The sequence below is a fragment of the Nicotiana attenuata genome, chromosome 3, assembly GCF_001879085.1.
Source record: "Nicotiana attenuata strain UT chromosome 3, NIATTr2, whole genome shotgun sequence".
Lineage (NCBI taxonomy): Eukaryota > Viridiplantae > Streptophyta > Magnoliopsida > Solanales > Solanaceae > Nicotiana > Nicotiana attenuata.
In genome coordinates this window covers 6567932-6712110 of record NC_031991.1, presented here as the reverse complement: position 1 = coordinate 6712110, position 144179 = coordinate 6567932, and the positions used below count along the sequence as shown (strand labels likewise).

At 40.3% G+C, this 144179-nt stretch overlaps 7 protein-coding genes across 8 annotated transcripts in view; 3 read left to right on the top strand and 4 right to left on the bottom strand.

Annotated features, from left to right (window-relative positions):
* Nucleotides 59802-66792, top strand: LOC109223256 (squamosa promoter-binding-like protein 9). Its single transcript, XM_019387492.1, has 3 exons — nt 59802-60372; nt 65685-65824; nt 65925-66792. The coding sequence occupies exons 1-3, from the start codon at nt 59975-59977 to the stop codon at nt 66548-66550; spliced, it is 1164 nt and encodes a 387-aa protein (XP_019243037.1). The 5' UTR covers nt 59802-59974; the 3' UTR covers nt 66551-66792.
* LOC109223254 (G patch domain-containing protein 11) lies at nt 67738-74121 on the bottom strand. Of its 2 annotated transcripts, none has more exons than XM_019387488.1 (4): nt 73906-74121; nt 69782-70321; nt 69167-69232; nt 67738-68375 (listed from the first exon to the last, which is right to left on the bottom strand). In XM_019387488.1, exons 1-4 carry the CDS (start codon nt 73999-74001, stop codon nt 68316-68318), a joined length of 762 nt encoding a protein of 253 aa, XP_019243033.1. In that variant the 5' UTR covers nt 74002-74121; the 3' UTR covers nt 67738-68315. The 2 variants fall into 2 exon arrangements, with proteins under 2 accessions (XP_019243033.1, XP_019243035.1); XM_019387490.1 differs by lacking the exon at nt 73906-74121 and adding an exon at nt 70475-70948.
* Nucleotides 76615-77445, top strand: LOC109224153. Its single transcript, XM_019388739.1, has 2 exons — nt 76615-76639; nt 76685-77445. The coding sequence occupies exons 1-2, from the start codon at nt 76615-76617 to the stop codon at nt 77443-77445; spliced, it is 786 nt and encodes a 261-aa protein (XP_019244284.1).
* Nucleotides 87619-92468, top strand: LOC109223250 (protein STRUBBELIG-RECEPTOR FAMILY 2). Its single transcript, XM_019387485.1, has 17 exons — nt 87619-87712; nt 88017-88148; nt 88335-88467; nt 88557-88628; nt 88712-88777; nt 88882-88953; nt 89031-89102; nt 89528-89599; nt 89674-89739; nt 89821-89886; nt 89971-90293; nt 90490-90767; nt 90854-91119; nt 91248-91395; nt 91554-91693; nt 91783-91939; nt 92068-92468. The coding sequence occupies exons 2-17, from the start codon at nt 88037-88039 to the stop codon at nt 92269-92271; spliced, it is 2247 nt and encodes a 748-aa protein (XP_019243030.1). The 5' UTR covers nt 87619-87712; nt 88017-88036; the 3' UTR covers nt 92272-92468.
* On the bottom strand, nt 93224-98647 carry LOC109223253 (CDK5RAP3-like protein). The gene is made up of 10 exons (XM_019387487.1): nt 98499-98647; nt 98266-98400; nt 96464-96558; nt 96278-96372; nt 96036-96171; nt 95794-95946; nt 95154-95690; nt 94723-94931; nt 94204-94336; nt 93224-93560 (listed from the first exon to the last, which is right to left on the bottom strand). The coding sequence occupies exons 1-10, from the start codon at nt 98557-98559 to the stop codon at nt 93438-93440; spliced, it is 1677 nt and encodes a 558-aa protein (XP_019243032.1). The 5' UTR covers nt 98560-98647; the 3' UTR covers nt 93224-93437.
* Nucleotides 102340-106205, bottom strand: LOC109223255 (rhodanese-like domain-containing protein 9, chloroplastic). Its single transcript, XM_019387491.1, has 6 exons — nt 106087-106205; nt 104498-104745; nt 104047-104197; nt 103137-103222; nt 102943-103047; nt 102340-102599 (listed from the first exon to the last, which is right to left on the bottom strand). Exons 1-6 carry the CDS (start codon nt 106131-106133, stop codon nt 102529-102531), a joined length of 708 nt encoding a protein of 235 aa, XP_019243036.1. The 5' UTR covers nt 106134-106205; the 3' UTR covers nt 102340-102528.
* Nucleotides 137133-144179, bottom strand: part of LOC109223252 (TBCC domain-containing protein 1-like) — a 17107-nt gene continuing 10060 nt past the window's right edge. The window contains exons 4-9 of the mRNA XM_019387486.1: nt 142473-142577; nt 141090-141230; nt 138305-138508; nt 138007-138099; nt 137727-137838; nt 137133-137643 (exon numbers count right to left, since the gene is read on the bottom strand). Coding sequence (XP_019243031.1) covers nt 137600-137643; nt 137727-137838; nt 138007-138099; nt 138305-138508; nt 141090-141230; nt 142473-142577 — 699 coding nt within the window. The 3' untranslated portion in view covers nt 137133-137599. The remainder of the gene's footprint in view (nt 137644-137726; nt 137839-138006; nt 138100-138304; nt 138509-141089; nt 141231-142472; nt 142578-144179) is intronic.

The window sequence follows — 144179 nt, the reverse complement described above, 5'->3', positions numbered from 1 at the left end:
GGTGGTAGAATGGCCATGAGTCACTCTCCACTCTAGTCGAGGCAACCCTGGCATGGCTAAGGTCACCGTCTTGGCGTGATAGTTCAATATAGCATGGTAAGGTGACAGCTAATCCATACACAAGATAACAGTAAAATCTACCATATCAATACATATGAGATCTATGCTAGTCTCAAGACTCCCAACAGTAATCACACACGAGCAATAGAGGCGATCTACAATAATAGAATCTCCCACAGGCATGGACACATACACAGAAGCACTCAAAGAATCACAAGGTACAACCAGATATGAAGCAAAATAGGAGGACCCGTAGGAATAAGTAAAGCCCGAATCAAATAAAATGGAAGCATCTCTATGGAAATTTGGAACAACACATGTGATAACAACGTCAAATGACTTGGCCTCAGATCCACCGGGAATGCATAAAATCGAGGTTGGCCCCCACCACTCTGAACTACGTCTCTGGGACATCCTCTAGCTGGATGGCCTGCACCTCTAACGGCCTGACCTACACCTCTAACGGCCTGGCCTCCACCTTTAACGGCATGGCCTCCACCTCTAGCTGTCTGACCCCTACCTCTAGCTAGCTAATTGGGCGGTGGAGCAACAGGTGCCAGGACCATGACATGTGAACTCTATTGTGTCATGCCGCCCAACAATCTCGAATAGAACCTCCTTATGTGACCAATATCTCCATACTCAAAACACCTATTTTGGTATTGTGGCTACTGAAGCTGAAGCTGACCCGAACATGCCAGATAACCACGATGATAGCTCTGAATCAGGGGCGCACTGATAGGAGCTAGTGGCGCATTGTAGGCTGGTTGTCCAAAGTAAGGCACATAAGGACCACGACTCCCTTAAGCACAGTGAGATACCTGAAGCGCTGACTGAAATGACCTGGGATGATGGCCTCTACTATAAGTATCCCTACCTACAGATGAGGTACCACTGAAACCACCAAAATGACGAGGCCTCTTATCAGACACCGGCCCCTTCTCCTGAGCTGGAAAGAAATATCACTTCCAATCTCCTTGGCCATCTGTAGCCTGATAGTGAAAGTGAGTCCATCAATAAATCTCCTCACTCCCTCCGTCTCAGCAGGAAGAAAAATACTGTCGTGGTGAGCTAGGTAACAAATCGAGTCTCATACTAGGTAACAGTCATACTATTCTGCTGAAGACGCTAAAAACCGCCTGCGGTACTTCTCTCTCAGGGTGACAGGAATGAACTTCTCTAAAAATAGTTGTGAGAACTGATCCCAGATAAGTAGAGGTGAACTAGCTAGTCTAAACAACATATAATCTCTTCACCATCTCCTGGTGGAACCAGTCATCTGAAATGCTGCAAAATTGACCCCATTAGTCTTAACTATACCCATGTTGCGCAACACCTCGTAACAAAGGTCCAGAAAATCCTTTGGGTCCTGGAAGATGCACCACTAAAATGAACAGGAAAGATCTTAGTAAACTTATCCAACCTCAACATGCCCTCAGAAGATATGGCGGGCCTATCACCGGCCTATGCCGCAACAACAGCTGAACTAACCCAACTGGCGGGGCTGCTAGACTCTGATACTAGGGAGCCACCTGCTTCGAGGTGTGAGTAGCAGGAGCCTGCGCTCCTCCCCCAGCGCGAGAGATGGCTGGTACCATCGTAAATATACCGGTCCAGGCCACACTCTCCATAAGGCTCACCAAATGGACTAGAGCATCATGAAGCACTAGAGTGGCTATGAACCCCTCCGGAACCTAAGCTGATTCGACGGGTACAGTCTGAGCTGGAACCCCCTCCTCAAAATCTACCTTAGGCTCCACTACGGGTGCTATTGCTCGAGCTCTAGGATGAGCTCTGCCTCTACCTCGGCCTCGATCTATGGTACGACCTTGGCCTCGACCTCTGCCCCTGGTCGTAGCTGCCACTGGGGCTCTGACTTTTATCCAGCTATAGATGCAGTGTGTGTTCTCGCCATCTATGAGAGAACAAGAATAAAAGAGTTCAATCATCAATGATAGAATAAAATCGCACGATAGAGAAGAATAGAAGTGAAATTCTTCCTAAACTCCATAGCTTCTAGAAGATAAGTGCAGACGTCCCCGTACCGATCCTCCAGACTCTACTAATCTTGCTAGTGACTCGTGAGACCTAGTATTCGATTTTCACTATCTTCCTATAGATTGGAATTGCTAGAAATATTGGAACATTGTAGTAATATAAGTAAAGCTCAGGCAAGTTATGTTGGCTAAAGTCCCTTTCTAGAATCGGAATCCATGAGTTCCTCGTAAGTTCTAAATGTGGTTTGTTCAAACTCTCATTCCAACTAGTCTAAATTGATTCCGAAAATTAATTTGCTTAAATGCTCATGTACTTGTCACGACCGGGAATCCTCATCCTCGGGACTGTGATGGCGCCTAACATTTCACTTGCTAGGCAAGCCAACATTAGAATAGTTTTCAGCCATTTTTACAATCCAAATTAAATAAAAATCAAGAAACCGAAACAACTGAAATAAAGTGAATAGGCCAAAACATCAAAGATATCTACATACAATCCCAGAACTGGTGTCACAAGTACAAGAGCGACTAGAAATATACAAATAATGGTCTGAATGAAAGTAAAACTGTCTATAATGAGATAAATAAAGTGGAAGGGACTTCAGGGCTGCGAACACCGAGCAGTTGTACCTCAAGTCACCATCGACTATTACTCCGAGCAATCTACTCAACACCGCTAGGACTGACTCCAAAATCTGTACAAGAAGTGCATAGTGTAGTATAAGTACAACCGACCTCATGTAATTTGTAAGTGCCGAGCCTAACCTCGACGAAGTAGTGATGAGGCTAAGGCAGTTCACTTACAATAACATGTAGGTAGTACAATAGTAATAACAAGAAAGAAACGCAGGAAAGTAAGGCGGTTAATTTATGAACATAAACTAAATCCTCGAAATCAATAAACCAGAAATATCAATACTCAGAATCTCGTATAAAAGCACTGAAAGCTAACACAACACAACAATGAATACAAAAAACACAATTCGTTGTGGGGTGCAACCCGGTCCCACTGTATAAACTCAATATCCTCCCTTATTCCATCGTTTCAATATCAAGAATAACAAACAAAATTCGTTGCGGCGCACAACCCGATCCCACCATATAATCAGAATCAACATCATAATCCTCCCTTATATCACCATATCAAAATCACATATAAAATCTATTGCAACATGCAACCGGATCCCATCGTATCAATATCAATCCTCCCTTATTCCACCTGTTGCAGCGTGCAATCCGATCCATAAATAAAATAAATAAATATAAGCAATTCAACAACTCAATTCACAAGAATCTCTACGATTAAAGAACATGGAAACAAAACTAAAAGGGAGCTCGTACCAAATCAAGGAATGCTACAATTAGTACCAAGCAACACGACAAGTCAAATATCTGATAATTAAAGTGTACAAGTAACACAATTAAGGCAAGAAGCAATTAATCATAGAAGCATGGATGAAATGGACATTTCAGTATGAGAGAAGTAAGTGACAAGTAGCAAGTTAAGGCATAGGAAGCAATTAAAGCATGTAACAGTTAAAACATAGAATAAAGTAATTATTGAAATAAATGGAGAGAATGGAAATAAGTAATTTAACAATGTATATACACTCGTCACCTCGCATATACGCCACTACATATGTAATTCACATAGCACATAGCTCAAGGGTTCCTAATCCCTCAAATCAAGGTTAGACCCAACACTTACCTCGCACCGCTATCAAATCAAAACTTAACCGGGCCTTTCCTCTAAAATCCGCCTCCAAACCAACCGAATCTAACCAAATTCAACTCAATTACATCAAATAATGCTAGGGAAATCAATCACAATACATATAGTTAAGATATTTACACTTTTCTCAAAAAGTCAAAAGAAAAAGTCAACCCCTGGCCCGCTTGGTCAAAACCCAAAATTCGACCTAAATCTTATTTACCCATTCACCCCCGAGCCCGATTATGTAATTAGTTTCAAAATCCAACCTCAATTTGAGGTCTAATTCCGAAATTTAAAATAAACCCCCCAATTCTTCCAAAATCCCTAATTTTCTACCATGAAATAACATCGATTAAGGCTAGAAATTAAGGGTGTTGATGGAAATGGAAGAAAAAAAAAAGTTAAAGTATACTAACCTATGAAAGGGTGATGAAATTCTCCTCCAAATATCCTCTAGGCCGAGCTTTAATGAAAAGATGGTGAAAAACGGGTGAAATCCCGTGTTTGGGATATTTTACAGTCTGGCTTTCATGGCTTCTTCGCATTCGCGAAGGGCCTACCGTATTCGCGAAGCAAAGAAGCCAGAATGGCCTCACGTGTTCGCGAGTTTCCTCATGCGTTTGCGAAGGCTTCTCCCCCCAGGCCTTCGCGTTCGCGCAGAGCAAACCCCGGATCGCGCTTCCTAGGTCCCTCAACAATATGCGTTCGCGAGAGGCTATCCGCGTTCGCGAACGGTAACCCCCCAAAGCTTCGCGTTCGCTTTGAAGGAAAGCCTCCCCAGCCCAGATTACTCATCATGATCACGGGAGTTTCGTTGCGATCGCGAAGAAGAAGACACCAGATGACAGCAGACTTCCAAAAACCAGAAATTCCAAGTTCAAAATCATTTGTAACCTATCCGAAAATTACCCGAGCCCACGGGGCTCAAACCAAACATGCACACAAGTTTAAAAACATCATATGAACTCGCTCACGCGATCAAAATATCAAAATAACACCTAGAACCACAAATCGGACATCAAAACAAAGAAAATTTTTAAAGAAACTTAAGAACTTTCAATTTTTCAACTGGATGCCTAATCACGTCAAATCAACGCCGTTTTGTACCAAATTTAGTAGACAAGTCATAAATACTAAATTGAACCTATATCAAGTTTTGAAACAGAAATCCAAATCCAATAGAAACAAAGTCACCTTACGGTCAAACTTAGGAATTATTTAAACCTTTAAATTACTAGTTTTCAACAAATTACGTTAAATCAAGCTAGGGACCGTAAAAATACTAATCCGGGTCCGTTTATAAAAAACTTTGACCGGAGTCAACTCAAATGTGTTTTAAGGCACGATTTTACATTTTTGTCAATTTTCTCACAAAAACTTCCCGGAAAAAGGAAACGAACTGTGCAGGTAAATCGAGAAAGGCTAAAAGGAGCTATTCGGGATCTCAAAACACATAAATAAAGGCTACAACTATAAATGACCTATTGGATCATCACAGTACTCGAGTCACGTTTAGATTGATCCTATCCTATTATGTTTCACTCTAGTGGGAAAATGTTCGAATATGGATGTTGTAACTAATGCATATGATTTGAATCCATGTTTCAATCGTAAATTACCATGCTCTCCTTTGTAAGTATTTTCCAATCTGTTTTGAGGTCTTACATACTCATGAGTTGAAATGGTGCATTACCCCTTTGAGAAAAGTATTTCAAGAATAAATGGTGTATTACTCGTTTATGATTTTAACTAGTGCTTCGATTGCCAGTCATTTTGCTCCATTCTTTGGAAATAAATCCATTGTGTATAAAGCCTCCATTACTAATGAACTTAAAGTTATGATTTCCGGAATATTTTATATGTTGATGTTTATGATAATGATCCTTGAAAGTAAATAAATGAAAGTGTGAAATATGAAATATAGTCATCGTTCCATGAATGAAGAACTCTATGTATGGCCAAGAGAGCCAATGAAATAATGATGTTGTGAGTGGTTAAAAGTGCTAATGAAGCCATATATGGTATGGAAGGTTATGAGATGAATGCATTTATATTTCTATTTCCTTTGTATAGAAAAATATTTTTGGGAGTATCATAAGCGAGCTGAGGAAGGGTGGGTTGTAAAGGCCCATACCCGAAACTACACGTGTCGATGTAGGAGATGATTACTGTGTTGAGATTATTCCCCTTAATTGGGATGAGATTGATGTGTTGAGATTATTCCTCTTCATTGGGATGAGAATGTTGCTGGACATGGATTGGATGTCAACTCACATGGCATAAGTGGGGAGACGACCTAGCCGATCGGACGCCATGTCATGCGCATGGTAGTTCCTCCTTCTTATTATCATATTTTCTTCCCACTACCAAGTCAATACACATTGATTCGTGGAGAGATGGCTCAGCCGATCGAGTTTGTGATTAGACTCCAAGCCTCGTGTATAGTGTGATGATCGGAGGCTAATGATCTGCCAACCAAAAATGTTAATTTCTTATTTTGAAAATGTTTATGTTTTAACTTGGCATTTGGATATCATTGGTTTTCACTTTTTGCTTTCATGATTATCCCCTTTTTATACTGGTATTCTATTTCATGAGAGGGTACTTAGCTTTACATACTAGTACTATTCCACATGTACTAACATTCCCTTTTACCCGAGGGTGATACATCTTTAATGGATGCAGGTGATTCCTCAACAGGCGGCTCTGATCCTCGTTAGTAGTTACCCTCTACTTGGTAGATTTTGGTGAGCTCTACTCTATTCCGGGGCCTTGTATTGCTTGACATTGTACATTGTGTTTTGAGGTATAGTCGGGGCCTTTTCACCGACACTTCCATTTTACTCTTCTGTTATACTTAGAGGCTCCATAGACAGGCTGTGGGTGGTGTTTGGTTTGGGGTAATGAACTGGAAATGTTATAGTTGCCATACATGTTTTCCCTTCGTAACTATGAACCTATAATATTTTGGAAATTGTAAATGAAGCTTCTATAAGTAATGGATAAAGGATATGGTACACTTTACTCTTCTCATGTATATTTCTTACTACTGATTCTTAAATTGTTCATGGGTAAGGTTGGGTAGAAGGAATCAAGTAGGCTTGCTTGACCGGGATGTCTCGGTCGAGCACCGGTTGCGCTCCCCAAGGTCGGGGAATGACAAAGCCCCTAGCCCTCAGACTCCTATACATGATCGCATCATACCTCATGCGAACGCGTAGTACACATAGAAAACACTTCGTAATCACGAACCCCCTCCACGCGATCGACTAGAACAAAACCTCACCTGCCACCATGTCATGACCCAAATCCCACCATAGGGGTCGGGATGGTACCTAATATCTAAAACTAGGTAAGCATGTCACTTAACAACATTAAATCAACAAAATATGATATATTAGGACATAATTTAATATAAATGCGGCAATAGATTTAATACAAGCTAAAATGGCAGTACTCAATACATCTCCCTAGAACTAGGTGGTATAGAGTCATGAGCTCTAACTGAATACATACGGAATATTCAAAATACAATATTGTTTGAGTATAAAATTAACAGTATCAACATAAAAGATGCCACTCCAAGGGATTGCGACAGCATACAGCTCTACCTTGAATCCCCACAACCGATGCAAGCTCTCACTCTCAAGATCCGATGCCTCCAACACCTGGATCTGCACAACAAATGTGCAGAAGTGTAGTATGAGTACGTTACGATCGGGGCCCAATAAGTATCAAGACTAACCTCAGTAAAGTAGTGACGAGGTTCAGGTCATGTGATACTCACTAGTCAAATAACATGTACAATATATCAACAATCAGAAACAGAATATATAACGAAAAAATATCAATAATCTCTTTAGAACATGTGATATCAACTCAACGCAAGTAAGAGTTTTATTTTAACAACAAGTCATTAAATAGAAACACAACCATATAACACTTTGTATCCACATCTTTGTCACAATAACAATATCCAACTTTATTGCTCCGCCATGACATAATAGCAATATCCACCCTTATCGCTCCACCATAACACAATAGCAACATTCACCCTTATCGCTCTGTCCTAACAAAATAACAATATCCATCTGTATCACTCCGCCCTGAAAAATAACAATATCTATTTGTATCGCTTCGCACTCAACACAATAACAATATCAATCACAATTGCACGAAAAACCTCGTGCCAAAACCCAACCAGTCCGCCCAACATATCCACATGGGCCACAATTATTACAAAACAAAAATGCCAAAATTTTATCAAAGATATAAGCTCATAATTTATCAAAAAGGTATACAAGGACATGACAATAGTAAAACGCGGATGGTTGTTTAACATATAAAGCATTACTACGGCTAAAATAATTGTAGTGGTCATGTTCACGTAGCCACAAAGTAATGAAGCATGTTGCATCGAAAGCACATCCTCAATTTAGGGCATATTAATAGCGTAGGGTCTAATCCGGTCATAAACCATACATAGTACCCATGTAAAGGCTCGTCGCCTCGTGTACACGTTGTTTTCCACATTACACGAATAAATAATTAAGTTCAAATCCTAAGGGATATTCCCTCACACAAGATTAGGCAAGATATTTACCTCAAACAAGCCAAAACAATACTCTAAAAAACCCTTGCCTCTCGAATCAGCCTCCGAACGGGTCAAATCTAGTCAAACAATAACAAAATAATATCAAACATGGCTATAGAAATCAATTCCAAGTAATAAAGAATCAATCTTTATCTAATTTCAAAAAGTTAACTTGGGCCCACCTCGGAGAACCCGACCAAAATCAAAAATCCCGATCACCCATTCAAATACAAGTCGAAATATACAATTCTCATCCAATTGCAACTTCGAATCGAGGTTCAAACATTCTTTTTTTTCATTCTCCAAAATCATGGTCAAAATCCCCAAATTTTCGATTTAGATTTCATCAACCAAAAGCAATAATCAAATATGGAAATATGAAATAAAATCAAATCCAAGTCAAGAACACTTATCCCAATCCAAGTGGTGAAAATTACCTCTAAAATCGACCCAATCCGAGCTCCCAATCTCAAAATATGATAAAATAAGTCAAACCCTCAAACTTAATACACTGCCCAATCTTTCACATATGCGATCAAAACTGTCGCTTCTGCGGTGTCGTATTTGCGACCAATAGCTCGCTTCTGCGTGCATGACTAAAATGCCAACCAACCGCTTCTATACCACATTTTCGATTATGTGGATAAAGATGTGCACCTGCGCTCGCACTTCTGCGCACAAGAAGCCGCATTTGCATACCTCACCTGCCCTAGTATTCCTTCGCACATACAACCAACTGTCTGCATCTGCGGACTCGCACCTACGGACCAAACCTCGTATGTGCGAAACACAAGAATTAGAAGTGCTACAAGATGCCAAACCTTCATAAATTAATATGTAACACGCTTGAAGTCCCCCGGGACCCCATCCAACCATACCAATCAGTCCCAAAACATACTTCGGACCTGCTAGAGGTCCCATATCACACAAAATAATATCAAAACTATGAATCACACCTTAATTCAAGCCTAATGAACTAATCAATTTTCAAACTTCCAAAACCCATGTCGAACCGCGCCTAGCCAACACGGAATAACACCAAATTTTTCACACGTCTCAAATGACATGATGAACCTATTCCAACTTTTGGAACAACAATCCGCCCCCGGTAGTCTCAAGTCAAATCTCAGTCAAAACTATGAACCTTCCAAACCTTCAACTTTCTAACGTTCTCCAAATAGAGCCAAATGAACCTAGGAACCTCCAAATCCAAATTCGGACATACGCCTAAGCCATAATCATCATACGAAGCTATTGGAACCATCAAAATACCATTGTATAGTCGTTTATATAAAATTCAAACCCCAGTCAACTCTTATAACTTAAGTTTCCAACCTTAGAACTAAGTATTCTGATTCAATCCAAAACCTAAACAACAAACACACATATGGGAATCATCAAATTGGAGAACGGGGCTCAAATACACAAAACCACCAACCGGGTTGTTACACACCATCCTTCAACATAATCTCAATACATGCCACGCGATCATGAAGAACAACATTGATACCAAAAATCAGTAATCTCAACATAGCCCCTAGTAGTCCAAAACTACCTCGAAACTCATCTGAGCCCCTAAGGACCCCATCCAGTCTACCTAAAAAGTTCATATATCTTATTCAAACTTATCCAAAGTCTTAAAACACTAAAAACTAAATCAAAACCAAGAATAGCACATCAAACCAAAAACTTCAAACTTTCTTAATTTCAAATTCTAAATTTCGACTAAAAGCGAAACAACCCTGAACCACGTAAGGCCTGAATCAAACATGCGTACAAATCCAAAATCATCATACAAACCTAGGGGAACCTTCAAAACACCAGTCTAGGGTCGTTTATCCAAAAGTGAAACCTTCGTCAACTCTTCGAACTTCAAACCTCAAATGAGGAACTAAGTGTTCCAAAACACTCCCGAACCCCTACGGAACCAAACCATCCATCCCCACAAGTCATAAAACATCAATGAAACATATGGGAAGAATCAATTAGGGGAATGTGGTTCTAGAACTCAAAGCAATTGGTCGGTTCATTACATTCTCTACCTCTTAAACAAATATTCATCCTCAAGCGGGTTTAGAAACATAATTGAACTGCTGAAAAGGTGTAGATATCTGCTCTACATATCTGATTTTGTCTCCCAAGTAGCCTCCTCGCTCAGTTTCCCTTTCCATAGCATCTTCACCGAAGCGATCTCCTTAAACTTTAACTTCTGAAGCTGCATGTCCAGAATAGCCACTAACTCTTCTTTATAGGCTAAATTCTTATCCAGTTGCACTATGCTGAAGCCCAAGACATGTAACTTATCTTCATTATAACTCCAAAGCATAGAATTATGAAATACCAGATGGATTCTCGAAAGACTGTGAGGCAAAGAAAGCCTTTAAGCAACCTCACCAACTCTCTTCAACACCTCAAATGGGCTAATGAACTACGGGCTCAGCTTGACCTTTTTCCCAAATCTCATAACACCTTTCATAGGTGAAACTTTCAAAAGTACCTTCTCATATTTCATAAATGTCACCTCGTGAACCTTCTCGTCTGCGTAACTCTTCTGCCTGCTCTGAGGTGTCTGAATACGTTCTTGAATCAACTTCACCTTCTTCTAAGCATCACGAACTAAATATGTACCCAATAACCTAGTCTCACCATGCTCAAACCAACTAATAGGAGAACGACACTGCCTCTCATATAAAGCCTCATATAGGCATTTGAAAGCTGGACTGATAATTGTTGTTGTAAGGAAACTCCGCCAAAGATTATAGTTGATCCCAAGAACCTCCAATGTCAATTGCACAAGCTCGTAACATATCCTCAAGAATCTGAATAGTCTTCTCGAACTGACCATCCATTTGTCGGTGAAAAGCTAGCTAAGCTCTACATGTGTACCCAACTCCCCCTGAGTAGCTCCCCAAAAGTGGGATGTGAACTGAGTGTCACGGTCTGAAATGATAGAAATAGGCACACCATACAGACGAACTATCTCCTTAATGTAAATCTGGGGTAACCTCTCCAAAGTATAAGTAGTCAGCACTGGTATGAAGTGCGCGAACTTGGTCAACCTGTTCACAATGACCCAAATAACATCAAATTTCCTCAAAGTACGTGGTAAACCTACCACAAGGTCTATAGTGATATGCTTCACTATAACTCCTGTATAGTCTTCCTCTTAATCAAACCACCCAGTTTCTGATGTTCATACTTAACTTGCTGACAATTCAAACATAACGAAGATGTCCAACAATATCCTTCTTCGTCCTCCGCCACCAATATACTGCTTCAAGTCATGATACATCTTTGTAGCACCTAGATGAATAGAATATCGTGAACTGTGAGTTTCCTGAAGTACCAACTCGCTCAAGCTATCAACAATAGGAACACAAATCCGACCCTAAAGTCACATAACACTGTCATCTCCCATAACCACCTTCTTAGCACCACCTCGATGCACCATGTCCGTAAGCACCAACAAATATGAATCATCATACTAGCGAGCCTTAATGCGTTCAAACAAGGACGGCTATGCAACAACACAAGCAAAACCCTCTACTAGGCTCAGAAATATCCAATCTCATAAATCTATTGGCCAAAGCCTGAACATCCATAGCCAAAGGCCTCTTCTTAGCTGGGATAAATTCCAAACTACCCGTACTCTCCGCCTTTCTACTCAATGCATCTGCTACCAAGTTTGCCTTACCCGGATGATACAAGATAATAATATCATAATCCTTAAGAAACTAAAGGCACTTCCACTGCCTCAAACACAAAACCTTCGGCTTGAACAAATGCTAAAAATTCTGTGATCAGTATAAATCTCACATAACATACCATACAACTAAGGCCTCCAAATCTTGAGCGCATGCACCATAGCTGCTAACTCCAAATCATGAGCTGGATAATTCTTCTAATGAGGTTCAACTGTCGTGATGCATAAGCAATCACCCCACCATCCTACATCAATTGTACACCAAAATCAATGCATCAAGCATTGTAATACACCATGTATGACCCTAATCATGTTAGCAACACCAATACTGAGGCTATAGTCAAAGTAGTCTTGAGCTTATTGCAGCTCTTTTCACTCTGATCGGACCATCAAAAAAGAACACCCTTCTTATTTAACTTAGTCAACGGGGCTACAATGGATGAAAACCCTTATACAAAATAGCGGTAGTAGCCTTCCAAACCTAGGAAAATCCTGATGTCTATAGTTGTGGTAGGTCTAAGCCAATTTTGAACCGCCTCAATCTTCTTGCGATCAACCTTAATACCATCACCAAACACCACGTTACCTAGGAACACATTTGAGTCTAACTAAAACTCACACTTAGAAAACATAGAGTACAACTTCTCCTTCTTCAAAGTCCGAGCACAATCCTCAAATGTTGCTCATGCTCCTCCCTACTATGAGAGTAAAACAAGATATCATCAATGAATACAATCACAAAAGAGTCTGAATAAGGCTTGAACAACCTGTTTATCAAATCCAAGAATTTCGTTGGAGCATTAGTCAAATCAAATAACATAACCAAGAACTTATAATGACCATACCGAGTCCTAAAATCTGTCTTAACGATATCGAAAGCCCTAATCTTCAGCTGATGATAACTCGATCTCAAATCAATCTTAGAGAACACCTTAGCACCCTAAAGTTGATCAAATAAATTATCAATACAGGGCAATAGATACTTGTTCTTGATAATAATCATGTTTAACTACCTATAGTTAATGCACATCCTCATAATACCATCTTTCTTCTTCACAAACAATACTAGTGCACCCCAAAGAGAAATACTCAGTCTAATGAATCCCTTATCAAGTAAGTCTTGCAACTACTCTTTCAACTCGACTGAAGAGCCATAGGATATGGTGGAATAGATACGGGATGAGTACCCAACACCAAGTCCATACCAAAATTAATATCCCTATCAAGTGGCATACCCGACAAATCCATAGGAAATACCTCCAAGAACTCCATCACAATCGGTACCGAATCTATGGAAGGAACCTTCACACAAGAATCCCAAACAAAAGCCAAATATTCTAGACATCCCTTCTTAACCATACGTTGAGCCTTCATAAATAAAATCATTCTACTTGTAGCATGACCAAGTGACTATCTCCACTCTAGTCTAGGAAATCTTGGAATAGCCAAAGTCACAATCTTGGCGTGACAATCCAAGATAGCATGATATGGAAACAATCAATCCATTCCAAGAATCACCTCCAAATTCACCACATCCAGTAATAAGAGATCAACCATAGTATTATATTAACAGTAACCACACAAGACAGATAAACACAATCTACTTCTATAGATAAAACATATGCAGTGTTTCCAACAAGTGTAGAAACATAAGCAGAAATATTTAAAGAATTACGAGACATACACAAATATGATGCAAAGTAAGATGACACATAACGAATAAGTAGAACCCAGATCAAATAGTACTGACGTATCTTTATGATAGACTGAAACAATACTAGTGATGACTGCATCGGAGGAAATCGACTCAAGTCTCCAAGGAAAAGCATAACAACATGCATGACCTCCACCTCTAGGACAACCTTTACCTGCCTGACCTCCACCTCTAGTTGGCTAGGCATGTGGTATAGCAACTGGTGCAGGAACCATTGCCTGAGTACCCTACTACACTGCACCTATGGACTTTGGGGCAAAACTTCCTAACGTGCTCCAAATTTCCACACTCAAAACAACCTATAGCTATAATAGACTATTGGGGCTGAGTTTGCCACTAATAACCTGAATAACCACCAGAAGAACCTTAAATGGAAGGAGTATGGGATGAACCTTGTGCCGAATATGCACTGAATGATGATTAAATTGGAACTCCACAAATGGGTTAAGGTGGTCAATAAGTTGGCCTCCTAATATGTCCTCTACCATGGTATCGCTTGTTCCTAAATGAGGAACTATTTAATCTGCCAACACTGTGAGGTCTCTTAGCCTCACGCTCATCTCTACCCTGAACTCGGATGAGCTCAATGTTATGCTCTATCTATCTCAACAGTCCAATGGAATATGGTCCATGTCTCTACCTCTCTAGTCATAGTAATCTTAATACCATAGTTAAGCCCCTCGATGAACCCCCTCGCCTTCTCACCCTCGGTAGCAATCAGAAATACTACATGACGTGATAGCTCAAAAAACCTCGACTCATACTCTGTGGCTGACATGTGATCCTGCTGTGGGTTCTCAAACTAACCAGAAACTCATCCCTCTTGGTATGTGAAATGTACGTACTTATCCAAGAAAAGAGAACCGAGTCCATGTGAGAGGATGTAACCCTGCTAGTCTACCCTACTCATAAGTCTACTACCACTTCTTGGATGGCCCTCTCAACTAGAAGATAGTGAAGCCAACCACATTAGACTCTACCAAGCCCAAGTTGTGCAATATCTCATTACACGTATCCAAGAAATCATGGGCATCCTTAGAAGAACCGCCCAAAAAGAGTGAGAGATGCAACTTCTGAAGCCTATCCATCCTCTTTTTCTCATCCACGGACATAGCAAGCCTAACCCCATGTCGTGTTGCAATGATAGGCTGAACTACATCATCTAGTAGAACTTCTGGAGTCTAAAACCTATGAACCATCTGCCGTGGAGTGTGTGTAGTTGGAGTCTGAACTCTTCCCTCCGCCTGAGAAGTAGATGGCATCATAGAAAGTACACTCTCCTAAGCCATACTCTCAAAGAAACCCACTATTACATACCAAAGCATCATGAAACACTAGGGTAGCAATAAACCCTCGATAACCTAAGCTCATTCCGATGGAACAACATAACCTGGAACTTGGTCCACTTTTGGAGCTGCAGGTGGCTCCTTAGAGACTGCTCTAGCACGAGCATGAGTGGCTATAGGTGCTGCCGCGTGTGCCCTTGTCTGGCTCTAGCCATGCCTCTGCCCTGGCCTCTACCTCTTATAGCGGCTACAACCTGGGGCTCTGGCTCCTACTCAACTGCGGCTGACGCACGTGTCCTCACTATCTGTGAGAGAAGAAGAGTAAAGATTCAAACTTCAAGATATATTAAAATTGCACGATAGAGAATGAAAGGAAGTGAAGTTTCCTAAATGACCATAATCTCTCAAAAATAAGTATAGACGTCTCCGTACCGATCTGCAATACTCTACTAGACATGCTCATGACTCGTGAGATCTATGCAACCTAGGTTTTGATACCAAGCTTCCACGACCCAAAACTCATCAATGGCCGTGATGGCACCTAACTTGTTGGTTAGGTGAACAAACAATCACAAACACTAAAGAACCAACTAGCATAGATATAATAAACAATATCAATATCATAGATAAGTCTGAACTTAATAAAGAATTACAAAACTACACAACAATCTTGGATCTGATGTCACTGAGTAAATGAGCTTCTAAGACTAATAAAATACAATGTCTAAAATAAGTATAGTACTATATGAACCAAATAATAGTGATAAGATGTAAGGAATGTGACTTCAAGGCCTACAATCAAGCAGGCATCACTATCTTGAGTTTCCAAGATCAGTAGCTAAGTACCCTATTATGCTCCACTGGTACCAATGCAAGGATCTGCACAAAATGTGCCGAAGTAAAGTATGAGCATAACCAAATAATACACTCAGTAAGTATTAAGTCTAACCTCGAAAAAATAGCAACGTGACTTTAACCATTAAGATACTTACTTTTGTAGTTAGAATCATAAATAAATGTAAATAAAGAAGGAACAGTTCATCAACAGTGAGTATCAGTAATATGAATCACATCTAAAGAAGATAATAAACATGCTTAATGAACAAAATAGAAATTATACACCAAGTCCATATAAGATAAATGATATACATGAAATATCATGTAAAGGAATGCCTCTAAATGAGCGTATGATATATATGTATATCATTTATCTTATATGGACTCTAAATGAGCGTATGATATATATGTATGCTCTAATCGTTCTGGAATATACGCTCCTCACATTGCTTATACATATTTCTCAACTCAAGTAACATATAGCAATTAAGTCCATTTTAGGTGAATTATCTCTTAACAAGGGTAGCCAAGAGACTTACTTCTTCCTGGTACCGCTTAAACCTTCCACAATTGCTTTTTCTTTAGAAATCTCCTCCAACCGGCTCAAATCTAGCCAAATAATACTTAACGGGATCAAATAAAGCCGTAGAAACTAATTCCAAATAATGAGGCTTCAATCTTTAATCAATTCTCAAAAAGTCAATAAAAGTTAACGCAGGCTCACATGGTTAAAAATTGAGTCTACGGCTAGATCCCGTTGATCCATAACCCCACGAGTCTAAATATGTAATTAGTCTCTGAGCCCAAATCGGTGTTCAAAATCTCAAAATATACTCCCTTAAGTTATAGACAAAATCCGAATATTCACTTTAAAATATCATGTTTTAGGTGTAGCAATCCATGTGGAATCAAGATATATGATCAAAACCAAGTAGAAATTACTTATCCTCAAGATTGTAGTGAAATCCTCTTCAAAATATCCTCCTCTTGTTCTTCAAAACTCAAAAATGGTGAGAATGAGCTAAATTTCAAATTTTGGACTTAAAATACTTCTGCCCGCGATTTATACACCGCAATTCCCTATCTCACGCGATCCGAAGCGCTAAACTCCACCGCCAAAAGTTCCTTTTATGCGATCGCGATCACATAAAGAGAAAAGTAATAATAAAGAAAAATATAATTTGAAAAAAAATGAATGGAAAAAAGAAAAAAGAAAAAAGAAATTGATTTGGCTTGATTTAATGGGTACTAAAAGTAAATGGGGTTGCATTGGTATAGTCGGATGAATAGTTTCAAGTGCATGAGTTTTTGTTAAAAACTTTCTTTAAATATTATGATTTTTACTTCAAAATTCCGAGATTTTTTTACAACCTTAGCAAACAAAATGATAGTCCCACAATCTTTTTTCTCTGTGGATTAATACGAGTTCTTAATTATAACAAAGGATATGAATAGTTCCTCTGAACTTGCATCCATCATTATGCATTTACGCTTTACATGTATCGTTACAGGGGTGTATGCCGAATTTTTAGTAAGTTGTATCAACATTTAAAAAAGTAAACGAATAAACATATTACTATAACAACATCACATTTTAAAGAAACATAATTCAAATATAATATTATCAATCTCCATCGACGAGTTTTCAGTTTTTATAATTTATCCATAATAGACTCATAAAGAATATTATTAAATTACTTCTTTTTTAATCCAAAATAGACTCATTAGATAATGAGTCGGACTTTCAAAAAAAAGGAAACGAACCAGGGGTCGCAGTATCTTTACTCTACCTTATTAGTAACTTTATTTTTATTTGAGGAGTCGAAGGATCAAGCCTTTTTGGCTTCTACTTAATCCAAAATAAGGGTCAAAATTTCAAAAAATTAAGCGTAACGGGGATCGAATCTATAACCTCCAAAGGTTAACTGCAGCGCATCACTAGCGCACTAACGAAGCTCTAGCGTCAAGACATGTCATTGTATTGGTCAGAATCTGACCACACGACCACAGCAGCAAGGATCCCGTCCCGACTATCCCGCAGGAGCAATCAACGAACTCGACTTCGCCTAATCGCTGCTATTTACGACACGAGTGACGAGGTCGAGGCCTTCCCATGAGGGGAGGTCACTTCCCCGACCCGGCCCGAATGAAATATGATAAGCATGAGAAGTTTTGGGCTATAAATAGAGGGCAGAAGAACCCCTTAAAGGAGGGGGGACTCCATGAGAGAGAGAGAGAAAACAATCTCAGAGAGAGAGAGAGAAAACAATCTCGGAGAGAGAGAGAGAGAGATTCCACCACCAAGGAGGAAGAACGAATTTGATTGTAATCTCCTTAACCTCTCCAAGGAGAGGAAGGCCGAATTTCTATAATCAATAAAAACCTCTCAGGTGTCATTTCATTTGATTCTTCTACCTTTATGATTATGTTCTTTGATCCAGTATTAATTAATATTGACTACGATTTACCCCTTCATCTCTATTGATTGATTTGCTTATAAAGAATTAAACAACTTTTGAATCAAACAATTTGGCGCCGTCTGTGGGGATTTCCTAGTGAAAATACTTAGTTCCTCCTGGATTGAAGAAAAAGAAACACCAATAAGAAAATTCGACTCAAACCAGAGTCAATGGAGACGCATCAAACAACGAAAAAAGAAGAATTGAATGCCCCAACGGGAGCCAGAAACCTTCCGCCCCGTTGAACTCGAATAGCCCGAGCGAGGAAAGAAGTGATGCAAAGCGTCCCCCCTTCTCCTCCCGAGCGCCGGGCAAAAGAATGGAGCATCCCCCCCTCATCCACCATACTATGTTAGGCCGGAAACCGGCACAGAGGTGTTTCAAACGAGGAATCGAAAATCACCTCGGGGCAACCTGAGTGTCGCGGTCAGGCAAACAATCATAGCACGGCTACGACATGCAACCACAGGCCAAAATGAAGCCAACACTTAACGCCCGAGGCGTTGAACCATCAATGTAAACAACGGGACTCAGGCTAAGTGCCTTCGCCATCAAAATTCGACAGTTCGACCTCGCTCGGACTGGGACTCAGGCTAAGTGCCTTCGCCATCAAAGCTTGACAGATCGACCTCGCTTGAACTAGGACTCAGGCTAAGTGCCTTCGCCATCAAAATTTGACAGTTCGACCTCGCTCGAACTAGGACTCAGGCTAAGTGCAATCGCCATCAAAGCTTGACAGTTTGACCTCGCTCGAACTGGGACTCAGGCTAAGTGCCTTCACCATCAAAGCTTGACAGTTCGACCTCGCTCGAACTAGGACTCAGGCTAAGTGCCTTCCCCATCAAAATTTGACAGTTCGACCTCGCTCGAACTGGGACTCGGGCTAAGTGCCTTCGCCATCAAAGCTTGACAGTTCGACCTTGCTCGAACTGGGACTCAGGCTAAGTGCCTTCGCCATCAAAACTTGACAGTTCGACCTCGCTCGAACTGGGACTCAGGCTAAGTGCCTTCGCCATCAAAGTTTGACAGTTCGACCTCGCTCGAACTGGGACTCAGGCTAAGTGCCTTCGCCATCAAAGCTCGACTGTTCGACCTCGCTCGAACTGGGACTCAGGCTAAGTGCCTTCGCCACTAAAGCTCGACAGTTCGACCTCGCTCGAACTGGGACTCAGGCTGTGCCTTCGCCATCAAAGTCGACAGTTCGACCTCGCTCGAACTGGGACTCAGGCTAAATGCCTTCGCCATCAAAATTTGACAGTTCGACCACGCTCGAACCGAGACGAGCTTTCCTCTCAAAAGGTTCATAATGAAACCCACGACCAGAAACTTTCATCATATAAGGGGAATCAGGGACTCGTCTAACGAAGCCCCCGGCGACTAGATCGTATGCCACCAGAGAACTGAAATGTAAAGCAAGAAGCGAAGAATTCATTATTCACGAAGTCAGAAATGCGGTCTATTGCCGCTTACATCTGATCCAAGCCAGTCAAATAAAAGGAAAAAAAAAGACAACAAACAACGAAACACAATTTTCTCTCACTCGGTGCCAACACCGTCGTTATCATCATCACCTCTGGCATCCCCATCAGCTTCGGGTGTCGCCACATCATATCCACAGTTGGCTCGAGCCTCACGAGCCTTCTGGCGTGCCTCCTCGAAAGCTGTTGATGATAGGCTATAATTACGTATTTTAGTCGATTATTACACTCTAATTTACTGCACTTTAATTGAGTTTGAGCTTTAATCGCTAGTGTTTTGCACTAATGGTATGTTTATGCCTTGTAGGAGTGATTCCGAGCTATATAGATGTTATGGAATGAATTCGAGTGATTTGGAGCTTTAAAGTTTGAGTAAAAGTTCAAGGAATTAAGCCGGGATCGTGTTTGGGGGTCAACGGATGATAGTTAGAGCGAACGAAGACTCCAGTAGGCATATTGCGCACTATCTAGTAAAATAGATATAACATTTTTCTCAGAACTCTATTTGGGCTCCATAATATATGGTTCAAAGCTAACTCAAAGGGCTACAACTTTTATGTTTTACGTTTTTCCAAATTCGGAACGGAATAGGGCGAAAAATGCGCGAACTCTAGCGCAAAGTTAGCGCGAGTCGCGCTAGTCTAGAAGCTGGAGGCAAAATGTCAGGAAACTAGCGCGAGCTCTAGCGCGAAGTCGCGCTAGTCACCCGGGAAAAATGTCCTTTTTCACATTGGAGAAGGTATAATTGTTTGGGCCCAACCCTACTTGGTATATATACATGGAAAAACGGTATTTTGGGAGGGGAGGACGTTTTTGAGAGGAAAACACAACCACAGAGCCGCCGTGGAGGCCGGGTTTCATCTTTTCTTCCACCAACTTAGTCTTTTTATGTTTCTTTGTATGATTTGTTGTTTTGCTACCATGTCTATGTGGAGCTAAACTTCACGTTCTAGGGTTGTGGTTTTTTCATGACTATTGTTATTCGGATATTGATTTTGATTTCTTAGTTTATCATATTGGTTTATTTATTCAATCCTGCACTTGATTATTTGATTGCTTGATCACCAATTGAATACTATCTACGAATCTAGAGTTGAACTCAAAAGTGGGAATTCTAGATTGCATATAGGATTGAGTAGAGCAAGTTCTTGAACCTGGGCATCGGCGAACGGATTTGTGGTTAGGATAGACATATACCTAATTGTCTTGCTTGGTTGATTTACAGGAATTGTAAATGCGTTCTTGTTGATTCTAACTCCATAGACATATAGGCGTTAGGTTAGCTTGAATAGGCGAGTAAGAACTCGACAGATTCTTATGAGCAGTATTAACCCTGTCAACTATTAAACTAGATAAATTAATTAGACAATTCAATTGAAGAATACAATATGAATGTTAGATAGCCCATAACCCTAGATCGTTTTCATTACATTGATATCATAAAAATCTGCTATTCCTCGGTTTAAAGTTCATTATTTATATTTCTTTAATTAATTAGTATAGAATTACTTCTTGGTTCAATTCTTGTATAGATAATTAGGATAGTCTAATTTAGTTAATACTTAATCACAAGTCCTCGTGGGAACGATACTCTACTAACTACTTTATTACTTGACGATCACGTGCACTTGTGTGAGTGCGTTTGGCCGTAACAACTGCCTCAGTCACGGTGCCCGCCTCCCACAAGTTCTTGAAAATATCACGTTGAGCTTTAGCATAGACCCAGAGTTCATGAGCCTGGCGAGGAACAGCGGCACGGGATGATCCAGCCTGGGCCCTCAACCGCTGATTCTCCTCCTCCAAGGCCGCAACCCGATCTGACAAGACTAAGGCCTCCTGGTCAACCGCGTCAATCCGCTCCTCGAGCCTCGCCTCCCTAAGGGCTGCAGTAGCTCTCTCCGACTCTCACTGGACTCATGTACACGAATTGCCGCCTCTAAGGCTGCTACCCTCGTCGAAGCATCCAACGCTGCTCTCTCCATGCGCTTCAAATCGGCAACCTTGCCTTCCAACGCAGTCAACTTCCCACTCCACACGGCGTTCATCTCCGCTGCTCTGGCCTGGCTCTGCTCAATTTCCGACTACATTGCTCGTAACTTGCCCTATAGGTGCTCGCATTCCGCAGTGACCCCTTTGCCTACCTCGAGCTCCTCGTCCTTGAGGCGAATTTGCTCTTCGAGCTTGCTTTTGCTGCGGAGCGCCTGCATTATCTCCTGGTCCCTCTTCTCTAACTCATCGCCCAAAGCCCGATTGCGGGGATCAATCCTTAGCCGTTCGTACAACTCACGGCACCTATCGTGATAGCGACGGTATTTCTCCAGCATCTGCAAGAAGATCCTCGACCGGACATTGGCTCTGCGAATGTTCTCTACCTCTGACATGTACGTCTGCAAAACAAGAAAGCAGTAAAACCAATGCTCATTCTGCAACAAAGGAGAAACAAATCGAAGTCAGATATAACACACCTGTAAGCCCATTACAGCTATTTCGTCCATCACTTCGACATCCGAAACATTCCTCAGGGACTCGTTCTCGACCTCCGAACACAACAAGATAAATTGTGGTACCAAGTTGCCTCCTTGTGTCAACAGGTTCACGTCGGAGGGGATCTCAACGATACGGGCCGACCCCTCCGCATTAACTACCGAGCGAGTAATGCCCTCCTCAAATATCCGAACATCATCAGGGTCCAAGTCAGACTTGGACTCGTAGCTATCGATCACTACACTCTTTCCTCTCTTCGCTGCCGATGGTGTGGCGCGACCTGCCGAGGACGGTAACGGCGCACTCGAGGTCACGACGGCAGCATCAGGGGTCCGATTCTCCGCTACAGCGAAATGTCCATCAAAACACTATGTATGGATGGTATGAACTGCCTAAACAAGAATTCTTGAACAGCAAACAACCAGTTCAGATATTCACGACCAAGAAGTACTGGATTCTCTTTCGGATAGGCCCTGAAAGGAGAAGGAAGGCTGGAATGCCAACAGGCGTCTATTATATTGAATTTACCCCCGATAGTCCCCATTTGGGAACGTCCAGTGCCAAAGTCACTGAATGGGTAAGTCGCCAATCCCTGGACTATGTAATGTACTTTATCTGCTGGGTTACGGGCGGGCATTTTACCAGAGGTTTCTAATCTACCCTTGTGTGNTCTCTTCGCTGCCGATGGTGTGGCGCGACCTGCCGAGGACGGTAACGGCGCACTCGAGGTCACGACGGCAGCATCAGGGGTCCGATTCTCCGCTACAGCGAAATGTCCCGCATCATCGGCAGCGGGAACTCCAAATTGGGTCGCTACACCAGCAGAATTTTCCTAGTTCTGACTGGCGGGTACAGCCCCGACCATCCACTCCCCCTCAGCGGTAGACGTCGCAACAACACCTTCCTCTGGGTTTGCTGGGGGTGAATCCAAGTTGATCACTGCCGGAGGAACCATCTCAAACCCTACCTTCCACCTCTTCGATGGCCCTTCTTCCTCCCCGACTGATGGTGAGTCGGTCTGAGGACGGACGGTACCAGACTGACCCTCCTGCGGAGATATAGTCCGGGTTAGAGCGGCCAAAACCACAGATTCTACCGACGCCTCCCTCGACGGACGGGCTGCAGGTACTGCACTGATACGAGCGGACGCGGACGGCCGACAGAAAGCTAACAGAGGAGCCCTGACTCTGCGAACCCTCCCTGGCCACGGCAAACAATACTCAAAAGGTAAGATCGAAATGAAAGAGAACGGGTAAAAAATAAGGGCACTATCTCACCTGTAAGGGGCCTACGTCCGAATCTCATATGAAACGTCGACCATGTGCGAACTCCCACAGTATGGGGAAGAATGGCCTCGACCACTCTCGGATCCCCTCCAGAGGAGGCGGGGGTAACTTCTCGGCTGCAAAGCATCGAAATAGATCAATATTTACAACATGAGATATAAAGAAAGCGAGGCCAAAGTGGGTACTCCACTAGTCAAGGACGAAGACTTACGGGCAAAATTCCACACTTCTGGAAACCCAGTTGGATCCGCTACAAGGTGCTCGGTCCGCACATAGAAAAAGTTATCAAAAAAACGACGATTGGTCCTGTCGTCCATCTTGACCACTAAACCTTTCGACCCTCGGGGACGCGCGTGGATCATAGTGCCGCGAATCTTTTGGGGAGCGAACAGGCTGAGCACGTGTCTCAGAGTGACCTCCCGACCGGCTAGCTCCGCGTACTTGATAAACATGAGGAACAACTTGTACAGGTAAGGCGAGAGTTGGGCAGGACGCACCTCATAATAGCGGCAGAAGTCGACCACCAACATTGGAAGTGGAAGTGTGTACCCCACTAGGAAGGGGTAAGCATAGAACGAGCAGAACCCAGGACGGTCGATCTGGACCCTATCTTCTCTCTTTTGCCGGTGACCCATCTCGACATAACCACGGAACACCCACTCGTGCCCTTAACTACCGCTATTCCNCCGGGCATGAAACGACTTAGCTCCTTCGGAACGTGCGCCGTTGTGACCGCTGGTACAAAGCTACGTTTCGTTTATCAACCGGCTCTTTGGTTTCGAAACCGTCGTGATGGCATAAGAAGTATTAAAAAGACGCCTCCGGGCAGTTTCGAAATTTATAACGCGACCAAAGAGAAACACGCGGATCTGACTCCCTCCACGATTACGTCACAAACATTATCCGTCTGGCGAGGTCGGTACGATACGACCCCGACGAACGGAGGACTATTGTATTGGTCAGAATCTGACCACACGACCACAGCAGCAACGGACCCCATCCTGACCTACCCCGCAGTAGCAATCAACGAACTCGACTTTGCCTAATCGCTGCTATTTACGACACGACTGTCGAGGTCGAGGCCTCCCCATGAGGAGAGGTCGCCTCCCCGACCCGCACCGAACGAAATATGATAAGCATGAGAAGTTTTGGGCTATAAATAGAGGGCAGAAGAACCCCTTAAAGGAGGGGGGACTCCATGAGAGAGAGAGAGAGAGAGAGAGAGAGAGAGAGAGAGAGAGAGAGAGAGAGAGAGAGAAAACAATCTCAGAGAGAGAGAGAGAGAGAACAATCTCGGAGAGAGAGAGAGAGAGAGAGATTCCACCATCAAGGAGGAAGAACGAATTTGATTGTAATCTCCTGAACCTCTCCAAGGAGAGGCAGGCCGAATTTCTATAATCAATAAAAACCTCCCAGGTAATTTCATTTGATTCTTCTATCTTTATGATTATGTTCTTTGATCCAGTATTAATCAATGTTGACTACGATTTACCCCTTCATCTATATTGATTGATTTGCTTAAAAAGTATTAAACAATTTTTGAGTCAAACAGTCATTATTTTTTTATTCATACGTAGTTGTTTTGCACATCGTTCACACATACATAAAAATTTGTTGACGAAGCGGTGTCAATGAACGTGCATCCGCCCCTGTATAGCTGCTTCAGCTCGTAGATTTCGAAGAGTTGTTTTCTCAAAATGTCATTGAATTAATGAAATTTTTATAAGAGATTTATTTTATTTTATTTTATTTTGTAACTAGTTGTATATTATAATTGAAAAATCACTTTATGCTTTCATGTGATATTTTCGGTTGTATTTTGTTGATATGACTTTTTTCTTTTCAACCCAATCATTTTAAAAAATAAAAATACAATTAAACCTCTCTATAATCGTTTGTTCCGATATTTTTTTGCTGCTATAGTGAAGTGTTTCTTATAAAGGACATATACTATAACATAACATAATAATCGGACAAGGAGAACTCAACTTTTATAGTGAATAGCTATTATATAGGGATACTGTTATATAGAGGTCTAACTGTATCTATTAAAACCATTACGGACCCGCTCTATGAGTTGATTCATTAGACCTTTCCTTTTTTCCTTTGAAAAAATCTATTGCAGAAGTCACACTCGATTAAAACAAATAAGCAATTAATATGAATTTTTAACGATAACAAAGGAGATGAGCATGTATACGGTCGAAAATTGAGCTCGTCTATTGCATGACAGATCGGGATTGAAACGTGAAGGGTTGGAAATTGACCCCGATTTCCATCGAACTAGGATACGAGGTCAGAATGCCCATCTTCAAGAACATCAAGTCCATGGCCCCGGAATCGACCCTGACCCCGAATGAGCTGGAGGAAACATTGTCAGACCGGATAACGGAAGGCAGTAATATCTATAACCGGTCGGGTATCACGACGGGAATCTCGGCACGTATCAATGAGAAACCGGCTAATTAGCAAATCATGGGATTTTTTACCTTTTATAGAATTGTACCTAAAGTAGGACTCCCTTACTATATAAAGGGGGTCTGATTATTTGTAAAAGGACATTGTTACACGCATCCCAAAGCAATATAATACTATTTTTTTCTGTAAGCTACTGTTCTTCTATATCTGATATCGTTTGAATTGCATCCAGTTCAAGTGAGACTTACTTTTCAAGGCTATAACTGTTCAATTTGTATAGTTTGGATTTAGTTTATCATTGTTCGCTTTAATTACAATTTAATTTATCGCTTTGTATCAATTTAATTCATGTTTCCTTAAAACTGCTTGCAAATTCAATTGTTATACCATTTTGAGGGTAAGCAGTTTGGCGCCCACCGTGGGGCTAAGGATAATAGTGGTTATTTGATACAAATTTCCATAACACACACTATTTTACACTTGTTCTTTGAAGTGTCTCTAATTTCAGGTTAAAGCTTAAAATGTCAAACTCACAACTGGCACCCTTACCTGCTGACAATGATTCCAGTCACCACAGTGAAAATAACAACATAGCACCCGGTAACGAGGTACCGCCCGTAGATCCTATCGAAATTCCAGTCGCGGACCCGTTGGACGCTAACTTGCATGTGGCTATCGACACGAACCTGCCTACCGACCCCGAGAATAGCATCCGTGGTGGAGCCCGATCAACAGGCGCAGAATACTTAAAGAAGTGGAGGAGACGGGATCAATCTACGGATGATCTTTGAAATTTTATAGACTCAACAGGCAGCGATAGCTTAGTTACAAAACCAAAATCGCACACCGAGCAGAATTGAACCCGATCCGTCCCGGGAAGTCACCCGCAGGGAAGAACCAATCACGGAGAGGTCGAATGGAGATGAGTCGGGGACTAACTCCGAGATCACAAGCATGCTCGAAGAGCTGACAAAATGGATAGAATCAGAGGAAAAGAAAATCGAGGAAAATGACAAGAAGATAGAGACCTACAATTCCAAGGTCGACCAAATCCCGGGAGCACCGCCGGTACTGAAAGGCTTGGATTCCAAGAAGGTCATGCAAAAACCTTTCCCTCCAAGTGCGTCCCCGAAATCGATCCCAAAAAAATTCCGCATGGTTGTGATTCCTATGTATAACGGGACGACCAACCCGAACGAGCATGTCACTTCCTACACATGCTCTATCAAAGGGAATGACTTGGAGGATGATGAGATCGAGTCTGTTTTGTTGAAGAAATTTGGAGAGACCTTGTCAAAGGGAACCATGATATGGTATCATAACTTACCTCCTAATTCTATTGACTCATTTGCTATGCTTGCAGACTCTTTCATGAAAGCACACGCCGGGGCTATCAAGGTCGAGACCATGAAGTCGGGCCTCTTCAAAGTAAGACAAAAGGATAATGAGATGCTTAGAGAGTTCGTGTCCCGGTTTCAAATGGAACGGATGTACCTGCCACCGGTCGCTGATGATTGGGCCATTCAAGCTTTCACCTAGGGACTTAATGTTCGAAGCTCGGTAAACCAAGGTCAAAAGAGATATCTACCGTGAACCAAGGTCAAATAGGGATCGGTATTAGCCTTATAATGGAGATCGAAGAAGTAGTGGGTCTGGGCGGAATTCTATGCGACGTGAAGGGAAAAGTGATCGAGGTCAGAACAACCGAGAACTCATGAGCAAGAACGGTTTCGACAGGCCTACCGGGCCTAAGAAAGCACCGAGGTTATCGAAATATAACTTTAACATCGACGATGCCGCCATTGTATCAGCTATCGGATCATCAAAGACACCAAATGGCCTTGACCCCTACAATCTGATCCTACCCAAAGGGATCCTAACCAGATGTGCAAATATCATGGTACTTATGGCGATAGAATAGAGGATTACCAATAATTGAGAGAGGAAGTAGCACGGGCATCTTCGAGAACTCCTGAGTGGCCAAGCCAAGAATCATTTCAGAAACAGGAATTCTAATAAACAGACCGAGCAAGAAGAACCTCAACACGTCATTTAACATGATCATCGGTGGGGTCAATATTCCTCAAGGACTGATGTTAAAACGCACCAAAGTATCCATCATAAGGGGAAAATGGATTCGAAATTACATACCAGAAGGGACTTTGTCTTTCAACGACGAGGACGCAGAAGAGATCGTGCATCCCCACAATGATGTACTGGTAATATATGTACTCATAAATAAATCTCGACTTAGTGTGTGTTAATTGATCCAGGTAACTCGGACAACATCATCCGATCGAGGGTCATAGAACAGCTCGACCTACAAGATCAAACCGTGCCTACAGTTCGAGTTCTAAACGAATTCAACATGGCATGTGAGACCACTAAGGGAGAGATAACATTACCAGTATATGCCACTGGGACCATCCAAGAAACCAAGTCTTATGTGATCGAAGGAGACATGAGGTACAACACCCTGTTCAGGAGGCCATGGATCCACAACATGAGGGCAGTGCCCTCGACTCTTCACCAAGTGTTAGAATTCACAACACCAGGAGGGATTAAAACAATCTACGGGGAGCAACCGCCGCAAAGGAAACATTTTCAGTCGAAGAAATGATTCTGGTATCAACACTGGCAACATCAAAGGAACCAAGTTCGGATACAAAGCAAGGGGCTAAATAGCAATTATCGACACTGACCACGACCCAATCAGATAAGCCCAGGACTGACGAAGACGATGATTACGGGGTTCCCGGATCTTTTATGGTCCTCGATGATTTCGACGCCACTAAATCAACGGTCGAGGAGCTGGAAAAATTAACATTGATCGAACGTCTACCCGGTCGAAAGGTATACTTGGGCACGGGGTTAACCCCCGAGCTCAGCAAAAAACTCATTAAAATTCCTATAGCTAACATAGATTGTTTTGCTTTGTCCTATCTTGATATGACAGGGATACCGCCGGAGATTACCACTCACAAGCTAAGCCTGGACCCGAATCCACCCGGTCAAGCAGAAGAGGAGACCGCAGTCCGAGATCAAACATGCTTTCATCAAGGACGAGGTATCTAAACTTCTTAAACTAGGATCCATTCAGGAGGTGAAATACTTAGAATGGTTAGCAAATATAGTGGTAGTTTCTAAAAAGGGGAACAAATTAAGAATAAGCGTAGACTATAAGGATTTGAATAAGGCATGTCCCAAGGACTCATTCCCCTTGACTGACATCGATCGCATGATCGATGCCATGGCCGACCACGAGATTCTCAGTTTTCTCGACGCCTATTCCGGGTACAACCAAATACAGATGAACCCGGATGATCAAGAAAAACCTCCTTCATCACTAAGTACGGCACATACTACTATAACGTGATGCCATTCGGATTAAAAAACATCAGTGCTACTTATCAACGCCTAGTAAACCGTATGTTCGAAGAACAAATAGGGAAATCAATGGAAGTTTACACTGACGGTATGTTGATTAAGTCCTTGCGAGCAGAGGACCATTAAAGCATTTGCAGGAAACCTTCAGCATATTGTAGAAATACAATATGAAGTTGAACCCGGAGAAATGTGCGTTCGGAGTCGGATCAGGTAAATTCCTCGGGTTCATGGTATCCAACCGGGAAATCTAGATTAACCCCGACAAAATCAAGGCCATCGAGGATATCACGGTGGTGGACAACATGAAGGTCGTACAAAGGTTAACCGGGCACGTTGCCGCCCTAGGACAATTCATCTCGAGGTCTTCCGATTAGAGCCACCGGTTTTTCTTGCTATTGAAGAAAAAGAACAACTTTACATGGACCCCAGAATGTCAATGGGCCTTGGAGGAACTCAAATGATATCTATCGAGCCCACCGCTGCTTCACATGGTGAAGACAGATCAACAACTATACCTATACTTGGCAGTATCGGAGATAGCGGTAAGTGGAGTCTTGGTCCGGGAAGAACAAGGTACGTAATTTCCAATTTACTATGTTAGCAGGACTCTAGGTGAGGCCGAAACTAGATACCATCACCTAGAAAAATTGGCACTCGCCTTGTTAAGTGCCTATAGGAAACTGAAGCCATATTTTTAGTGCCATCCTATATGTGTTGTGACTACTTACCCATTGCGAAATATAATGCATAAACTCGAACTCTCGGGACGATTAGCCAAATGGGCCGTGGAAATAAGCGGGTACGATATTGAGTATCGACCCCGGACACCCATTAAATCTCAAATTTTGGCAGATTACGTGGCCTACTTTTCACTGACCCTAATACCCGATGTCGAAAGAGAGTTGTTGGTAAACTCGGGGATGTCTTCGGGGATCTGGAACCTCTTTATGGATGGTGCCTCGAACGCAAAAGGGTCCGGACTTTGCATCATATTGAAGCCACCCAAAAACAATGTAGTTAGACAATCTATTAAAACTGTGAAATTGACTAACAACGAGGCTGAATATGAGGCCATGATTGCAGGTCTCGAACTAGCCAAAAGTTTTGGGGCGGAGGTGATCGAAGCTAAGTGCGACTCCCTCCTTGTGGTGAACCAAAATAATGGGACATTCGAGGTTAGAGAAGAACGAATGCAAAGGTACCTACATAAGTTGTAGGTAACATTACATCAGTTCAAGGAATGGACTTTGCAACACGTACCTCGGGATCAAAATAGCGAGGCTGATGCCCTTGCAAACTTAGGATCATCTGTCGAGGATGACAAGCTCAACTCGGGGGCAGTCGTACAACTCATGAGATCGGTAGTAGAAGAAGGTCGCGCCGAAATAAACTCTACAAGCTTGACTTGGTATTGGAGAAACAAAAATGTAGAATATTTGAAGACTAGGAAACTGCCCTCGAACCCAAAAGAATCGAGGACCCTGCGTACAAAGGCCGCCCGGTTTAGCTTGTCCGAAAACGAGACCTTGTTCAGAAGAACGTTCGATGGTCTACTAGCAATATGTCTAGGACTAGGAGATACCGAGTAAGTTCTGAGGGAAATTCACAAGGGAACTTGCGAAAATCATTCAGGCGCCAAAACATTGGTTCAAAAGGTAATCAGAGCCGGCTACAACTGGATAGATACGGAAAAGGACGCAAAGGAGTTCGTACAAAATTGTGATGAATGTCAAAGACATGCTCCGATGATACATCAACTCGGAGAGTTGCTACATTCAGTTTTGTCACCACGGTCGTTCATGAAGTAGGGAATAAACATCGTTGGCCTCCTTCCATGGGCACCCGATAAGGCTCAATTCATATTGTTTATGACCGACTAATTTTCTAAATGGGCTGAAGCCTAGGCATACGAGAAGGTCAGGGAGAAGGAAGTCATCGACTTCATTTGTGACCACATCATCATCACGCCCCGAACCTGGGGGCGAGACAGGCACCCGGTGCCTCACCGATCCTTGTGTACCAACTTGTGACTAAGGGACTCTGAATACATAATGTCATACTTTGTCCATGGGGCCACATTGCAAGACAATTTGCGAACCAAAATATAAAACTGAATGGGAACTAACACTGACTAAACATCAATATAAAGCTGGGCCGACAAAGGCGTCATAACTACTATAGTTGAAAAACCAACAAAATATACATAAAAGGCCTACAAGCCCAACATACTGCACCAACAGATAGGATAAGTCTACAAGCCTCTACTAATGGATGTACTGTGATCGGAATAGGGACCCGACCTACCCATAACCTATATACATATATACACAGGATGTCACAAAACTCTAGATCGGTAACTCCATAGGACGTAGAGCTTACTGATAAAGCTGAACTCGAGCAACACCTACTGAGGAGGTCTACCCGTCTGTCTGTATGAACCTGCACGCAGAAATGCAACGTCCCTAGAAAAAGGGACGTAAGTATGAAATAATGTACCGAATATGTAAGGCAATAAAATAATTGAAAGCCAAAACTGAACTAATAATATAATAACTGAAAGTAACTGGGAGTCAAAGATGATCTAGCGATACACTTACCTGCTGATACTGACTCAACTTTCTTAATATAGTAAGTAAGATAAATGTCCGGCCCTATAAGGCTCGGAACGTGTAACTGCTCTGCTGTAGTAGGCTCGCTCATAGGCGCTCGGCCATACTAGGCTCTGTATCTCGGCCATTCTGGAATCGCTCATAGGCGCTCGGCCACAGTAGGCTCGGTATATAACTTATCATCTGATCAGAGGTTGCCAAAAGGGGCCTGCCCATCGATTATTGCCCGATCCGATAATGGTGAAAATATTGTAATATTATATATATATATATATATAGACCCTCTTCTCTCTTGACTGGAAGAAGACAATATTTAACTGAATATAAATTCCTGATAAGGGAAAATACTATAACTTATTAGACTAGGATAATGTACATAAGTTCAGGAATACGAACTTCTTTTAATGCCTCGATATCAAACTCATGTAGCTACGAAATCATGCCAAAATGAAGGAAGGGCTTGGCCTTAACATACCTGAGCCGATTCTCTTGACAATCCCTCTAACACACGTCAATTGAGACAGCACGTAACGGCGAATCGAAGTAGGAGAAAATCCGTATGATATTCTTGAGAAAGATTGCACCGTACTCCCTTTGAATCGCAAACCCCACGTTGTTATAACATTAAGTAGTCTTCGTATGAAATGATCGAAGCAATAACATTGCTTATTGCAAAATCATCTTTGATGAAACTCTTTCTTAAGAGATGTAACGTTGCTATGCAAAGAAATATTTGCTGGAACTCTTTCCTTAGGAATTGATTTTGAACTTTTATCCTTTAGGTGTGCCCCACTTAGGATGACTAACCTTTCCTAAAGGCTTCTAATTAGGCCACCTAAATGTAATGAATCTTATTCATTACTTGGGGCTTCCAAATTTGGTTCCTTGGTCTTATCCAAGGTTGTTAATTAATTACCCACTAATTTTAGATATATTGTTAATTCCCTCATTAACCAATAATCCACATAATTAAAAATTATCTAAAATTACTTAAAATACCACTCACTTTTAACAAACTTTATACAGATTTTCTATCATGGTCATGTGGTACCTTGTATGGCACTAGTCTATATATACGGGGTATTATATCTTGGACCGTATTTTATCCCAAATTGTCAAACTTCAACGAAACTCATTTTCTTCGATTTGCTTACCCTCTCTCCTTCACGAATTTACTCATCACGTGTTTGAAATAGCATAATGCTTATAATCCCAAAATAACCTCATTCCCGAACTTATGTTGATTAACTTACGATGAAACTTTAACGTACGAAAACGTGAGATGTAACATCCTTCCCCATTAGAAACATTTGTCCTCGAATGTTTACTCTTAGAGACTTTGGGAAAAAATTTGCCAGGGTTTCCTCCATACACTAGACTAAAACCAACCTGCACGCAGCCAGAAAACATACTATACATGTCACACATGGCCAATGCCTATAAATAACAAAACTTGGCCTCACACAGCTGTCCATTATAAATACTAAAAGTCAAAAATAAGAGCTTACCTGATGACCTACTGGCCTGAATAGAGCTGTGCTGAGGTATCCCACCTCCAGCCATACATTCAGTTTGAAATAAATGGGGATATTTAGACTTTATTTCTTCCCCCGCTTCCCACGTCATCTCTTCCACATTCTTGCTTCTCCATAAAACCATCACGGAGGCTACCTCCTTATTTCGTAGCTTACGGATATGTCTGTCTAGGATGGAAACTGGAATTTCCTCGTATGACAAGTCCTCCGTAATCTGTACATCATCTGTGGGCACCACTCGGGTAGGATCGCCAATACACTTTCGTAGCATAGATACGTGAAAAACTGGATGGACAGACTCCAATTCTGAGGGCAATTCTAACTCATAAGCTACTTGGCCCACTCTCTGAATGATCCTATAAGGCCCAATATACCGTGGGCTAAGCTTGCCTTTCTTGCATAACCTCATCACGCCTTTCATAGGTGACACCTTTAAGAATACCCAGTCATTAACCCTGAACTCTAATTCTTGTCGCCGCACGTCAGAATATAACTTATGATGACTCTGAGCTGTCAACAGTCGCTCCCGTATAAGCTTTACTTTCTCTACGACCTGCTGAACCAGGTCTGGCCCATGTAACCCAGATTCTCTAACATCAAACCACCCTATAGAGATCTGTACTTACACCCATACAAATCCTCGTACGGAGCCATCCGAATACTGGAGTGGTAACTGTGATTATATGCAAACTCGATAAGAGGTAGATGCTCATCCCAACTTCCTTTAAAATCCAACACACATGCTCGTAACATATCCTCGAGCGTCTGAATTGTGTGCTCGGCTTGTCCATCATTTTGTGGATGAAAAGTTGTGCTGAGATTCACCTGAGTCCCTACACCTCTCTGAAATGACCTCCAAAAATGTGCTATAATCAGGGCCCTACGGTCAGATATAATAGATACTAGTACTCCGTGTAGTCGCACTATCTCCTTAATATATAACTTTGCATTTTGCTGAATATGTAGAACTGACCGGTAGGAAATGAGCCGATTTCATGAGCCTATCAACTATCACCCATTTAGAATCGAGCTTACGATGAGAACGAGGTAAACCCGTGATAAAGTCCATGTTTATCACCTCCTATTTCCATGTCGGGATCTCTATATTCTGCATTAGCCCTTCGGGCTTCTGGTGCTCTACCTTCACCTGCTGGTAACTAGGACATTGGGCGGCAAACTCAGCAATGTTCTACTTCATATCGTTCCACCAGTACATATCCTTAATGTCTTGATACATCTTCGTCGACCCAGGATTATGGAGTACCACGAATAATGTCCTCTGACATAATCCTGTCTCGTAGCCCTGCTACATCTGGAACACACAGACGAACCCTGTATCTGAGAACCCCATCTCCCTTGAGCTCTAACAACGGCTTCTTTTGCTGTAGAACTCGCTCTCTCAACTTGACCAACTCTGGGTCCTCGTACTGCCTCTCCTTTACTTCAGCTATGAGATATGATTTTGCAGTATTTTGGAGTACAACTCCACCATTGCCAGAGTCTACTAACCGAACCCCCAAACAATCCAATTGATGAATCTCTCTAGTTAATTGTCTTTTCTCGGCCTCTACATGTGCTAAGCTACCCATAGATCGGCGACTTAAGGCATCTGCTACAATATTAACTTCCCCTGGATGGTAGAGAATGTTAACATCGTAATCTTTCAATAACTCAAGCCATCGCCTCTGTCACAAATTCAACTCTTTTTGCTTGAAGATATATTGCAGGCTTTTATGATCTGTGAATACATCAACATGAACACCATACAAATAATGCTGCCATATCTTAAGTAAATGGACAACTGCAGCTAACTCGAGGTCGTGGGTCAAATAATTCTGCCCGTGCTTCCTTAACTGCCTTGAAGCATACGTAATTACCTTTCCATGCTGCATCAGGACACATCCTAACCCGACATCTGAGGCATCACAATATATGGCATAACCATCTGGACCCTCTGGAAGTGTTAGAACTGGCGCTGAGGTCAACCTGTTGTTAAGCTCTTGGAAACTCTGCTCGTAAGCCTCTGTCCACTGAAACTTAGTTGCTTTCTGCGTCAACTTCATTAATGGTGCCGAAAGGGAAGAAAATCCCTCTACGAACCTTCGGTAGTATCCTGCTAAGCCTAGAAAGCTACAAACCTCTGTCGGAGTGGTAGGTCTAGGCCATGATTTTCACAGCCTCAATCTTCTGAGTATCTACCTTTATACCTCCATCGGATACAATGTGCCCCAAGAATGCTACAGACTTCAACTAGAACTCACATTTAGAAAATTTAGCATACAATTTACTATCACGGAGGGTTTGGAGTACCGTTCACAGGTGGTCCGCATGCTCATCCTCTGAATATGAATAAACCAGAATATAATCAATAAATACTATCACGAAGAGATCTAAAAATGGCCGGAATAGGCTATTCATCAAGTCCATAAATACGTCAGGTGCATTCGTCAACCTGAAGGACATGACAAGGAACTCGAAGTGGCCATATCGGGTCCTGAAGGCTGTCAACGGAATATCTTTCTCCCGAACTCTAACCTGGTGGTACCCCGACCTCAATCTATCTTTGAAAAGCATCTAGCCCCCTGCAACTGATCAAACAAGCCATCTATCCTTGGAAATGGATATTTATTCTTAATAGTTACCTTGTTCAGTTGCCTATAATCGATACACATCCTCAGCGAGCCGTATTTCTTCCGTACAAACAGTATCGGTGCACCCCAAGGTGAGGTATTGGGCCTGGTGTAACCTTTTTCCAGCAAATCTTTTAACTACTCCTTCAATTCGGCAGGTGCCATTCTATACGGAGGAATGGATATTGGTTGAGTTCCCGGAAGCAAATCGATGCTAAAATCAATCTCTCGCTCTGGAGGAATACCTGGAAGCTCATCTAGAAACAGATCTGCATACTCTTTGACTACTGGAATAGACTAAAGTGTAGGTATCTCAGCATCTGCATCTCTAACTCGCACAATAGGATAAATGCACCCTTTTTCCGATTATTTTCCTCGCCTTCAAATAGGAAATAAACCTACCTCTGGGTGTCATTGTATTACCTACCCATTCAAGGACTGGCACACCCGAAAAATGAAATCTGACTGTCTTTGCTTGACAATCAACTGTGGTATAGCAAGCTGCCGACCAGTCCATGTCCATGATAGCGTCAAAATCCAACATATCCAGCTCAACTAGGTCGGCTGAGGTATGACGACTACAAACTATCACCGCACAACCTCGGTAAACCTGTCTACCAATAATCGATTCTCCAACCGGTGTAGATACCGCAAAAGGATAACTTAGTATTTCAGGCACTATACCAAATTTCCCGCGGAAAATGGGGTAATACACGATAAAGTAGATCCTAGGTCTATCAAGGCATAAGCATCGTGAGAGAAAATGGTCAACATACCTGTCACAACATCTGGTGAAGACTCCTGGTCCTTTCAACCCGCTGAAGCATAGCTACTATTCTGGTTACCACCTGTACTGGAACCTTTACCTCTTCCTCGACCTCAACCAGCCGAAGACTGAGACTCGCACCCTGAAGGATACACGGACATAGATGATCTTGTTGCTGAACTCGTTGGTTGTGCCATACCCCCAGAATCTCTATGTGGGCAATCTCGCATCATATGCCACGGACGCCCACATGTATTACAAGCATCGGAACCGGCTCGGCATTGGCCCAAGTGTCCTCTACCATAAATGTCACATCACAGCGGAAATGACCATGTCTGCCCTGAACCTTACTGTTGCTGCAAACCCGACACTGTGAGCTCTCACCTGGTCCTGACTGAGTATAACGGTCATGCCTGTAACTCTGTAACTGAGGTGGCGGAGGCCTAGGTGGTCGTCCGAAGTACTGGGCCTATAACTACCCTGAGACTGCTCCTGAGACCTGGCAAATCCAATCCACTAACGCTGCTCTGACTCAGTCTTCTCTGTACTTGCCGATACCAACCTCTTTCGATATTCTGGGCGAATGCCTAAATTCAAAATATATCCATACTATCCGGCAATGCAGTAGTGGCATACGCCTCGGTCAACTCTTGGGCCATCCCTGCTATAAACCTGTGGATCCTGCCCCGCATAGTAGTAACTATGGATGGTGCATATCTGGCCAATGAGTCAAAACGGAGACAATACTATCAAACACTCATATTGCCTTGCTTGAGGGCTAGAAACTGATCGACTCGGGCCCGTCGGATATCCCGTGGTAAGTAATGGTCAAGGAAGGCATCTGAAAAATTCTCCCAAATAGTTGGAGGTGCATCACGTCCGCTGGACCTCTCCCACCCCTCGTACCAATGGCTATATCTCGGAGTCGAAAAGCTTTTAGCTCTACTGCCTCTTTCTCCGTAGCATGCATAACTCGAAAGATCCTGTGAAGCTGATCTATGAAATCCTGCGGGTCCTCCCTCTGATCTGCCCCCGTGAACTCTGGGGGACTCAAAGCAATAAACTCTCGGACCCTTGAACTCCCAGACCCCTCAGAAGATCATGCACTAGCGGATGTCCTAGCATGTTCCTGGGTAGATACCAACTGTGTCAACAAATGCACCGCACTCCTCAAGTCTTGATCTGATGGAAGCAGAGGGGGAACTGGATGTGCGGTCTCCTTAGGAATCTCCTCAGGTGGTGGAAGAGCCGGTAATGGCTGAGTAGGGGTGTCTCCCTGGGCCTTAAATTGGGCCCCATCTACTAGGGGTACCCTGCTTGTCCCCTCACCTACTACTGTATCTCTCCTCTGGCTAGCCATAGTCTTCCTAGTTACTGTCATCTGTGCATGCAAACACCAACACGTAAGTTTAACTCAAGTTTCCTATAACACAGTTCTACAGCAGGATTTAGATTTGAAAGAAGGGTAACCAACTCCTAAATGCCATATAGTCCCCTGTTTATATAATGTGGTGCACAACACATCTATAAACAAGACCCTACTAGACACGGCTTGTAGACTCCCTAGGACAAAATTGCTCTGATACCAAGTTTGTCACGCCCCGAGCCTGGGGGGTGAGACCGGCACCTGGTGCCTCACCTATCCTTGCGTACCAACTTGAGACTAAGGGACTCTGAACATATAATGTCATACTTCGGCCATGGGTCCACATTGCAAGACAATTTGCGAAGCAAAATATAAAACTGAACGGGAACTAATGCTGACTAAACATCAATATAAAGCTGGGCCGACAAGACCATCATAACTACTAACACTGACAAACCAACAAAATATACATACAAGGCCTACAACCCCAACATGCTGCACTAACTGACAGATATGTCTATGAGCCTCTACTGATGGATGTACTATGATCCGAACAGGGCCCTGACCTACTTATAACCTATATACATAAATACACAAGATACACACAAAACTCTAGACCCGACAACTCTGAAAGACGTGGAGCTTACCGATAAAGCTGAACTCGGGCAACACCTACTGAGGAGGTCTACCCGTATGTCTGTCTGAACCTGCACGAATAAAATGCAGCGTCCCCAAAAAAAAGGGACGTCGGTACAAAATAATGTACCAAAACTGAAAGCTAAAACTGGACTGATAATATAATAACTGAAAGTAACTAGGAGTCAAAGATGATCTGGAGATACACTTACCTGCTAATATTGACTCAACTTTCTCAATATAGTAAGTAAAATAAATGTCCGGCTCTATAAGGCTCGGAATGTGTAACTGCTCTACCGTAGTAGGCTCTCTCATAGGCGCTCGGCCATACTAGGCTCTGTATCTCGGCCATTCTAGGATCACTTATAGGCGTTCCGCCACAGTAGGCTCGGTATATATCTTACCATCTGATCTGAGGTTGCCCAATAGGGGCCTGCCCATCGATTATAGCTCGATGGTGGTGAAATACTGTAATTTATTAGACTAGGATAATGTACATAAGTTCAGAAATATGAACTTCTTTTTATGCCTCGTTATCAAACTCATGCAGTTACGAGATCATGCCAAAATGAAGGAAGGGCTTAGCATTAGCATACCTGAGTCGATTCTCTTAACAATCCCTCTAACATACGTCAATTGCGACAACACATAATGGTGGATCGAAGTAGGAGAAAATCCGTATGATATTCTTGAAAAAGATTGCACCGTACTCCATTAGAACCGCAAACCCCACATTGCTATAATATTAAGTAGTCTTCGTATGAAATGCTCAAAGCAATAACTTTGTTTATTGCAAAATCATCTTTGATGAAACTCTTTCTTAAGAGATGTAACATTGCTATGCCAAGAAATATTTGCTGAAACTCTTTCCTTAGCAATTGATTTTGAACTAGAAATGTTACTTTTATCCTTTAGGTGGGCCCCACTTAGGATGACTAACCTTTCCTGAAGGCTTCTAATTTGGCCACCTAAATGTAATGAATCTTATTCATTACTTGGGGCTGCCACGTTGGGTTCCTTGATCTTATCCAAGGTTGTTAATTAATTACCCACTAATTTTAATTAATTTGTTAATTCCCTCATTAACTAATAATCCACATAATTAAGAATTATCTAAAATTACTTAAAACACCACTCACTTTTAACACGCTTTATACATCTTTGTGATGTGGTACCTTGTATGGAACTAGTCCATAAATACGGGGTATTATAGCTTGGACCATATTTTATCCCAAATTGCCAAACTTCGATGAAACTCATTTTCTTCGATTTGCTTACCCTCTCTCCTTCACGAATTTAATCATCACGTGTTTGAAATAGCATAATGCTTATAATCCCAAAATAACCTCATTCCCAAACTTATGTTGATTAACTTACGATGAAACTTTAACGTCCGAAAATGCGAGATGTAACAATCATATGTCGGTTCGGAATGTCGTGCGAAATCATGTGCGACAACGAAAAACAATTTATCGGCACCAAAGTGACCAAATTTCTTGAAGACCATAAGATCAAAAGGATCTTGTCAACACCTTATCACCCTAATGGGAACGGACAAGCAAAATCGACCAACAAAACCATACTCCAAAACCTCAACAAGATGTTAACTGACGCCAAAGGAAAGTGGAAGGAAATCCTACCCAAAGTCCTATGGGCATACCGTACGACCTCGAAGTCCACTACCGGGGCTACCCCGTTCTCGCTAGTTTACGACGTCGAAGCTCTAATAACGGTCGAAGTCGGTGGACCAATTAACAGATTTTGACATGCAACAAAGGTAGTAAATGACGAGGCCATGAGTACGATCCTAGAGCTATTAGATGAAAGGCGCGAAGCCGCGCTCGTCCGATTGGCCGTCCAAAAATAGCAGATCGAGAGATATTACAATCGAAGGGACAACCTTCGACACTTCATATCGGGGACTTAGTACTAAGGAAGGTCACACTGAACACCCGGAACCCAAACGAAGGGAAGTTGGGGCCGAACTGGGAAGGACCGTACCAAATTCTCGAGAACGCCGGAAAGGATTGTACAAACTCGGGGCATTGAACGGTGAACGGATACCGAATAACTGGAACATAACTCACTTGAAGTGATACTACTGCTAAGTTATGACCCCATTTATTTCCTTTTTACTTACTTTTGAACTCACACTTGCAGGTAACCAACAACGAGCGGTACAGTTTTTTAGGTCTGAAAGCATGCATTGCACTCTTTTTCCCTTGAACCGGTTTTGTCCCAAATGGGTTTTCCGGCAAGGTTTTTAATAAGGGAACACTGGATTGTGCTAACTTAGAATAAAAGGTCGGTCGTGAACCGGTGTCAAAAATCGCATCAATAGTGTCCGAGGCTTCTCTCTATGATCAACCTCAAATACAGGGGGCAGTACCCTCGGATATCGACTTTAGCAAGGAAAGAAACTTCGTGATTGAAGGTTCTCGATAGATAGGATTTATCGTAAGGGTCAAACGGTCAAATGAACCATGCCCGCATAGACTGCTCGAGCGCTGGCACAAAGCATGTACACATGTATAACTATTTTACACAAGAATAAAAAGAAGTCTCTTGCATTTTTCAAGGAACTTCATACATCCGATCCCTTAAAGGTATCGAGCCCAAGGGCCACCTTAATCTGAGTTCGAACAATCACTCGCTCACTCGGGGACTACTGTCCAAAAATAAACTCGGATGGTCCGGGCAATCGGAGTTCGGGAGCAGAAGACCTATTAGGCAACGCCCGAATTTTAAAGTCTACGGCCATCCCCACTCGGGGACTGTTATCTTAGGCAAGTTCGGATAACTCGGGGTGACAAGCCCATTGGGCAGCAGCCGAACTAAAAAGGCTACGGCCAAATTAAAACGGCTCGGAGATGTCCGAGACCCGTTTCTTAACCGGATCTAAAGGCTACCCTCGGTAGACTATGATCTAAAAAAGTCTAAGTACTTTGGGGAAAACATTCGGTCACACCGAACCCCCGCAAAGCCTTAAAATAAAATAAAGTTGAAGGCAAGGTTTGTTCGAACCTCCGAACATAACCTAACTATTTCATGCTAAGGCATTAAGATCTTTGCAGATATAAGTAAATAAAGCAAAGAGAAAATTGCTGTTGAAGGGAAAAAGCCTTATATACATAATCAAAAATTCTTTTTATAAGGGACAAACAGCCCCGATGCAAATTCTTGCAAAGGCCAAACGGCCTCAACAAAAAGATAATACAAAAAAACAAAAACATCTTAAAAAGACCTAAGTGGCCTAGTCTTCATCGGGGGTAGCATCATCACCTTCGGGGTCTCCTCCACCCTCGGACTCGCCCAAATCTTCAGACTCCTCGTCGTCTTCGGGATAGGCCAATTTTTTAGCCTCGGCTTCGAGCTCTTTGGCACTCTCAATCTCAGCCGATAAGTCAAAACTGGGAGCATGAATTTTCTCAAGGGCCTCCCTTTGAGATTGCCGCTTCGCATGCTCGATGATTTCTTTTGCTCGAACATGAGTCGCCTCAGCATCAACTTTATAAATGGCCACCATCTCGTCGGCATCAACTTTAATTACTTTGGCCTCCGACTTGACCGTCTCAAGTTTTTTGGCCAGATATTCTCGATCAGAGACGACCAAATTCAACTGATACTAGAGCTTCTTGGTCTGCACTAAAGACTTCTCCTTTACAGCTCAAAGCTGGACCTCAGTAGAAGCCAATTGTGCCTGGGTGGTATCCTTTTCTGAGGCCAAGCGGTCCATGTTCTTTTTCCATTCTTCAACCTCGGCCTTTACCGCATCCACCTCTGCCTGGAGCTGTACGATCTGGTCAAGCTTCTATTGGACCTGCGGGTTTAGACCATTAGCCACTGTATTCGACTCATCGTCACTAACCTCAAATACTCTCCTTACCTGCTCGACCAAGTTGACATGCTCCTTCCGAGCCGCCTCTAACTCAGCTTGAAGTTTCTTGAACTCCCCCTCACGCTGCTCACCGAGAAGCTTGTAAGCATCCCTCTTCTCAATGAGCCCTCGGGTCTCGGCCTCATGTTGGTTTAACTCTTCTCGATATCGGAGAAAAGTCGCATGATGGAGCAACGAGGCCTACAAACACAAAGGAAAGAGTTACAATTTTTTATGACTTAATCTAAGTACATAATAAAAGTCGTCAAGAGGCATTCGAAGTTATCCGGTTTAACGCCTGTTGGGCTTCGTTGAACAGGCAGGGCACGTCCATCTCGTTCATATTTACTTAATCCTCTTTAGTAACTAGGAACCAAAGATAACTTGCAACCCCCACGGGGGCAGAGAGGACTCGGGCATCCTCCAGAATAGACATAATAATTGACCGCTTCCAGTCAAGATCTGAACTCGGAGTCGGGAATCGATTTACTAGTTTTGGACTAGAAGAAGGCCCGCTGGTTCTCAAAGATGGACTCTTCTTTGGTACTGGTAAGTCACCCAACCTGATGACGTCCTCCAAGGCAGTAGAATCTAAACCTTCAAAAAAGTTGTAAAATGGGTCTGCCACCCCTTGGGGCCCCTCATGTGGGTGTACTTTCAGCGTCTAGGCCTCGTTGATCATGGATTCAATAAGTGAAGGCGACTCGGAGAGATCTATCACCCCAAGTGCATCCTTCGGGGCATTATCCTCTGCTCGAGAAACACCGATCGCGGTCTCTTTGTCGGCCTCCCTAGCTTGGGGCAAAATAGCCACACCCCTCTCTGGTTCGGAAGCCTCGACCACTGCCCCTTCATCGACCCCCCCCCCCCCCGGTTTGAGGCAGTTCGGTGTCGCCTCGCACGCGAGCCACCAGTTGGTAAGCTTCTTCTTCTTATTTAGACTCATCCCTCAGCCGGTGGATTGAGTCTGATGGGAGCTCTGGACGCTGGTGCTCTCCTTGGATTCGCGCACCAGCCTCCTTTTTGGTATTTTCTTCTCCGAGTTGGTAGAACTCGGAGCCCTTCTCCTTTTCTTCTCTTCACCCTGCCTCGGAGCAGGGGACTCGACACGGCAATCCTCGTCATCGGATGGAGGCCTCATGGCAACATCCTTGGAAAGACCTGCAAAGAAAAAAGAAATAAGTAAGAACTCAGCAGCACGAGGAAACCCAGAATGTTGTTCACTCAAGAAAGTAATCTTACCGTGAGAAGGGGCCTCCCGCCAGCCCTTCGAAAGTTCGCGCCATGCGCGCTCGAAATACGGTTTCTATGAGACAATGTCCTTGACCCACTCCTTGAGTCGAGGAACTGCATCCAGAACCCAAGCAATAGCCGCATCGTCACCAAACATTGATAATAAAGGAGAAAAAGAGAGTAAAAATAAAATTCATGGAAAACTGGAACTTATACTTACATTTTTTGTTCCACTCCTCGGGGAACTGCATGTACTTGGCCGGGATCAGGTTCAAGGTCTTCACTCGGACAAATTGGCCTAGCCAACCTCGGTCTTGATCTTCATCGATGCTCGAGAACGGGGCCTTAGTGGCTGGCGTGCAAGTTTGATCAGTCTCCCCGAAAGAATCGGGGACTATATAAGCACATCAGATGGTCAACGGTGAATGGGCATTCGTCAATCTTGCTCACAAAGAATCAGAGAAGAATGACTATCCTCCATAACGAGGGGTGGATCTGACCAAGGCACACCTTGTACCTTTACAGAATTGGATGATCATCGGGTCCAACGGGCCCAACATAAAGGGATAAGTGTAAACACTTAGGTTTCCCTTAATGTGGTATCTTCTTCGGGCCCGGGAACCACCACGTCTTTTCCGGCCCAGTTGCAATCCTTTATGAGTGTGGGAAGGGTCTCTTCGGTGATCGAGCAAATATACCTTGATACTTTCTCACCCCGGCCAGGAACAGGTGAAGGCTTTTCAACTTTGAAGTCGGCGGTCATCGAGCACCCGCCAAGTATAAACGTGTGATGACCCAAAAGGTCATCACTTGTTTTGAAAGTAAATTTTATGTTCCGAGGCCTTAAAACCCTCTTTTTGTCCCACCTCAATTTGCGTGCGCAGTCCGGGCGCATTTTCGAAAAGTTTTTATGTGAAAACTAAGTAAAATATGGAAATTGGCTTTTAAAATTAAATAAAGTTGGCTTTGGTAAACGGACCCGGACCCGTGATCCGACAGTCTCGTAGGGTCCGTAGTAAAATATGGGACTTGGGCATATGCCCGGAATCGAATTTCGAGGTCCCAAGCCCGAGAAATGAATTTTTAAGAAAATTGTTTTCTAGAAAATATAAAGGTTTTTAGAAGTAAACTGATGCATTTTCTTGATGGTATCGGGCCCGTATCTTGGTTCCGAAGCCCGGTACAAGTTTGAAATAATGATTAAGGTGAATCTGTAAAATTTGGTAAATATCGGAATTGGTTTGGTATAAAACAGACCTATAGTTGAGAAAATAGTAATTTTGATATTCTTGAGTGATTTCATGAATTTGAGGTTTAATTCATAGATGTTGATGTTATTTTGATAATTTGATCGCACGAGCAAGTCCGTATGATATTTTTGGACTTGCGTGCATGATTGATTTGGAGCCCCGAGGGCTCGGGTGAGTTTTGGATAGGCCACGGGGTGCATTTAGACTTAGAAAATATCTGTTGCAGGTTCAAAGAAGTTGCAGGTCTCTGAACCAGGCTTCGCGGTCCGCGGTGGGATTGATGCGGTCCGCGGTGAGCAAGGCCAGGTCTTCGCGGCCGCGCTCGATATTTCGCGGTCCGCGATGGAGCTCCGCGGCCGCGATCCCTTTTCTGCGGTAAGCGGTGAGGATCTGAGAGGGGTATATATAAACGAGTCTTTTCAGCCATTTTCATTATTCAAAGACCTAAAACATAAGAGGCGATTCTTCAAACACTCTTTCTTCCCCAAAACACAAGTAAGTGATTTTAAACTCATTTCTTTCACTCCTTAACTTCTTTTTACAAGATTTCATCCTAGAATCTAGGGTTTCCATGGTGGAATTGGGAATTTTGGGTAGAACTTAGGAATATTGAAAATTGGGGATTTAGACCTCAAATTGAGGTCGAATTCCAAAACCAATTGTATATCCAGGCTCGGGGGTGAATGGGGTTTTGGTCCGAATTTCGGGTTTGGACCAAGCGGGCCCGGGGGTCGATTTTTGACTTTTTGGGGAAATCATTGAAAAACTTATTTCATGCATTGGAATTGATTCATTTAGCATTTATTGATATAGTTAAGTAAATTGTGGCTAGATACAAGCGAATTGGTGGTGGAAACAAGAGGTAAAGCGGTAGTTGAGGCTTGAATTGTGTTCGTGGCATCGAGGTAAGTGTTTGGTCTAACCTAAGCTTGAGGGATTAGGAGTTGCATCTTATTTTCTATGTGTTAATTGTTGAGCACGACGTATAGTCATGGTGACGAGTATATATACGTCGGTGTCAAGCATGCCCGTGAGTCTTATACTATGATGAATGTGACTCCGTTTCGTATTATTTATGCTTTATATGATGAAATCTATTGTTGAACAAGGCTTGTGGAAGTATTATTGGTAATTGAACATTTTAGAGCGTTGGCTCTAGTTGTGAATTGAGTTGTGGAAGTAATATTGGTAATTGAACATTTTAGAGCGTTGGCTCGAGTTGTGAATTGAGTTGTGGAAGTAATATTGGTAATTGAACACTGTAGAGCGTTGGCTCAAGTTGTGAATTGAGTTGTGAAGTAATTGTGAAAAAGAGAAGAGGTTTTTGATATTATCTCCCTTGCCGGGATGTTATTGCTTTTGATATTTGTTTTCCCTTGCCGGGATATTGTTGTTATGCTATTGTTCCCTTGTCGGGATTCTATTATGATGTTATTGATTCCCTTGCCCGTATTGCTTTGTGATTGTTGCTTGGGTAAGGAAGAGTGTAAAAGCACGAAGGGTGATGTCGTGCATGATATTTGTGAGAGAGTGTTAATGCACGAAGGGTGATGTCGTGCCGCACGATGTACAATGTCGTGCCATGATGTGAGTGATGATGCAAAAAGGATAATTCCGTGCCATGATTATGTGAGGTAAAATCACGATGGGTGATGCCGTGCCGATTATATTGATTCTTATGGTGAGGACCAGAGTAAAAGCACGAAGGGTGATGTCGTGCACTTGCCCTTGATTTTCCTGATTCTTGTTGATAATTAAGTTATGATGTTCTTTACGTTTATTTATTGGTTTTCTGTGGTTACTTGATTTTATTGTGATGTTATTGATTCCCTTGCCCAAATTGCTTTGTGATTGTTGCTTGGGTGAGGAAGAGTGTAAAGCACGAAGGGTGATGTCGTGCATGATATTTGTGAGAGAGTGTAAAGCACGAAGATGCCGTGCATTTGTCTTTGATTTCCTGATTCTTGCTGATAATTTAGTTATAGTGTTCTTTACATTTATCTATTGGATTTCTGTTGTTACTTGATATTTCCCCGCAGCATGTTTCCCCTTCCCATCTTTAAAAGCTAGTTTCATTCAATATTACTTATTGTATGTGATATAACTGCACAGGTTTAATTGGTAGTCTTGTCCTAGCCTCGTTACTACTTCGCCGAGGTTAGGCTGGGCACTTACAAGCACATAGGGTCGGTTGTGCTGATACTACACTCTGCACTGTGTGCAGATCCCGGTGCTGCAGCTTTTGGACCACAGTGAGGTTGCTACTTCCAGACCGTTAGGCGACCCGAGATAGTCCTGCAGGCGTCCGCAGGCCTTGGCGTCTCCTTCTATCATTTTCTTTCGGTTTTTACTTATTTCGAGACAGATTCGTGTAATTCTATTCAGACCTTATTTGTAGTATTCTTAGACAATCTGTGAGATTGTGACACCAATTCTGGGTAGAGTTGTACTTAGACTTCCGCAGTTTTTATTAATCTAAGTTATCAAATTTCATCTTCCACACTGTTCTTTTGTTATTATTATTTCCGCTGCTTCTATTATGTTGTTTTGGAATTGTTAAGGGTTTTAAAATGAAAATGGTTAAATAACTGGAATAACTGGCTTGCCTAGCTTTCACTAGTAGGCGCAATCACGACTCTCGAGGGTGGGAAATCCGGGTCGTGACTAGTTGGTATTAGAGCTCTAGGTTGCTTAGGTCTCACAATTCATGGACAAGCTTAGTAGAGTCTGAGGGATCGGTACGGAGACATCTCTATTTATCCCCCAGAGGCTATAGAGTTTAGGAACAAGTTCACTTCTATTCTTCTCTGTCGTGCGATTTTGTTCTCTTGCTGCTAAATTGAAACCTCTACTCTTGTTCTTTCGCGAATGGCGAGGTCACGTACCGCTTCTTCAGCCGAGCAGCAGCACAGACCGGTGATAGATCAGCTACGTCTTCGGAGGCTTTGTGGAGGTTGGATAGGTTTCACCAAGCTCTTCACTACTACTCTTGGTGGTATATCTTCTAAGGATCCCCAGGATTTATTTGGACAGCTTTCATAAGGTTCTACGGAACATGGGAATAGTGGAGACCAATGGGGTCGACTTTGTTGCTTTTCGTTTGTCTGGGTCCGCCGAGACTTGGGAGAGAGATTATCATTTGGCCAGACCAACTGGGTCACCAGTTTTGACTTGGGATCAGTTTTCTCAGCTATTTCTGGAGAAGCTTCTTCCTATCACTCAAAGGGAGAACTATCGGAGGCAGTTTGAGCGTCTCCAGCAGGGTTCTATGACTGTCACTCAGTACGAGACCAGATTCATTGACTTGGCCCGTCATGCCCTTCCTATACTTCCCACTGAGAGAGAGAGAGTGAGGAGGTTCATTGAGGGAATCGTTCAGCCTATTCGACTATAGATGGCTAAGGAGACGGGGAGTGAGATTTCTTTTTAGCATGCGGCCAATGTGGCCAAGAGAGTGGAGATGGTTCTATCACAGGGGAGTGGTCAGGGGTTTGACAAGAGGCCTCGTCATTCGGGCAGGTTCAGTGGTGCCTCATCTGGAGGCAGAGATTCTTTTGGTAGGGGCCATCCTCCCAGGCCGTTTCATTCAGCACTTCAGGCTTCTCACGGTGCTCCAGGTGGCCGTGGTTCTCAAACGCAGTATTATGATCAGCAGTCCTACAGTGCACCACCAGCTCCTATCAGTGCACCGCCGCTCCAGAGTTTCTAGAGTGGTCATTCAGGCCGTCAGGGTCAGCAGTCTCAGCAGCCGAGGGCTTGTTATACTTGTGGCGATACGAGGCATATTGCTAAATTTTGCCCTCGAGCACCGAGCAGCTCTCAACATCAGGGTTCCCGTGCCATGGTTTAGGCACCGAGTGTTCCACCGCCCGCTCAGCCAGCTAGAGCGGGAGGTAGAGGTGCTAGAGGTGGAGGTAGAGGTACTAGAGGTGGAGGTCAGGCCGCTAGAGGTGGAGGCCAGGCAGCAGGAGGTCGTCCCAGAGATGTAGTTCAGAGTGGTGGGGCCCAGCCCCGATGTTATGCTCTTCCAGCCAGGCCTGAGGCTGAGGCCTCCGATGCAGTTATCACAGGTACTGTTCTGGTTTGTAATAGGGATGCTTCAGTGCTATTTGATCTAGAGTCTACATACTCCTATGTGTCATCTTATTTTGCACCGTACTTGATCATGCCTAGTGATTCTTTGAGTGCTCATGTATATGTGTCTACACCGGTGGGTGATTCAATTGTGGTAGATCGTGTCCATCTTTCCTGTATAGTTGTAATTGGGGGTCTTGAGACTCGGGTAGATTTGTTACTTTTGGATATGGTTGATTTTGATGTCATATTGGGGATGGACTGGTTATCACCTTACCACGCTATCTTGGACTGTCATGCCAAGACTGTGACCTTAGCCTTGCTGGGGTTGCCTCGTCTAGAGTGGGGAGGGACTTCTGATCATTCTACCTGTAGGGTTATCTCATATATGAAGGCTCGGCGTATGGTTGATAAGGGATGTTGGCCTATTTGGCGTATGTTCGTGATTCTAGTGCTAAGGTTCCTTCTATGGATTCTGTGCCTGTTGTTCATGAGTTTCCTGAGGTATTTCCTTCAAACCTGTCGGGCATGCCACCCGACAGGGATACTGACTTCTGCATCGATTTGGCTCCGGGCACTCGGCCCATTTCTATTCCGCCATATCGTATGGCCCCGCCTGAGTTGAAAGAATTGAAGGAGCAGTTGCAAGACTTGCTTGATAAGGGCTTCATTAGACCTAGTGTCTCGCCTTTGGGTGCGCCAGTGTTGTTTGTTAAGAAGAAGGACGGATCGATGAGAATGTGTATAGATTACCGGCAATTGAACAAGGTCACAATCAAGAATAAGTACCCATTGCCGAGGATTGATGATTTGTTTGACCAGCTTTAGGGTGCCCAAGTGTTTTCAGCAGAGGGTATTCAAGTGGATCCGAAGAAGATAGAGGCAGTCAAGAACTAGCCTCGACCCACATCAGCTATAGAGATCCGGAGTTTCTTGGGTTTGGCAGGCTATTACCGTCGGTTTGTGGAGGGGTTTTCATCTATTGCAGCCCCGATGACCAGGTTGACCCAGAAGGGTGCCCAGTTCAGGTGGTTGGACGAGTGTGAGGCGAGCTTTCAGAATCTCAAGATGACTTTGACTACGACACCAGTGTTGGTTTTGCCCACAGGTTCAGGGCCATATACAGTTTATTGTGACGCATCTCGTATTGGACTTGGTGCGGTGTTGATGCAGGATGGCAAGGTCATTGCTTATGCTTCGCAGCAGTTGAAGATTCATGAGAAGAACTATCCAGTCCATGATTTGGAGTTAGCAGCCATTGTTCACGCGCTGAAGATTTGGAGGCACTATCTGTACGGTGTGTCATGTGAGGTGTTCACGGATCACAAGAGTTTGCAATACTTGTTCAAGCCGAAGGAGCTAAATTTGAGGCAAAGAAGGTGGTTGGAGCTATTGAAAGACTATGATATCACAATCTTATACCATTCGGGGAAGGCTAATGTAGTGGCCGATGCTTTGAGTAGGAAGTCAGCCAGTATGGGCAGTCTTGTGTATATTCCGATCGGTGAGAGACTGCTTGCTTTAGATGTTCAAGCTTTGGCCAACCAGTTCGTGAGGTTGGATGTCTCTGAGCCCACCCGTGTGTTAGCTTGCACAGTCGCTCGTTCTTCATTATTGGAGCGTATTCGAGATCGGCAGTATGATAATCCCCATTTGTGTGTCCTAAAGGACACGGTGCAGCACGGTGGTGCCAAGAAAGTCACAGTTGGGGATGATGGAGTTTTGAGGATGCAGGGTCGTATTTGTGTGCCTAATGTAGATGGACTTCGAGAGTTGATTCTAGAAGAGGCCCATAGTTCCCGGTACTCTTTTCATCCGGGCGCCACTAAGATGTATCAGGATTTGCGGCAGCATTATTGGTGGAGGAGGATGAAGAAGGATATTGTTGCATATGTGGCTCGGTGTTTGAATTGTCAGCAGGTAAAGTACGAGCATCAGAGACCTGGTGGTTTGTTCCAGAAGATTGAGATTCCTGAGTGGAAGTGGGAGCGTATCACTATGGACTTCGTTGTTGGACTCCCACGGACTCAGAGGAAGTTCGACGCATTATGGGTTATTATTGATAGGCTAACCAAGTCAGCGCATTTCATTCTTGTGGCGGTTTCTTATTCTTCTGAGAGGTTAGCTGAGATCTATATCCGGGGATTGTTCGTCTTCATGGTGTGCCCGTGTCTATCATTTCTGACCGAGGTACATAGTTTACCTCACATTTCTGGAGGGCAGTTTAGCGAGAGTTGGGCACACGGGTTGAGTTGAGCACAGCATTTCATCCTCAGACGGACGGCCAGTCCGAGCGTACTATTCAGATTTTTGAGGATGTGCTCCAAGCTTGTGTTAACGGCTTTGGAGGCTCGTGGGATCAGTTTTTGCCTTTAGCGGAGTTTTCCTATAACAACAGTTACCAGTCGAGCATTCAGACGACTCCCTATGAGGCTTTATATGGTAGGCGGTGTCGGTCGCCGGTTGGTTGGTTTGAGCCGGGAGAGGCTCGGTTGTTGGGTACGGATCTAGTACAGGATGCCTTGGACAAGGTCAGGATTATTCAGGATAGGCTTCGTACAGCTCAGTCCAGGCAAAAGAGTTATGCCGACCGTAAGGTTCGTGAAGTGGCATTCATGGTCGGCGAGCGGGTGTTGCTTCGGGTGTCGCCTATGAAGGGCGTGATGAGATTTGGGAAGAGGGGCAAGCTTAGCCCTAGATTCATTGGCCCGTTTGAGATTCTTGATCGAGTGGGAGAGGTGGCTTACAGACTTGCGTTGCCACCGAGTTTATCAGCTGTGCATCCAGTGTTCCATGTGTCCATGCTTCGGAAGTATCACGGCGATCCATCCCACGTGTTAGACTGCAGCACTGTCTAGTTGGACAAGGACTTGTCCTATGAGGAGGAGCCGGTAGCTATTCTAGACCGGCAGGTTCGTGAGTTGAGATCGAAGAAGTTCCCTTCAGTTCGTGTCCAGTGGAGAGGTCAGCCTGCCGAGGCAGCGACCTGGGAGTCCGAGTTCGATATGCGGAGCCGATATCCCCATCTTTTCTCCGACTCAGGTACTTCTTTTCTATGTCCGTTCGAGGACGAACGGTTATTTTAGAGCTAGAGGATGTGATGACCTTTTGGGTCATCACTCGTTTTGAAAGTAAATTTTGTGTTCCGAGGACTTAAAATCTCTTTTTGTCCCACCTCAATTTGCGTGCGAAGTCTGGGCGCATTTTCGAAAAGTTTTTATGTGAAAATTAAGTAAAATATGGACATTGGCTTTTAAAATTAAATAAAGTTGACTTTGGTCAACATTCTTGGAAAACGGACCCAGACCCGTGATCTGACGATCTCATAGGGTCCGTAGTAAAATATGGGACTTGGGCGTATGCCCGGAATCGAATTCCGAGGTCCCTAGCCTGAGAAATGAATTTTAAGTAAAATATGGGATGTTATTGCTTTTGATATTTGTTTTCCCTTGTCGGGATATTGTTGTTATGCTATTGTTCCCTTGCCGGGATTCTATTATGATTTTATTGATTCCCTTGCCCGTATTGCTTTGTGATTGTTGCTTGGGTAAGGAAGAATGTAAAAGCACGAAGGGTGATGCCGTGCATGATATTTGTGAGAGAGTGTTAATGCACGAAGGGTGATGCCGTGCCGATATTGTGAGGTAAAAGCACGAAGAGTGATGTCGTGTCGCACGATGTACAATGCCGTGCCATGATATGAGTGATGATGCACGAAGGATAATCCCGTGCCATGATTATGTGAGGTAAAAGCACGAAGGGTGATGCCGTGCCGATTATATTGATTCTTATGGTGAGGACGAGAGTAAAAGCACGAAGGGTGATGCCGTGCACTTGCCCTTGATTTTCCTGATTCTTGTTGATAATTGAGTTATGATGTTCTTTACGTTTATTTATTGGTTTTCTGTGGTTACTTGATTTTATTGTGATGTTATTGATTCCCTTGCCCAAATTGCTTTGTGATTGTTGCTTGGGTGAGGAAGAGTGTAAAGCACGAAGGGTGATGTCGTGCATGATATTTGTGAGAGAGTGTAAAGCACGAAGATGCCGTGCATTTGTCTTTGATTTCCTGATTCTTGCTGATAATTTAGTTATAGTGTTCTTTACATTTATCCATTGGATTTCTGTTGTTACTTGATATTTCCCCGCAGCATGTTTCCCCTTCCCATCTTTAAAAGCTAGTTTCATTCAATATTACTTGTTGTATTTGATATAACTGCACAGGTTTAATTGGTAGTCTTGTCCTAGCCTCGTTACTACTTCGCCGAGGTTAGGCTGGGCACTTACAAGCACATAGGGTCGGTTGTGCTGATACTACATTCTGCACTGTGTGCAGATCCCGGTGCTGCAGCTTTTGGACCACAGTGAGGTTGCTACTTCCAGACCGTTAGGCGACCCGAGATAGTCCTGCAGGCGTCCGCAGGCCTTGGCGTCTCCTTCTATCATTTTCTTTCGGTTTTTACTTATTTCGAGACAGATTCGTGTAATTCTATTCAGACCTTATTTGTAGTATTCTTAGACAGTCTGTGAGATTGTGACACCAATTCTGGGTAGAGTTGTACTTAGACTTCCGCAGTTTGTATTGATCTAAATTATCAAATTTCGTCTTCCGCACTGTTCTTTTATTATTATTATTTCCGCTGCTTTTATTATGTTATTTTGGAATTGTTAAGGGATTTAAAATGAAAATGGTTAAATAACTGGAATAACTGGCTTACCTAGCTTTCACTAGTAGGCGCCATCACGACTCCCGAGGATGGGAAATCCGGGTCGTGACAAAATACGCCAAGAAGAGGTTCCACCGTTGGTTCATCGCCGCCCAGCCGTGATGAAGAAGCAGTTTATTTTTGAGGAACTGTCTTAGAAGTCTTCGCCATTTTCTTTTGAACAAAGATGAAGGAGAGGAAGTAAAGGGTATGCTTAATGCTTTGGACAAGCGAGAGCTCTTACAAAGATCTCAAGAAATCTGGGTACAAGTGCTAGAAAATGCAAAGATTTTATAGAACAAGAGTAGAAAAGGTTTCGATGTGAAGTTTGAATAAATGAAGGATGAGGTATTTATAATTTTCAAATGACGGTTCAAAACCAGAAGTGGTCGACCAGCAACTGACGAGCATTTAATGTCATTAAGACGTGACTGACGAGACATTTCGTTCATTTTGTCATTTCTGACGCGGGGTATCGAGGCAAGAATCGGGAGCTTATATCGTTTCTCGTCGTTTACTCTCGGAAAAACGTGGGGACTATCTGTATACGGTCAAAAATCGAGCTCATCTATTGCATGATAGATCGGGATTGAAACGTGAAGGGTTCAAGCTTGACCCCAGTTTCCATCGAACTAGGATACGAGGTCAGAATGCCCATCTTCAAGAACATCGAGTCCATGACCCCGGGATCGACCCTGACCCCGAATAAGCTCGAGGAAACGTTGTCAAACTGAATAACGAAAGGCCGAAATATCCGTAACCAGTCGGGTATCACGGCGAGAATCTCGGCACGTATCAATGAGAAACCGGCTAATTAGCAAATCATGGAATTTTTTATCTTTTATAGAATTATACCTAAAGTAGGACTCCCCTACTCTATAAAAAGGGGTTCTGATTATTTGTAAAGGACATTGTTACACGCATCCCAAAGCAATATAATATTATTTTCTTTCTGTAAGTTACTATTCTTCTGTATCTGATATCGTTTGAATTGTATTCGGTTCAAGTGAGACTTACTTTTCAAGGCTATAATTGTTCAAGTTGTACGGTTTGAATTTACTTTATCATTATTCGTTTTAATTACAATTCAATTTATCGTTTTGTATCAATTTAATTCACGTATCCTTAAAACTACTTACAAATTTAATTGTTATCAGATTTTGAGGGTAAATAGAACAGTTCCCTGTGAACTTGCATCCATCATTATGCATTTACGCTTTACATGTATCGCTGCTTTAGTTTGAAAATTTTCAAAGTCGTTAGTTGAGAAACAGTCAAACATACTAAAATTACTCATAGTGCATATTTACCTTTAGGAAATGATGGCAAAAATTTCCTGTAAGGGTAATCGACATTCTTACATGTACAAACAGACATTACCATAATTAAGAATCTTAGCTAATTATTGGTCTCAAAGTACTTGGTTTTGGGCTCTAAATTTGACTTCACATTTTGACTTACTTTAAATTAGAGCAGCAAAATGACACCTTCACAGATAACCGTTACAATAAAAGAAAGAATGAAAAGGAAAGGTGTTGGAAAATAAAGCTAACTTGTCTGGTCATTTTTAAAGCCTGCTCATTTATTAATGTGATATACGTGGCATTCCATCTACCAAAACCTTTTAAGGACAAGGGAAGAAGGGTTTGCTTGTGGGGGTCTGTCTCTCATAAATTAGGCTCGTTAGTTGTACCTTAGCTATAATGTTTAGTATTAATAAGAGAGTCAAAGGAATTTGCAATTTGAAAATTAAGTAGGTCCCAACCGATATTTTTTTCAGGATTTGTAACTTAGTAATAAAAAAATCTTAATAGGGAGCACTTCTACATAAGTGAAAATTGCGTGGGGTAGCCACTTTTAAAGTGGTATATATTTTTTATCTAGTATTTTTAATGCTAAGCAAAAGTAACTACTAGTGTATTAAAATTAATATGAAAAAATGGTGTTACCCTTTCTTCTATCTCTTCTCCAGCTCGGCAGGAGGGTTCAACAAGTCGACATAAATATTCTGCAGTCAAGCACTTATAGATTCCCCAAAGTTGGATTGGAAAAGGAGATGTTACAAATTGACACATCAACACGATATGCTACCATAATATTTAACAAAAATGTTAAGAAGACATATTAAGAACGACATATTTTTCTCCTGGTGGATATTTGACCAAATCTTGATTTTTTAGTGTATATAATTTGCTTTATAATCTTCTGCATTAGATATCAAAGGAAGTTGTTTTACACTCAAGTCACAGTCCAGTCCTGAACTTAGGGTTTACAAGTTCAAAAGTTAAGGACAGGTAGTCCTAAACTTAGAGTTATAAACTCAAAAACTAAGGACAGGTAATCCTTAACTTAGACTTACAAGCTCATAAATTAAGGACAACTAGTCCTGAACTTACAGTAACAAACTCATAATTTAAGGACACTTGGTCCTGAACTTAGAGTTGGAAGTTCAAAAATTAAGGACACTTGGGCCTTAACTTAGAGTTACAAGCACAGAAATTAAGGACAGGTAGTCCTTAACTTAGAGTTACAAGCACAGAAATTAAGGACATGTAGTTCTGAACTTCGAGTTCCAAGTTCAAAAGTTAAGGACGTGTAGTCCTGAACTTAGAGTTACAAGTTCAAAAGTTAAGGACAGGTTGTCCTAAACTTAGACTTACAAGATCATAAATTAAGGACAGCTAGTCGTGAACTTACAGTAACAAGCTCATAAGTTAAGGACACTTGGTCCTGAACTTTATGAGCATAAGGGCATTTTCGTCCGGGCGGGTAAAAGTTTATTAAAGCAGTGGCTAAAGACTAAAGACATTTTAAACAATGGCTTAAAAGTAAATACATGTTTTATTATTGGCTAACTGTGCACTTCCCTCTCTACTTAATAGGTATGAATTTTGATTAATTAAGACAATGAATTTCAAACATTAAATGATTAAAAGAATAGCCCGGTACACCCAATATCATATGATTAGCCTAAATTTTTTAACACAGTCAGACTTTTGTATAACAACTATTCATTATAAAAGCCAAGGTTTTTCGGAACCGATTTTTATGTTATGTTATAATATATGTTCTTTATAACAGTACCTCGCTATAGAAGCCAAAAAATATCGGAACAAACGAGGCTGTTATAATGAGATTTGACTTTGACAAAAATAACCTCTTGTTACAATATTTTTGTTGTTTTGCTTGATTTTCTCAACAAAGTAAATAAAAAAAACGATGCAAATAAGAGTTAGACTAACTTATTAATCTTCGCGTCTCTACTTTAATTAGAGAGGCTTGAGTAAGAATAAAATAAAACTAGAGATGATATATTTATACAACAATAACATACCCAGTATTTCTACGACACACCAGAGCAAGGCTAGTCTGTTAGGATTTAGTCTTATATTGCCGGTGGTTAGTGTTAAGTTCTCACTACTCTTTCATTCCTCTTAGTGTCGGGCTTTATCTACTGGTTATTGTTTTGCTTTCCATCTATTTCCTAGTTCTTGTGATGCTGTTAATTATGTTTTTCTATGGTTTTTATTGATGGTACTAATACTCCCTCCGGTCCAAAAGAAGTGATTTTTTGGTTGTTTTCACACATATTAAGAAATTCATCTTTTAACATTAATTAGCAATAAAATTGACTATATTAACCTTTACTATCTCTTCACATAAACACTCCTAACACATACTCCAACATTAATTACTCCAAGGGCAATGTAGGAAAAAAATAATTAATTCATTCTTGAAATCTGGAAAAATCACTTATTTTGTTCCACAAGAAAAAAGCCAAAAAATCACTTATTTTGGACCGGAGGGAGTATATTGCCTCTTTTCGTCTTCTTGAGTTGAGGGTCTTTCGGAAACAACCTCTCTACCTGTCGTAGTAGGGGTAAGGTCTGCGTACACACTACCCTCCCCAGACTCCACTAGTGAAATTTCACTGGGTTATTGTTATTGTAATAATATACCTAGTATAGTTTTACAAGTGGGATCTGGCGAAAGATAAGATCGTAGATATACTTCTAAAATACATGGGAGACCAATATAATTTTACTAAACTAGAGGGAGTATTGGAAAATCAGTTAAGTGCTTTTTTTGTTTTGGGGGGTGGCAGTTGGTACGGACTACAATTTTCTTGAAACTATAATTTGTAAGTAGTGAGTAGTAGAATCTTTGATAGTTCAAACATGGGATTATTCTATTATAAGTGTACAGATGTAAACTACTAAACTACTATTTGCATATACGCAAGTACAAAGGAAGGGGTGGATTTGGGAAGAATGAAAAAGATTGGGTTTGAAATGAACCCCAAAAAAGCAGCAGAGTTGTAAAGCTGCTGAGAAAGAAAAATATCTCTCTCTCACACACACACACAATCAGTACTTCACAACCCCCCCAAGCTGGCACCATACCCCATTGTCAGCTGTCATCTTTTCACATTGTAACAAACCATACTCCACTAACATACCGAGTATTATCTCATACCGTGGGGAAACAAACCAAACAATCCTCAATGGAAAAATAAGAAATAAGGTTAAGTTATCTCCGTCTGACCTATAAATCATGCATTCAAGCTGTGGAATCAACCACTGATGTTTGCATTAAAATATATTGTCTACATTACACCCTCTTAGGCTGCCGTCCTTCGTCGGACGCTGCGTGAATGCGAAATACTTTGTACAGTGGATTGTCCTTCTTTTTTTTTAATTATTATGATATTCGAATTAATTTGCACATGTCAACTAATTTTACAAAATATTTAAAATTTCACATTAGCATACTAAAATAATCAAACAAATATAATAGGTTAATAGTACAAATTTTTATGTTATTAAATAAATATAAAGTTAATTGTCTTTAATAATTGATTGTGTAAATAACTAAATATCATCCCTCTGAACTTAAATAACATTATTAGTTTATAATTTATAAACTCATACTTATTATAGCAAATTACTTATAATTAGCTGATTAAAAATACTAATCGCATACATAGTGTTTATTATTTAAATATAAAATAATGGAGAGCACCATAAATAAAGTTTTATACTATTAGGTTCACTTAACCTATAATAACAAGTAACCTTTTGTATAAACTTCCTAACCAGATAAATAGTACTCCAACCGTTTCAATTTTAGTGACATTTTATTAGTCCGGTCAAAAAGAATGACATATTTTTATATTTAAAAATAATTTAACTTTAAATTTTTTATTTCATCCACCTTACCCTTAATAAAAAGTTTTTATAGCTACACAAATGTCAAGACCCTATAAAGATTTGCCCCTTAAGCTTTTAGAACCACATATTTCAAAAGTCATATTTTTTTTTCTTTAAACTTTGTACTAAGTTAAACTATATCATCTAAAGTGAAAGAGATAGAGTATAATTATTTGTCACATAAGTTTAAATAACACTAATAATAACAAAAGATCATTTTACATATTTATATATAACTTAAACTCTTACCACTAAACCCCCCTTTTCTTCATTCTTGATACTCCCAAGTCCCATTTCACAAATATTCACACATCTATACGAAGATAAGGTAATCAGAAAAATACTACAACAACAACAATTCAGTAAATAGCGTCTGGGAAGGGTAGAGTGTTTGCAGATGTTACCCCTATTCCGAGAGGATAGAGAAGCTGTTTCCGGTAGGCCCTCGACTAAAGAAAACAAAAAGAGAGATAATATATAAGTATTATAATCACAAAACTAGTTTTTAGAAAAAATAAGAGGAAAAATAAAAGTTTTTTATTTTTTATTTTGGGCTTTCACAACTCTGCTTCACCATAAATGTAAATAAAGTGACAGGGTCTCTTCAAACTGAATGGGGGGCACCTTTTTTTATTTATGAATGATTTGACTCAAACAAGGTTGTGATGAATGGGCTCAGTAAGTCGGAAATGGAACTTCTGGCTTCTGCTTCTTCTTCTACTTCTACTACTTCTACTTCCCCTGACTCTCCTCCCAACACTTTAAAATTTGGTCAAAAAATCTACTTTGAGCATGTTGGACCTCAGCACCTCAAATCAGCAACTGGGTCATCGTCATCGCCGCCGGTCACCGGAACTCCGGCGCCGGCGATGTCCAAGAAAGTAAGAGGGGGTGGTGTAGTTCAAGCTCGGCAGCCACCTAGATGTCAAGTTGAAGGGTGTGAAGCAGATCTGAGTGATGTTAAGGCTTACTATTCAAGGCACAAAGTCTGTGCTACACATTCTAAGTCTCCTGTGGTCATTGTTGCTGGTCTTGAACAAAGATTTTGTCAACAGTGTAGCAGGTGAGACCTTATTAATTACTACTATAAAATTTCATTATTTTAAAAAAAAATATATTACTGTCCCAGGTGTAGCCAAGAGTTAGCTGCTATCCAGTGACATAGTCGAGGGGCACGCAAACTAGCTCAAACATTGCTGTCATGAAAAAATATTAGTATTGTATATGCCCCTAGTTAGTGTGTGTGTGTGTGTGTGCATATATATATAGAGAGAGAGATGCATGCATATGATTGAAATATTAAATTATTGCTTGCTATTTGTTTGTTGTGCTTATGAAGTTGTGGTCCTGTGCCTCTGTGGAATTTGCTTATTGGTTTATTTGGAGAGTTGACTATGCTGGATTTGTTAATTTGTTGTTTGCTAATTCATTGGTGCAAGGGGATTTGTATAGTATTAATCTTTTGTTTAGGTGTCTCTTTCAGTCTTTCTCCCCTAATATAACATCCAAAAGCTACTGGAAAGCTGAGATTCCACTATGCTTTGGTTGAATGTGATATGTGTTTGATTTTGTTTTTAGATGTTCAGTGCAATCTTCTGCTTCTTGTGGAGGACTCAGCTGGAACTAGATATGCTTGTTTCCATAAATGGCTTGAATAAATACTAGGATTACTACCTAATCAAGAATCAATCTTCTTAAACCATAATTTGCTTTTTTTTTTCTTTAAATTTAAATAGTCAGAAACTATGTAAAAAGTACTAGATGTATATGTTAGTAGAACTTTTTCTTTTTTGTTTCAAAATGACTGTCATACATTCTTCATTGAATGAAAAGTTATTGCGTATTGCATTTGAAAAGAAATAACTTTTTCATTTTACTTGGGAAGCAATAGGAGACTAACTTTGGGAGATATAGCATACTCCAATAATTTTAGTATGACTACAACTGCAGGACTAATAAAGTTCGAAAGTTCTAGATATGACCATGGCTATACGGTGTGTTAGAGTTTCCAGGAATTAACTTTTGTTGGTTTGAGGAGGCTGTGGTAAGGTGGTGTTTGGGTTTGTGCTTCACTCAAAAACATGTGTTTTGTCGCTAAGCGTGAAAATGTGGATGGAGAAAAGATGATGTAAATTAGTGTTTTGAAGCCAAGTTACTGGTCAAAGAAATGGCATGTCTAAATTGCTGCGATTAACACAATGGAGGTTTTCCTCTTCGAAAATTGGCCTATCTATGTTTTTGGGTTAGTTCATTGAGCATTCTAACAAATTTAGTTACAAGATAACAAATATATTGCATGGTTCGTTAGAGAAAACAGGGGAAAAAGAGAAGGATAACTCCAAGTTTTGGAGAAGTTGCATTGTCACTGGCGCAGATATACTCACGTTGAAGTAATAATAGCTGTAGAAAAGGGTTGAATGATGGAGTAGGTGTAAAAATTCAACTCTGGGCAGTTTTATCAGAAAATGAATGTTACTGTACTAAATTACTATCAGGAATAATATAAATTCAGTGTTACGTGCCCATTTTCCCCTCAGAAATCGAAGTTATATATTTTATATGATGAATATGTTTTTGTTCATTTTGGACAGCGTAATGGATGCTGAAGAATTTGGTAAAAGCCAAGAAGGAAAAGGATAAGACCAAGTAAATTAAGTTGAGAGTATTTGTGAAGAGATATCCTCTGCTAGTTTAGTTGTTGAAGAGATGTCAACAAAACACAGCAGTTAACTTATACTTACTAAATCAGAATACTTATTTGTTGGTTTTCTTGACAGGGAAATGGAGTTGTGCAAACAACTCTTCCTTTCTTTATTACCCTCTATCTAGTTTTTAACTTTTTCCCTTTTTCGTTCTGAAAATGAGTTGGGGTTGGGGAAAAATGTAGGATCTTTTCTATTCTTCTTTAATCTGGCTATCATTATGTATGCAGTATTGCTTAATAGAAGGAATCATTAACTGATAATGCACTTGTCCCCAAAAAAAGATTATCACAAATGATAGTGTAAACTCTCTCCAATTTATTGAAACTACAGTTATTGACTAAAGGTGTGTTTTTTATTGCTAAAGCCATTTTTTTTTGCACCAACATATTTGTCTGTTCTGTGTCTGATGCTACTCTCACACAAGTCTAGACATGGTGAAGTTGGCAAACAGTTTTAAAATTTGTGCTGTAAAGGATTAACTTCAACTTTATTTTTGTGTTGTCTAAGTTCATTCTGCTGAATTTTCAATTACTTTGAAATAACAAATCTCCTGGATTTCCATGTCAAAAGCCCATTTTTTGAGATTCACAGAATTGACATCATGCACTGTAATCAACAATGAAAAATAACAACTGCAGACAACATTATAGGCATGAGTTGTAGCCTGACGCTAATGGGAATAGAGTGGCTAGCGCTTGATCAGTTTGCTCGCTGCAATGAAGAGTACTCTGTGGTTTACCTTGATTGGCTTGGTTGTTCTATCTCAGTATCAGATAAAGTAACTGCAGCGCCTTTCCAAGCTGAAATAAGGATATAATAGCTCCAGTGCTAGAACTCTAATTATCTGGAGAACAAAAAGAAATCCTTCTGGATGCAAGAAGTACTCTTTGAAAACGTCCTACATGGATAAGTAGCTACATTGGCTAAAATTCTGTTGATAGGACATTCAATTTACTGATCCGATTGAAGCAATGTGGTGTCTTCTTTTTTATGAGAATGGTACTTGCCTTGCACGAATTTACTTTCCGCCATAGATGGCGTTGATATTCATTCTTACAAGATCCAGATTAATCCTAGTGAGTTGATTTTCTTTAAAACAAAAATGGCAGTACATTTTTTGGTTCTATGTTAGTTGTTGCCATGTGTGCATTAGCTCTTCTGAAGGAAAAATTTTTTATGTTCGTCTTTTATTTGAAAGATATTTTAGCTGCTAATTCCTGATGCGCTGAATGTAACAACAACAATTACGCCTCAGTCCCAAACAAGTGAGATTCGGCTTATGAATCCTCACTTCTTTCTTTAAGCTCAAGTCATCGTCATACCAAAGTCCTTATGTGCTTAACTTATGCCTTCCTTTTTTTATTTTGGGGTTCCAACCACCTCTAAGGTAACATCTTAGACTACTCACTCGGTAGTATAAAGTGAATACTAGTTTGGTGGGCCTCATACCAGCCCAAAGACACTCTTGACATGGTGTGATATTGTTCGCTTTGGGCCAAGCTAGCAGGATTTCCCCCAAAGGTCTAGACAATTTAAAAATATCCCTACATCTTACATGTAGCTTCTTTCCTTCAAGCTTCAACTATCAATATGGGACTTTGTTCATACCCCTAACAAATCTTCTATACACTGCATGGGCTACCACCAAGATTGACGGGCCAGCTCACCACGAAAGTTGACAGGTTTGAGATTTGTTATGTGCTACTTGCATTGTTTGAATTTTTTTATGGCCATCAAGGACATTACCAGACTGCTTTTACATGTCTCCAATAGGCCCAAGTGTTCCAACCAACCAACTCCAAACTATTCGCTATCTCCATACTCATTTTGTCTAACCATCGGCTTTGATACTATGTCAAGAAAGGAGGAATGGGAGATTTGGGGAATGAAGTGCTTGGTTATTTCCTGAAGCATCTAGTAACTCAGAAAAGGAAAAGAAAGAATTTCCAACTTCCAGTTACACAATTATAGGGATACCAAACCTTCCCATATTTACAAGGACTGGATTCTTGCCATATGTACAATTTCTTACACATTACGTTAACATTTTCCACAATATAACAGTCCGACATCACACCATCTTTTGGGGGGAAAAGGTTATGGCACTTCAAGTTGAATCGTGATTTTCTTTTCTTTGTTTCCACTATAACTTTTTGGTTTTTTTTTTTTTTAGTTGGTTTTGTGTGTGTGTGTGTGGGTGGGGGTGGGGTGGGGTAGGGGTAGGGGTAGGGGTAGTACAGTAGACTACGTACTACTACGTACGTACGTACGTACGTTCGTAAGTTAGTTAGTATATAGTATTAGTACTTAACTTATTTAGTTNTTATTATACTTATTACTTACTTTACTTTACTTTCGTTTTCTTACGTTTCTTTACGTTTACGTTTTACGTTTACGTTTACGTTTCGTTTTAGTTCGTTAAGTTTACGTTTAGTTTACGTTAGTTTAACGTACTTCTTAAACTTTAATTACGTAACTAGTAACGTAACGTAAAGTACCGTAACGTAACGTAAGTAACCTAGGTTACGTTCGTTAGTTTAACGTTANNNTGTAGTACGTACGTACGTACGTACGTACGTACGTACGTACGTACGTACGTACGTACGTACGTACGTACGTACGTAACGTAAACGTAAACGTAAACGTAAACGTAAACGTAAACGTAAACGTAAACGTAAAACGTAAACGTAAACGTAACGTAACGTAACGTACGGTACGTACGTACGTACGTACGTACGTTACGTTACGTTACGTTACTTACGTTAACTTAACGTTACGTTAACTTACGTTACGTTACCGTTAATTACGTTACGTTAACGTACTTAACGTTACGTACGTTACGTTACGGTACGTTACGTTACGTTACGTTACGGTTACGGTTTAGGTTACGGTTGTTAGTTCGTTAGTTACGTTCGTTACGTTACGTTCGTTAGTTGTTTGTTCGTTTGTTGTTAGTTGTTGTTGTTGTGTGNNNGGGGGGGGGGGCGGGGGGGGGGGTTTGAAGTAAGAGACTGCACTTGATCCAAAGCCTCTAGGTAGTTGATTTGATATGATACCATTAAGTTGTTCTTTATATGTCATTTATAACTCCTTTTTTGCTTCTTGCTTTTGTTAAATTCTTTAGTTTCGTTGCTATTTGTATTGTTAAGCTCATTATTATCATCAATAGATCTCGGAAAGTAACAAATGCTTGTTCAGGTTTTGGTTAAATCTTATGTGATCAAGAGCGCTTGAATTGTTGATCTAACTACAATAATAAAGCGGCTTGAAAAACAAAAAGTGTTAGAAACCACCAAGAGCGAGGGCTAACCTCAGCATTATTTTTGACATGTCTAGTCATATAATATAACTACTTTTACATGGTGGTATAATAACAGAAGTGCTTCCAAGGTGCCCATCGTTAATTACATTTGGCTCTTTATCCGTATTGCAGTGCTCGAACCTTATTTTATTTGTCTGAGGGGTTAAGGGAATGCCATAGCTAAGCTGTGTTTCCCAAAATTTAAATGGTTTGCTGAATGATTTATTGCAAATAAGGTGGGTTTTAAATATCAGTATGTTGTTTAATAATAATGGAAAATGCTAGTTTGCATTGGCAATAGGGGCTAGCAATATCTTTGATCAGTTGCTTCTCTTTGCCTGGAATTAACTGCTGGTACTTTGCTTCCAGGTTCCATCGGTTGCCAGAATTTGACCAAGGGAAACGCAGTTGCCGCAGGCGCTTAGCAGGCCATAATGAGCGTCGCAGGAAACCTCCACCTGGATCTCTTTTGTCTAATCGCTATGGAAGTCTTTCTTCATCAATATTTGGTAAGGGTGTTCCTTGCATTAAGACTTCATGGAGCTTAAGCATTTCTTTGGCTCTGTTACTTCATGCTTACCATAGTTGTTTTAACATCTGCACTTGCAGAAAACAATGGCAGATCTGGAAGTTTTCTGCTCGACTTCACTGCATATCCGAATCTCACTGGAGGTGCATGGCCAAATACTAGATCATCTGAGCGAGGATGGGATAATCAATCCACTGCATCAGTGAAGCTTCTCCAGAGTCATTGGCTGAACAGTTCTGAAAATCCTACATCCGACCTTGTTCTGCAAGGTTCAGTTGCTAGGGGTGCCAATTATTCTGGTCCTGGTATTATTCCTTCCGGAAACTGCTTCTCTGGAGTCTCAGATTCCAGTGGTGCTCTCTCTCTTCTGTCAAATGAGCCATGGGGCTCGAGGAACCAATCCTCTAGCCTCGGGGTTAACGGCTTGGTTAACACTGATGGCGGACATACCGTTCAGCCATCGGGTTCCCATGCTGCTCCTGTCAATCACTACTCAGGCCCTCTATGGGGATTTAAAGGAAATGAAGCTAGTAGCAGTTCACATGCAATACCTCCTGATCTCGGGCTGGGTCACATTTCTCATCATGCTGTCAATCAGTACTCTGCTGAGCTTGGAATGGCTCAGCACAGTGGAAGACAGTATATGGAACTGGAGCACTCAAAGGGTTATGATTCTTCTGTTCAAAATGTGCACTGGACACTTTGAGTGCCATCTCCTTCATATCTAACTATCATCGTCGTAGGAAGACTTTTGTTCAATAAATGGCATCGTGTTTGTAAGGGTGGATGTTGACTAATGGCACTTTTTATGATGCTACCTTTGTGCAACTCTCCTAGACTCACTCAAAAATGACTCTGTGGTTATTTTATGAATTGTGTGTACGGTTTAACTTCTTGTTGCTACCGTGTACTTTGCATTTCTTTTTAAAGCAGCTTAGTGTTTTCTTCCATTGTCCCTTTCTTGATATATACATCGAGGAAGGGCAGTGTCCATCTTACTAAGAGCAGAGATATTCCCATGGAATGAGGTGGTAAGACAATATGTAGATAGTTCGAACTAGAACTGATTAAGATGTTTAGGCGATGGTAGCCTTGGAGCAACGGTGAAGTTGTCTCCGCGTGACCAATAGGTCATAGGTTTGAGCAGTGGAAGAAGCCATTAATGCTTGCATTAGAGTAGGTTGTCTACATTATCCTCCTAGGGTCGGCCCTTCTCTGAATTTCGCATGAATATGGGATGATTTGTGCACCGGGCTGCCCTTAGGCGCTAGTAGGTGAACTTGTTAAGGTGCTTTCTTCTGATGTTAATTTTTTATTTTTTATTTTGCTCAGAAGCTCTTCCATTGCCCAGATTTACATTCTTCACTATGGTATGCTCCCCCGTGCAGGCTATGAGGCTTCTCGCCAGCAGCGGTTTCACCATATGGTCTTAGTAGTGCCATGCTCCTTGCTGCCTGTGTGGGCTTGTTGTCCCTTGTTGCTGCATTTTTCAGAAATATGGATTAAAGGAACTTTGAGATTAAATATAATATGTTCTTTCTCATTTCTCATGAGCTACTTTTCTCTACAAAACAAGAGATTAAAGTCTGCTTCCACCTTTTCTCCTAAGTAGTTGACTGCGTTACACCATTGGGATACTTCAAATTAAGCCTGAGCCTCATTTTACAGATGGTTAACACGTCAAGAAGGCCAAGTTCATTACTTACAACTTACAAGTCAACTTTTTGGCCTGGCTTGACAATTCAATACTTCTCTATTTTTATTATAAAAAAAAAAAAAAGTCAATACTTTTCTTAGTTTATATTGACTAATCATTATATTTATACTATGAGCAGTTCGGTCTGGATCCATCCTAAACCAAAGAGCCAGAATAAGCGAGGTGCACAATTGGAATATGAGCAATAATACTCTGTTCATATTTTTGTACACTCCTTAATTTTTTTAATCGCCCCATCCCTGGCATGAGTCCAGGGTCACCCCAGCTGATGCGGAGACTGCTGCTGAACAGACAAGATAGTGTGTGGTGTACCACAAAAAAAAATCATGGGAAGCTTATACGACCTTTGGAGCAATCGAATATGACAGTGCTAACATTACAAGGCAATCAACATATGAAGAATAGCTACAACTTCAATCAACAGCTATGTATTACATGAACACTCATCTTGATATCCAACTGCCACCCATAGCGTGCTATAAAGGTCCTGGCTCAACAAATGCAATATTCCATGCAATGGGAGATGCACCAATGTTGTCTGAGGATTCTGCTTTCTATCTCTTGAGAATCCACATTCGGCTGAAAGGAATCAGTCAAGTGCGAAAACAATTGTCATTCTGAGCTCTTGTTTGCCGAGATGCATGATTAGGGCAATGGAAGTTGCTCCTATCATCCCAGGAATTTCCCATTTGTTTAGGAAGGTTTTAAATTTCTTTTTGAGGTCTTGCTGCTGAGGCCAATTGGGAGATAGCATTTAGTGGTCCTCCTCAGCTACTCCGGGGCAGTTAGACAGCAGCGCCTCAGTTGACTCATACTGCAAAAAGAAAAAGAATATTAGCAATAAGATACAGATATGACGAGGGCCTTTATCTTCGTGGAAAAATGTGTGCGCTATTCCCTGTTTACTTTTCACTCCCCTTACATGATACCTCTAACTAGAAACTGGAAATCTGAGAGTCCCCAACACATTACCTCTCAAATTTAATTGATATGTAACGGTGACATTTCAACACATTCTCTCTCTTATCTCTAATAGATAGACAAAAAATTATCCAAGGAGATGGAGAATCAGTAATTAAAGTAGCGAAGATTGAGCTTTGAATTTAGTTGATTAGAGCCATTCTCTTCAAGGAAAAATGTGCAGGCTATAGCCTGTTTCCTTTCCACTCCCCTTTACGTGATACCACTGAGTAGAACATTGGAAATTCCAGAGTCTGCAACGCACAATCTCCAATTTCTAACAGATAGACAAGGATGTATCCATTAGATGGATAATTAGTCATTATAGTAGCCAAGCATTTATTACCTCTCCTTTGGTTAACTTTGCTAAACTCATTAATTTCACCACCTAATGTTCTCAACAAATCCTGAACCCTTACCCCAAAATCAAGGGGCTGTTATCTTCTGGACTGCACTAGCTCGCACATCTTGATGTCAAGACATTTTATGGCTGGAGACAAAGAGCTAAGAAGTTCGTAAAAACACAATTCCTATCTTCAATATCAATCTCATCACACCAGTTCAAGACTAAATTTGGGTTTTGGACCATAATTAAATATGGGAAATTAAATCGCTACTATTTATCTAAGATATTCATCTACTAACCTGACATCCACAAAAAAGACAGTAATGATATTCATCTCTCAGTTTCATCAATGTATTGAGCAAATCCTGCATTGACAAAAGTGAAGCAGTACCCAAAATTAGTACCAGGTTAAACGAGAACACAAGCATTTCAAGCAGCAAGCTAAACAAGAAAGTAACCTTCATTAAGAATGGCAATGCAAACATACCATACTCAAAGAAAGCCAAGAAAAGCACCATTAGGAAGAATCATATGCACTTATTGGGAAGTCAAAAAATAAAATAAGAAAATCAAGAGTAGGCAGTTTTACATTTGCTTCTAGAAAAGAGCATCCACTCAAGACAAACGTGGATCATAAGTACATCATAAAAATAAAAAAGAATGACTTACAGGAGAGATTTGACATCTATAAGCCATAAGTATTACACACGATATATAAGAAGTCAGCCACCAGGAAACTACGCATCTGGTATTGCTAATCACTAACCGTCCTAGAATCGTTTTGCAAAGCAACCCTAAGCCAACTCAGTTTTTGCATATAATGGGTTAAAAGCAAAAGGGAACTAGATGCTAGTTTCCAACTTAGCATTTTGCTTAATTAAGAAATCATACGAAAATGATACAGAATACAATACCTCTTCAGTGATCAGTTCTTCCTCTTCCTCTACCTCTTCCTTTTCTTCATCCTCTTCTTCCTTTTTCTCCTCTACTACCTCCCTATTCTCTAACTGAGCCAGTGCTGCCTCAGCCTTGTGAAAATTGCTGACGATCCTCTTTTCCTTCCATCGCTCCTTCAGGTGAGATCCAAAAGTTTCCATTAGCTCTGCTTCTCTCCTTCTATCCCTGTTGGCCTTCTCCATTTCCCTCTTCATCTTCTCTACCTTATCATCTTCCTTCCCAATCCCGGCACGGCCCCTTCTGATTTCCAGCCCCACGGGTTCAGACATACCGGAGCCTTCCTTGCCTAATGCTGATCCAGGAGTATATCCCATTTGTTTCAACATCTTGAATCCAATGTTGGTCTCAGGAATTGCTGACTCTAAGTTAACTAGAGTTTTCTGGTCCTCTTCAATCTGCTTCTTCTCTCTCTTGAGCATTTTGCGTTCTTGCCAGTTTAACACCTTACGTTTCTTGTTTGAAGAGTTCGAAACTACAGGCTTATTTGATCTTGATGCCTGGAAACCAAAATACACACGGATTAGGGTCAGAGGCAACAACATACCATATCATCTATTTGACACCATTGTCATAATTTTATAATTTGTCCCACTGAATTTGTTCCAGTGGAGATGGGGTTACATCAGGGATCGGCTCTTAGCCCTATTTACCTTAGCGTTAGATGTGCTGACGCGTAACATACAAGGGGAGGTGCCATAGTGTATGCTATTTGCTAATGACATAGTCCTGATTGAGTAGACGCGAGGCGGAGTTAATGCTAACTTGGAAGTTTGGAGAGAAACGTTGGAGTCTAAAGGTTTCCAGTTGAATAGGTCAAAAACTGAGTACTTGGAGTGCAAATTCAGTGAGGGGATGCACGAAGAAGAAGTGGAAGTGAGGATTGGTACTCAGGTCATCCCTAAAAGAGATAGTTTCAGGTATCTTGGGTCTATTATTCAAGGTAACGGGGAGTTTAACAAGGATGTTACTCATCGTATTGGAGCGGGGTGGAGGAGATGGAGGCTCGCCTTGGGGGTTTTGTGTGATAAGAATGTGCCACCTGGACTTAAGGGCAAGTTCTATAGAGTAGTGGTTAGACCGACTATGTTGTATGGAGCTGAGTGTCGTCAAAAAGTCCCATGTCCAAAAGATGAAAGTAGCTGAAATGAGAATGTTGAGATGGATGTGTGGGCATACTAGGAAAGACAGGATTAGGAATGAAGTTATTAGGGACAAGGTAGGAGTGGCATCTGTGGAGGACAAGTTGCGGGAATCGAGGCTGAGATGGTTCGGGCATGTGAAAAGGAGAGACATAGATGCTCCGGTAAGGAGGTGTGAGAGGTTATCCATGGCGGGTCTGAGGAAGGAAAGGGGTAGGCCTAAGAAGTATTGGGGAGAGGTAATTAGGCAAGACATGTCATTGCTTCAGCTTACCGAGGACATGACCCACGACATGAAGGTGTGGAGGTCGAGGATTAGGTATGTAGGTTGACAGATAGTAGTGTGTTCCTCCTAGAATATTCAGTAGTACTAGGACAATTTTTGTAATTTCCTATTTACGGTTCTTTATTATGCATGCCGTGGCATTCACGCCCGTTACCGTGTTACATTGTTGCTAATATTCTCTGCTACTTGGTTGCTTTATCTTCATTGTTCCTTGAGCCGAGGGTCTATCGGAAAAAGCCTCTCTATCTCTATGAGGTAGGGGTAAGGTCTGCGTACACTTTACCCTCCCCAGACCCCATTTATGGGATCAAACTGGGTTTTTTGTTGTTGTTGTTGAATTTAGACTCAATTTTGCACTGAAAGTCTAAGAAAAGAAAAGAAATCTAAACAAACAATTTAACAGTCGGTCCAAAATTATGATAAAAAGTCACTCGAGCCATAGCTAGCCCATGACATTGAGAAAACCTTTGATAAGCTAAACTGGAACGAGCTTATAACAGTCCTCCTACAGATGGGATTTGGTGAGAAGGGGATAAAATGGATAAAATTCAGCATAATTAAGTAAAACATTCAGTTTTGGCCAATAGGGGTCCTGTGGGTTTTTTCTCTCCTCACAAGGCTCTTAGACATGGAGACCCTCTATCTCCCTTCCTTTTCATTTTGGCTATAGAGGGACTTAGCAAAATACTACAAAAAACCGAGGCAATTGAAGTGGATAGAAGGCTTCAAGGTGGGTAACAATCCTAGCGACTCAATATCAGTCTCACCCTTGTTGTATGCAGATGATACGCTTTGAAGGACAGATAGGCACCAGGTGCTAAATCTCAATCTCACACTGCTGCTCGTTGAAGCCATTGTGGGTTACAAATGCATGCTAATGAAATGGCTATGGAGGTACAGCTCAGAGGAACCTGGACTTTGGAAGGATGTAATCAGAGTAAAATAAGGGGAGCTAAATCACTGGTACACAAATCACCACATGGAGTATTTGCAAATTATGGAGAGAATTCAATCAACGTATAAGTTTCAGAGTGGGAAATGGAGCTTTCATTAGCTTCTGGAAGGACAACTGGTTAGGAAACATCATCCTAAAGAAGGAATTCCCCAACCTATTTTTGATTGATGTTGTTCCAAATTCAACAATAGCTCAGAGCAGATCAGGACTCGCGTTCAGAAAGATGTACAAGGTTGGGAACTTAATGATCTACTCAACTGCTTAAATGGCCCTGGAAGCTACAAAGTTGCCCACAAAAGTGATCTGTTTCAGTTGGACTGCCCTCAAAAAAGCATGTCTGACACAAGATAACCTCACAAGAAGGGATTTTCAGCTTGTTAACAGATGCTACATGTGTCCAGTCTTATCAAAGGTGAAAAGCGCAAAAAAGCTCTAAAGTCTATTGGGACCTTAAGCGCAAAGCGCAAAAAAAGCGTGGGCTTTTATGAAGAAAGGCACTAATGGAGAAAAACTACAAATATATATATGTAGTCCAAGATTAACATCAATAAGCATGAATACCCAATATATGGATAATGAAATTGAAGAAAATTTACGATAAAGTGAAATTTCAATTGTTTAGTGTCGCCTCTTCAAGATTACGCTCATTGGCACGGAAAAGTATGCCTTAGAGCCTTGGTGACAATACTGAAGCGCCTGCCAAGCGAGGCGAAGCGCTCAACATGTTTTGAGCCTCGCTTCAGGGCTTAAGCGCGCCCAGCTCAACTCAGAAACATCAACCACCTACTTCTCCCTTGTCCTGTAGCAGCAAACCTATGGATCATGTTTCACTTGACTATTATGTTTTTTACTTTAGCTCGCTCATGCCATTCAGTGTTAAGGATGCATATGAAAGCTGGAGCCTGGAGGGCATGGAAAGTTGATAAAACTTTTTTTTTATGAAGTAAGGTGTTAAATTAAAGGCATCAAGAAGATGCAGAAAAAGTACAAACTGAAAAGTCTTGGCTAACTCCTAAGAAAAAATAAAACCTATATAACTGGGATATCAAAAATAATCAGGAATATCTGGAGAATGGTCCCTGCTAGTATTTTTTTTTTTTTTTGGCGTATCTGGACAGAAAGGAATTGTAGAAGTGTAGATGATATCTCAACTCCAAATCAGTCCTTGAAGACTAGGTGTTCTAAGAATCAGTTTAGCTGGTGTAAACTCTCTTCTGTAAATAGCATGGACCATTTTTTGGATTTTGTAAGCTCCCTAGTGCTAGTCTAGTTCTCATATATTGGAACTAGCAGAATCACTTCTGTCACTTTTAGCCATTGCTAACCTACAAAAACAAGGTTGTAAACATTTCTAAACAAGGTTATACATTGTTATATTACATATGCAAGTAAACATTTCTAAATAAATGTTAGAAATATAGAGACTCCAACCACACAAAGTGCTGATTAGTGTGTGAATATTGGAAATATAGAGACTACATGACTTAGAAGAAAAGGTAGCTAAGGTTTTATTGCAGCACATCAGAAAATTATACTTGTTCTTTGCCAGGCTAGAGCCTAGATTACTGAATACTGAAAAAAGTAAAAATTAACAAGCAATTTTGAGTATTAAACTATCAAATAACTATAGTGCCATGATATTTCGGGAAATCTAGCCAACAAAAGAAACTTCTAGGGTTTCTAGGTGTGAGGGGAACTGACCGGTTTAGAGGAGGGATTAGGAGGAAGAGAAGAAGCTTCTGGAGGAATGAAATGAGAAAGGTCTCCCATGTAATCTTCTTCCTCTTCTTCCGCCATTATTACTACCTGCTGCAAGCTTCTATGGGAACTAGCGCAAAGAATAACGCGCTACGCTTTGATTGAGGGTCTATGGGTACTATACTGGGGTTCATGTGCAGAAGATCGAATCCTGGTAAACGGAAAATTGTTGAAATGGTCCTCAAAGTACGTATTTGTTTTATTATAGCCCTTTATGTATACTCCATATTAGTTATAAAATAATATATTGGTGTATTAAATTTTATGTCAGGACTGGCTGTGCAGGAATTAAAATACAAATCAAACACTGAATGACTGAATAAAGTAATATCCAATTTGATACCATAATTATGTCATCTTATACCTCAAACAGCATCCAACTTGATACTTAAAAGTGATTTTAGAAATGCATTGTTAAAGGAATGTAATTGTGTTCTCCCATAAATACTTGAATATTGCTATTTGCTACTACATGTTAATTAGAGTCACAAGATTGTATGGGTCAAAATCTGTCCTAGAATATTTAAAATAAGATAGCACTAAAGAAAGAATTCTCGAGCTGCCATCAGTCGAGGTGGACCAGGAAGCAACAAGAGTCGAAGAGCCGGCGAGAGCTATGGTCGAAATGTCAATAATGGCACCATTGATGAAGCTGTAACGGCTAGTTTTTGAAATAGAATATTAAAGGGAATATTCTAGTGGATATTCTCTGTAATTGTACTATTAGGGTTTACTAGAAATATGTCACATATAAATAGAAAAAGAGACAATGATATGGGGCATGTGATATTCATTTGTAAAAACAGACTTTGACAAAAGATTCTCTCTCGTACTAAGATACAAACACTACCTTTTCACCAAGATTCTTGTCTATATTATTCCATACTTTTCCATCAGATCCGAGAATAACTCGAACACTCAAGGATTTGTCTGTCACTCATCATTGTCAGGAGGAACAACCATCTAGTTCATCCTTTATTGGGTGAATCACTCCTCCCATTTACTTAAATACCATTTATTGTTATTCATTGCTATTAAATGCTACCTTATTGCTCATGCTTTTTGGAATAGTTATTGCACATTGTTATCATTTTTCTACCAGACCTATTTAACGCTTATCACGCTTTCGGAAGTCACATCTAGAAATATTATTATTTACTAGGTTTAGCCCATAATCACATAAATATAATTATTTGAACCAAGAGTTACATTTTTTTGTCTATTAATTTGACGTTGTTAGTGGGGATTTCTTAGTTAAGCTTTTAGTTTCTTCTAGATCTACAAGTAGCACGGGTCACTAACTGACAAAAAAAGAGCAAGCATAAACAAAATCTCCTTTCTTTGTGTGCACAAATCCCAACATGGCAGGTAACTGAGAAGAAATGATGAGAATAATAAGTGACCTCCCGACCAACCTCATGATTATCATTAAAGAAAGCTGTGAAACGGCAGACGAAGGGCGACGCCCCGTGCCTCGCCTAGGCGAGATGGGTCCCCGCCCCCTCACTGCAGCATCACAAAATCACTTGGTAAGAGAGCCTCCACATATGTGGGGGAAGAGACGCCCCGGCTGTAAAAAAAAGCTCCTCGAAGTGTAGCTAACTTACACGCTAACTAGCATCCTCAACAAACCCGCCCGAGACACGACTACAGAAAATGCAAGGACTTGCACTATACAACCAGCAGACGAGCAGTGCAACCAACTCCCTCCTCCTTCAACGATGGGTATTACTCACAATGTCATTAATAGTGCAGGTGACAACGCCCTTGCAGCCATTCTAAAAAGGATGGAGGAAATGGAGAATGAGAACAAGGCACTCCGAGATCAAATGAAAGAACACCACGAAATGGTCGATAAAATACCGGGCGCCCCCAAGCTGTTGCCGAAGAGGGATGCCGGTTGGCTCGTTGAACAACCATACAGTGATGACGCAGCCCCGTATGTTATACCAAAAACCTTTAAAATGCCGCCCTACCTCAGGCTATATGACAGCACAACCGACCCCGAAGATCATGTGACTCATTACGTCACCGCTGTAAGAGACAACGACCTCGCCAAGGAACAGGTGTCTTCCATTTTGCTAAAAAAGTTCGGCGAAACCCTCACTGGAGGAATATTAACCTGGTATTCGCAGCTACAACATGCTCCATTGAAACCTTTGAAGAAATGGCCGACAAGTTTATAACGGCCCATGCTGGAGCCAAAAAGGCCGAGGCAAGAGTGAACGACATATTTGTTGTCAAACAATCTCTGGGAGAGGGGTTGAGGGACTTCCTCACCCGGTTCAACCGAGTAAGGATGACTTTGCCAAATGTGTCTGAAGGGATGACGGTCGTAGCTTTTCAGAACGGTATGAGCAGGGATCGTTCAAGAGCAAAGAGGAAACTATTAAGTCGGTTGATGAAGTACCCCCAACCACTTGGGATGAAATCCACAATGCTTATTATGCCGAAGTCCGTGCAGATGAGGACGACTTCAACGGGCCAACCCACTGACTAACCTCAGTACAAGCAGAATCAAGAAAGGATCTAAGAGACAATGCCAGAAGAGATCACTCAATTCCGCGACCTAATAGGGAACGAAACCAACCATATATCAGAACGGTCGTCGCCCCCTTCCCCCGCTACGAAGAAGGTCCATCTAGACCAAGGATGGGAACTCATCGAAATGACAGAGGTATGCCCCCTATTATCTGCTCATAATTTTTTTTATCACCTATAGAGATAGTCTACGCCCTGGAGAAGCTCGAACCAAAAGTGAAGTGGCCGCCAAAGATGAGATCAGACCCTAATACCAGAAAGTCCGATGCCTTCTTTGAGTTCCACCAAGAACGAGGACACAAGACGGAAGACTGCATCGCCCTAAGGCAGGAAGTCGTGAATATGCTACGACAAGGACATCTTAAAGAGTTGCTAAGCGATAAGGGAAAAACCAATTTCGCCAAAGGATGCGAACATCAAGGGCTACCCAAACCACCCTCACCAGCCCGTACCATCAACATGATCATCGGAGACGATGCCTCTATCAACAGCGTGAAGTTCACCACTACCCAAAAGCTCAAGCGATCCATCACCCGCGAACGGTACGACGAACTCAAAGAAAGTACCATCTTCGACAAGTCGGATGCCGACGGTTTGATCTTTCCTCATCATGACGCCCTCGTTATTACTCTACGAATTTTGTATATTGGTGTTAAACGTATTATGATAGATGATGAAAGGAGTGCATGCATTATTCATCCCCGAGTACTTACCCAAATGAAACTCGAGGATAAGTTAGTGTCGCGTTGTATCACGCTAACTGGTTTTAACAATGCAGTTGAACAGACATCCGGGGAAATTACTCTCCCCGTTTTGGCCAGCGGTGTGACTCTAGAAACAACATTCCACATCGGTACGCGAGGAAGTGGAAAAACTGTTAGAAAATGGTTCCTTCAGGGAATCAAAGTACCCCAAGTGGGTCGCCAACGTGGTAATGGTTAAAAAGAAGAATGGGAAATGGCCGATGTGCGTAGACTTCACAGACTTGAACAAAGCATGCCCAAAGGATTCTTTCCCGCTGCCTCACATCGACCAACTCATTAATGCAATGGCCAGACATGAGCTGCTAAGTTTCTTGGACGCTTACTCAAGCTATAATCAGATCCACATGGAAGAGGAAGATCAGGAAAAAAATTATGTTCATCACCCACCAAGGAATGTACTACTATAGGTCCATGCCCTTCGGACTAAAAAACGCGGGGGCGACCTATCAAAGATTGATGACGAGGATGTTCAAGGATCAGCTCAGTGAAGTATATATAGACGACATGCTGGTCAAGTAAAAAAGGGGAGAATATCACATCGATTATTTGAAAGAAACTTTCGACATACTCAAACGGTACTGAATGAAATTAAACTCAGAGAAGTGTGCGTTCGGCGTTGCCTCAGGAAAATTTCTAGGTTTCCTCATATCACAACGAGGGATCGAGGCCAACCCTGGCTAAATTAAAGCCAGTGAGGGGATACCCGAGCTCTTGACCATAAAAAAATAGGTCCAAAGGTTTACTGGCCGCATCGCCGCCCTATCAAGGTTTCATCCCGCGGTCGTCAGATAGGTGCTATAAATTATTTGGCGTACTCAAGAAAGATAACGGCCTCCAATGAACTTCGGAGTGCGTCTAGGCTCTGAGGGAACTAAAGGCATACTTGTCGTCGCCGCCCTTGCTTTCAAAACTAGAGCTGGGGGAGCATCTCCTCATTTATCTAGCTGTATCCTAGGTAGCTATGAGCGCAATCCTAATTTGAGAAAACAAAGGTATGCAATCTCCCATATATTACATTAGCAAAACACTAGTCGATGCCGAGACGAGGTACGTGCAACTCGAGAAACTGGCTTTGGCCTTAGTCGTAGCTTCACGAAAGCTTAGACCGTATTTCTGATGCCACCCCATCTCAGTCGTCACAACTTTTCCCCTAAAAAGCATTTTACATAAACTCGAGCTATCGGGAAGGCTGGCCAAATGGTCCATATCTCAGCGATCACGACATCACGTACCAGTCGCAAACAAAGATAAAGTCACAAGTGCTCGCTGACTTTGTTGCCGACTTCAGCGCAAAAATAATGCCTGAAGTCGAAAGGGAAGCCCTCCAAACTTCCCCCCAAACACAAGACCTCTGGGTCCTATACACCTACGGAGCATCCAATGCGTCAGGGTCCGGACTGGGACTCGTACTCGAAGTCCTAATAGGAGAAGTAATTCACCAGTCCATAAGGTGCCCGGACATGACTAATAACGAGGCCGAGTATGAGGCCGTCATTGCAGGTTTGAGACTAGCGCTCAAGTATGGGACAAAACGGTTAAAACTACGTTGTGATTTCTAGCTCGTAGTCAACCAAGTCACAGGGGCTTTCCAAAATCAAGGAACAAAGATTGCAAAAATACCAGACCAAAATCTGCAAATTGCTACTCGAGTTTGACGAATGTCAGCTCGACCAAATTCCATGAGCACAGAATGTCGAGGCAGATGAACTCGCTACGCTAGCCGCCGCCACCAAAAGTATCACGACGAGAGACAAAAACGTGGTCCATATCCTCAACTTATCACTAGACCAAGTCGAGGTAAGAACCACTAACTTAACTTGGGACTGGCGCAATCGTATACTCATACTTGCAGAACGGCACACTCCTAGGTGATAAAAGAAGCCAAGAAACTAAGAATGCAAGCAACTAGATACAATATCCTCCACAATGACCTGTACAAGAGAACCTACGGCTGCCCTTTAGCGAAGTGCCTTGGCCCGAACCAGAAAAGAGAGTTCTTGAAGAAATCCACGAAGGCCATTACGAGGCTTATTCCGGCAATCGAGCACTGGTTAGATGCCTCATACAGGCGGGATATTATTGGCCCACCATGAAAAAGGAGGCTACAGACTTCGTGAAAAGATGCAAGCAATGCCAGAAGTACGCCCTAGTGATTCACCAAGTGGATGAACATCTCCGCTCGATCACCTTATCTTGGCCGTTCATCAAATGGGGAATGGACATCGTAGGCCCCCTCCCGGCAGGCGAGGTAATGTACGATTGCTTTTAATTTTATCTGACTATTTTCTAAGTGGGTGAAAGCAGGAGCAATCGCCCAAATACGGGAACAGGAAGTAATCACTTTTATATGGAGAAATATCATATGTTGGTTCGGCCTTCCCAACAAAATCAGCTGCGACAATGGACCCCAATTCATGGGATAGAAAATCACCAAATTTTTCGATAAATGGCATATCAAAAGAATACTCTCAACCCCGTACCACCCCGCGGGCAACAGGCAAGCAGAGTCCTCCAACAGATCGATACTAAACATCATGAAGAAGAAGCTTGAGGACGATAAGGGACTATGGCCAGAAGTACTACCAGAAGTATTGTGGGCATACCAAACAACTCCGAAAATGAGCACAGGAGAGACGCCCTACTCTTTGGTCTACGGGACTGAGGCGGTAATACCAGTCGAGGTCTGAGAGCCCAGTCTAAGGTACTCCCACGAGAGCGCCACAAGCAACAATGACGGCAGAAGGCAGGAACTCGACGAAGTCGACGAATGAAGAGATATGACCTATATAAGAATGATCGCCCAAAAATAGCAAGCAGAGCGCTATTATAACAAGAAAGCAAAGGTCAGGCCGTTCAAAGTCAGGGACTACGTGCTGAAAGCTAAAACCCAAGCGAGCAAAGATCCAAGGGAAGGCAAGCTGGGAGCAAATTGGGACGGTCCGTACAAAATCACAGCAAAACCAAATAAATGATCATTTCAACTAGAAACAATGGAAGAAAAGCTACTACCAAACAACTTAAATATCATCCACCTCAAATACTTCTACTTCTAAGAGAAAAAGTGTCCTCCAAGTCGTTCTTTCTTTTTTTTTTTTCCCTCGCTTGAGTTTTGTCCCAGCTGGGTTTTCTCAAGTAGGTTTTTAACGAGGCGACGAAGGGAAAACTCCAAGTTGAAGTAGGCGAAGGCAAGGCCCTGGTTACTATTTCATTGATCGACCTCTCACTTTTCTCCAGATCGACCAAGAAGGGACTAGATAGACCGGGACTGACTGGAACGCCAGCCAACACCCAAAATCTGTAAATTTCTCCAAGTATGTAACAAATGCAAAAATGTCAAGGCAATAAATTTTACACTTACCATCGCATTTCTCTCAAATTTAGGTTATGTTCGACCTCGCTCGAACTAACACCTACCGGCCCTCGGCCATAATTAAATTCAGGTATTCGACCTCGCTCGAACTAACATCTACCGGCCATCGGCCATAATCAAATTTAGGTTATGATCTAACACCTGCCAGCCCTCGTCCATAATTAAATTCAGGTTATGATTAGACCTCGCTCGAACTAACACATGTCGGCCCTCAGCCATAACTAAACTCAAGTCATGTTCGACCTTGCTCGAACTAACACCAACCGGCCCTCGGCCATAACTAATCTCGAGTTATGTTCGACCCTGCTCGAACTAACACTTACCGGCCCTCGTCCACAACTGAGTTCAAGTTATGTTCGACCTCGCTCAAACTAACATCTACCGGCCCTCAGTCACAGCTAAGTTCAGATATGTTCAACCTCGCTCAAACAAGAAACAGAAGCAAAAATACATAAGTACAGAAAATAAACCACAGAAAAGGAAACAGATGTAGAAAACAACCTTGGCATTCCATTTCATACTTGAACCTTTTTTACAAAGACTCGTGAAGACGCCGACAAAAGTACACAAGCTTACAACAAAAATAAAAATAAAAGAAGAAGAAGAAGAAGAAGAGAAAAACTACTGGTCGCCGCTATTAGGACCTTCTGTACCTCCACCACCTTGATCGTCGATGCCTAGGCCATCTCGATCCCTTTCTTCGTTATCACCTTCGCCCTCAGGGTATGCAACATCATACCAGGCGTTCTCTTCAAGCTGGTCCACGTCCCCATCCCCCTCATTATCACCAGCCTCAGGTGTGGCAGGATCATATTCACAAGCGACCCAAGCCTCGCGGGCCTTAACGCGAACATCATCAAGGGCGACTGCAGAAACGGATCCCGCCTTATACAAATCTCGAAACACGTCCAACAGAGCTTCAACATAAATCCATTCCTCGTATAGGTCCCGAGGAACATTTGGAAATTTGAAGTACGAGAGGAAAATGGCTACGTAAGCAGTTAAGCCGTTTCAGCCTCCAAAGCGGCCACCCGGTCATGAAGGAGAGAGTTGTCTTTCTCTAGCTCTCTGATCCTCTCCTCTAGTCTATCATGTTTTGCTTTCGACGTAGATTGATCAATCTCCCGCTCGGCCCGAAGAGTCCTATTTGGAAACTCTAATATCTTCGATTTTCCCCAAGCCTCCAAACGAGAAGACTCCGCCTTCTCAAGCTTGCTCTGCTTCTCGGTGACTTCTCCATGAAGGACCTCCATCTGTAGCTGGCATTCCCTTAATTTCGTATGCAGCTCAACCACTTGGGCCTGAAGGTCACCGCACTGGGCCTCTACGCCCCTGCTGACCTCGAGCTCCTCCTCCCTACTCCTCAGCATCCCCTCGAGGACACTGCACTTCTCGATGACTCACACCAACTCGTCATCCTTTTCCTTCAGCTCATCACGAAAGGCTTGCAGATTGCCGCCCTCACCAAACCGCCTACGGAACTCCCAGTACTTGTCGCGATACTCCAAAAATTTATTTTCCAGCCTTACAAATATTTCCCTATGCTTCTCCTCTCTTCGGGCACTTTCAATCTCCAAAATCACAATCAGCAAAAAAAAAGTAAGGCAAACATAAAAACCCCCTTGCCAATAAAGGAAAAAAAGAAAAGGACAAAACACTAAGCACTCACCCGGAGAGCGAGGTCCGCTATGCTCCTCGATAAGGTGACATTGTCTAGTTCTTTGAGGGTCTTACCCTCAATTTCGGAGCAAAGAGGGCTGAGGGTAGGGACCACGTCCTTTGTGTTCTTTAGCAAGTCTCAGTCCATCGGGATCGCAATGATCCTCGTAGACCCCTCTAACCTTATATCAAGCTGGGTAAAACCCTCTTCCATCATTTTCAGGTCGGTCGCATCAGCGTCAGACCTCGACTAATCACCTTCATTGGCAACATTTTTACCCCACTCGTCGGTCGATAAAGAAGCATCAGTGGTCGACTGAGATGTCGATGCCTCCTCTCGCCTCGAAGTCTCAAAGGCATTATCGTCCGCTCTCTCCACTTCAGCAACCATCGAAGGCATACCCACTTCGGCTACCCCGACCTCGGAGACCCGAACTCCGGCTCGACGTCATCCCCGATAACTATGGTTGCCATATCGCGCAAGGAGAAATCACCTGCCATTGAATCAACAGCCCAGGTGACCCCGCCACCAACATCTACCGACCTCCTCTTGCGAGGCACTAAGTCCCTGCCGCTTAGGACAGGCTCATCGTCTTTATCTATTAGATAACATAGGGGAAAGGCTGAGGTCTTTGCGGTCTCCACGGCCGCGAAGGAACAGAACCAGGCGCAGCAGCAGGAGGAGTCGAGATGCGAATAGAACTAGCCACCATCGTAGGTGGGGCAGAAGCCTAAGGCTCAGCCGCTTTTCTTTACCGGAACAAACGGGCGGGAGCTCTCGCCTGCCTTGAAGACCCCCTGGCCAATCCTAGAAAAAGCACAGGAAAAGGGGAAAAAATCAGCAAGGTAAACGAAAAGAAGTAAAACAAGACTCCAACAAAATGAGTAACTTACCAGTCGTGGGGGGAGCCAGCCCAAACCTCTTGAAGAAACCCAGACACTCACGAATCCCTGCGATATGAGGGAGGAACTGATCGACCTAACCAGAAATGTCCTCAACCAAAAGGAGGAGGCGAGGTCTTGGCTGCGTAAAAAAGAACGAGAGGTCAGAATCCATAAATAAGCAAAATAAACCACGTACTTACACGCAAGGGGGTGAGGTGCTTACGAGTGCAATTCCAAGCTTCATGGAAGTCGTCGATGTTGGACACCGCGTCCTCAATTATGACGAAGAAAAATTTGAGCCAGAACTGTCGGTTAACCTTGTCGTCCATCTTCACCACCAGGCACTTGCCTCCTTGGGGGCGAAGGTTCAGTATCGTCCCCCTATAAAAGCTGGGGGCGAACAGGTGCATCAGGTGTCGAAGTGTGATCTCAACCCAGGCTAACTCCTCGAACTTGGTAAGCATCCTTATGATATTGTAGACATACAGTGTGAGCTAAGCCGGGAAAACGCCATAAAAGCGACAGAATTCCTCCGCCAGCGGGAGGAGAGGAAGAGTGTAGCCGACGTGAAAGGGATAGGCGTAGAATGCGCAATACCTAGGACGGTGGTATTGCACCGCATCCCACCTGACAGGGATCAACTCGACGTGATCAGGAAAGGCCGTATTTCTCCTTAAGCTCTAACAAATCAGTCTCCTTCATCGCCGACTTAAAGGTCCCGGGTCCGGCTTCAGGCAATTTCGAGAAATCAGACCTGGCATCGGGGTTACGGGAAACCTGCTCTTCTACCGTCGGGAAGCTTCCGTCCTCAACAACAGTGGGAACATTCTCTGTATGAGGAGGAAAATGAACCGCTAGAGGGACTAGGTCACTTCCCTCGCTGGACTCAGAAGGTACATTAGACATATTTCCAACAAAAGAGAGGAAGGTATCAAACAATGGAGGATTAAAAACGGTAAGAATCGCTAGAACAAAAGGAAAGGATGCGCAACAATGGCAAAAGGAAGAAGAGTATATAGGGTTTCGGTGCAGGAAGACTGTAAAGTTTGGGATTACAACCTCACATCCCTATTTATAGGAATTCAGGCGTCATAACCGAGAAATTGGCTCATCATTACTTGGCATCGGAATCGAAGCAGCAGGACCAATCAGGAGCCCCACACAAAACAAAGCGATGCATCGGGAATACGCATCATGATGACGCACGAGGTCGTGACGTCACCTTGATTCATGGACAACACTACCCCAAAATTTGCGGCTCACGAAGGGCCGCGTTGCCAGCTCGCCTCAATCATCACGACCCGATCAGCTCGTCCAATCATTTCGATCGCAATGAACAGAATCCGCTGACGAAGCCCGTTTGAGGCCGGCCTCATTAAGCGGAGGGACTAACTGTATGGGTCAACATTTGCCCTAGAATATTTAAGATAAGATAGGACTAAAGAAAGAATTCTCGAGCCGTCGTTAGTCGAGGTAGACCAGGAAGCAGAAAGACTCATAGCCGAAGAGCCGACGAGAGTCGTGGTCGAAATATCGATAATGGTCGAGGTCGAGCACCGTTGTTGAAGCTGTAACGGCTAGTTTTTGAAATAGGATATTAAAGGGAATATTCTAGTGGATATTCTCTGCACTTGTACTATTGGGGTTTACTAGAAATATGTCTCATATAAATAGAAAAAGAGACAATGATATGGGGCAGGTGATATTTATTTGTAAGAACAAACTTTTATAAAAGATTCTCTCTCTCTCTCTCTCTCTCTCTCTCTCTCTCTCTCTCTCTCTCTCTCTCTCTCTCTCTCGTACTAAGATACAAACACTACATTTTCACCAAGATTCTTGTCTATATTATTCCATACTTTCCATCAGATCCGAGAATAACTCGAACATTCAAGGATTTGTCTATAACTCATCATTGTCAAGAGGAACAATCATCTAGTTCATCCTTTATTGGGTGAATCACTCCTCCTATTTACTTAAATACCATTTATTGTTATTCATTGCTATTAAATGCTACCTTATTGCTCATGCTTTTGGAATAGTTATTGCACACTATTATCATTTTTCTACCAGATCCATTTAACGCTTATCACGCTTTCGGAAGTCACATTCAGAAATATTATCATTAACTAGGTTTAACGCATAATCACACAAATTTAATTATTTGAACTAAGAGTTATATTTTTTAGCCAAACAAAGATTGTTTCAAATTAAAGCACGAATGACCTTAAATTCGATCGAGTGAAACCATAATAGTAAGTCCGACTTTGATAGTATCATAAATTTTACTCCTTGAGCGATGTCTTCTCCAAAAAGGGAAGGGGAAAAAAGAGAAATTTCATAAAATACCATTTTTTTAGTACTAATTAGCCATCTATAGATACCATTTGCTATATTACGGATTATAGATACCTTTTCTGTGGTTATAAGATGTATTTGATGTATTTAAGCTATTGTATTCATGAATACAGTAGCAAAAATAGGCGTGAATCAGGAAAATCCAGCTAATCAGTTGTTGTATTCGAGTGTATTCGACTGTATTCATGGAGTGAAACATGGGATTACAGCTGGAAAGATTATTGTATTCGACTGTATTCACGGCGTGAAATAGGGGATTACACTATTTTTAAAACGGAAAGTGAATTAATTAACATAATAGAATCCTAATACAACTCAACAAACTCAATTATAACACACAAATTTTGTATTTTCAGTTATAAAAAAGATTCTCAACCGAAAAATAATCCAAAAACATAGCAATCTTCAGAGAAATTATATAATACATCTGAATACATAAATTATATTAATTAAAAAAAATATATGAATACATTCATGGCATATAGCGAGACAGTGAATACAATGAAATACATAGAATACAGAGGGATACATTAAAATACAATGGAAAAAAAGATAGTGAATACAATGAAATACATGGAATACAACGAGATACATTGAATTACAATGAAAAAAAAGATAATGAATACAATGAAATACATGAAAATACATTAAAATATATTAACAGAAAATCAAGTTGCTCAGCCCCAAACTCCGTCGTCTTGTTCAAGAACAAACTCTAATTTTCGGCGAATCCGCCGTTCAACGGAAGCCGGTAGTGAAAAGGGTTCCCAAATAGGTCGTTGGCTCAGACAGTGTTGAAGAGGAAGATCAGGGTTCCCAAATTACGCTGTTTCTTCATATTCTTATAAGGCTTTCAGAAACTCAATGATTGGGATTGGAGCAGTTATTCTTGTTCTCGTTGTGCTACTGGTGGTTAATCCCAATCTGGAGAAGCACTTCGTTGAAGCCAGAGAAGCACTTCGTTCTGGAGACAAAGAAGACAAGATAAACTAATAGGTCCATTTTGGTAAACGTCAATCCCAATCTGACCGAGATAAGTTGCTTGAGAAATCTTTGAAAACGCGCCGCCTTGGTCCGGCGATGGTGCCGGAGCCGTTCAAAATAGACTAATTGACAAAGAGGAAACTTAGTGTAATTGAATAGCGTATTAAAGTAGAAAGAGAAAAAAAAATAGTGTAACTGAATAGGGTATTTAGTGACTTAGGGGTAGGAGGTAACCAAAATTAAATATTTTGCTATGAACATTAAAAGGTATCTATAGAATATAATTTTTTTAAATGGTATTTATTTAAAATAAATAAGGTGTTAATTTTTGCTATATGAGGTAAAAATTCCAAAAAAAAGGAGGGATCGATGGGAAGGACGATGAAAGAGCATGAGAAATGGATTAAAGGTTTTTTTTTTGGGTTTTCCACCCGATGTCCAGTACCCATATTGGAGCCCGATTATATCCAGATTTGTGCCCCGTAAGGCCCATTTAAGGAGGAAACGCTCCCTAACACGAATTGACAAAAGTTACATATATCAAGAAAGAAATTTTAACATTATCAATGTGGTTAAATTGGTATTAATTTTTTACTTACCTTCTCTTTTAAGTTATCAATCTACGCTTATTATAGACAGTTTTTAAGTATTTTAGGCAAGTGATGCCAAGATATTTTATACTATCAAGCTTGATATACTCATATTTACCGGAGAAAGTTCAACTGAATCATGTTTGTCAAAAAATTATACTATATATAAAGATAAAAAGTTCTTTATATATGTATATACATAAATAGTTGAAAAATGTTTTTGAATCCTTTTGATGAATTTTTATCTCTACTTACTATCAAGTTACTCAAATATTGATCACAAGTAATGTTACATAATAACGTGAATTGATAACCAAGAAAATAAAGGAAATAATGTGACACGATCGGTTAAAAGTTAAAACTACATTTAAAAAAAAAAAAATTACAGCATCACTTTATAGTTAAAAGAAATTTCATTTCCGGGCAGGTTATAAGAATTAAAGCCGTGGAAACAGAAAAAAGAAAATGTTTCCCGCCCTCCTTTGAGGCGGCACAGCCACAGCTTCTATTATAACTAACTAACTAACCGCTCAACTCTACTGGACTCAACAGAGAGCATTCTCTCCATTTTGTTTCTCAAAAATATTCTTCTTAATTTCTGGGTATGTCTATCTCTCTTCAAATTCCTTACCCATAATTTGTTTTTCTGCATGCTTCTAAAATTAGGTAATCTGGATTTCCTGTCAAGCACGAATGTTTCTGATTTTTTATTAATGTATGAGTAGTCTTCAATTTCCCTTTCACTTGGACTACTGCTACTTCTTGAATCTTCTTCTTTTCTGAGTTGGATTTTCTTGTTTTACTACCGGTTTTGATGTAGTTCTTTAGTATCTTTTATTTTTCTCGTGCTTGATGATTTTCTGATGATTATAGAATAACCGATTTTGCATTTCCTGTGATTTGAAGTTAAGAGGAGATCTCTATGTATGTTGTTGTGCACAATGGCTAAGCAGAGAAATCTGGGGTTGGCTACCGCTGCAATTTTGCTTTTTGGGGTTCTATTCTTTCAAGCTTTTGCCCGCACTGATGATCTCCAAGGTATTTTCACTCTTGCAAATAACTACTTTATTTTAGGTTTTCCTAATTTTGCATGCATTTATTCTATGGAGTTCTTAATTTGGTGGTTGAAGGGTGTAGGGTTATTTCTTGGTTTTGGCAGTTTTAGAAGTGAATTGAGTTGGGATTAGGAAATTTTATCTGATTGTAGCATTTTCATTTTTGCAGTTCAAGCACTGAGAGATTTGTACAGAGCTCTAAACAGCCCTACTGAACTTAAGAATTGGAAATTAGAGGGAGGTGATCCTTGTGAAGAATTATGGACTGGAGTTTCTTGCTATCAATCATCAGTAACTGAAATGTACTATACTGAAAATAATTGATTACTGTATCTTTTGTCGCTAAATCAAATTAAGCCAATTGAATTGCCTGTTTCTGTGTTTCCTGCAGTAAACTTCAAGGGTTAAATCTTACTGGTAATCTTGGAGATCAGCTTGTTAGTCTACAACACTTGAAACACCTGTAAGTTATTTCATTCGGTGTCATTTTATATACGAAAACGTAAAAAGTATTGAGATTATAACTCATAGTTTCTGTTTGTGTAGAGATCTTAGCTCTAACCATTTTCATGGCGAGATACCAAATAGCTTGCCACATAATCTCACAGACTTGTAAGATGAATATCCTTGTCAATTAGTTTTCCTATTCAGAGCATGAAATTAGCTATACACAGTCGTCATCTCACGAACAATGCTTCTTGTTTTGGTTGATATAGAAATTTGGCATGCAATAACTTTACTCAAAGCATTCCCGCTTCTGTGAGTTCAATGAAACATCTCAGGCACCTGTAAGCAGCTTCTTCTTTCTATCAGTATTTTTGGTTATTTGATTCTCAAAGTCCTAACAAGTGTTAGTTTGGTGCAGAAATCTGAGCCAGAACCTACTATCTGGACCATTGGCAGATGTCTTTGGTGCCTCGGACAATCTTATAATGATGTATGATATACATTTCTTGTTCTTGATTTCTTATTATGAAGCAAACTGTGATCTTCAAAATCTATTATCTGCCTTCTGTAATTGAATGAGACGCAGCTTCAAGCCTTCATTGCCATATTTAATGTGTAGTGAGATCTCTGGTCTAGATTGAAAATAGTGTGGCATGTCTTGAATTCCATTGTTTATACTTATCTGTCATTTATCAATAGATGTCTCTCTCTACATGATACTTCTGACTTTAGAAAGTGATTGACCGAAATATGAGTTAGAATACTTGCATATTATGTATCCAAAATCAGGAGGTACTTTCTATAAACAAATAGATGAGGTAAACAAAGGTGCATAAGACAATTCTGTATAAGGTTAAAGTAGTGAAGAAATTGACCTTGGCAAGAAAATTTTACTACAGAAATTTGTTTCAACAGGGATCTGTCACACAACAAGTTCAGTGGAGATCTACCTGCTTCATTTCGAGCTCTGAAGAACCTTACAAAATTGTAAGTTTTTTCAAATCTGAAAGTATTTCTACCAGTTGCAAATTCCATTAGTAACAATGAAGTACCTTTGGCAGGTATCTTCAGAGCAATGAATTCACTGGATCAGTAATTTTTCTGGCTGACCTTCATCTACATGACCTGTGAGTTATCAGTTTTGATGAGCGTATCTGTTGAAGTTTAAATTCTCAGACACTCAAATTGCTCAATTGTGTCTATTCCAGGAACATTGAAGATAATCATTTTAGTGGTGTTATTCCTGGGAGCTTTCAAAATATAAACAACTTATGGTAAACTATCTGGATTCAAAGTCTACTTGTTGGTATATTTTACCCTACTTGACATATGGCTTTGTGTCTTTCCCTAATAATCAGGATTGGGGGTAATCGGTTTCACAGTGGAGGAGCAGACTATCTTCCCTGGAAGTTTCCTACTGATGTTATGCCCAATATTTCTAGTCCTCCAACAACAGAATCAAGTGCCATTGAGAAATATCCTTCTCATGAAACAGGAGACAACAGAAAGAAAAGACCAGGCTCTGGAGGAATAGTTATTATGGTTGTTGGCGCTGTACTGACTCTATTTGGTGCATCAGTCTATATCACTTTTCGGATTCGTCGATCCCAAAAACAGACACTCGACAGCGTAAGAGGCAGCATAAGTTCATTGCAGTCTCTTCCAATCAGTGCACCCCAAGGTCAGATATAATTCTTCAGAAACCACTTCATTTTACAGTTTAGATGCCTTGTACCATTTTATGAAATTCAATTATCATGAATTACAATCTTGATAATTCTTAATGCATACGCCAATGATAATGCACCCTTTTTCCTGTGAAAATGAACCACATTTCTTATAGATATTTTCTCTGTTTGTGCTTTTCATTTTACCAGTCACCACTGGTCCTTTAGCTGCTCAATACGATAGCCCAGATTCCTCCAGCAGTGACTCTCCTCCACTGATTTCCTCATGGCAATTGCCACCTGCACCGACCATGACTCTGAAAATGTCAAAAAGAAGAAGTTTCTCAAAGAAGTGCAAAATCCCAATATGTGCCAAACACTATACAGTGGCAGAGTTGCAGTTGGCCACAAGTAATTTCAGTCCCGGTAATCTGCTTGGTGAAGGAACCCTTGGTTCTGTTTATAGAGCAGATTTCCCTGATGGACAGGTATATCCTAGCAGCGACTTCCCACACTAAACCAAGAGAATTTTTTACAAAGTTTTCTTACTCTTGTTACTTCTTGGTTGTGCAAGATTCTGGCTGTCAAGAACATTAAAACTGTAGCACTCTCCATAACTGAGGAAGAACAATTTATGGATGTGATTCGAACTGCATCCCGTTTGAGGCACCCTAATATCGTTGCACTTATTGGATATTGTGTGGGGCACGGCAACCACCTCCTTGTGTATGAATACATAAGGAATGTGACACTTGATGATGCCTTGCACAATGTTCTGTGCATGCCTCTGACTTGGAGCCTCCGACTCCGCATTGGCATTGGCATTGCTAGGGCATTAAAGTAAGTAAACAATACTAGCTTTCATTATCATTGTAATTGTGACTGCAAATACTGCAAGGTGGATGAGGATAAACGTTTAAGTACTCTCCTGTTGTTCATGGCTTTAATCATTCCACTTACATTTTCAGCTACTTGCACACGTCCTGTGTCCCTCCCATCACCCATAGCAATCTAAAGGCTGCAAACATCTTGCTTGATGAAGATCTTAACCCTCGTATTTGTGATTGTGGACTAGCTGTCCTAAGACCACTGGCCAGCAACAGTGTTAAAATCAAGGTACCTTCTTTACACTTATAACCTTTCTTCACTACTAGTATTATTATTGATGATTAGTAAAGAACTGCTCAGAGAAATGCTGAGTAAACTAGAATTACAGCACAAGTTTTTCAACATACTCACTAGCAATTACTGTCATTGTTACTGGTGCAAGACAGGCTTCTGAGATGGCTATTGAAGATAGTGGCTATGTTGCGCCTGAGCATGTCAAACGTGGAAGTGGCAACCCAAAGGCTGACATCTATTCCTTTGGTGTGCTGCTTCTTGAACTTTTAACTGGAAGGCGCCCTTTTGACAGGTTTCTTCCACTAGCCAACTTTCTCTCAACTTTGTCAAAAACCATTATTTGGTTGCTGATGTTTTTTCCTTTTCCTGTTACTAATGCAGTTCAAAACCAAAAGGAGAGCAGTCACTGGTGGAATGGTCTTCTTCCAAGCTTCATGACAGTGAGTCTTTGTTGGACATGGTTGATCCAACCATAAAGAGAACAATTTCCTCCAGGGCTCTCTCATCTTATGCTGACATCATTTCCCAATGCATTCAGGTTTGTACAGTACATCATTAGAAGACTACTCTAATGAAACTATGATAATTTCTAAAAGCTTTTCAGATAAAGGTTTCAGCTGACAACTATCCTTAACTTTTGTGTCTGTTGCTGAAAAATATGAGCAGCCAGAGAAAGAATTCCGTCCTCAAATGGCTGAAGTTGTGCAGTCACTTGTGTCAGTGTTACACAAGTCTGGACCAGAAAAAGCAAAGTCTGGAAAAGATAAAGCCACAGCAGAAGGCAATGAGGTTGACCCCTTTGAGCGATCCTTTCGTTCAACCAACAGCCGCTTCTTTGCCTCACCAACTGCAAGCTACTACTCCATCTGATGATCCTCTGCAATGTGCTGAATACCACTTTGTATATTTCTTTTCATGCTAAGGACTTCTTCACAACCATTTCCATTCTTTTATGTTGACGTGATTTTGTAGGTCCAGCCAATACAATATTTTGTGTGTGTATAGTTCTATTTTAGGCCTCGCTCAATGCCAATACAATTGTAGCATCAGCATGGATGATTGTTAAAGTTGCAATGCTTGTATAGCCTCTATAGAGTTTAATGCATACATTGATATTTCGAGAGAGTACATCCCGCTTATCTTGCTTTTACCAGATTCTAGGATTGTTTGCCACATTTATTTTCACCAAAAGAAGAGCAAAGAGGTATAAAGTCTTCCTATCGTTAAGCTAACTCGTTATTTATCTTTCTCCTGTGGGATCACATAGCATTTCAAAATACCAACATTTTACATCAGATTCAACTTTCGCAGACAATAAAGACAAATGCGGTACTTCAACTAAAAAGTTGCATACCTAAGAACAATAGAAATGCGATCGATGAATAAGAAAATAAGAACATTAAGACAATCAGAAAAAACATTCTGAAGTTAATTGAGGATTTAAGTGCAAAGCACAAACAAAGAAAGACGCAATTAAAGCAAAAGGAAAAGAAACAGTTATGTAGTTCAGTTATGATAAACTATAAACCCAGACGACAGTTATCTTAACTGATAAATTGAAATACTATAATTAGATGAAATATTGTTTGCTTGCTGTCGTTCTCTTCAAAACAAAACAATAAGCGACGATGAGGCGTGCGTCTTAGCGCCTTGGTGCGTGCATTGAAGCATTGATTAAGCAAAGAAGAAGCGCTCAGCCTATTAGGCACCTAGCTTTAGGCCTTGAACAAACCTCAACCGAACCTTTGACAACACAAAACTAATATCAGTTGCTAGGATAACATTCCACGCTTATGAAATAGAAGTTTGGGCATGAATAGAATTAGGATAATTAGCACAATGGCATTCCATGGGAGCACAACGAAGTTGATTTTTTATGTCTTCTCATTCGGGGAAGAGGGGATGTGAAGCAGTCTCAAACCAAAATACCCTGTGGTTTGCGAAAGTCAGGTTCAACTGTGTGTATTTCTAACTTCTACAGTATCAACAACAATTAGAGTTACATGATGTATAAGAGTTGCTCTAGCCTTCTAACACTAGCTACTAATTAACAATGTATTAATCTCTCCTATGATGTTGACAGGCCGTCCGTCAAACATGGATGAAAGTGTACTCTCACAAAGTTTCTTCAGTTCCCTGGTCTTCGCAATAGCTGCTTCCTGCATAAGAAAAAAACCAAATTTCAAGAAAAAAATTACCAATGCAAGAGAGAAAGAGCGGGCAGGGGACTTCTGCTATGCTTTACTTCACCACATTTTTATTTCCTTTAGGAGATATGAATAGATATTATCGAGGTTATTTCAAAAGGCACTGATAGTGGTGCTCTTTTTCTTTTTGGGGAGAGGGATAACTATTCGGAAAAATGTATTGCAAAGCCAATATACATATCTAGTATAAACTTACAGCATTGTGAAGTTCAGAAGATCTGTAAGAATTACTGTGCTTGACAACAAAAGCACAGGAAAAGTTGAAGTCTAAAAGACACTGTATGTACACAAGGTTCCATAATTTACTTGGCCCCTTGTCAGGGATCGGAAACATTTGAAAATCCGAGAAAGCATGTTATGAAATTATGAGAATGTTTTCTACTTTTTGGTATACTTCTTGTATACGGGCATTTTTATGGCCACACTTTTAATAAAATTATTACTTTATCCAAAATAATGAAATTATGAGAACATAACAAATACTTTAAACTCAAAGTAGCTAATCTTACTCTAAACTCAAAGTAGCTACACATTTTTGCAATTACTGCAAATCACATTACACAAAACTGGAAGGGAAATAAAATAAGAAACTCACTTGTTTTGGCCAAGATGAAGACATCGAATTCTGAAGTTCCATACGCCTAGTAGACAAGTCCGTTAATCCGTCCTTTAACTTGGCTTCCTGACGCTTTTTCTCCTCCAAAGTGTTGACCAACCGATCCAAAAATCTGGAATTAATACAGCAGTCAGCATGCAATTTTAACAAAAATAGTTAAGTCTGCAGTCCACAAACTTCATAGAATAATGATCTAGTATTAGTGTCTGGCAACCATCTCATCATGATGACAACAGAAGTGAGCTATTACTCCATCAAAAGTTGAATGCCATAAACTTCAAGAGTGAATAGATTACTAAACTTATAAAGTTAATGTTTTTTTATAAGATTACTAAACTTATAAAGTTTATGTATACTTTGCAGTTTAAAACAAAAGATAGATTGGGGGCATGCAGATTCAAGAACTTTGCATGTCATAAAGATCTGAAAAAGGAAGAAAATATACTATTCAACTTGCAACAGAAAACAAATTTCATGGAATCCATAACTAATCAGTACCTTTTGGAGTTGAGGATCATGATCATGTCCCTTGTTTTCCTATTTGTAAGCAATGAAATGGCTGAGGAAATGTCAGATAGCATTGTCTGAATTATATCAGAAGAGTACTGCTGCAGAACAAGCGGAGCAACTGCTTGGACTTGATGTTGTAAAGACGTAGTTTCTTCGTTCCTTAGCTCAATCAACCGTTGATTCAAGAATGCTTTCACCTGATGGCCAAGCATCAAACAATAGATGTCAGAAACTGTCAAACCCACCAGGCAAAACGACTCAACGAAGACATTGAAAGTCCAAATTGACGACAACCTAATCAAGCGGCCTCAATAATAGAGCCTATTTCCAGCACAAAAGTTGATAAACTAGTGCCGAACAAAGAAATAATGTCTAAAGATATTAATCAAATAAAAGAGGATAACGCCATTCATACAGACCTCAAATAAGTCATCAAGTATCTTATTCCTGTACTCTGTCTCTAGTAGAGGACTCCTCTCTGCAGTTAAATTGTTTTGAAGAGAACGTAGTTCCGCAGCATTATTTTGTGAACTGTCTTCTTCAATCACATCAACTTGAGGATTGTCAACACTTATATCCCAAGATATTTCTGATGCAGAGACCTCAGGAGCTGAGAATCCTTCTTCATTTGCGGTCTGATGAGATTCTACACTGTCATTACGAGGAGATGGCAAAATATCGCTTGCATTAACAATCTCATAGGGACCCAAACCATTTCCATTTTCTTCTGTTTCTTCCACAGTGCCAATGTCCCAATCAATTTGAGAGCTATCTAAAGTAATATCCCAGTCAATCCCATCAACTGCAATATCAGTTTCTACAGTCATTTGACCTAAGTCATTATATCCTCCTTGAGCTTTCATAACCTCCAATACTTCAGAGCTTATGGCAACATCAGTCGAAGGGGGCCTTTCACGAACACTCCTCAGATTTAGTAACACAACAGCAGCGGTTTTCTGCAACCAGAACAAACAACTTAAGTAATCCATGCTACACCAAACACTGATGCTACACTAACAACAGATATAGGGAAAGAAAGTCACAAAGTTCGTCGCCTACATCCTTTTCTGTATGAGCATCTTTGACAAAATCTGAGTAAAACTCAGTAGCCCGTGAGACAGAATCACCATTAAGTACTTCCAAGATTCTGCTAAATGTGGTTGGAAGAGATTTAGTGGCAGTTTCTAAAAGTTCTGACCTCACATTTATTCCCTGAATAGAAGAGAAAAGTATATTATAAATGGAAAGAAAAATGAATAAAAAGGCTAATCCAATGGTAACAGAGTCAAGCAAGCTAAAACCTGCAGGCCCAGCTCCTGACAAGCCTCTACATATTTAGACGCCGAAACAGCTGCATTTCTTTTTATATCAGTTTCTTTGCGCTCCAATTCAGCTAGTTGCTGCTGTGTCTTCTGAATCTGCTTCTTATGATAGGGGCTACAAAATAATCATAGGGCTCTTAGACATCTTGATAGAAAATTACTACAGTCAAATCATAGCTTAATTTGTTTTGCTAGTAGTGTGATAAAGTTAGCAAATTTACATCTCATAGTTAACATTTTGGACCATAGTCTGAGCAGCTTCACCAAGGAAAATGTGTTCCTTCTCATAGGCACGCACTATTGCTTCCCAAACACCCTGACAAGAGTCAAAACAAGATCAAGTTATATTGGAAACAAACAAACATATACATCTCGTGAGAGAGAGAGAGAGAGAGAGTAGGTCTTACAGCATCACCTGAAAGCCGACCAAAAATATTACGGCTTTCTGGAGTTGACTTCAGAAGAATCTCATATATTTTTTTGGCTTCCAAATAACCGATCCCTGAAAATTAATGTTCAATCAATATACTTTCGCGCTGAGCAAAAGTGGAGTGTACAAAATATCTTCATCGGAACCACAGAGAATTGATGCAACCAAAATGTCACCTAATAGTATGCCAGCAGCTGAAATTTCCACCAATTTTTGTTGTTGGTTTTTTTTTCCTCTGACAAGTGAAATTTCCATCAAATTATACCAATTTTGAATTATACTAGTTAGTAGTTACACCTTGTTTGGATGGTTTTCATCGTATCATGTAATGATTAAAAGTGTCACTTTACGTAACGACCGATTTGGTGTGCTCACACCATTACCTTGTTTATCCTCTCATCTTGCCCTTCCTTATTATTAAATAATTCTTTTTATCCTTTACCCCACCTTTTTTTATAATAATTCTGACTCGCACCCTACTTTTTCTTGTAAAATTGCAAGTTTTTTCTTTATATTTGTTGGTGCATGATATCATGAAATAATGACAAACAATACAATTTAATATAATATGATTCTGACTCGTACCCTACTTTTTCTTGTAATATTGCAAGTTTTTTCTTTATATTTGTTGGTGCATGATATCATGAAATAATGACAAACAATAAAATTTATTCAAACGTTGTATTCATTAAAACAATACAGTATAATATAATACAATAGGATACAATAAATTACAAAACAATACGTAACAACCATCCAAACAAGCCGTTAGGCCCATGAAAGGAGCATAAAAGATCAGAAAGTGAATGGCACACATACTTCAAATATCATCCTCTACCTGGTTTTAACAACAAAAAAGAATATAAGAAAAGATTATCGGTTCTTAACTAACAGAAAGATGTATGCCTATCCAAAATTGTAAGTAACATTTTTTCAGTTCCTCTTTTTTTTCTTTCTTTTTTCTATAATTGTTAGCATTTTCGAAGGAGAACCTTGAAGCAATGGTAAAGTTGTCTCCGTGTGACCTATAGGTCACAGGTTCGAGCCGCAGAAGCAACCACCGATGCTTGGATTAGGGTAGGCTGTTTACATCACATCCCTAGGGGTGCGGCCATTCCCAGGATCCTGCGTGAACGCGGGATGCTTTGTGCACCGGGCTGTCCTTTAATTGTTAGCACTTTTTACAGTTCTTAACAAAATAATTAGCAAATACACTTTCACCTCCAGTTGTATTTTCAGTTTCTCAAAGAACTAATATAGCCTGCTTCTTCTTCTTCTTCAAAAACAGAAGAAAAGGAGCCAACATAGCCTGTTCTTATTAATATTATACAAAAGGTCAAACAAAAAAAATTCTTGGTTTTAACCTCTAATTCTAAAATGGTTCAGCCAGTTTACAACTTAGTATGGCAGTACACTGATAACACAAAATCAACACTAACTGATACTCCCTCCGTCCCAATTTATGTAAGGGTGTTTGGAGTTTAAGAAAGAAAGAAAAACTTCTGAAACTTGTAGTCTATATGAGACATTTCTTTTTGGGACGGATTAAAAAGGAAAAATTATCACATAAATTGGAGGGAGAGTACTATTTCGAGGTACCAGCAAGGCAGCAACTAGGTCACGAGCTGAGCACACTTGATTATTATCAAATTCTAGGGCTTAAAAGCATAAATTCTTACAAGCCTGAATTGTTACAGCATAAGATTTATGGGAAAAAGAAGAATTTTTACAGCTAAAATAAAAAAAAGAAACCACAAAAGAAAAAGAAGTAAAAAAAACCTTCTACATCAAGAGTGTGAAAGTAGGGATCAATGTCTTTAGGCAGCGAAGCAAACGACGACGTAATCTTAGCTCTCACGGCCGCAAGTCGCTTCCGCCAATCCGCCGGAATTCTCTTCCGATCAGCCAACCACTCTTCAATCCGATAATCAAATTCATCAGAAAAATGATTGACAGAAGAAAAATAAATAAGCAATTTAGAATTTTATTTATTTGTTAGTTGATTTTTTTACCTCCGAGGCGAGCGAATGCTATGTCGATTGGAAGATTACGAATATCGTCTTGGTTCTGCATTTCGCCGGAAAATCTTCACTGCTTGATTTTTTGCCGGAGTTTCACAGTGGTAGCAAAGAAATGGGTCCCTATATTCTAACGTGCGCCATGGAGTATATGGAGTTGTCAACTCTAAGCTGCAGTGAAGGTAATGGGTTGGGTAATAATCATGGGCCTAAACAAAGCCCAACGGAAAAGGCCGTTTTGGGCCCTGCAGTTTTGTGCGTTGACTGAAACTTTTCACGAAGAGTTAACCCGTATAGCCACCCAACCGCTTAAACTAAAAATAGCCGGTGGAGGTATAATATAGAGAAAATATCACTTTATACCTATTAAGCCCAAACTATTTACCCTTAAATACCCAAACCTAAACTATTTACTTTTCTCACCTATGCAATCAAGACTATTTACCCAACCCACAACTATTTGTCTTCCCATTTGATTCAAAGTGTGAATGACATGACGAAAAGATACCAGACTTTATTTTCATCTTCTTCTTTCTCTCTCCTACTTGTTAGATTTTTATTATTTTTCTGTTCCAAAGCTCACATAACTTCGCTCCTTCTTTCTTCTTCTTGAATTTTTCTCTATGTGTGTGTGAATTTTGAAGCCCTTTGTTATTTCTGCGATTTTCTCTCTGCTTACTTGTTTCAAGGATTAAGCTCAGTTAATTTACTTAATTCTTTTTCCTCTACTTTTTCTTCCGAATCTATCCCTTTGTTTCTGTTTCGTGTTGTGTTTATTTTGTCATTTTCTGGCTATTTGTTTGTAGTACGAGCGTTGCGAGCAGGAAATGGAGAGAGGGGGTGAAAGAATCCTTAGCTAGAAGAGAAAGTTTGAGTTTTTCTGGTTTCCTAGATCTAGATTTTTGTGTATTTGAATATCCACTATTGTTGGGCTTGAAGCTCAATTTTATTTTTGAAGATTTCTTGTTTGATTCAAAGTGGGTGCTGCTAAATATTGCTTATAGTACCTTCTGGAAGTTCTTACTGAATTTTGATAGCGTTTGGAGCTGATTGAGGTGATTGGGATCGAAATTTTCAGTTGAAAATCGAAGAACACAGCTACAATATACCGCTACGGTATACAATATGTTGTAGGAGTATATAGCTATACTGCAACACTATACTATTATAGTTTACAAAACAGTATACCACTACAGTATACTAATATACTATAGGAGTATATAGTTATACTGCAACAGTATACTATTATAGTATACAATATATTGTTATGGTATACTGTAATAATATGCAAGATATTGTAGCAATATGCTGTAATAGTATACAATATACTATAATAGTATACTTATTCCCGTAAATTCACTTGCTTTTTCCCTTTTAATTTGTTTTAAGCTTTTACCCAGCGTGAGGGGCAAATTGAAAAATGCAAAAAAAAAAAAAAATTATAGTATGCTATATGATGTAACGGTATACTCTTACAATTAGATCCTTTTAGAATTTTTAAAATTTTTTTATTGACAACTGATATTATTTCATTTTAATAATTGAACTAAATTTTTTTTAACTCTTTGCGTACAATCGTATACCCTATTGGTATAGCAATATACTATACTGGTATCATATGTTAGTTAATATTATTTTGGTTGTATTAGCTACATTTAATTGGTAGACAACTTGATTTTTCTTTGGTAATAATATTTAAAAAAAGAATAATAAAAAATAGTGAAAACAGTAAATGAAATTAGATTATGAAGAGAAAAAGAATATAAAAAAAGGAAGTTAAATGAAATTAGAAAAGGAAAAAAGAAAAAAAGAGAAGAAAACGAGAAAAAAAAAGGAGAAAAGAAAAAAAAAGAAAAAAAGAAAAGAAAAGAAGCATAGAAATAAAAAAGAATTGGAGAATAAAGAAAAAATTCCCCACAAAATCTACTATGGGTAGGAAATGTAATTAGTTTATGGGTAAGAAAACAAATGGGTAGACAAGGGTAAATAGTTTTATTTTTGTGGGTAACTGTGTCAAAACTCTATAATATAAGCATAATTTATGTATTATATATATATAATTATATATAATTAATGTATAGACTAGGTAGATGGCTAATAAAAGTAAACAATGAATATGACCAGCTATTTGTGTAAAGATCCCAACTTTCATGGGGTAGCCAATTTGGATGCTCTCAATTAACCTAGAGCCAGTTTCTAAATTATTTATTTATTATTATGGTAGTCAAGGTAGGCAAATTTCAGACAAAACTGTTCTTCTTTCTTTCTCCTTAACCACCACGATAGTATTGTCCAATATCCCCAAATACATATTCAAAGTCAAAATACGCACACCATTTAAAAACCTTAAAAACCATAAATAATTGGCTTCATTAAGTTACAATAGTTATTTGCTCCTTGATTTTTTATTTTATGTCTTTTGGGTGTAATAAAATATTCATTCAAAATAGTGATAAGTTGATATTTGTAGTAGGAAGAAACTACTTATATTGGGGAATTTAAAAGAGGTACAAGAGCAGGGGTAAAGTTTCGACTACGGGCTTGGTGAACTCATTAGCTTTGGTCTAAACTCTATATCTTAAGAAATTCAATTTATATGAAAAAATTATTAATTTAAAACTTAGCTACTCAAAAAGACTAAATTCTAAACTCATACATTTTAAATCATGAATCCACCTCTAAAATCACCATTGTTGCAAGCTTGGAGAATGGATCTTGGATTTGAATCTAAAAAGTAAGTGTAAATCAAGTGGGTGTTGTTGGAAAAGCTTGAAAATATTGGATTTAATCATTATTGCGTCACGTTTGAGTACTTTTAATCATCTTTTGAGTATTAGTTATACTACTTATGTTTTATATTATATTTTAACTATGTAGGAATAAAGTTGTATGATGATGAAGAGATTTGGAGAAAAATTAAATTAAACACAGAAAAAAAAAAGAAGAAGAAAATCAACGAATTAAAATGAAAGGAGACAAAGAGGGAAACCAAGACAGTAGATAAACTTGACTTTAGCTTCAAATAATAACAATCAGCAGATTCCAAGTAATAATTTCGACTTTGAGTACCAAAATCTTCCAACAACTTTGACAATTCAAGCCACGAATTTGACCCAAGATCCCAATCAATAGAATCATCAAGGAAAGTTTTAAGCACTAAAATCTTCAATTCATCAAGGGATCATCGATTCACAATTCCGCCAATGAACTCAGTTGCATTTTCAAATGCTCATACCAATGAAATTCGAAAATTGAGAAACAAAGCATGAACTCAAGTGTATTTTATCAAACAATGATACTATTTTTTAATTTTCTGATTTTTTTTTGTTTTTGATTTGGTAATAAAAATTTAGGCACTTCAGATTAGGTTAGTGCAGTTTGTGGCGGGTTAGTCCGAAGATGGGTACATATGAGTAGGTCTTTTTAACGGGGACTAGTGTTTTAAATTCGACGAAGGAGAAGTTGCCACGTCATTATTAAATAAATCTTTTTTTTGGGAAATGGCTGTTAGTCAAAAGGATAGACTTGAGTCGAAAAGAAAACGTCAGAGGCAATTTTAGCGCAATAATGAACAGAGGATATATTGACCCTAAGCCTATAGTTCGAGCGTAGTTTTGACCTTTTTCCGTTGTATAAAGATCCTAAAATCATTGGTAGCACATTCTATCTTCCTTCCAACTTAATACCAACTTGCACAAAACCCTTTTGTTCCTTTTATTTTATTTTTTTCTTTTTCTCCTTTGGTAGATCATATTTATCTATATTCTCAGGCTGGAAAATTCAAATTAAAATATTAGAGGAAAAACGAAAAACTAAAAGAAATAGCTCTTAGTTGTTAAATAAGAAAAAGCAGTTTGCCGTTTACCAATCAGATATTTGTCAAATGAGAAATGTACAAAAGCTCGATGACTACTGGTATTTCAATATCAACTAGTTTTCTCTACACAAATGAGCACACTCTACTTTTCTTGAAAATCCAAATTCCATCAACACCAAAAAAAAGAAAGTTGGAGTTGTTTAAGTATTAGCTTGAAGGAACCAATGCAAGAATCTGTTCTGCTTGATCGGGGAAAAGAGTTATAAATAGCAATGCACCTGAAATATCACACATTAAACAACAAAAGATTAATTAAATGAACAAATGGAAAAAATGGAATGCCAACTCATTATGCACTAGGAGATAATTAAGAGAATGGATTTAAGTTATATACGTTGACAGTATAAATAATTTTTCCAATTTCAAAGCAATCTAAACTGACTACAACTCTACAAGAAGTTAGTATTTTATTTTTCAAGTTACCATATCGATCTTACTGTGAAGAGTTAACGGTATTTAAAGGTAAATTTAACCGGATTGTGTAAAAAACGTATGCACTATGAGTGCACAAAAGTTAAACTCTAAGAGAATGCATACAAGATGTATCAATATAGAACTTACAGATAAGCACAGTTCCTAGAACAGCTGAAATCTTGCCCTGTATGGTAACCAAACCGGCTTTGCCAGCATCTTGCAGTTCTTTGGAACCAACAGAATCAAATGTTCCTAGATACAGGAAATTATATTCAGTTTTCAGCTAATTCAGAAAGACGAGATTCAAGTTGAAATGTTAAATTCGTGTTTTAGTGTTTTACCAGGTTTTACAGTTTGAAGGCCTGATGTTATGCATGCGATGTTGTCATAACCTGCTTCGTCTAATCTCTGGGCTGCAGCTGCAGACCTTAAAGGATTTCAAGAAACACAACGATTAGCCACAAGAAATTTTGAATACGTAAGTTTACCATCCATCAATAGTGTGAAGATACATAGATGCGCATGAAACATAAAGGAGGCAAAAGATCATAGACCAGGCAACTCTTTTAGATCTCAGATGGCACATAACAAGAATCTGTCCGAATTTCAAGGATACTTGTAAGAAAAATAATGATCGATTTCTCCTTCTGGGTATTCACTAAGGATCTCGATATTAAAAAATGTACCTTCGCTAGATTCATGTCTCCATGATAAGGTAAGATTATATAGTGCTAACTAAGCATTCAGATCTTAAGTTTGGATCATTTCTCGATATGCTCCTGTCATCCTTATGCAGGAGCTGCGATCTTGTCTATATATATTATTCCAATTTTGTTGGATGTACCCAAAGGGACTCAGATCTTAAGTTAAGACCAAGTGTAAGAGCATGAATCTTCAGTGTTAAGAAAATTCACCACTTAATTTCACCAAGGATTCTTGCCTCTTAGGAAATCAAGAATCAATTGTACTCAGTAGACTCACCCCTACTTTCTCATGCACAAAATCAAGAACACTAAATTTGCTTTCCTTCATACGCGAACTTTTGTTTACTCACATTTGCAGAACTTATAGTACACTTCAACTTGTATTAGCAATGTTATCAAATCCTGTAGAACAGTGCTTACTGTTCTATTTACATGTTTTTTGCGCGAGGATCCAAATGGAGATCAGGCTAGGCATTTCATTTTCATGATTCCACATTGGTTTCACTTGACATGGAAGCTAAATTCAATTGGCAAATAACTAACTTACCTAAGACCCTCTTGACAGACAAGTAGCAGCTTGCTTTCGGGAGAAAATTGGCTTTTAACAGATTGCACAAACTCAGGATTGGGCTTAGTAAATGGCAATCCATAAAATAAACCAGAAAAATTGTTGTGCAGCTGTCTCTTGACTATAGTACCTGCAGAAAATAAAAGGCACTAATCAAATTATGAACAGAACACCAATGCAGCACCCCCTTCCCCTGCACGCGTAGAGCTGGACATTTGGAGTGTGAATAATGTAACGTCGGATAAACCAATAATATGAATGGCTCCGACTCCAATAACATGAAAATGGATATTGAGCAAAACTCAGTCTTAAAAGTTTTATCGTGAGGTGAGAATTATTCAAGAACATATACGGAGACAATAGTCTGTTCTCTCAATCAACGTGGGACGTTGTAACAAAAAACAACTAAGATAAAGGAGAAATGATATACCTAAGTCATTATCTGTGTTCTCAATAAAGAGTGGTACATGATAACAGTTTTTGATATGAGCTCTCTCGAATTGAGTTTTGTCGCGCACATCTAGAACTGCATATCCCTCGACAGCTACAAGTTTCTTCGCCTCATCAGCATTCACAAACTCAACTTCTGCTTTAATCTCGAAAGCACTCCTCCTAAGAGGTTTCCCTGTCACAATCCCTCCTCGATATTTGACAACCAACAAAGATGATCCCAAGTTGCTGAAATACACATCACATCACTTAGTCGAGCTCCTAAAATTTTCATGACGCATAATGAAGACGGTGCAAAATGACATCTACAATTACATCATACCATGCTATCAGATGTCTATAAACTACAACAGAAACAAAGTAGAAAAAGATGTTCAACTCTGTAGGTAGACATAATAAAGCATTCACTTAAAATTCTAAAGGTAATACAAAAATAGAAGGATCAAATTGTTAGAGACTCCACCTAAAATAACATGCATTTTGAGCAAGTGTTTTGTATAAATCACATAAATATGTTCCTGCATTCAACTAATCAAGAAACAGTGACAATTGAACCATTAAGATTAATGTAGGCCTTTGGACATAAGAATTGTAATTTTTGAATAAAGTAGTATTTGGACTTAAGTTGAAAAATGGTATTTGAAATTTGAAATTATGTTTGGACATGCATTTCACTTGAAAAATGTTGCAATTTTGTGAGTGGGTAAAAAAGTTTTTCTAAAAATTTTGAAAAAGTAATTTTCGAAAAACTGGCAAAATTTCACGAACACATATTTGAAAAAAAAATGAAAAAATGAAATAATTTTTATGGAGAAACGGGTCTAAGCTTACATAATTTCAACTCATGTAAGCAAATAAAATCTTCGGCAAAGGACCAAATATGCCCCTGTGCTATGAGAAAAGGTTTAAATATACCCTCCGTTATACTTTGGGTCTAAATATACCCCTGACGTAATACTATTGGTTCAAATATACCTTCTTCTGTTAAATTTGTCCAAGGTGAACATCCAATCCTATGTGGCACTGATATTTGATGAGGTGGAGGCCACTTGGCATGCCATCTCAGCTCCCCTAATCCATATATAAAAGATTAAAATTTGAGATACAATATTTTTTATGGTAGCGGTAATGGTGGCGATAGCGGTGGAAGGGAAGAAAATTTTAGTGGTGAAAAAAAAAAGTGAGGTAAAATGGGTTAGGGCGCTGAGGTGGCAAGCCATGTGGCTTGCCCTCATCAAATGCCAGTGCCACGTGATGTTCACTTTGGACAAACTTATCAGAAAAGAGATATATTTGAACCAGTAGTATAACGACAAGGTTATATATAAACTCAAAGTATAACAAAAAGTATATTTAAACCTTTTCTAGTAGTACAGGGGTATATTTAGCCTTTTCCGTAAAATCTTCTACAGTTCCTCACTAGGATAGGCTTCGTGCACCCAAACAAAAACACAAGAGGGAGTTATTGAAATATAAGAATGCAAAAAACTCAATTATTCATTTTCCGTAGTTTGTTTTTAGGTACCTAAAAAAAGATTTTCTTGGTAAGGTAGAAACTAAGAAACATACCTCCGGGAAGAGAGTAATGAAGGAGAATAGCAACTAATCCCTGCCATCCCCACAGGGTTTCAAATGTGTTGTATAATAATTTTTTTTTTTTTTCTCCAATCACTTGGACTTCTTACAGAGAGAGACTGTTGATAGTTTCTTGGCTAGAAGCCAGGCGTGGACCCAAGAAATTTAAGAGAGTAAATGGGTTTCTGCCACGTGGCAACAAGAAAATGAACTGGATTAGATTTCTCGTATACCGAATTTTTCCAGAAATTGCACCAACATGGTGTAATAACTGGACCGTGGCTAATATAAAGTACTTTAGTTAATATGAACAACTTTCATTTTGAGAGACACTTCTCTATAGATGATAATATTCCAATAATTTAAATTTGGGGATTTTTTTATAGATACAAAATTAGGACAATATTTACCCGCTTTAATTAGGTTTCTTATTTATAAAAAAGTAGCTACAATTTTTTTTACAAGAAATATACAAAATTCGGTCAAAACATACAACTTTTATACAATTTATATATATTTTTATGTTGTACATAATTTGATCAAACACATAGAACTTGCATACAATTATGTTAGTTGTATGTATTTTTGTCACGATCCAAAATTAACCCGTCGTGATGGCGCCTATCATAGTACTAGGCAAGCCGACTACTCAAACAATTCTAACACTTTAAACTTTGAAAGATACTAAAACAGTTTAATTAAAGGAAAACCTCTTAAAACATGATAGGAAATCATAACTCAATACATAATCTCTCCCAAAAACGGGGTGTCACTGAGTACATGAGCATCTACATAAAACATAATCTGGTACACTTTCTATATAGTAACACTGGAAAATAAACTAAAAGATAAGGGGGGAGAGTCAAGGCCTACGGACGCCAAGCAGCTAGCTCGATGATTTCCGAAGGTCTGGTCTTTACAAATCAGCAACCGTCGTGACCGGAAGCACCTGGATCTGCACACGAGGTGCAAGGTGTAGCGTGAGTACAACCAACTCAATAAGTAACAAATGTAACCTCTGGACTGAAAGTAGAGACGAGCTCAGCAGGTACAATTCAATATAGAAACGACAGTACAGAAATGTAGGCATATTTTCAAGTTGGCGTAATGGCTTCCTGGCCACTTAAACTTGTAGGACTTTTAAAAGCCGATACATGAACTTACACTTTTCCCATTTGAACACTCCAACTTGATGCAATAAATACTAATAAACACATTTGACCGTTGAGTATGCCTACGTGGAAGCGGCGCAACTGACATGGCTAAATTGTGTGCATATCACGCTACAAAGGCGCGTGGATAGTTATTATTTTTATTAAAAAAGAAAAAGAAAACGAAAAAAGAGAACTTTCCCTTTCCCTTCTAATTTCCCCTGTCTTCCCTACCAAACTCCACCTCCCCTTTCCCCCTCCCCCTTCTATTCTACCATAGCCACTTCTAGCAAAACATAGAACACAACCCAAACAAAGAAAAAAGCTCAGAACTTTAGCACACCCCCAACCGCATACATAACTCATTCCAAGATATCAACACCAAACTCCAATAACCATGGGAAGTAAAATCGGAGCTTGTGTTTACAGTCTCCATTATCGGAGCGGCAATGGGACACACTTGCCTTTGAGTCCGAAAGACGACGACTTCTTCAGGAAGAAGGTGTTCTTAATTCAATTGATGAAGAAGGTGGAGTTTACCAGCCTAAAACTATGGAAACTAGGGCTACTTATGAAGCCATGCTCAGGCGCGATGGTCGCGATGATTGGCGATGAATCTCTTGATTATGATGTTGGTGTAGCTGTTGGGTTTGAGGAGAATGAAGATGAAGACGAAGAAGAAGATGAAGAGAGTTAGCTTGATGATGAAGAGGAGGATGATGTTGTGCTGGGAGCCGATGGTTCTGGCGCTATGAAGATAGGTAGTGGCATTGAGGAAGATGAGATGCAGGAGGCGGATGAAGAATAAAAGAAGGCAAAGAGAAGAAAAAATAGAAATTTTATAAATTAATTTTGGAAAAGGATAGGGCCCACGAATTCAGATCTTGAAGATACATGTGTCAACAAAATGTGAATGAGTGGATGATGTGGCTATATAAAATATAAAATTAAATCAATGTCAGCAGCAATTGAACAACACGCACCATCGCAAGTGTTTATTAGTAGCCATTTTTTCAAGTAAAGGTGTTCAAATGGGAAATTCAGGAGTTCATATACCGGCTTTACAAACTGATGCAAGTTTAAGTGGCCAGGAGCCATTTCGCCTTTTCAAGTTCAACAGATAAAAACTCAATACAAGTAAAATAGATCAACTCTGAATGATATGAGGGATATAACGTTTCTATATCTACATGCCACTATACATGTTGTATGTGGTACACTACAATGGAATCCTCGTGTACTCACACTCTCAGAGTACTCAATCACTCAGTACTGTACGAGGCAGGTCTAGCCCAGGGAAGATCCATCCCTCAATGTAAACAGTGACTACAGTCAGTCACTCAGTACTTTATAGGGCCAATCCAGCCCAGGGAACTCCATCCCAAATATAAATGTATAGGGTAACTCTATGCCCAGGGAAATCCATCCCAAATGTGAATATATATAGGGCAATTCCATGCTCAGGGAACTCCATCCCAATATAATATCAACTGCGCTTACTGTGGGGGTGCAGACTCCGGAGGGGCTTCTTCATCGCAAGCGCTATAATAAGCCATATCCAGGCATAAATAAATAAAAACATGTTGCGGCGTGCAGCCCGATCCCTTAATTATCACTCACAATCAGGCCCTCAACCTCATTCAATCATTAATCTCTCCAGTCTCTCGGGCTCACAATGTCATGAAAATTCAGCCCGTCATGATGATATGCTGTAATGGATGGAAATAGAGACTGAGATATGATATGCAAATGATAGATGTGACTGAGTTCACAAATGTAAATTTAAACAAGAATTCAACAGTAATACGACCTCTATGGGTCCCAAAAATATCGGCACGTGGCCTAAGCATGATTTAACATGAGTCTCAACTCAATTTCTCTAACACGTGGAGGAGATGTGGGTATTGACATGATTATTTGATTATGCAACTCCACGGAAATAATTAAGTCACAATTTCTATGGTGCATGCCCACACGCCCGTCACCTAGCATGTGCGTCACCTCCATACCAATCATATACGAAATTCAGGATTTATACCCTCAGAACCAAATTTAGAAGTGTTACTTACCTCAAGCTGTGCAAATCCCTACTCCAACGAGCCATTGCCTCGCGAAATGGTCTTCGAATGCCCTGAATCTAGCCAGAAACAGTTCCATACAATCAACACGAGCTAAGGAAATCAATTAAACAACAACAACAACAAACCCAGTTTGATCCCAGCAGGTGGGGTCTGGGGAGGGTAGTCTGTACGCAGACCTTACCCCTACCTAATACAGGTAGAGAGGTTGTTTTTAATAGACCCTCGGCTCAGAAAAGGCAAGAAGAAGAAGATGAAAACAAGGAAGGAAGAAAGATGAAAGATAAAAGAAAGAGCTAAGGAAATCAATTCCATAAGAAAATACTAAGTTATGAATCAAAGTCAAAAAGTCAACTAAAAAATCGACGCCCGGGCCCACGTCTCGGAATCCAACAAAGGTCACAAATCCGTAAGCCCATTCAACCAGGAGTCCAACCATACCAAATTTACCAAAATCCAATACCAAATCGATACCCAAATCCCCAATTTTAACTCTCCAAATCCCTAGCCTCAAACTCCCAAAATTACACCTCAAAACCACACAATCTAGGTGGAAAATTCAATGGGGAAGCATAATTATTGAATAAATTAACCACAAATGACTTACCTCAAGAAACCCCTCAAAAATCCTCTCAAAAATCGCCTAATCCCGAGCTTGGAATGTTCAAAATGATGAAAATCGTGGAACCCTCATCTTTAATATTCTTCCCAGGCTTTCCGCACCTGCGACAACTTAACTGCATCTGTAGTGTCCCAAGACCTTGCACCTGCGGAAAATACTCCGCTTCTGCGCAACCGCAGGCGTGACCACCTTCTCGCACCTGCGGAAAACCCTTCACACCTACGACCACATCCTTCCTCACTCCTGGCCGTATCTGCGCAACATAGCTCGCACCTGCGATCAAAGTTTCCCATGTGCGATTGCACCAACAGACTCCCAGCTTCAGCAATCATCCACACTCCAAATTCAATCCCCTAACTATCTGAACTCCACCCGAGGCCCCCCAGACCTCAACCAATTATACCAACAAGTCCTAAAATATGATACGAACTTAGTCGAGCCTTCGAATCACATCAAACCACGCCTAAACCACGATTTGCGTGTCGATTCAAGCCTAATGAACTTTTTAAACTTCTAACTTCTACATCTGATGCCAACACCTATCAAATCACGTCCGATTGTCCCCAAATTTTGCACACAAGTCACAAATGAAACCACGGACCTACTCCAAATCCTGGAACTCCAATCCGTGCCCGGTAACCACAAAGTCCACTCTCGGTCAAACTTTTAAATTTCCAACTTTCGCCATTTCAAGCCTTTTTCAACTACACACCTCCAAATCACTATCCGGACACACTCCTAAATCAAAATCACCTAATGGAGCTAACGAAACCATCAAAACTCCATTCCGGAGTCGTTCATACATAAGTCAACATCCGGTCAACCCTTTTAACTTAAGCTTCCAACCTTGAGACTAAGTGTCTCAACTCATTCCGAAACCTCCCCGGAACCAAACCAACTGCCTCGACAAGTCACATTAGAACCGCATAGCATAAAATGAACAGCAAATGGGGGAACGGGGCTACAAGTCTCAAAATTTTTGGTCGGGTCGTTACAATTTTGTATTTCGTTTGTACATCCCACATACAAGATACATTTGTCTGCCTCTTTTATTGCAAATAAACTTTCAACATATGTGAAAATGCAATCACAAATATAAAATATGAGTAATTTAATTGATGAAGTTTTGTGGTTACAATTCTGTTTGTTCCCTTGATTCTTCTCTCCTAATTATCTCTGTGATTCGAGGGCTGAAACAACGTATTTCTCGAATGTAGAATGATGCAGACCTCCTGGGATGTATTTGATCTCCATCTTCCTGAATTATTTGAGTGTCAAGAAGTATCCGACCATATTTTAATCTCTTTGTGAATAACCCAATAGTTTATGGGATTTTTGAGATGCCTCTTCAAGAGAATATGTATCCCTTTATATAGGCAAGAGTTAGGATTTAAGGTAGAATAGCCTTCAAATCCTCAATAGACTTTTGGACTTGAAAATCGTGGATTGGGCTTGTCTTGTAGTGACCCAACTTAATGGACTTGATCCATAAAATTTTACATGTTTACAAATGTCCCACACTTCAAGGTTTGTTGGGGTAAAGACTTAGACGAGACTTGAAGTACTTAGACAACATTTTAGTGCATTCCTTTTCTTCTTCACGTGGACTTCTTTTCTAACGGGGAAACTATCTTTCTTCGATTATCCACCGAACTTGTATTTTAGAAATAGTTTCAATCTAAAAAGCAATTTCCTCCACATAGCACTAGATGACAGGCAGAGGCGGGCCTATGTGTTATAGTGAGGGGTCACCGGACCCCGTTTTTTGACCAAAAATGTAGATCTTCAAACAATTAGATTTAAATAAAGAAGAGTCAATCTTAGCTAACAATAATATCGCAAAGACAATGATATCGGCTCTATACAAATAACTTGTATATTTGTCCAGATGGAAATGAATGTAAGTAATAATAATAGTATTCAATGATCCAAAAAGATAGAATATGGTATTAAATAGTAATAAATAACAATAAATGAAATTTAAGCAAATAGAAACGTGTGAGTCACCCGAAAAGGGACGAGCTTTGTGGATATTCTTTCTGACAATGATGAATGATTGATAAGCCTTTGACCACTTAGGTTATTCTTGGATCCAGTGAAAATGCTAGACCAGAATCTTAGTAAAAAAGTTATTTTTGTATGCTTGTAATAGGACCAGATTCTCTCTTACAAAGCCAATGTATTTTTTACAAATGAATATCTCATGTGTCCTATCGTTGCGTCTCTTTCTATTTATAGGAAAACGTTCCTAGAAACTCTAATAGTACAGGTGCAGAGAATATCTACTAGAATATTCTCTTTTGTGTCTTATCTTAAAACAAGTCGTTATAACTCTGTCTGAGATGCTCAACCTCGACTTTGAACTACGATGACTTCATGACCTTGATCTTTGTTAACTCTTCGACCGAACCCTTCATCGCTTCGAGGCTACTCGACCGGGGTAGATCTTTATGGAGACCTCACTGATAGCACATGGCGGCCGATGAAGGCTATCATGGTGCTGACGTGGCTTGCCTATATCAAAGATATTTTTTGGCCCATGCAGTTAGTCCCTCCGCTTATCAAAGTCGTCCTTGCGGGAGAGGTTGATGAGCGGGTAGTGTCGTTTGTGGTCAATCTTACCGAGCTGGCTATACAGGTCGTGATCGTTACAACGATCAGGCAACATGGCTTTCTGAGGGCCGAACATGTTGAATTATTTGAATTTCCCCGGGAAGTCTGTTGGAGCCATCTAGTCCAAGAGAAAGAGTGACGTCATGGCGTCATGCGTCATGATGATGTCGTTTCCTAATACGTTGCGTCGATTCACGTGTGATCCTTGATTGGTTCTGTCGTTTCGATATTTGTGCTAATCATGCCTGCCGTTTCGATTCTGGTTCCCCCAAGTCTTATAAATAGGGGTGGTTCGTTAATTTTAAAACTTTTCTGCACCCCTTCTACTTCATAAGCAGAGCTTCTTCTTCTTCTTCTTCTTCTTCTTCTTCTTCTTCTTCTTCTTCTTCTTCTTCTTCTTCTTCTTCTTCTTTTTCTTCTTCGCAGAACCCTTTTATCTCTCTGTTATTTTCTTTGCTTCCCAATCTCTTTCCATAACAATGTCGACCTCCCATCAGATATCCACATGGAATATCATTCTATCCCTCTAGATTTGTTTTTTCTAACCAGGGGAAAGACGAAGGAGCTACCGTTGAGGAGGAAACCATTCCTACTGTGGAGGAGATCGTACCTCGATACCCCAATGCTTAACCCGATTTCCACAAGGCGCTGGAAGTGGTGACAAAGAGGTTTAAATCTATGATGATGGTTGAGCGATTAACCAAATTCAAGGCTAGGCTGGCCTACCTGGTCACGTGGATTTGGTCCCTGCAGGTGACAACGAAGTGCAGGTCCATCGTCCCGGCCTATGTTCCCTTTAGGCATATTCATTCATTATCGGCTATTCGTTTCCTTTGCCGTCGTTTATAGAAGATTTATGTTGCTACTACAACGTGTGCCCGGGACAACTCACCCCTTATATCTTTAAGGTGTTCATGATGTTGATGAAATTCGTTGAATTGGCCGACGTTGACATAATAGTGTGCCATCCGATCCATCTCTTAGCCTCTCATTTCTACCGAGGTATGTTGTTGAACCTTCACCATTGTGGGGGGAAAATGTTTGGTGGTGAGGATAGATGATAAGGCTAGTCGGCATTTTTGGCTTGACGATTTCTTTGTCAGGATAGAGGTCGTGGTATCCACTGCCGCAGGCTTCCCTGAGGCTTGGAACCCTACTCGTAAGTTCTCGTATCTGTTTATATATCTTTTTTGTTTTCAATGTTTTCCTTATTGTGGGTTGGTTAATCGGCTTTTCCCTTTTTGCAGCTACTACTCGACCTCTCTAGATGGTGACCCACATTACTGATTGGGTCAAATAGATTCTTCCTCATACGGTGGGGATATGCGATTATTCGAGTTTCTCTCAGTGATGCAGGCCATCTCTTCCCTCGGCAGGTAACATATTCCCTACTGTCGATGCCGTGATTTCTTCACTGATGTCTGTTGCCTTTGCTAATTTCATCCTTTCTCGTTTTCTTTAGCTTCGGTAAGGGAGTCCTTGAGGAGGTCTATAGCTCCCACACCCTCGTTTCGGAAGAGGAGGGCCTCTACGCCTTTAGTCTCTGCCCCTGCCTCGGCTACGACCTCTCCTGCCTTCGTTCCAGTTCCACTCATCGCCACTTCCACCTCCATTCCTGCTCCGACCATTGAGACTTCTTCCCCTCCTCAATATTCACTCGTTGATGAGGACGATGAGCATTTTCCCAATGACGCGGATCTTCAACCTCGAAAGAGGAGGTATGAGGATGTAGGTGACAAAGTCACTCTGGCCGTTGACTTGGCGGAAGGGGACTTTTCGTTGTGTAGAGTCTTCTTCTAATATTGTAGTAAACTATTCAATATTTAAAATATGGCTTTCAAATATTATTCCTTCCATGACGCTTGCAGATTAAATCTCTGAGAATAATCTTCCTTGATAAATTCATCATATGATATTCTTTTTCCCATATTTGTTTGGATCTTTACAAGCATCTTCTTTCTTGAATAAACATGTGCAAGAATAAGATTACCACAAGTAAATGTTATTTGATTAATAATTATGTTGGTTTGTTATCATAAAAATCAATACGTGAAATCTTGAAGCTAACATAGGCGTGCCTCTTCATTCCGAGGGGATGGAGACCGAAAAGGCGGCTGCTGGTAGCCTTGACCTTTTGCAGCGAGAGAAGGCTTCAACCTCGCGGATAGTCGCGGATACTACTTTGCCTGCCGATAATAGGGGAAAAAATATTGCTGAGGAAGGCAACGAGTCAGGTTCCTATGTTGACGTGGACGACCTGAGAATGATTGAAAAGGGGCTTACCCAACTCGAGTTGAGGTTAGAGGGGGGTTCGAGGACTACCACGACCCCTATGGATCATGACTTTTTGGTGGACATTGAAGGGGTAGTCCCTGCCCTCGATCCTCACTGTTCTGACGTTGAGGGTAAGACCCTTAAGGAGATAAATGATGGTGCCTTGTCGAGGAGCATCGCGGGCGTCGCTCTTAGGGTGAGTTTTTGTTATACAAACTTTTTCCCAATTTTTTTAGATCATTCTGAGTTCTAACCTTTTTTTTGGTTTGCAGACGGTGATTTAGAAGTTGAGAGTGCCCGAAGAGAGAAAAGACACAAAGAGATATTCGTGAAACTGGAAAATAAATACATTGAGTGCCGTAGCAAGTATCGGGATCTTCGAATTCGATTTTGCGAGGGCATCGATATGCGGGCACTGAGGGAAGATTTGAAGAAGAGGGACGAGGAGCAGGTGCAGGCTATAGAGAAGTGCAGCGTCCTAAGGGGGACTAAGAATATCCCAAGAGTTTATGGGATCTTCGAAATGCCTCTTCAAAAGAATATGTATCCCTTTATATATATGTGAGTTGGGTTGTAACTAAGGATTTTCTTGTTGAACCCTATTATCCATTCTCCTTGTGCATTCTAAATAGTCCGCCAATTCCTCCATGAGGATTATCATTTTGGAAAGCATCATCAATATTAAGTTTAAAAGAATTTTGGCGCGAAAGATGTCATTTGACAAGGACTGCAGTGTTTTTTGATGTTTTTTGCCATGGGAGAAGCAGTAAACTTGTATTCCAAAACTCGTATCAAAACAAAGTCTGATGAAAGATTATTATTCAGGTTATGAAATGTGTTATTATTCCTATTTGTCTAGAGGCTCCAAATTGCAAACAAAAGAAATTCTTTCAAAGATAGATTGGGATGCCAGAGCTGATAATTAATATTTTTTATAATAATTAGCCAGTGGTTAGTAGAAGAGTTAAAAGATGAAGTATTGATGCCAATGTTATTCCGAAAGTTAGAGGCTATAGGGTATTGCAGGAAAATATGGCTACTGGATTCCTCCCCATGTTTGTAGATTTGACAAATAGCTTCTATGGCAATGCCAATGTGGCTCAGGTATAGCCTAGTGGGAAGATAATCGTGAAGGCATTGCCAGAGGAATAAGTGCTTAATTTTTGAAATTGTGCTTAGTCCCCAAATCCACTAACTTGAATAGGGAGTTGGATGAAAGTGTAAATTGAGCTAGTGGGAAAATTACCACTGGCATTTAGGGACCAATAGGGGTTGTCGCGACTGTTATGATGATTTGCATAGTTGACTATATGGATTTATCAGAGAGTGGTACTAGGAAGGTCAAAGGATAAGTAAGATAAGTCCCGTTCACCTGTATGGGTCAAGATCCATCTTTATTCGGGATGGTATTAGTAAAACATTCCTGGAATGCCATGCGTCGAAGTAATATAATTATCAGTGAAGGCCGCGGTCGAAGAGTCAGCAAGACTGAAGTCGAGGAGTTTTCATCGAAGCCGAGGTCGAGCACCCTTAACAGAGCTATAACGGCTAGTTTTGAGATAGGACATAAAAGAGAATATTCTAGTGAATATTCTCTGCACTTGTGCTGTTAGGGTTTTTAGGAACATGTCCCCTATAAAAAGAAAGAGACAGAATGATAGGGGACATATGATATTCATTTGTAAAATTACACTTTGACTTTTGAGCGAGAATCCGATTTCATTGCAAGCATACAAACATCACATTTTCACTAAGATTCTTGTCTACACTTTTCCACCAGATCCGAGAATAACTCGAATATTTAAAGGATTGTCTATCACTCATCATTGTTAGAAAGAACATTCACTGTTTCCATACTTTCTTAGGTGACTCATTCGTTCTATTTACTTAAATGTCATTTATTGATATTCATCAATATTTAATGCTACATTGTTGCCTTTGATTTCTTGAATATTGAGTGTATGTTGCCGCTGCTATCAAAATATACCTACGTAGCATTTATTGCACTTTTGAGAAATCCATCTTTGGGTACATGTGATATTCATTTGTAAAAATACACTTTGACTTTAGAGAGAGAAACACATTTCATTTTAAGCATACAAACATCACCTTTTCACTAAGATTCTTGTCTACATTTTCCCACCAGATCCGAGAATAACTCGGATATTCAAAGGATTGTCTATCACTCAGCATTGTCAGAAAGATCATTCATTGTTCCTATCCTTTCTTGGGTGACTCATTCATTCTATTTACTTAAGTGCCATTTATTGCTATTCATAAATATTTAATGCTACACTGTTGCCTTTGATTTCTTGAATATTGATTGCATATTGCCGCTGCAATCAAAATATACCTACGTAGCATGTATTGCTCTAGATCTACTATTAACGCAAGTCACTAACATCAAAACCCCGAGATCTCCTTTCTTTATGCATACAAAACCTACATGGCAGGTAACCAGGGAAAAAGGGCAAAATAACAAGTGACTTCCGAACTAACCTCATGAATGTTATCAACGAAAGCTGCGAAACAGTAAGCGAAGACGTGACACCCAACGTGCCCCCTAGGCGAGATAGGTCACCTCCCCTACGCTGCAGCATAGCAAAACCCAGCGGGAAAGGGGCATCTACATCTGCAGAAGAAGGGAAACCCACAGCGATGAAAAAACTCCTTGAAGCATGGCTGGCCGACACGCTAGCAAGTATCCTCAACAAACCTTCTCCAAGCATGACTGTAGAAACCGCAAGAACTTGCAATATTACTAACAGTGCAGGTGACAGCGCCTTCGCTTCCATTCTATAGAGGATGGAAGAAATGGAGAATAAAAACAAAGCACTCTGAGACCAGATGAAAGAACACCAAGAACTAGCTGACAAGATAAGGGCGCTCCTAAGCTGCTGCTAAAAAGGGACGTCAGCAGGTTCGTAGAGCAGCCATACATCGATGATGCAGCCCCACATGCCATACCTAAGACCTTCAAAATGCCTCCCTACCTCAATATATACGATAGAACGACCGATCCTGAGGATCATGTGACCCACTACGTCACCGCCGTGAAAGGAAACGACGTCGCCAAGGAACAAGTGTCCTCTATTTTGCTGAAGAAGTTTAGCGAAACCCTTATAGGAGAGGATTAACATGGTATTCACAGCAACCATCCCGCTCCATAGAAACTTTCGAGGAAATGGCCGATAAGTTCGTAACTGCCCATGACGGAGCCAAGAAGGTTGAAGCAACATATTCGCTATTAAGCAATCCTTGGGAGAAGGATTAAGGGACTTCCTCGCCCGGTTCAATAGAGTAAGGATGACTCTGCCGAACGTATCCGAAGGGATGGCGATTGCAGCTTTCCAGAATGGGCTGAGTAGAGATGGTTCAAGAGCAACTACAAAACTGGTGAGTCGATTGATGAAGTATCCTCCAACCACTTGGGACGAAGTCCATAATGCTTACTACGCCGAGGTCCAGCAGACGAGTACGACCTCAATAGACCAACTCACCGGCTAATCTCGGCACAAGCCAAATCCAGAAAAGAACGAAGAGACAACACCAGAAGAGATCACCCGGTTTCGCGACCCAATAGGGAACGACACCAGCCATATACCAGGACGGCCGCTGCACCCCCCTCCCCCCACTATGAAAAAGGTCTAGCCCGGCCAAGGACGGGAACTCACCAGAATGAAAGAGGTATGCCCCCATTATCTGCTTACAATTTTTGTGTGTCACCTATTTAAATAGTCTACGCTTTTGAGAAACTCGGAACAAAGGTGAAATGGCCGCCGACGATGAGATCAGACCCGAACACCAGAAAATCTGACGCCCTCTATGAGTTCCACTAGGAATGTGGGCACAAAAAAGAAGATTGCATCACCCTCAAACAAGAAGTCGTAAACATGTTGCGACAAGGGCACTTCAAAGAGCTATTAAGCGATAAGGGGAGAACCAACTTCGCGAGAGGACGTGAACATTAAGGCCCGCCAAAGCCGTCATCGCCAGCTCGTACTATCAATATGATCATTGGTGGCGGCGATGATGCCTCTATCAATGGTGTGAAGTTCACCATCACTCACAAGCTCAAGTGGTCTATCACCCACAAACGGTACGACGGACTCGAAGAAAGTATCATCTTCAATGAGTCGGATGCCGACAGTTTAACTTTTCCTCATAATGATGCTCTCGTTATTACTTAACGTATTTTAGATACCGATGTCAAACCTATCATGGTGGATGATGGAAGTGGAGCATGCATTATCCATCCCCGAGTCCTTACCCAAGTGAGACTCGAGGATAAGATAGTGTCGCACTGCGTCACGCTAACTGGTTTTAATAATGCAGTTGAGCGGACATCTGGGGAGATTACACTCCCCGTATTGGCCGACGGCGTGACTCTGGAGATGACATTCCACATCATGGACCAGGCCATTACGTAAAACACCATAGTGGGACAACCATGGATACATCCCATGAGAGCCATCCCCTCCAGGATATATCAAGTAATTAAATTCCCAATAATATGGGGAGTATTCAGCATACGCTAGGAACATCGCACATCCCGGGAATGCTACCGCGTTGCCTTGGATAGCACGATAACCCAACAGAAAAAAGAAAAAGAAAAAGAGGCATAGCAACCAACAGGGTCGAGGTCGACGCAAGAAGAGATCGAGGACGTCATCATGGATCCCGATATGGTCGAGGCCACATAGAAGACCTCGACCCCATTCAATCGGACATCAACGACAATAGAAAAAAGGCCTATATCAGCTATAAACTCCGAGAACTAGGTATATTCAGTCAATTCTTAATATCTAATGTAGATTTGTTTGCCTTCAGACATGCAGATATGCCGGGCATCCGAAGAGAAATCGTCGTACACAAATTAAACGTTGACCCGTTCCACCCCCAGTGAGACAAGTTAGGCACAAATTCAATTCCACTATCAATGAGGCAGTTCGTGAAGAAGTGGAAAAACTGTTAGAGAACGGCTCCATCAGGGAATAGAAGTACCCTAAGTGGATCGCCAACATAGTGATGGTAAAAAAAAAGGGAAATGGCGGATATGCGTGGATTTCACAGATTTGAATAAGGCATGTACGAAGGACTCGTTCCCATTACCCCACATCGACCAACTCATCGACGTAATAGCCGGACACGAGATATTGAGTTTTTTGGATGCTTACTCAGGCTATAACTAAATTCTTATGGAGGAAGAAGACCAGGAGAAGACAATGTTCATCACCCACTAAGGAATGTATTGCTAGAGGGTCATGCCGTTTGGGCTGAAGAACGCGGGGGCTACATATCAAAGATTGTTAACAAAGATATTCAAAGACCAGCTCGGTAAGACCATTAAGGTATACATAAACAACATGCTGGCAAAGTTCAAAAAGGTAGAAGATCACATCGACCATTTGAAAGAAACTTTCGACATACTAAGAGGGTACAAAATACAGCTGAACCAGGAGAAAAACACATTTGGTGTAAACTCGGGAAAATTCTTGGGTTTTCTGGTGTCGCAGCGAGGGATCGATGTCAACCCAAAACAAATCAAAGCTATCAAGGGGATACCGGGACTCTTAACCACCAAAACGCAAGTCCAAAGGTTGATTGGTCAAATCGCCGCCCTATCAAGATTCATCCCGCGGTCGTCAGATAGGTGTCATAAAATTTTTTAGCATCCTTAGAAAGGACAACGACCTCGAATGGACTCCCGAGTACGTTCAGGCTCTGCGAGAGCTGAAGGAATACCTGTCATCACCACCCCTACTTTCAAAACCCAAACTTGGAAAGCAACTCCTCGTCTATCTAGCCGTTTTCGAAGTAGCGGTAAGCGCAGTCTTGATCCACAAAAACAAAGGTACGCAATCTCCTATCTATTTCACTAGCAAAACGTTCATCGACGTCGAGACGAGGTACCCGCACCTCGAAAAATTGGCTCTGGCCTTGGTCATAGCTTTACGAAAGCTTAGACCCTATTTCCAATGCCACCCCATCTCGGTCGTCACCCTTCCCCTGAGGAGCATTTTGCATAAACCCGAGATGTCGGGGAGGCTGGCCAAATGGGCTATCGAGCTAAGCGAGCACGATATCACATACCAGCCGTGAACAGCTATAAAGTCGCAAGTGCTCGCCGATTTTGTCGCCTACTTCAGTGTAAAAATAATGCTTGAAGTCAAAAGGGAAGATGTCCAAGATTCCCTCGAAACACAAGACCTCTGGGTCCTATACACCGATGGCTCATCCAACGCATCAGGGTCCGGATTGGGACTTGTGCTCGAGGTCCCTAGAGGCGAAGTAATTCTCTAGTCCATAAGGTTCCCGGATATGACTAACAAAGAGGCTGAGTATGAGGCCGTAGTTACAGGATTGAGGCTAGCACTCAAGTATGGGGCGAAACGGTTGAAACTCCGCTGTGATTCACAGCTCGTAGTCAACCAAGTCACAAGGACTTTCAAATCAAGTAACAAAGGTTGTAAAAATTCCAGAACAACATCTTCAAGCTATTGCATGAGTTCGACGAATGCCAACTCGATCAGATCCCATGGGTGCAGAATGCCGAAGCAGATGGCCTCACTAAACTGGCCGCAGCTATCAAAAGCATCACGACCGTAGATCAAAGCGTAGTCTATCTCCTCAACTCATCACTAAACCAAATTGAGTTAAAAACCATAAACTTATCTTGGGATTGGCACAATCGTATTATCGCATATTTGTAGGATGGAAAACTCCCAGGCGATAAAAAAGAAGCCAAGAAACTAAGAATGCAAGCGGCCAAATACATTCTCCTTCATAACGACCTATACAAGAGAACTTAGGGCGGCCCTCTAGCAAAATGTTTGGGCCCGAACCAAACCCAGCGCATCCTCGAAGAAGTCCTTGAAGGCCATTGCAGTGCTCACTCCGCTAATCGAGCACTAGACAGATGCCTTATATGGGCGGGATACTATTGGTCCACCATGAAAAGGACGCTGCAGACTTCGTGAGGAAATACGAACAATGCCAAAATTATGCCCTAATGATTCACCAAGCAGGTGCACACCTCCACTCAGTCACCTCTCTTGGTCATTCATCAAATGGGGGATGGACATCGTGGGCCCCCTCCCAACAGGGCGAGGTAATGTACGATTACTTTTTGTTTTAACTGACTATTTCTCTAAATGGGTGGAAGCAGGAGCATTCGCCCAAATAGGGGAACATGATTTAATCACCTATATACGGAGAAACATCATCTGTCGATTCAGCCTACCCAAAAAAATCAGTTGTGACAACGGACCCTAGTTCACAGGAAAGAAAATTGCCAAGTTCTTCGAGAAATGGCATATTAAGAGGATACTCTCAACCCCATATTACCCAGTGGGTAATAGGCAAGCAGAATCCTCCAATAAGTCCATACTAAACATCATGAAGAAAAAGCTCGAAGACGCCAACGGACTGTGGCCGAAAATACTACCAGAAGTATTATGGGCCTAGCGAACAACTCTGAAGACGAGCATAGGAGAAACGCCGTACTATTTGGTCTATGGGACCAAGGTACTAATACCGGTTGAGGTCAGAGAGCCCAGCCTAAGGTACTCCCACGAAAGCGACACAAGTGACGATGAGAGCATAAGGAAGGAACTCGATGAAATCCACGAACGAAGAGATATGGCGTACATAAGAATGGTTGCATAAAAAAAAACAAAGAACATGATTACAACAAGAAAGCAAAGGTCCGCCCGCTTAAAGTTGGGGATTACGTACAAAGCCAAAACTCAAGCGAGCAAAGACCCCGAGGAAGGCAAGCCGGAAACAAATTGGGATGGTCCGTGCAAAATCACAGCCAAAGCGAACAAGGGTTTATTCCAACTAGAGACAATGGAAGGAAAGCAGCTACCAAATAACTGGAACATCAACCACCTCAAATACTTCAACGTCTGAGAGAAAAGGTATCCCCCAAGTCGTACTCTTTTTCCCTAACTTGAGTTTTGTCCCATTTGGGTTTTCTCAAGGAGGTTTTTAATGAGGCGGCGAAGGGAACACTTCGGTTCGAAGTACTCGAGGGTAGGACCATTGTTACTATTTCATTACTCAACTTCTCAATACTCTCCAAGTCAAATAATGAAGGGACTAGGTAGATTAGGACTGGAATACCATCCAACACCCAAAAATCGTAATTTTCTGCAACCAAAGAAACAATGTCAAAGCAATAAGAAACTTACGTTTATCAGAACACCTTTTTCATATTAAGGTTATGTTCGACCCGGCTCGAACAAACACCTACCGGCCCTCGGCCGCGATTCAATAAAAGGTTATGTTCGACTAGTCTCGAATAAACACCTACCGGTCCTCGGCCGCGACTTAATGAAAGGTTATGTTCGAGCCCGCTCGAACAAATACCTACCGGCCCTCGGCCGCGATTAAATAAAAGGTTATGTTCGACTAAGCTTTAACAAAAACCTATCGTCTCTTAGTCGCGACTTAACAAAAAGTTATGTTCGACCCCACTCGAACAAACACCTACCGGCCCTCGGCTGTGATTCGATAAAAGGTTATGTTTGACTAAGCTCGAACAAACACCTACCAGCCCTCGACCACGACTTAACAAAAAGTTATGTTCACCCCGCTGGAACAAACACCTACTAGCCCTCGGCCGCAATTCAATGAAAGTGTTATGTTCGATCCCGCTCGAACAAACACCTATCAGCCCTCGACCACGACTTAACAAAAGGTTATGTTTGACTAAGATCGAACAAATACCTACCGGCCCTTGGCCGCGACTTAACGAAAGGTTACGATCAACCTCACTCGAACAAACACCTACCGGCCCTCGGTCACGATTTAATGAAAGGCTACGTTCGACCTCGTTCATACAAACATCTACCGGCCCTCGACCGCGATCTAGCGAAAGGATACGTTCAACCTCGTTCGAACAAACACTAATCGACCATATCTCAACAAAGAAACACACGCGACCTAAGAATATTCGGGTCCAAGGCCACGACCAGCTAAATGATAACAACTATAAGAAGGACAAAAGCGAAAAGAGCAAACAACGAAAGCAAAAAATATATACAATTATAGAAAACAAACCACAGGGATAGAAGAAGATGCAAGGAACAACTTTGATATTTCATACTTAAACTGTTTACAAAGGCTCATAAAGACGCCGGCAAAAAATACACAATCAAAAAGAAAACTACTAGTTGCCGCCACCACAACTTTCAGTGCCCCCGTCAACTTGGTCTTCAATGGCGTCACCACCCTAGCCACCAACACCTTCACCATCTTGATCCCTCTCGCCATTGCCGCCATCGCCCTCAGGATAAGTGGTATCGTACCAGGCGTTCTCCTCAAGTCGGTCTACACCCTCGTCCCCATCCTCCTCATCGGCCTCAGGTGTAGCAGGATCATATCCACAAGCAACTCGAGCTTCACGAGCCTTAACACGAACATCTTCAATGGCAGCCTTAGAGACGGATCTCGACACATGCAAATCTCGAAATACATCTAATTGGGACTCAACGTGAATCCATTCTTCATATAACTCTCGAGGTACATTGGGAAACTCTGAAATATGGGAGGAGGATGGTTGTGCAAGTAACTGGGCCTTCTCAGCCTCCAAAGCGACCACTCGATCATGAAGAACTGAATATCTTTCTCTAACTCTCTGATCCTCTTCTCGAGTCGATCCTCCTTGGCTCTTGCCGTTGATTGATTATTCTCCCGCTCAGCTCGGAGGGTCCTATTTTCCAACTCAAGTATATCTACCTTCCTCCGAGCATCCAAACGAGAAAACTCTGCCTTCTCGAGCTCCTTTTTCTTCTCGGCAATCTTACTATTGAGGGCCTCCAACTGAAGTCGACGTTCTTCTAACTGCCCCCGCAACTCGACCACTTGAGCTTGAAGGTCACTACATTGGGCCTCCACGCCCCTGCTGACCTCAAGTTCCTCTTCCCTACTCCTCAACGTCCCCTCAAGGATGCTACATTTTTTATGGCCTTCACCAGCTCAGCATCCTTCTCTTTCAACTCGTCCTTAAGGGCGTGCATATCACCGCCTTTGCGAAATTGCATGCGGAGACCTCGATACTTGCCACGGTACTCAAAATACTTATCTTTTAACTTCACAAATGTTTCTTTACGCCTCTTCTCCCTCCGGGCGCTCTCAATCTCCAAAATCATCGTCTACATAAAAAGGAAAGAGAAAAAGAAGTCAGAACCAAAGATGCCCTAAAAATGCAAAAAAGAAATAAAGGAGAATAGTGGTTGAAGCACAAACACTCACCCTAAGAGCAAGGCCTGCAATTCTCCTCAACAAAGCACCATCGTTTATTTCTTTGAGAGTCTTACCCTCCATCTCGGAACAAAGAGGGCCGAGGGCAGGGACTACCTCCTCGGTGTTCTTCAATAGGTCACGGTCCTTGGGGATTGGGATAGTCCTCGCATACCCCTCCAACCTTACCTCAAGCTGGGTAAGCCCCTCCTCCATCATCCTTAGGTTGTCCACGTCAATATCGGAACCTAATTCATTTCCCCCTCAGTGACGCTCTTGCCCTTCTCATTGGCCAACAAGGAGGTATCAGTAGTCGTTCGAGAAGTCGATGCCTCCTCTCGCCGTGAAGTGGCAAGAACATCAGCAACTGTCCCTTCAGTTTCTACCACCACCGAAGGAAGAGACATATCCATATCGTCCCCCCCTCCGACTTCGGAACCTCCGGACTCGGCTCAATATCATCTCCCACACAAATGGTCGACGTCTCACACAGCGAAAAATCCCATTCTGCCATATCAATGGCCTGGATGACTCCGTCACCAACGTCCACGGACCTCCTCTTTCGAGGCAGGAGATCTCCATCACTAGGAAGAGGTCATTGTCCTCATCGATTGAGAGAATATAGAGGAGAAGTTGAAATCTCCACGGTCAAAGCAGGAACAAATTCGGACACGGCGACAGAGGCAACTGGAACGAAAATAAGATCGATCGCGGTCGAAACAGGGGCATAAACCGAGGGCTTAGTAGCTTTCCTCTTTCCGAATGAGGGCGCGGGAGCTCTCGACTTCCTCGTAGACCCCCTGGTCGAGGCTAGAGAAAAACATGAAAAGGGAAAATCAACAAAGGAAAACGAACAAAGAAATCAAGACGTTGATGGTAAAAAGGAAATTACCAGTCGAAGGGAGAGCATGCCCAAATTTCTTGAAAAAACTTGCCCATTCACGAATCCCTACGATGTGAGGGAGGAGCCACTCAACCCAATCAGATATATGATCGACCAAAGGAGGAGGCGAGGTCTTGGCTACAAAGAAAAAGAAAGCAAGAGGCCAAAATACATGGCCAAACACAGGGGAGAAATCAGGTACCTACGAGTAGATAAACCAAGTACTTATGGCATAGTTCCAAGCCTTAGGAAAATCGTCGATATTGGTCACCACGTCCTGGTTCTGACAAAAAGAAATTGAACCAGAATAGACGGTTGGCCTTATCATCCATCTTCACCACCAAGCATTTGCCCCCTCAGTGGCGAAGATTCAACATCGCCCCCTATAAAATCTAGGGGCGAATAAGTGTATTAAGTGTCAAAGTGTCAACTCAACCCCGGCTAGCTCGGCAAACTTGGTAAGCATCTTTATAATCTTATAGACGTACGGTGCAAGCTGAGCTAGGAAAATGCCGTAGTAATGACAGAACATTTCGACCAGTGAAAGCAGAGGAAAAGAATAGCCAACTTGGAAAGGATAAGCATGGAGGGCACAATACCCGGGACGGTGAACCTGCACCGCATCACCTTCAGCAGGGATCAGCTCGATATGATCGGGAAAGCCAAATTTGGCCTTGAATTTCGTTAATTCCTTGACCGTCATCTCTGATCGAAAATCTCCCAGTATGGTCTCAGGGGCTTTGGTAAAGTCGGATCTGGAATTAGGGTTGCGTGGGACTATTTCCTCTACCGACGGGAAAGTTTCATCCTCAATGGTGGTGGAAACGCTCTCCCTATGAGAACGGAACACCACTTGCAAGGGTGCAACACGACTCCCCTCTCCAGCCTCAGAAGGTACATTAGACATGACTCAATGTAAAGAAGGGGAATAACAAGCAAGAGGGAATGAGGAACGATGTAGGTCGCTGAAATAGAGAGTAGAAAGGACTCTGCAGAGAAGATGAAGGAGAAGCTACTGCTTAAAGAGAAGGAAGGGTTTGGAAAAAGTTTCAAAATCAACAAACCTTCCCCTATTTATAAGGCTTGAGAGACACCAGAATCGAAACGGCAGGTCATGATTAGCGCGGAAATCGTAATGACATAGCCAATAAAGGGTCACACCTAAATCGATACAATGCGTCGAGAAACAATGTCATTATGACACATGATGTCATGATGTCACTTCTTCTCCTGGACCAGATGGCTCCAACAGACTTCCCGGGTAATTAAAAAAATTCAAAATATGCAGACCTCATAAGGCCACGTAGCCCCGTCTCCACGACCACGACCTCAGCCAACCCAATAGAATTGTATCATGACTTCCTGGGTAATTAAAAACAATTCAAAATATGCAGACCTCATAAGGCCACGTAGCCCCATCTCCACGCCCACGACCTCAGCCAACCCTATAGAATTGTATCATGAACGACATTGTCCGCTCACCGACCTCGTCCGCCGGAATGATCACGATAAGTGACCGGACTAACTGTATGGGTCAAAATCCATCTTTAGTCGAGATAGTATTAGTAAAACATCCCTAGGATGCCATGTGTCAAAGTAATCTAATTATCAGCTAAGGCCATGGTCGAAGAGTCAGCAAAACTGAAGTCGAGGAGTTGTCATCGAGGCCGAGGTCGAGCACCCTTGACAGAGCTATAACGGCTAGTTTCAAGATAGGACATAAAAGGAAAATCCTCTACACTTGTACTGTTAGGGTTTTTAGGAACATGTTCCATATAAAAAGAAAGAGACACAATGATAGAGGACATGTGATATTCATTTGTAAAAATATAGTTTGACTTTAGAGAGAGAATCGGATTTCATTGCAAGCATACAAACATCACCTTTTCACTAAGATTCTTGTCTACACTTTTCCACCAGATCCGAGAATAACTCGGACATTCAAAGGATTGTCTATCACTTATCATTGTCAGAAAGAACATTCATTATTTGTATCCTTTCTTGGGTGACTCATTCATTCTATTTACTTAAATGTTATTTATTGTTATTCATAAATATTTAATGCTACATTGTTGCCTTTGATTTCTTGAATAATGATTGTATGTTGCCGTTACTATCAACATATACCTACGTAGCATGTAATGCACTTTTGAGAACTCCATATTTAGGATATTATTGTTAGCTAAGATTAACTCTCATTTATATTAATTTAATTAGTTGAACCAAGATCTACATTTTTGGGTCAAACATTACCATATTTCCCGATATCCCTAACCTTGAGAAAATGATCCTTTTGGTGCAGGGGCCCTGTATTATGGATCTTAGAGTGTGTGAGTTTGGGATCCATTTGGAGTGCCATATGTCAATAATGGTATCATCACCAATTAATTGTATATTGTTGAATTAATTATTATACAAAATGATATACAGTATATCATTTTGGTATACGAAAAAAATTCGTCTTCTTTACTAGTACTCAGTTTCAACCTAAAATTCAAAATCCAATCCAAAATCTCCACCAAATTGATTTAAAATTTTGCCACAACCTCCAATCAATATTTCAAACACTTTAGTCAGAATCAGATCAAAACAACTAATAACTCAACAAACCCATTATGAGTTTCAAGTTTCAAATTTCAAATTTCAAATTTCAAATTTCAAGGTTCTTTGATGACGGATCTGATTTTTCTTACAATATATCTCCAACACTTCAATATTAAACATTATAATCTACACATCAAAGAATAATACCCATTGATTCCAACAACAAATTACTTCAACACGCACATGAAAATTCAAATCTAAACTTTTGAACTCATATACATGGAGTTTTTAATTTATTTTCTTCAGATTTAAAATTGTATCCACTGTTTTGAACTCATACACATACATGTTTTGGATTGGAAAAAGAAAAGTGAGGGGGGGGGGGGTAGGGGAAGGGGAGGGGAAAGAGAAGAGATAATGACTTAAGGTTAAAGGAGTGATTTTATGGTGAGCCTCACACAACTGACATTAGTTGTGTGAGGCATCTTTTTATCTCATAAATTTGTGGACTCTTGTCTTACACATTTGGGTCCATAAAATTCTAGGACCACAAAATTGTGAGACAAAAAAGAGGCCTCACACAACTAGTGCCAGTTGTGTGAGGCACAAAATAAAAAAATTCAGTTTGAAGAATTAGATATGGTGAAGGCATTGTTGGGGACATGAATGAGCGGGTGGGTGGGTCGAGTAATTGCTTAGGATAAAATGTGTACAGATTGAAACAAAGTTTATATCGGGTAAACACGGGTAAAATATAGGGAGTTTTATAGCTTTACTCATAAAAACTAAACTAATTATCCTTACCTACACATTAGTTTTTCTACTCACCAAACTAATTACTCTTCCTACCCATTGCAGCTTTTGTGGGTAATATTATTACTTAAAGGAGATTGGGGAATCGTGATTGTGGCTATGCTTTCATAAAGTTAAATAGAAAGTCAGAAGAGGCTATTGTTAAACCGTGAAATTAAATTGTGCCCATAATTTATTCTTGACATATTACATAACGAGGAGGGAAGCGAGAACCTGAGAAAGCCAACAAGAGGTGAAATCGTAGGCTGCCCATAAAAGTTAAGTATCGAGAAGAGAGAAATAATTATTATTTTCATCATCTACTTCTAACATAATAAATAACATCTCCATGGAATTCCATCTAACACCTCTTTTAAGAATAAAAAATGTAAAAAGCATGAGAACTTTGTTCAAATATTTAAAAAGGATCCAGTTACAAATTTTAAAAAATTAAAAAATGACACAATTATAACATCATATTGTATATTATAACAATATATTATGTAGTAAACTATATACTATTGAATTATATATTATATACCGAAATAGCATACAATATATGAAAATGATATTTTATGTTCTTCATACAACATTATACTATTAAATTAAAATAGTATACTATTATGGTATATTGTATACTTTTGCAACATATTGTTGCAGTATATTGCACATTATTATAATATACCGTTATAGTGTATTGTATACTATAATAGTATGCAGTTGCATTATAGTTATATGCTCCTAGAGTATATTATATACCATAATTGTATACTGTTAGGTAAATGTGTTCCTCTTCGATTATTACATTATACCATTGCAGTATATTGTATACTACAATAGTATATTGTTGCAATATAGCTATATACTCCTACAAAATATTGTATACCAAAGCAGTATACTATTAGGTAACTGTGTTCTTCGATTTTCGACTGAAATATTCGATCTCAATCGCCTCAAATCAACTTCAAATGTGATCAAATTTCAGTATGAACTTCCAGAAGGTACTATAAGCAACATTTAATAATACCCACTTTGAATCAAACAAGAAATCTTCAAAAATAAAAATTGAGCTTCAAGCCACCAATGGTGGATATTCAAGCACACATAAAAATTCAGATTTTGGAAGCTTACTCGAAGGTACTATAAGCAATATTTTATAGCACCCACATTGAATCAAATAATAAATCTTCAAAATAAAATTTCAAATTCAGGAGTTTCAAGCACAACAATGGTGGGTCTTCATACACACACAAAAATCATAAGGAAAGGAGCTAGAGCAATAGCTTGAGTTGACCCTCTTAATGAAGATCGATCTAACAGAGAAGAAGTAGATCCATTCAAGTCCACTACCGGGTAAGCTTGGAAAAATAAAGCCGAATGTTTTTAATATTCTGTACTTCAAATGAGAAGGCAAATAGCTAATGGGTGGGCTGGGTAAATAGTTTGGGCTGCATAGGTAGGAAATGTGAATAGTTTAGGCTTGGGTATTAAGGGTAAATAGTTTGGGCTTAATGAGTATAGAGTGAAATTTTCCCTTAAAATATTTGAGCTAAGTGGGTATTTAGTGTCGTTTCCTCTAATTTAAATCAATTTAAACATCGACACTTTTAAAATAGGGGTTTTGACACAGTTACCCACAAAAATAAAATTATTTACCCTTGTCTACCCATTCATTTTTCTACCCATAAACTAATTACATTTCCTACCCATAATAGGTTTTGTGGGAAACTTTTTCTTTATTCTCCAATTCTTTTTTATTTCTATGCTTCTTTTCTTTTCTTTTTTCTTTTCTCGTTTTCTTCTTATTTTTTTCTTTTTTCCTTTTCTAATTTTATTTAACTTCTCTTTTTTTATATTCTTTTTCTCTTCATAATCTAATTTCATTTACTGTTTTCACTATTTTTTATTATTCATTTTTTATATTATTACTAAAAAAAATCAAATTGTATACCAATTAAATGTAGCTAATACAACCAAAAAAAATATTAACTAACATATGATACCAGTATAGTATATAGCTATACCAACATGGTATACTATTGTACGCAGTTAAAATTTTTTTTAATTCAATTATTAAACTGAAATAATATCAGTTGTCAATAAAAATTTCACAAAATTCTAAAAGGATCTAATTGTAAGAGTATACTATTACATTATATAGCATACTATAAATTTTTTTTTTTTTTTTTTGCATTTTCAATTTGGCCCTCACGCTGGGTAAAAGCTTAAAGCAAATTAAAAGGGAAAAGGCAAGCGAATTTACGGGTAATAAGTATACTATTATAGTATATTGTATACTATTACAGCATATTGTTACAGTATATTGCATATTATTACAGTATACTATAACAATATATTGTATACTATAATAGTATACTGTTGCAGTATAACTATATACTCCTATAGTATATTATATATTGTAGCGGTATACTATTGGGTAACAGTGTTCTTCTTCGATTATTACAATATACCGTTGTCGTATATTGTAAACTATAATAGTATACTGTTGCAGTATAGTTATATACTCCTACAGCATATTGTATACCGTAGCGGTATACTGTAGCTGTGTTCTTCTTCGATTTTCAAATGAAAATTTCGATCTCAATGACCTCAAAGCAGCTCCAAATGCTATCAAATTTCAGTATGACCTTCCAGAAGGTACTATAAGCAATATTTAACAGCACCCACTTTGAATCAAACAAGAAATCTTCAAAAATAAAATTGAGCTTCAAGCCCAACAATGGTGGATATTCAAATACACATAAAAATTTAGATCTAGGAAGCTTACTCGAAGATACTATAAGCAATATTTTATAGCACCACATCGAATCAAACAATAAATCTTCAAAATAATAGCACCACTTCAACAAAGCAATCATGAAATAAGAGGCGAATGGTGGCAGGGCCAGAGGCAGGGGCATCTTTGAACATCTGGGAGGTTACTGAGCCAACTAGAATTTCAACTTTATGACAAGTCTTGGCATAGTAGTTAACGGTGAGTTGTCGAGGCTGTCGTCGGAGGGTGGCATTGATGGATGGAGAGTTGAGCAAAGAATTGGAGGAAGGTAAAATGAGGAAGAAGAAGAAGAGGAGCATAAAAATGGTGAGCCAAGAAGAACGAAGAAGAAAATGTAGAGAAAGACATGGTCAATTGGTTTAGTGGCTAAGACAAAATAGCAAACAGTATTCCCAAAAAATCGAAAGGTGACTGCTATAGACTAGAGGTGGCTAACGGGCCGGGTTGACCCGGAATCGGACCGGCCCAGACCGGTTAAAACCGGAACCGGACCGGCCCGGTTCATAAGGGGCCGGGTGGGCTGTGTTGGGGGGGTATAGGGGTTTGTTCCGTTTAAAATTTTCCACCGGTTAACCGGACCCGGAACCGGCCCGGTTTAACGGCTAGAAATTTTTTTTTTGTTTTTTTTTTTAAATTTTTGGCAGGTGTGGGTCCCATTGACCGTTGGCAACGGTCAGAAATTGAACTGATCCGTTAGCCAACGGATCAATTGCAAAAATAGCCATTTTTAATTTTATTTTTAACCCTTTTTAATTTTACAAAATTAATCTTCTCTAAAACTATAAATACCCCCCTCTCTTCTTCATTTCTCACTCAAATCTCATTTCTCTATCTCAATTTCTCTCATTCTCTTATTCTCCAATTTTCAAGACTTCAAGTCTTCAATTCATCATTTCATCTTCTAATTTTATTTGGCTCTCTTTTCTTGAATTTAATTTATCGTGTTTTATCATTCGGGTTTTGAAGTTTATACATTTGAACTTCAAATTGAAATACTTGCTTGACGTTTGTTCGTGGTAACATTGGAATTGCGTAATCAAATGCTCAATTTATTGTCTAATTCGGTGCACTCCCTCCAACTCTTTCTCTTATTTAATATTTTAATTGCATATTTATTTTGTGCTTATACTTTAATTTTTACAATATGTTTAATGCTGCTAAAAGAGCGTGTAGAAAAGTTACTGGTAAGGGAAATAAAAAAAGAGGTAGTTCTTCAGCATCTGGTAGTAATAGTACCCCAATTTCTCTTGTTCCCAAAACATCGCCTAATGATAATATAGATTATGAACAATTACAAGAAGATTATGGAATAGAAGATGATGAATTAGGAATGGAAGATGAGATACCAGCTACACCTACTAGTGCTGGAGTTGGTAGTGTTGGAGTTGCTACAAGGGGTGGTGGTCGTGGCACTAGTAGTAGACCACCTGTGGCTCCGACTACTAATCGTAGAAAAAGAAGTAAGGTTTGGAATTTTTTTGAAATAATTTAAGGTACTGATAGAGTTAGATGCAAACTTTGTAATGATTTTAAATATTTGACTGGAGGAAATTTAGGGGGAATTGGAACGCTTAGTAGACATATGAGAATTGCACATCCCATAGAATGGGGCTCTGATGGTGATGAAAATCAAGCAGTTATTAACCCTAGTACTGGAGGATTAATTAAATATGATAAAATGAAGGATCGTGAGGAGTTAGCGAAAATGATTGCTTTAGGTTGTCTATCTTTTTCTTTTGCTTTTTCGTCATATCTTATTATGTATATTCAAAGGATTTACAATCCTTTATTTAAAGGTATCCCTAGATATACTTGTAGAGCTGATATCTTTAGACTTCATGGACAATATCAAACATATATACGTTATTTGTTTAGCCACCTTCCTTGTAGAGTTTCTCTAATTTCTGATATTGGCCATGCTGTTAATGGACGTGATTATTTGACAATTACATGTCATTGGATAGATGATACTACTTGTATGCAAAAACGTATTATCGCTTTTAGATATGATGAAGATCAGAGTCATACTGCTGCATTTATAAGTAGTACTATTTGTGAAGTTGTTGAATTTTATAATCTCAAGCAAAAAGTATTGTGTATGTCTTTTGATAATGCTTCTAACAACAATGCCGTAATTTCAATATTAAAAATGCATTTGCAACCGCCCCTTGATGAAATTTTCCATGTTAGGTGTGCATGTCATGTTTATAATTTAATTATTAAAAGTGGCCTTGTTTTATTTTCAACTGAGATTACTCATGTTAGAAGAGCAGTTGGTGTTATTCAAGGAAATAATAGACAATCTAGAATAAAGGAATTTAAGAATAAGTGTGTCCAGTATAACCTTCAACCTAGATTCATTCCAGACAAAATTATTACTAGATGGAACTATACATATATATTTCTAAAATGTTGCCACAAATATAGATTCCCAATAACTGAAGTTGCTAATGCGCATTGTACTGATCCAAGCCGTATGTTAACAACTACTACTTGGGAGGTCATTAATGATGTTGTTAAATTTTTACATTAATTTTATACAGCTACTGTTGAGTTTTCTAGAGCATATTACCCTACTATTACTATGGCTTTAGTACATATAGCTGAAATTTCTTTTCTACTCTTTGAATTTAAGAAGAAAGAAAAATATAAGGATGTTGTGGAAAAAATGCAAGCAAAATTCAAAAAATATTTCTTTCCAATTCCTCCGATTTACTTAATTGGTGCTGTTTTAAATCCTTCTATTAAGATGTCTGATTGTCACCAATTAATGAATGCTTTATATACTTATATGGAGATTGGAGAAACTGAAACCCCAAATTTATATGTTTCTATGAACAACCTAAATGATTATTTACAGAAATTATATAATTATTATGCAAATGTAATTGATGATGCTGCTAGTACTGTAGGCAATGTTAATCCTACTATGCAATGTAGCACTTCTGCTACTGTGAATGATGAAGAAGGCTTTGATGATAGTTTTAATATTTTTTCTACATTTTCTAACACTCAAACAAGTTGCGGGAACATTGATGAACTTCAATTCTACTTGCAGAAGCAAAAAGAGCCTCGCACAAAGAAATTTTCACCGTTGGGATGGTGGCATGAGAACAGAAAGCAATTTCCTGTTCTTTTCGCAATGGCTCGGGACGTGTTGAATGTGCCAATTTCAACTTTTGCATCGAAGAGTGCATTTAGCCAAGCAAGACAACAACTTGGAGACACCCGTCACTCATTGGGAAGCAATGCTTTGGAAGTTTTAGTATGTTTCAGAGATTGGATTAGATCGGAAAGAAGAAATCAAGGACGTGAAGATGTTGATAGCCCAGAAGACGAGGAACTTGGAGATATATTAACACATGGTAACCCATCCGAATTTAACACTCCAGAAGAAGGTCACTCAGTTCATATTGATTATGACGAACTTACTAAGGCAATGCAAAACCTTTGAATTTACTTGTTGTTAAAAATGTAAACCTTTCAATTTGTAAGTTTGAAATTTGAATTATGAAATAAAAGTAGCACTTCCAATAAGTGCAATTTTTTCTCATCTTCCTTGTATTCTTTAAATTAATACAAAGTATTAATATAACTTACAATAGTTATACAAAATTCCAAAAAAAAAATTAAAAAAACAATAAACCCGGCCCGGCCTGGCCTCCTCAACCCGTAACCCTTACGGTTCAATTTTACCCGGATGAACCCGAACCCGTTAAACCCGTTAAGACCTAGCCCGGAACCGGCCCGGAACCAAACCCGTACGGGTTCAAATAACACAGGCCCGGACCGGCCCGGCCCACCCGTTTAACACCCCTACTATAGACAGATAAGAAATAGTCATGTTCCAAAGTGAATCATCACCCGTGTTCCTCTGAAGGTTTTTCCCGAGGTAACGTTTAATTTTGCCGGGTAAATAGTTTTGGTAGCATAGGTAGGAAAAGTAAATAGTTTAGGTTTGGGTATTTAAGAGAAAATAGTTTGGACTTAATGGATATAAAGTGAGATTTTCTCTTTAAAATATCGAAACTACCTCAACACCTGACATTATATTCGTAGAGCAATAACAATTCAACAAGTAAGAAAAAACATCTAAATAGCCGAGTCAGACTCATTTTTCCACTGTTAAAACCTTGAAGTTGCATGTCTAATTTTGATTTTCTAACGGAGTTTGGAAACTTATGTAAACGTTTGGTTGGAACAAAATGCACTAGAAAACAATGGATTGAATATACCGAGCCAACCACCACAAATTTGATATTGAAGCGTAGTAAGTTTATTGATTGACCGTTGACGAGACACTTGGTAATAAACATGTATTAACAGAAATGCTTATCCGCTCACTAGTTTAACTTTGATGAAGAATCTTGTCAAAAAGGTAAATAGTTAACCACATCACAGTGTCTCAACAAATCTAGCAATTTAACCCTAGAAGCCAAATAATTAAAGTGAAAATACATCACCTAATCATCCTTAAGTGGAAAATGCGCGTGCGAAAAACACTTGTCTTGCATTCATGAGTTGTGGTATAAACACCTGTGTAGGTTAATTTTCTCTATGTTAAAATCATATATTTCAATCTTCTCTTTTCCAATTAGCTGACTTGTTCACCTCATCCATTAATTTTTTCCACGTTAAAATCATATATTTCAATTCTCTCTTTTCCAATAAACTGAATTGTTCATCTCATCCAAACGCATATACAAACAATTGTTTCAACATAGATGATAAACAAAAGCAAAACAATGGATAGCAACATCATTTTTTGTGACACTGATATCCGAGATAACTTGTGCGTACCTCGACTATTTCACCTAACTCTCACCAACACAGGTATCGGATAACTCCACGGAGGCTAGGCAGAGAAGAAACCACAATTAGCAAGATCACAAGAGATGGACTGGACAACAACTTCAATGCTATAGTTACCAAGTCAAAGTATGTATCCTGTATAAGCAAGTCCAAGCATATCACTGGCAGAAACCAAAAGTAAATATTGTTGGGGGTTGGGCGCCTGGGGGGCAGGAGCAGACAAATGCAGGTTATCAGAAATGCATTTAGAATACAAAATTGATTCTTTTCAGGGTCAATGTGACCAGTTCTACAAAATACTGGCCTCTCTTCAGCATCTCTTATTTGTATACAGGAACCCAACAAGCCAAAGCAAGCAAATGCTAAAACAGAGTGCTATATTTCAGAACCTAGTAAGTCAGGAGAAATGGAGAACCTAATGTAAAAAATACAAGCTACCATATTAGTACAGGAGAATGCATTCTGCTTTAATGAAATGCAGTACAAAAAGCCATTCTAACTTAAATCTGCACAACGGTACAAAAGTTTGAACTTGTTCATAGCTGCACAGGCAATAGCATTAAAACTCATCAGCTACCTCAAGCACCAAAAGAAATGGAAAAAGAGGAACTTGCTTGGCGAAACCGAAATCTACAGGGAAAGTCGTGTTTCTGCTACTGTCTTTGCAAACTGCTGCATGACCTCTGTAGAACTCTAATCATTTTGAAGACAGTACAATTGCCGTATATTTCCTGAAGCTGACAAATTATGGGAGAATGGGTGAGAGAGAAGGAGCAAGCTAGTTTCCATTACACAGGAAAATTTAAACCATCACAATTACCATATAACCAGTCTTTAAAGCACTGATGGAGAGCTGTTGTTAATTCCTTTTTCCGGCTCTCTTCAAGCTCAGCTTCCCGCAAATTCTGCTTAATCTCCTCCAAGTTTTTTTGCTGAAACATTAAGTATGAATGACGATTAAGCAAAAGATTGACAACTCAGATAAACCATTAGAACATGGAATGGACTGTACTACTGAAGGCATAAGAACAACAAATGGCAATGTCGTAAACAAATGTTATACAAAATAATTACAAAGAAGTAAAAGTTTTTCAACTTACCCTTCTCTGCTGCGATGCCATGTAAGCATCAGGTAAAGGGAATGGATTGTTTTTTGTTGACCCAGATTGTTCACCTTCAAACCAGTTTGGAATCTGTGGACATAGAGATGTGTTCTTATTAGCATGCAAAGCATAATCATAAAGCAACAGATTTTCAACAAGCGTTCCTTTGACAGAATACAGATTTCAGTTTCGGAAACTAACAAGGATACAGAACGATTGAAACTGGACGCAATACTATGTAAATTGAAAAATAAAACTCAAATATGAACGCGTCATCCAGATTGTTTAAACATACCAAAAAGTTAGTGAACTGATCGGGGTCTATGCGACTGGCGGACTCAGTCTGAACATCAGAAACACCTGCAGGATGTGAAAGCGAATCATGTGGATCAACAACGCCAAGAGCCACAGGTTCATCCCATTTGTTGATGGCTGGATCAATACCAACTACATTCAGGTGCTCCTCCAGCTGGGAGTAAAAAGTATTGTATGGAGCCACCTGATAAAACCATGAAACATGAAGGGCGCTCAGAATCAAAAATTCCGTGGAACTGTTAACTCTGAAGCTAGGAGCAAACTGTCACAATAAATAGCATGGAGATGCATATAATGAGAAAACACAGAACACTCTACTGTCAACTCTTACATCTGATAATGAAAATAAAAAGAAATGCATTAATCAAGCCCCAGTCAGCTTAGGAAAATATTTTTGTTATGACGGTGGTGTATGAATCAGCTTGCACGCACCTCGACTATTCCCCCGAGTACCTCCAACCTCCCACCAGCACAGGTACCGGATAAATCCGCCCACTAAGGCTTTAGATAGATGAGAAGAAATCATCTACAGCTTGTTTGGATGGTTGTTATCCATCATTTCATAACTTATAGTTTTATAAAGTATTGTATTGTCTTATATTATTTTGTGGATACAAATTCAAATAGATTGTACCTTTTCTAGTGGTTAAGTAACATTTCTATTGTTTGATTTGATTGTATGGTATTGTATAATAATTGATAATTTACTAACAAACCCTTGTTGTAAAATATACTGGTTGTTTTTGCTGGTAATGCCGCTAAATTAATCATAAAAATATTGGTGTTACTGATAATATGCTTATGATTGAGAGTTGAAAGGAATTAGACGTCTATCGCAATTCATGTCTAATAGTCATATACTTCCTTCTTGGCTACTGTTTTTTAACATATACTACTAAAGCAAACAACGACAAACAAAAATCATGACAAATAATGATTGCACCAAGGTTAAAAAAAAAAAAGAGAAATCATGAACTAGTACGTAATAATTGCATACGAAGTAAGAAAGAGAAATACTTGTAGTTTCTAATTGGCTATAAGAGCAAGCAAATGAACCTGAAATATGTGGTAGAGATGTCTGATTGCATAAGAAGTAAGAAAGAGAAATACTTGTGGTTTCTAATTGGATATAAGAGTAGCAAATGAACCTGAAATATATGGTAGAGATGTCTAAAGTAGATGAGAAGGAAGAACTTATAGTATGATGAAGATAAAATAGGGTATAAGGAGTTAAATAGAAAAACATGGTAAATGGTAAAATAGGATTATCAAGTAATAAGAGCATAACGGGAAAGAGAAATAAGGTAACGATCCCACCAGACCAAATCAGTTGTAACATAAAATGGGCTTTTTCGTTTTTACGTAACAAAGCATTGGATTTAACAATACAATGCAATAAGATTTATCGTAACAATTAAACATTGTATTTAAATTAACAATACAAAATGATACAATGGGTAACAAGCTGCTAGCATTTTCTGCCTCCCTGGGATATGGATCTCGGACTTCGTGGTTCTCCTCCTACTTCAATGACCATTAGGCCGCATCCTTAAATGCAATCAGCTTAGAGAAATATTTCGTTCATAGTAAAGATAGTATTCTCAAAACGTGGATCTTTACGCAAAAGAGCCACCAACTCAGAATTCATATCAGCAATGTGCCCAATAAAAACTACTGCTGCGAGATAAAACCTATTAAGATGCACCGTCTATTAGTAGACGACTTAGTAGATGGGTATAAAAGATACGGAAGATAATGTCACAGGTCATTGCAGCATAATTCGCCTTTTTTTTTGGGAAGGGGGGGGGGGGGGTATAGTAAACCCTAACCTCCCCCCCCCAACCCCAAATCCACCCCCAAAGCCCCCAAACCAGAAGCAAACAGTGGCGTTTTCCCACTTTACTCTGTTGGTGACTCGAAGTTCACTTATCGTGGTTGGAGTTAGACTATCCATCATTTGTCTTTTGCAAATATCACTTCTTAGACCTCCTTATTGTTAGCAAATTGTTCATGGTTTAACCGGGATGTCGGTGAACCTGGTAATATAAAGTAAAGTACACCTAGAATCCCTAAAGTTGAATTTTTCACCTCTGGCTATCCATATATACCTCATGCCAAAGTTTAGTATCTCAAACTTCTCAATTGAGCTGACAATTTTCTAAATTGAACAGACAGTCAATTCCACTAGGCACACATTCTGCTCCATCATTTAATGAAATCGCAAAACTTAAATTTATCTCCACTGTTCAACCATTTCAAAAAGATTACCACAAACCAAATTGGATTCCAAACCTCTCAATTGCGGTAAACTGACAGCCATATCTCCGATTGTGCTTGTCCCAATTCTGACACGTGACAGAAACAGTTTCTGTTCAGGTGCTTATATTTTGCAGTTTGCACCCAGATAGGACCCTCAGATTACCTAAACAAAGTGCTGCATGGTTCATAAGGTATCTTCCATGGTGTCTATTTGAAACTCCTTTTTCTTGCAGGGATCCAGATATGAAACTGACCCAAGACCAAGGAACTGCCGATATTTTAGTCATTTTCCACTTGTCATAAAAAATAAGAACAAATGCTAGTGTAAGATCAATGATAGCAAAAGCAAATGCAAAATGGACTCTTGGGATACATTCTGAGTTTGCAATGAATTTCGATGCCACAGAGTGAGTGGCATATAAGCATTAAAAATAAAATGAAAGATTTGGTGATCCATGGAATAAGATGAAATTCATTCAGCAGCAGCGTAGAAGTTTAAGATTCACCTGCAATTTATGGTTATCACCAACAACAAGTGGTGTTTGATTTACTCCCAGGAAAAATACACATTCACGACAGTTGACGATGCAGATACGTTTAGCCGCTGCTATCACATGCACACGTTCACAGTGCTCAACTCTTACAGCCTGTAAAAGACATTACAAAGGGGAATGCTCATATTTCATCTAGAGAATCGGACACATAATGGTGAACCATATGTAGTAGTAAATTAATTAACTCATAAGACGAGCGAAAACTATGGTTTGTGGCATTTGTTACATCATGACCCAAGAATTAAACAGCTCAGGTAACTGTTTAGTTTTTATACTGAGATTTCAAATCACGGCTAAATTGAACCATGCATAGACTTCTAAGTGGCAGCAGAAAGCAACAAAGTAGAAATTATCAGTTTGATAAAGCATGAATTTCTTTCTTTTTCATCTTATTGCATGTATGTCTACCTGACTTTTCCGTGCCTAGCATGTACGTGAGAAGAGAATAAGAATGCAAATCTAAAATCTCTGGGTGCCAGGTAACAACAAACTCTCACAAAGTTTGAAATCCACAATTGATTTTCACAATTCCTGCTGAAGCCAGCACAGACTAAATGAATTCTTAACCAAACTGCTCCAATTGAATTAAACCTTAGAGAAACCAAATTTTCTGACAAGGTAAGCCCAATATTACCTGTCATCGCATCCCTTCAAAATCATATTATTTGTCAATGTCCTAAATTAGTCAATTTCCAGCGCAAAGACAATTGATTAATCAAATATAGAAGCCTTTGTATCTTTATCACCAAGAAAATAAGATAAATACTCCCTCCGGTCCACTTTAAATGATTTTTTGGCATTTTTTCTGTGGTCCACAATATTTGATTTTTTAAGATATCAAGAAGGAATTAACTTTTTTTTCCCAAAGTTACCCTTGGAGTAAAGAGCCTAGGAGTATTTGTTATATTTCCAATGAACAAAGTAAGGTTAATATCGTCAATTTCATTGTTAATAAATGCTAAAAGGTGAATTCCTTAATATGTGTGAAAACAGCCAAAAATCAATTAAAGTGGACCAGAAGGAGTAATGTTTAAAACTTCTAGATACTTCACAAAATTAGCTTTTCATAAATAAAAGCCTTCAACAACATCATGCGTTGGAAACTTGGAATGTGCTCTACACAGGAGAACAGAATACTACTTTACAGCATAAACTTATCTAGAATAATTGTGGGAAACAAACAAATGACAATGCATGATATGCATACATCATATATCGGATAAAATTTACAAGTAGTTCATAATGCAGAACTATAGTTATTTTAAGCACATTGATAATCTGAATACCAACTTAAGAAGGAACGCGCAAATCTTCCTGAAATCTCAAGGAACCTACCTTGCCAACAGCTCCCAGGAAAATGGTTGCATCAGAGCATCCGTATACTGTAGCATATTTCAGAGGTGCTAAAATGTAAATGACTGATTCATGGCAATTGACAACCTGAGCAGAAAAAAGAAAAATGAAATGGAGAAAGTTTCAATATCAAGATCCATGTAAAAGTCCCTCTTTTTAAACTAATTTAGATGACTGCACAAAGCATACAAGAGAAGTTGATAGAATGCTGCAGAATTATTTTTTACTGGATTACAAGTCCCCAACTTGTTTGGGACTGACACACACTCCCTCCGTTTCAAAAAGATTGGCACCATTTCCTTATTAGTCCATTTCAAAAAGATTGGCACATTTCTATATTTCCTTAATGGGAAGCTTGTATAGCCACACAAATGCTATGGCTTGTTTAAGACCAAAAGTTTCAAAAGTTTTATAGCCACAGAAATTTTTTTTGATAAGGTAAATTGTAGGCAAAATACATAGTTTACCCATTGACCTTGCACGCAAATCCCTGTTACACACCTCTCGACCACGGGCAACCTTTTACACACCTAACCTTTTAGAAGTGTATCTAATACACACTACTTTATTCTTGACCAATTTTCCAAAACATGTGTAATTTCACGCTCCAATCAGATAGTGACACATGTCATTAACTTATTAAAAAAAGAAAAAACCTTTAAATTATAATTATATCACATCTTCTTCATTAAATCCATCACCATGGCTGCCTTCTCTTCGATCGGCCACCATAAATCTTGCCTTCCATCTCCGACCACTATTCTTCAATAAAAAATCAGCTATGTGAAGTTCTCTACTACCAGCGCAGCATCATCCCTATCCTCACATCTCCATTAAAATTATTTTTCTTTCACTCTAAAAGAATCCCATAATAATAATCTGGATTAACTTCTTTTAGTAAGAAGGCCTACACATTTACTGTCGAACTTATTATCTTTCTGCTAAAATCTTTAAATTTCATTTTATTCTTCATAAAAATCAAGGATGGCAAGAACCACCATAGAGGGCAGAGGAGGACTGCCACTGGCGGCCAAGGCGGTGGCTGAACTAAAAAAGAGTTGCAGAGAGCAGTGAAGGCTCTAATTGAAGACAACATCGACCATAGATTCACCTTCTCATCAACCAATCTCCATTAATTTGGAGAAACCCAAAAGATCTCTCTTCCAAAAAACACTATCTCTCTCTACCTTTAAAATTTCATAGGCCATCAAGCTTCATTATTGAACTCTTCACAAGAAAACAAACAAAGGCCGGTCTGGGGATATAGGGGATTGTGGAAGACAAACATGGGAGGACTTTTTGTTTCGTTGAAGAATGAACAAAACAAAGTAAAAGAAAAAGGAATAAAAGAAAGAAAAGAAAAAGGAAAATCAATTTGAACCGTTAAATAAGTTTTAGTTTAGATTTGAATCGTTCAAATAAAACATCAGATATATATTTTTGTTTCTTCACACGCCTTATTTTGTTGGTAAAACACGCGTTGGCCACGTAGGAGAAGTAGTGTGTATTAGGCACATTTTGGAAAGGTTGAGTGCGTACGGTAATTTTCGTCCGTAAAAGTGTGTAACAGGGATTTCCTCTATAATTCAGGGGGTAACTTATGTATTTTGCCTAAATTGTATTAATCAAAAGGGAGAAAACTCCATTATACAAGAAGTATACAAAAAAGTAGAGAATTTACATCAGAAC

Coding starts and splice junctions, on each gene's coding strand:
- LOC109223256 (XM_019387492.1), top strand. CDS start 59,975: ATGAATGGGCTCAGTAAGTCGGAAATGGAACTTCTGGCTTCTGCTTCT. Junction 60,373..65,684: donor TTTTGTCAACAGTGTAGCAG/GTGAGACCTTAT, acceptor CTTTGCTTCCAG/GTTCCATCGGTTGCCAGAAT. Junction 65,825..65,924: donor TCTTTCTTCATCAATATTTG/GTAAGGGTGTTC, acceptor CTGCACTTGCAG/AAAACAATGGCAGATCTGGA.
- LOC109223254 (XM_019387488.1), bottom strand. CDS start 74,001: ATGGCGGAAGAAGAGGAAGAAGATTACATGGGAGACCTTTCTCATTTC. Junction 70,322..73,905: donor CTAATCCCTCCTCTAAACCG/GTCAGTTCCCCT, acceptor TTTGGTTTCCAG/GCATCAAGATCAAATAAGCC. Junction 69,233..69,781: donor AAGAACTGATCACTGAAGAG/GTATTGTATTCT, acceptor TTGTCAATGCAG/GATTTGCTCAATACATTGAT.
- LOC109224153 (XM_019388739.1), top strand. CDS start 76,615: ATGGGAACTCATCGAAATGACAGAG. Junction 76,640..76,684: donor AACTCATCGAAATGACAGAG/GTATGCCCCCTA, acceptor TATCACCTATAG/AGATAGTCTACGCCCTGGAG.
- LOC109223250 (XM_019387485.1), top strand. CDS start 88,037: ATGTTGTTGTGCACAATGGCTAAGCAGAGAAATCTGGGGTTGGCTACC. Junction 89,740..89,820: donor GACCTTCATCTACATGACCT/GTGAGTTATCAG, acceptor TGTCTATTCCAG/GAACATTGAAGATAATCATT. Junction 91,940..92,067: donor TCATTTCCCAATGCATTCAG/GTTTGTACAGTA, acceptor AAATATGAGCAG/CCAGAGAAAGAATTCCGTCC.
- LOC109223253 (XM_019387487.1), bottom strand. CDS start 98,559: ATGCAGAACCAAGACGATATTCGTAATCTTCCAATCGACATAGCATTC. Junction 98,401..98,498: donor AGCATTCGCTCGCCTCGGAG/GTAAAAAAATCA, acceptor ATCGGATTGAAG/AGTGGTTGGCTGATCGGAAG. Junction 96,559..98,265: donor TCACACTCTTGATGTAGAAG/GTTTTTTTTACT, acceptor ATTAATTTTCAG/GGATCGGTTATTTGGAAGCC.
- LOC109223255 (XM_019387491.1), bottom strand. CDS start 106,133: ATGGCAGGGATTAGTTGCTATTCTCCTTCATTACTCTCTTCCCGGAG. Junction 104,198..104,497: donor GAACACAGATAATGACTTAG/GTATATCATTTC, acceptor TATTTTCTGCAG/GTACTATAGTCAAGAGACAG. Junction 103,223..104,046: donor GTCTGTCAAGAGGGTCTTAG/GTAAGTTAGTTA, acceptor AAATCCTTTAAG/GTCTGCAGCTGCAGCCCAGA.